This window comes from Dromiciops gliroides, chromosome 5 (assembly GCF_019393635.1).
Source record: "Dromiciops gliroides isolate mDroGli1 chromosome 5, mDroGli1.pri, whole genome shotgun sequence".
NCBI lineage: Eukaryota > Metazoa > Chordata > Mammalia > Microbiotheria > Microbiotheriidae > Dromiciops > Dromiciops gliroides.
Genome location: NC_057865.1, coordinates 43,426,030 through 43,570,208, shown reverse-complemented (window position 1 = coordinate 43,570,208; position 144,179 = coordinate 43,426,030). Strand labels below are relative to the sequence as shown.

The 144,179-nt window shown below is 41.3% G+C and overlaps 2 pseudogenes; both read left to right on the top strand.

Annotated features, from left to right (window-relative positions):
• Positions 1-61,306: 61,306 nt before the first annotated feature.
• On the top strand, positions 61,307-103,539 carry LOC122728696 (annotated as a pseudogene).
• Positions 103,540-117,641: 14,102 nt separating this feature from the next.
• LOC122728695 lies at positions 117,642-134,406 on the top strand (annotated as a pseudogene).
• The last annotated feature ends 9,773 nt before the right edge of the window (positions 134,407-144,179 follow it).

Below are 144,179 nucleotides of genomic sequence, written 5' to 3'. Positions count from 1 at the left end.
GTACCAGTCTCCATTGTGTATGCTATGCTCATTTCACAGGTGGCACTCCCGTCGAAGCTAATTGAAGTCCCATATGCAGCCTGTGCTCAATGTGCTGGAGGGAAAGTGGCTAGCTCCTGGGACAGAAGCCTGGTGTGGAGGGAAGAGGAGAGACACAATTTGCCTTGGAGGTGGTTAGAGGAAGCCAGTTCTTAAATGGAAAGGGAGGAGAGGCAGGAGAAATGAAAGTAAATGAGTGTATAGCAGAGGATCATCAATTTAGAGCTGGATGCTAACAGTCATCTAGTCTATCCCCTTGTGATAGATGAGAAACTGAGGCAGAGAAGGCTAGCCTGACCTGCCCACAGATACACAAACTAGTTAAGTATCAGTTGGTCAATAAGCATCTATTAAGGGTTTTCTACTTGCTGTGATAAGCACTCGAAATAGAAATAGAAGCAGAAAAGAAGACAATTCCTGCCCTCGGGGATCTTATATTCTAATGGGAGGAGACAACACATAAAAAAGATTATGCCATAATGCTTCTCTCAAATATTAGAAGCAGGATTTGAACCCGGGACCTCTGATTGTAAATCAAGCACACTTTTCCCTACAACTCAGGAACTTTTCATCTATAACTATAGAGTGAGGCAACGTGGGTGGGATCGCTCTAGTCAGAGCAGGGCTTGAATTAGAATTACCACTTAGCCAGGTGGAGTCTTGAAGGTACCATGAGTAAGAGATGGAACCTGGAGGAAAGTCAGCTAAGGCAGGAAGGACCAGACAAAGCTGTGGCTCTGAGTACAGAGACAGTCCAAGACCAGACTGGTCCAGGTGTTCTCTGAGGGGTCCACAGTATCACAGATGCCCGTTGATTCATTTGATCCTAGATCCTAAAAGCAACCCTGTGGGGTAGGCAGTGTAAATATTAGACCTAGCCTAGGGCCCAAGCTTACATAGTAAGTAGAAAGGTCAGGACTGGAAATCTGTTTATTTCCACTATACCACAGACAAACTCCGGCAGAAATGTGAGAGCATATTGTTTGGAGCCAGGAGTGTAAGCTTCCCATTCTGAGTGCTACTTACTATGTATATGACTTAGGAGAACCCACTGAACCAATTGATGAAAAGCACTGGGCTAGGTACCCACCCTTATCTTTAAAACCAATACATCCCAATGGTGGTTTTACAATATGCCAGCAAAGAACAAAATTGGTAAACTAAAATGAAATTGAGCTTATTCCCATACACAAACAATATTCCACACGATGCTCTTTAGGAAAGGAGAAAAGAGTGTCTACATTTTTATATTACAAAGTATTTGTGGGTGGCAGTGGGGTATGGAAGATGAAATTCTAGAATTGGATCAGGAAGCCATTGGGTTCAAATCCTCCCACTGATCATTACTAGCCCGATGACCATGGGCAAGACATCTAATTTCTCTGGGCTTCAGTTTCCCCTAAAAAAACCCTTTACTTCAAAAGTTGTTGTGAGCCTGAAATAAGGAAAATCCATATAAAACACTTTAAAAAGCATTAATACAAGTTGACGTAATGATTTGTGGCAGGTTCAAGGCTGGAGCTGGTTCTCTGCTGAGGGGGGAAGATGGGAGGAGAACAGGGCTGCATTCTGAATCTGTGCTTCAGTCCCCACCCCGGGGAATGGGGATCAGGCACCAATGGAAAGGCTGAGACTAGTGAGTGGAAGGAAATGACTAAGTCATGGAAAACCTGGCCAGTGGAGAGGCATGGGAATGGCAATGGGAAGGTCATCGATTTGCACCCAGAAGGGACCTTAAAGGACATCCTTGCATAAGAGGAAACTGAGGCTGAGAGAGGTCAAATGACATTTCTAAGGTTACATGGCAGAAAATGGCAATCAGCTTTCAGACTCTGGCCCTCTCGATTCCAAAGCCAGTGAGAGTCTCTCTCAGGGCAGAGGCGGACGCGAGGTTTCCTTGGGGTCTCTTTGAGTACAAAGGCTGAAAAGGCAGGGATTTAGCTTTGACTGAACCTGATCAGAGGGTGTTGATGAGGAAGAACGGACAGAAAGTAGCTGGGGGAGGGTCTTTTAAAAGCTCCCTTTGAAAGGGATAGTTCTGTTTTCAACTGAGTCCAATTCTGTTAATAGCATCTACCTTGGTCCAGTCACCTGTCTTCTCTTCTCAGGCCTGTTGCTCTTTGACGTGTGCTTAACAAGTTTTTTTACACCCTTTACCATGTAGCAAGAGGGAGGGATAACATAATTCCGAGTACTATCACCCCCCCACCCCCCACACACTTTAAAAAAATTCCATTGGCTTGTAAGCATTGGGGTAACTCCTTACTCTAATTCTGATGTCTCCACAAAATATTAAGAGATCCAGAGGAAGATTTCCAGCAAGTTAGAGCATTTTGGGAAAGAAATAGATAGAAACCACACGAGATGAGAAAGCGTGGATGGATTGCCTTCTAAGCAAGTGGAGGGAAGACACCAGATGAGACCATGTATCTCTCCAAACCGAACCGAAGCATTATGGTTAGAGCAGAAGCCGGGGTGGGGGTGGGGGAGCAAGCTATTAGACACCTCCTCCCTCTCCCAAAGAGTTTGAATGTGGGAAGGTGTCAGTCAATAATTATGATGTTCCCAAGGAAAGCTGAGCAAGCAGGTTTCTTAACTGTATCTGGAGGGCAAACTAGCTAGCTGAGTATATTGTGGCGTATTCTAAGGTTATTAAGAGGAAGAGAAAGGCACTTATTGTCTAAGGGAAACTTTGAGAGCAGAAACAATAAAAGACAATGTAATTGGACACCAAAGTGGAGGGGGGGGGGATGGTGCAGGTAAAACAATGCCAGGTGTTTGAAACCAAGTTGCTGAGCACAGATGCTGCCAAGTCCAGCCAAGTTTGGTTCTGTGACAGTACATTTGCTCCTCGCCCTCTCCGAAGACTCTGCCTTAGGACTATAATGTAAATAAGAGAACTTTATTTGAAACTTTGGAGTTTGAAAGCATTTTTAAGAAGGCCTTTGGTGTTTTAGGAGAGTGAGTTCCCAAAATACAAATGTATCTGGCTTTGCAAATAGGGGCATGGAAGTGTGGGATAGAAGGATGGGGAGGCCAAGGTAGACACAACCAGCCCAACATTTTCACAGTCAAATTCAAAATAAAAAAGTTAATTAAAGTATAACTCACTGAGACAGACAGCCATGGAGGGGAAAACCCCAAACTCATATGAGGTGATGAGGTAGGCCTAGGCAAGAAATCAGCTGAGTTCCAGAGCTATTTTTCTAAATCTTAATAATACACCTGGTAGTTTAAGGGAAGCCCTAAGACTGTTCTTCTCTCTCTATACCAACTGGCTGATTTGGGAATGTGGCAGCATTCCAGAGAATGATTACTGGTTATGTGAGACCAGGGAGGACTGTCTGATGAAGGGAGGGTCATGATTCAACAGAAGAGACCAGGAAGGAAGTCTTTAAGTTATCTCTAAAGCGATAAATGGAAGTTTGTCTTGAAGCAGGAAACAGACCAGTCACAAAGGATATTGTAGTAACATTAAGGCTTAAGAAAAATAGAGAAAAGGTGCTTAAATCTGCATTTTGACTTCACCAGTTCTTTCTCTAGAGACAGACAACACCTTTCATCATCAATCTTTCAGAATTTTCTTGGATCATTGTATTGCTGAGAATAGCTAAGTTATTCACAGTTGAGCTTCCCATAATATTACTGTTATTGTGTACAATGTTCTCCTGGTTCTGTTCATTTCCCTTTGAATCAGTTCATATAAGTCTTTGCAGGTTTTTCTGAGAGCATCTTGATCATCATTCTTATAGGACACTAATATTCCATCACAATCATTTACAACAACTTGTTCAGCCATTTCCCAAATGAGGGGCGTCTCCACAATTTCCAATTCTTTGCCCCACTAAAAGTGCTGCTATAAATAGATAACATTTTTTTTTCATATGACTATAAATAGCTTTGATTACTTAATCTGAAAACTACCTCTTCATAATGTAAGGGCCAAATTTAATATGGGGGAAATATTTGGGCAGCTTGCCATAATATTGGGGTAAGAAAGGAGATGAACAGCCTCTTTCAGAAAAAACAAAACAGGGTTTATCGATGGGAACAAATTTAAAGCACAAGTAAGGTTAATAAAAATAGGGACAAAGAATAAAGGAATAGGAGAAGGAAAATTATACGACCTGCAATCACACCACTTCCCAGACTCAGCAGTCCCATCTCTCTCCCTCTCTCATGCCAGAATGAATCTCTCATCCCTTCTCCTTCCCAGAAAACCCCCCTCCCAATACAGAAGCCAGGCCGTCTGCACTTAGCCCCAAGCTAATTGGCTGGCAGCCCTGATTGACAGAATTAACAGGCGGCTGTAGAACTGCCAGCTTTCCCAACTTCTGGATGCTGAAGGTCACCTGACTATCCACACCAGGCTTCTAGTCGTGGTAATTTGACCAGGCTCATGTAGGTGTCGCCGCATGGTGATGACATGAGCTGCAGTGCCATGGTCATGGCCACAGGCAGTGGGTGGAGCACCATGCCAGCATGGAGGCAGCAGTGCCTGAGGCCAGCCAGGGCAAGTGCTGAGGCTTCTAATTTTAGCGAGAGACGGGGTCATAGAAACCTCAAATCACAATTAACTCTTTACAATAATCTTTGACCATTTATCAACTGAGGAATGGCTCTTATTTTAACAAATTTGACTCAGTTTTCTATATATTTGAGAAATGAGGTCTTTATCAGAGAAATGCTACAAATTTTTTTCATAGTAATAATTATTATTTCCCTTTACCTTAATTTCCCCATTTATCCTACTCTCTCTCTGCTTTTACCTGTCCATTTTCAAAAGTGCTTTGTGGGTGCAGCTAGGTGGCGCAGTGGATAAAGCACTGGACCTGGATTCAGGAGGACCTGAGTTCAAATCCAACCTCAAACACTTGATACCTAGTAGCTGGGTGACTTAACTCTCATTGCCCCACACCAAAAAAAAAAAGTGTTTTGCTTCTGACTTTTGCCTCCCTTAATCTGCCTTCCCTTCTATTGTTGCCCCTCCTTTCATCCCCTTCCACTCCTACTTTCCTATAGAGTTAGATTCCTACACCCAACTGAGTGTGTTATTCCTTCTTTGAGCCAATTTTGAGGAGAATAAGGTTCCCATGCTCATCCTCCACTGGAAAATCTCTTGTAGACGCTTTCTTCAAGTAGTTCCCATTCTAAAGAGGAGAACAACCCCTAAAAGGGAATGGTGGCCAAAGGAGAATGCTATGAACGTGGCGGCCTGATTCCAAATGAGGCACAGCGTGTGCTCCCTTAGGAGTCCCCAGGATCCCAGAGGATAGCATTACAAATGGTCTACAAGTCTCCCAGATCTCAAGGCCTGAGCTCCACGGGAACCAGTGGGGTCTCCTGAGCTGCTTTTGGTCTCTTTTAAGTAGAAGTATGGACATTTTATAACACTGGAATAAGGAAATCTTGAACAACTTCCAGGACATCCTTTTTTTGTTCTTTTTTTGAACATATGATGAGAATAATTTTGATGTGTTTTTGATTCTGATAGAGCATAGAAATTAAAGGGGGATGAGGAAGAAAAAAAGTGAGCACACCTTTAGTTATTAGGGGCCTTAGAAACCAAAGTTTCAGATTCTTTCTAAATTTCGAGGTGACGTTTTAAAAATTGGAGGCAAACTCAGCTACCATGTGAGGTGGGAGACTATGGGGATAGGGATGGGAAACAGAAATACCTGAGAGTTATAATAGATTTAATGGCAGTCAGTTGCCACAGTGAATAGAGTTCTGGCCCCCGAGTCAGGAAGACCTTCAAATCTGACCTTTGATACTTCCTAGCTGTGTGACTCTGTGCAAGTTACTTCACCCTGTTTGCCTCAGTTTCCTCATCTATAAAATGAGCAGGAGAAGGAAATGGCAAATCGCTCTAATATCGTTGCCAGCACAACCTCAAACGGGGTCATGAAGAGTCAGACATGACAAACAACTGGACAACAAATAAAAAATTTGTCGGAGTTCGTTAAATGGGGAAAAGGTACATAAGCTATTAAATTTATCATAAAAGGGGTCTGAGGATATAAACAAATAGCTCTCAAAAGAAGAATTACAAACTATTAGCAACCACATGAAACAATGCTCCAAATCACTAATAAGAGCAATACAAATCAAAACAATCCCAAGGTTTCACCTCATACTCAGCAAACTGGCAAAGATGTCCAAAGATGGGAATGGTCAATGTTGGAGGGGGTGTGGAAAGGCACGTGCAAGAGTGTGTTGTTCCTGGCACTGAATTGGTAAAATTATTTTGGAAAGCAATTAGAATTATGTAACTAGAGTAACTCAAATGTCCATTCGCTTTCTCCCAGGGATTTCACAGCTAGGAATATACCTCAGAAAGGTCACTGATAAAAAGAAATATTACCATCTATACCAAAATATTTATAGCAGCATTTTTGTGTTAGCATAGAAATGGAAACAAAGCAAATGCCCAATGACTGGGGAAAGCCTAAAACAAACTGTGGGACATGGATGTAATGGAATATTACTGTGCTGGGAGAAACAACAAATATGATGAATTTTTTAAAAGTGTGTAAAATACTTATGTGAACAGATGCAAAATGAAGTAAGGAGGGCCACAGAAACATTATACACAAGGACTACAACAATAAAAATGGAAAGAACCACCATAAAACCGTTTAAGATACAATGCTGCAAAATTACAAAGAATGGGATTGGCCCCAAAAAGAGATAGGAAAATGCCCTGCCCCCTACTCCCATGCAAAGGTGGGGAAGGTCCACAAGTTTGGAACATCAGACATAAAATGATTTTTTTTCTGATGTATTGAATGGTTCTGCTCATTTTCCCCTCTTTCTCTTTTTTTTCTTTAAAGTTTTTTTATATGGGATAGGTCTCTTGGAGGGGGGAGGGAGAGCAATACCTAGAAAAAAAAATTAGGTGGTATAAAAACAAACATATCAATAAAAAGTAAAATTTTAAGAATCTACTATAGGATCAGCTAGATGGCACAGTGGATAAAGCACTCACCCTGGATTCAGAGGACCTGAGTTCAAATCTGTCCTCAGACACTTGACACTTATTAGCTGTGTGACCCTGAGCAAGTCACTTAACCCCCATTGCCCCACAGCCCAAAAAAAGTACTACAAATCCTCTTACCAGCAATCAAGATGTTGTTATATGTGAATGTTTCATATATCCAGATCATTGTCACAGGTAAAATTTATCAATTAATTAATATCATCGGCATTCTGCCAAGTACTTAATAAGCCTCTATTTCTAAGAGTTTATTTAGCTGCTATCAGTAGGAGCATTCTGTATATCACAAGGGTATTTCAGAAAAACACAGACCAAAATAACAATTATCTGTGGAAACCAAAGAGTAAACACAAACATTTCCAGGCTTACCAACAAATATCATTTGGATATGTTAATGCCCACCAAAGAAAACAGTGGCAACTAGAAAAATAAAACAGAAGTGAAGAACAGAAATATCAGCTCAGAGGCAAGTTTACTGAGCTCTAATATGAATTAGCTGATTGGACTTGTGAAATCCAGACCGGAGAAATTATCAAGGGAACTGGTACAGACTGATAATTCAAGACCCTGATAATGTTTGCACTTGGTGGAAAGGTCACAGGTTCATAGAAAGTGGAGCTGGATGGTCCTTACAGACCATCAACTAGGCCAATTTCATTATTTTACAAATATGGAAACTGAGGCCCAGAGAGTTCAAGGGAGCCCAAGCTCATAAAGTGGTATAGCTAAGAAGGAAAGGGGCAGATATGGGATTGGAATCCAGGTTTCCTGACTTTAAATCCTGTCTATGCCTTTCCATGACACCCCATAGCCCTCTTTCCCAGCTTGTCTTGGCATTATTATTTTTACTGGGTAGGTTCAGACTTGGTTCCTTAATGGCTGTTGAGCAAGACAGTCTGGTTTGTTTTTAATAGGCAGAGAAAGTCATTGAGAATTAAATACCCTGCCTCAGATGCTGCTCCACAGACTACTAATAAAATCTAATTGAAATTTGTTTCTTAACCAACACATCCAGGGGAAAGAAGACAACCAGCCTTTCCAAACCCTCTCCTAATTTAGTGGTAGATAGAATGATTGTGCTTGGGTGTTTGCATATACTAAATAAACACTTAATGAATTCTTTTTTTATTATTCACTGTTCTATATTGCAGTCTGGGCAGGTAGGCTGAATTGGGGGTTCATTGTTTTGCTTTATTAACACTAACAGCAATAATAGCTACCATTTACATAGCTCTTAAGGTTTGAAAGGCACAGCACCATGTCATCTCATTGGATCCTGTGAGGTAGGTGTTATTATATCATCCCCATTTTAAAGATGGGGAAACTGAGGCAGAGAGAGGTTGTGACTCATCTAAGAGAACACAACTATAGAAAGTGTCTGAGGCAGAATTTGAACTCTGGTCTTCCTGACTCCAAAGGCCAAGATTGATTCTATCCACAAAGATCTAAGCTGTGTAAGGTCTGGCTGCTCAGCCAATGAGTCCAATCCAAGACCAAACCCATCCTGGCATACTCTCCAAGGCTGGACAAGCCACACCAAGTTTAAAACGATGATTTCCAGGTTAAGTGGCTCTAAAGATTAGATGAGCTCCAGTTTCAATACTCATAATGCTTTTTAATTCCTCTCCACTCCAACCTGTGGCCCTGTGGGCAGGCGTGTTTTGAGGATGAAATGGGACAATATTGGTACAGTAATTAGCATGGTGCCTGGCACACAGAAGGCTCCACATAAAGGCTTATTTGCTCCCACCCCCCCCCCCAGGGGCTGTATTCTGGTGTTAAAGCTATTTCCAGAGTTATTCAGCACCTTGGGAAGTGATATTACCTCTTGAGACCCCTGGAGGTCACTTAGGGAATTATTACTGAGGGACTAAAAGAAGGCAGAAGCAGGTAAGAGCCCAACTACACCCTGGGGAAGCTGACTTACTGTTGCATTGTGCACTATGGTCCGAGGCCACAGGAAGCCTTCAGGGATAAGCCATCAGGGTGTCACCTGAAGAGCCAGGGCATGATCTATCTTGGACTTGCAGTCAGGACAAGACAAAAGCTAGGTTGGAAGTCCACCTTGGACGGTCTTTTAATTTGTGGGCAGCAAGTCACTTAATTCTGAGCCCTAGCCTCCATTTCTCTAGAATGGAGAAAATACCCATAGTGCTTCCCTTCCAGGGTTATGTTGACGAGTCGATGAGATAATGAGGGCGATACACTTTGTCCATCTAAAGCTGCTGCATGAACATCAGTTTTTGGTAAAATGAGACTAAGTGGGAGAGGGAGCTTAAAAATCTCTTTCCAAACTCTAAAATTCAGTTGTGGCCCACGGTCTTTGGCTAGCACCACATTTCAACACTTAGGTCAGCTGGGAACACCAGGGGTATACCAAGATTAGGCTTGGGAAATGTAAATCTTTTTGTGGTGTGATGTGTGTGTGTGTACACGTGTACACCCTACAACCCCAGCCTGGCTCCTCGGGGAACAGGAGTCCTAGGGCCAAGGCAATGATTTTAAACATTCCTTTTGAGTTTTGATTCATTATAAGGTAATTTCTGTGTGACTCTAGTCAAGTCACTTTTGGGCCTCAGTTTCATTTTGAACACAACAGTCTGGCGCAAAATTACAACCAATACAACACAACTGAAACAAGAACTATCACTTGTTACAACTGTGGCCCAGGACACACTGGCAATGAATGTGTGTGAAAGTGATGCAGAGGTAGTATATAAGAGGCTGAGTTCCAAAGAACAGACATTGGGAAACAGATGGTAGCCAGCAATGTAGGTCACCCTGGACTCTACTACAAGGGTCAAATGAAGGGTTTGGAGTTAAATTATACAGCTAAGGCTGCCTCCTGAGCTAACATTTTGTGGTTCCAGAGTCATTTTGTTTGCTCTAACTTTATCAAGATCACCCTATGACTGACTGGTATCTTTTGGGTTAGGAAGAAGATATATAGGAAACTTAAAGTCTAAAACTTTAAAGTCATTTTCTTTCTGTCCTGAAATGTTCAGGGTTATCTGGAATGGGAAAATGGACAATGCCTAAACCTATACCTTTAACTTCCCTCTTAGGTCTCTAGGTTCAAACCAGAAGATAGCTAATGCCTTATTATTGCAATGAATAGCATCTTTGTGTGGGTGTATTCTCAAAGAAATTATGAAGCACTTGAAGAGAGGACCAAAGCCTTTTGTTTTAAAGAAGCCAATAATCAGAGGTCCCAAATTTGAACAAAGCTTAGCATAGGAGAAGTAATTGATCATGTTACAAAAGAATTCTCTTTACAGAAGCATTTAATACAGAAGGTCCCTTAAGCAAACATTGGTGAATGTAAATTGTGACTTGATTTACCAATAAAGTGAGAAAAAGAAATAAGAAAGAAGTGGGTTCAAATACTGTGCCAGACAATAGCAGTAAGACCCTAGGCAAGTCACTTAACCTCTGCCTGTTTCCTCAATAAAATAGAGGGGAGGGGTAATTAATAGCATCTACCTCCCCAAGTTGTGAAGGTCAAATGAGAAAACATAGGTGCAGCTAGGTGGCACAGTGGACAAAGCACTGGCCCTGGATTCAGGAGTATCTGAGTTCAAATCTGACCTCAGACACTTGACACTTACTGGCTGTGTGACCCTGGGCAAGTCACTTAAACCCCACTGCCCCGAAACAAAACAAAACAAAAAAGATATATCTGGAAAGGAGTCTGAAGGGTAGGATGAGAAAACATGTAAAACATTTTGCAAACTTAAAAGTGCTGTATAAATGTTTGCTGTTATTACTTAAAGCCCTTTTAATTTTATTAAAGCCCTAAGAATCCTAGTTACTTTTCCAGCCTCATTACACATTACTGCTCTTCATGCGCATCCAGCCAAATGAATCTTCTTGTTGTTGCTCCCACACAATAATATCCTTGTATATATTTTGTATAGACTTAAATGTCTTCCCAATGGAATAAAAGCTCTTTGATGGCAAGACTTTCACTTTTGTCTTTGTGTGCAGCGTCTAGCACACAGTAGTCACATAATACATGCACAATGATTGTTGGATAAAAGAAGACCCAGGCTCCAGTAGTTTCTAGTTCTGTTTCTGTGGGCATGAGACTTAATGGCTCCCAGACCCAGGTTTCCTCATCCATAAAGTACACTAGCTTCTTCATGGGGATATTGGGATGAAAGTGGTTTCTCAAAGGCAACTCTAGGTGTATTATATACTAGCTCTATGATATCATTCTTGTTTCCCTCTCCTTTTATTGTGGTGAAGTGGATAGAGCCTTGGACCTGTAGTTAGAGGACCTAAGTTCGAATCTGACCTCAGACACTAGCTGTGTCACCTTGGTCAATTCACTTTAACCCCAACTACTTTAAACATTTGGGGCCATCTCTAGTCATCATGATATATATCTTGCCACTGGACCCAGATGGCTCTGGAAGAGAGAGTGGGGTTGGTGACTTTGCACAGTCCTGCCTCTTAAATCCAATTCACTGCAAGTCATGACATCACCCCAATGGCATGGACCTCTTCAAAAATGAAGGGCAAACAAGGTGGTACAGCAATGGACCTGGAGTCAAGAAAGCCTGAGTTCAAATCTGGCCTCAGATAATTATCAGCGGTGTGACCTATGGAAAATCACTTAATTTGTCTACCTCAGTTTCCTTAAATATAAAATGGGAATAATAACACCTACTCAGGATTTTTGTGAGGATCAGATGAGATAGTTGTAAAGAGCTTAGCACAGTGCCTGGCATATAGTAGGTGTTTAATAAATGCTTTTTTTTCTTTCCTTCCTTAAAATGCTATTTAAATTTGAACTATTCTTATTAAAGTTAGGAATTGGTATGAAACCTTTCAGTCCTGTGAAAGAGTTAATGCTAGTCCTCAAAGTCCCTACTTTTGGTGACAGGCTCTTTTTGGAAAGTTTGCTCCTCTTCAAGCATGTTGCTTCAGAGTTACATGATTCACTCAGTCATTTTCAATGGGTGCTGAAATTAGTCTATTTTTAGGACAGAATGCTGAGTTTTGTGGAGGATGACCCAATTCTTTAAACTTGCATTTTCATTTGGAAGCTTATTATGTCTCTCATTAAATTATTCTTATCACCTGACGTTCTTTAGGAACCAGGGCCTTTAATGATGTGTACGGCTTATTATTTTTGATTCCCTTGGCCCACAGGTCTTAGAGAGAGATTTGGTAGGGGATTTAAGAGCCTACAATTCATACAATTCTAATTTGATGCATCGAGGGAAATGGGAGCTCAGGAGTTATCTTCTCCAAGGGCAAACATGATCTGAGCAGAGTCCTCTCTCACTTAGGTCTTAAATGAGGTATGGCTTTGGAAAATCCTGGCTAAAGAATTAATTTCTAGACCAGTACAGTGTACACATAGCAGGTGCTAAATAAATGCTTGTGGAATGATTCACTGACAACTGCTCTGGAGCACCACTGGCTTGAAAGAACACATGTTGCTTCCCAGAGTAGACAATTTGCTGTGTGGAAGGAGGAGTAGAATAATAAACTCCTTAAGGGAAATTGCCCATAGTTTAATCTTTGTGTTTGTATTACAGGTACCCAGCACTGTAGGCTCTTAATAAATGTGTGAATCAGGCATCTGTGGGCATGCCCAGTTCTAACATGGAGATATCCTTAAGAGGTCTTTGGAGCATACTCAGTTTGCCTCACATGGAGCCTGCTGCCTCCTCTACCACATGAATGGGGGTGGCCTCCTTTGATTGGCTGTCTGTATATTTAAACTTCTGAGACTGAGTGTATCATCTTTTCTTTTCAGCTTTGTTCCTTTCTGCCCACCATCTTCCAGCTGCATCTTTTGGGGTGTGAATACCACTGAACTGAACCAGTGAGAGGGGAAGGACTTGCCTTCTTCTACTCCCTCTCACCCAGCTCCGAGAAATGGGTCTGATGGGAATTTGTTTCTGTTCTATACTATTTGTCCTCTTCAGTTGCAGGCGCAGGAGGTGATCCCCATGGGACCAGAGAGTTCAAGACATGGGAGGCAGGACTGCAAGCAGGATGGTGTAGCCAACCAGCCCAACAAGAAAGCCCCGAGAAGCCAGGGTGCCTAAGACTTGAGCCCAAGGGGTGGGGGGAGATGAATTAGGAACTGGGATAGTGCTTTGTAGAAAACAAACTAAACTGTGGACCTAATCCCCTTCCTCTTCCCAGAGACTAAAGTACTGCATGGGGGTGGGGGGATGGGTTGGGTAAAGGATTATGCCTCCCATGTGTTGGGAAGTAAGAAATGGATTTAAGAATCTACAATTCTGGGGCAGCTAGGTGGCACAATGGATAAAGCACTGGCCCTGGATTCAGGAAGACCTGAGTTCAAATCTGGCCTTAGGCACTTGATACTTATTAGCTGTGTGACCCTGGGCCTTACCAAAAAAAAAAAAAAAGAATCTACAATTCTATTCTTTTGTTTGTTTTTTTAATATATTTATTTATTTAGAATTTTCCCCGTTACATGTGAAAACAAATGTAAAAACAGATTTTCACATTGATTTTTTTTAAACTTTGTGTTCCAAATTCTTTCTCCCTCCCTCCCCACCCCTCCCTAAGAAATTAAGCTGTTCAGTATAAGTTATACATGTGTAATCATACAATTCTAATCTAATAGAATTCATAGAATTCTAAATCCACATGTCCAAGGGAAATGGTGGCTTGGGAGTTATGTCCTCCAAAAGTGATCTGAGCAGGGTCCTAAAAGTATATTTGTGTGTATTTTTATTATACCTTTTGAAGGAAAATATACCTTTGTAAAAAAGTCCTGTGTTTACAAATGTTTTATGGAGTTTTTTTATTATATCATTAATTTGGTTGGACTCAACCTTTGGTCACTGCAGATATGGAACTCTGCAATTATGATCTTAAGAGACTTAGGGCATTGAGGAGTTAATTGACTTAACCAGGGTCAATGCAGATAATATTCACCTGTGTTGGGATTTGAACTCATGTCTTAATGACTCCAAGGCTGTTCCACTATGCACTACGACATGTTACCTCTCAATTAAATTGAACAGAATGGAACTGGACGTGCAGGTAGAATCTATTTCCTTGTTCATCAATGCAGTCTTAAGGGATGCCTATTATCTTTTCTATATTCAAAGACATTTTGAATGCTCCAAAGCCCATCTTCCTATCTACTCTAGACTTTGTGACTGGCTATATCTATATATGTGTATGGATATGTATGTACACACACATATATAAACATATTTTATATGGATATAGATAGATGTAATTTAAAAAAAATATTTTTTTCTTCTATAGGACCCCACTTAGGTGCCATGAGAGGTGCTATTTCTCTGTTTCAATAGATCTTCATAGTGTGGCTACTCTCTCTCACACACACACCCCCCTATAAGGATTGAAATCCATCTGTGCCTTTTCACCCTATATAATTCTTACCTATGTCCTTTCCTTAAGTCCAAAATATAGGATCTAGCCACATGGTATGGGGGCCTTCCTCTGGGTGTTTCCATATTTTAATAAGTTAAGCAATATGACTATCCACCTGTTAATCCTTCACTCCTGTGACATGACCACCCCACCTCCTCTTCAGGTCAGACAAAAAATAACAGCAGATCATCACTATCAGAAGCAATGTCCAAAATTATCTGGACCCAACTGTACTTCAAACGAATCCCGCCTACAACCTAACCTGACAAACGCTTACCTAGCCTTTGCTTGAAGAGTACCAGTAAGGGGAAACCTAGTATAATCTACTACCTCCTAAAGAAATCCATTTCACTATTGGGAATTTCCAATTGGGCAGAATTGACTTCTTTATATCAAACCTCAATTTGCTTCCTTGTAGCTTCCACCCGTGGCTAGTTAAGCACCAGGACCATCTATCTGTTAATCTTTCACCATCCTCCTGTTAGTTCTCTAGTCTGGGACCAAGTAAAACAAATCTAACCCTTCTTTTGTACCGTAGCCCTTTAAATACTTGACAGTTTCTCATGAACAACTAAATGTCCTCTTCACCAGGTTAAAATCCCTAGTTCTTTCAGCCAATCTTCCTATGGCTCACCGTTATTTCTGATGCCTCTTTCCAAAGAGGATTCTGCTTATCAATGTTCTTCCTAAACTATTGTGCATGAAACAATATAATATTGGAAAAGTGGTCTGAGCAGGGTCAACAAGCATTTATTAAGCCCCTACTGCATACCAGGCCCTGTGCAGTGTAAGGAGGAACAATAACCTTCCTAGTCCTAATCATCATAATTGAAATAATTGTGTTTGAGACTGGTTGTTCCAGCAGTTCCATCTTACTGCTGACTCCTGCCGAGTCCCCTAAAATCCCCAAGTCTTGTTCACAACAATTGACCCTGGACGTAGCTCCTTTACCTTGTACTTGCACATTCTAATGCATAGATTCCCAGGTTATTTCATGTTTACCCTTATGACTTGTCATCTTCTTAGAATCAGTTTAACATTCTAGCTTGTCCAAAGAGCCTTGGATCCTGAATTTGTCATAGATGTCAGCTATCTCTCCCAGCTTTGTGTCATCTGCAGATCGGATAAACGTACAACCTGTGGCTTTATCCATGTAATGGATAAAAAATGTTATAAACAGCACAGGGCATAGATGCTTGAGACTGAGCTGACAGAGAACTATTGATGACTACTCTTTGGGTCTTACCATTCAACCTGTTCCAAATCTACCAAACTGCATCTTGCTCACATCTCACCATCTTTCCTACAAGAACAACATGAGAGACACTTTCAAATGCCTTGCTTAAATCGAGGGGAAGTATGAATATAACATTCCCCTGATCTATCAGTCTAGAAACCCTATCAGGAGAAAAAAATGTTAGTCTGACATGGTGAGGTCTCAAAGAAGTCATCTTCACTTCTGTGATGACTGCTTCCATTTCTAGATATTCACTAGCCATCCTTTGAATAACATGCTTTAGCATTTTGTCTAGAATTAAACCAAGCTCCCTGATCTATATAGCTATAGCACAGAAATATCACAGGTTCAGTTCCAGACCACTGCAATAAAGTGAAGATTGCAATAAAGTGAGTCACATGATTTTTTTGGTTTCCCAGTGCATTTAAAAGTTATGTTTACACTATACTGTCACCTATTAGATGTGTAATAGTATTATGTCTAAAAACCCAAAGTATATACATTAATTTTAAAATATCTTATTGCTAAAATGCTTTTAACATTGCTTAAAATCATCTGAGTCTTCATTGAGTCATAATCATTTTGCTGATGGAAGGTATTAAATGTTGATAGCCGCTGACTAATCAGGGTGGTGATTGCTGAAGGTTGGGGTGGCTGTGGCAATTTCTTAAAATAAGATAATAATGAAGTTTGCCTCTTAGATTGACTCTTCCTTTTACTTGAACATTTAGAAGCCATCGTAGGATTATTAATTGCCATGATTTCAATGTTGTTACATCTCAGGGAACAGGGAGGCCTGAGGAGAGGGAGAGAGACTGGGGAAGACAGGTTGGTAGAGCAGTCAGAACACACCATTTTATATGGGAGCAGTTCAAGGTGTTCCAAAATAATTACAATAGTTACATCAAAGATCACTGATCTCAGATCACCAGAACAGACATAATGATAATGAAGAAGTCTGAAATATTGTGAGAGTTACCAAAATGTGACACAGAGATACAATGTGAGCACATGCTGTGGAAAAAAATGGCTCAGATAGACCTGCTTGACGCAGGGTTGCCACAAACCCTTAATTTGTAAAAAACAAAAACAAAAACAAAACAAACACCTCCAAACATTATCTGCTAAGTTCAATAAAACAAAGTATGCCTGTCATTTGTTCTCATTTCTCTCGTGAAAATTGGATACGTGCCCTTTCCTAATCAGACTACGTTCCCATTCTGATTTATGATTGTGCTTTAAAGATCACAAACTGACTCATTAATCAGTGATCATTGGCCAGTTTTCCCTGTGCTTCACTGGGGCCTAATGTCCTGAATTCACCAAAAGCAGCTTGATGGTCTCTTATTTTATCCCTACTTATCTTAAGCATTAACTCTCGTTTAGTCATTTTATTTTCTGAACTTTCCAGTGCATTTCCTTTTGAGCTCAAATTCCTAAGGCCATATTTCCTAAGCTCCAACCCAGTTATATAATGACCTTTCTATATATAGGATCATATTCGCTGATCTATGCCTTATTTATGATTTACTATTTATGCATTCATTTGATGTTTTTACCCCATTGACCTATAAATCTTGTACCATTTTATACCTTCTACTTAAGTACCATGTCCTTAATAAAATCTTTTATATCACTTGTTCTGTGCAATTAGCTATGGATAACGTACTGAAACCTACTTCACTATGAGTCATTCTATTATTACCCTTTGAGTCATCTGAAATTTTGAACGTTCTGCGACCATAATGTTTCATGGTTTGTGGCAATAGAGCATTTATGGGAGAATATTTCTGTTAACCAAAGGGAACAACTTGGGAGATCACTGAAAATGTTGCATGGCTTCCCCAAATGGGATCTAGCTCACCCTCTTCTCTTTTTCAACTCTGGGACTAGATCATTGTCCATCCAGAGAGCCTATCCAAGATATGTTTACTGATGAACTAATTCAGGGGGCTGTCTATTCAACTTCTTGTCATAATCTGTTCTCTATGCATTTGTTATCTACTTGCTTGTTCCCATGTGGCTTGTTAGGCCTATCTTCTTTAAGTGGTAATGGTGGAGCAACCATATAACATTTTGGGTCTTGGCGACAACTAACACAATGTTGCCTACAAATTAGAAGCATCTGGAGACCATAACCATCTCTTTTTTCATCTGAATTTCCATTTTCCATGACAACGTTAACCCCTCTAGCAAGCACATTTCTCTCTATTATTTGTCTTGTTTGCTAGTGATACTTACAAATTTATTGAAGAAAGTTCACACTCGTTAGGGGTAACTGGACAAAACCATGTATGGAGCTGGATGTTAATGAGGCTCCCAAAAGGGGGTTCTGTATGAAGAAGCATCATGTACTGTTAATATGAATATATGGATCACCTGGATTTGATAGAGGTACCTTATTATCCAAAAGTATTTTTTCATGAAACCCTGGGTTAATAGGAACAAAATGTCCTTCAACTGAACTCCCAAACTGAACTCAGACGGCTAGCAGATAAAAGATCCCACCTAGTGACTTCTTTTCCCTAAGGATAGTAAGTCCCTATCTTATGGACATCTCAACAGCCTCATCCTTACAAAACCCTTTTTTGGGAATCCTGTAATCTTATCATGATGACTCTGTTACATCCATCCTTGTTATAGTATTTGCTTTTGCATTGATCTGTAACTGACAATGCCCTGTAACCCATGGGCAAGGAAACCTTAAAAACCCTTAGAAGGAGAGGGTCTCTGAGCTTCCCCCTTAGGAGGGGAGTCTCCACATGATCATGTGTTATATTTTTTCTTGGGACAAAATATTAAATTGATATTATGCTTCTTCTGTCTGTCTCTGATCTTGTTTGTCTTGTAGGAGATATTAAGTTCTCTGATCTGGTTTTTATATTTGTAGAACAGGTATGGGAATAAATTGTAGGAGATAGTATAAAATATAATTTCTCTGATCTGTTTATTAATTTTGTAGGAGAGATTAAAGATTATTTCTCTGATCTGTTTGTAGGAGACAGGCATATACAAAAACTATATTTTAATATTCAACAGGAAATAATAGGATCCTCTCAATGAAAGGGCTCCATTACATTAGTTTGTTGTTGTTGCTGCTTTAGGATTTAAATTTAGTATTTTATTTTTCCCCAATTACATGTAAAGATGATTTTCAGCATTAGTTTTTAAAATAGAGTTCCTAATCCTCTCCTCTCCTCTCCCCACCCCCTCTCACTGAGAAGGCAAGTGATTTGATATAGGTTATACATGTGTAGTCATGTTGTAAATGAAAACATAGACCAAAATAAAAAGCCAAGAAAAATAAAGAAAGTAAAAAAGAGTATGCTGTAATCCGTATTCTGACTCCATGAGTTCTTTCTTTGGGGATGGATAGGTCACATTACATTGTAAGCTCCTCAAGGGTAGGGGCTGTCTGCCTCTTTCTGTGTCCCTGGTATCTACCACAGAGAAAGTGCTTAATAAATACTTGTTGGTTATTGTTTGGGTCCTGAAGCATGGCTGAATCAGAGTACAGGGGCTCAAGTCTCTGCTCTGCTACTTACTACCTATGGTAGTAACTTTGGGCAGGTCACTTTTCTAAGGCCAGTGACCACTGAGATTCCTCCCAACCCAACCTTCGATCCTCTAACCTTCATTTGAAGCCTTTGTGAGTTTGTCAAGGTCCTCACCTCGGTCCTCATCTTCCTTATCTGTAAAATGAGGTTACTGGACTGGAGGCTCTCTCAAGTCCCTTCTTTTTTTTTTTTTTTTTTTTTTTTAGTGAGGCAATTGGGGTTAAGTGACTTGCCCAGGGTCACACAGCTAGTAAGTGTTAAGTGTCTGAGGCTGGATTTGAACTCAGGTGTTCCTGACTCCAGGGCCGGTGCTCTATCCACTGTGCCATCTAGCTGCCCCTCAAGTCCCTTCTAACTTGAACTCTATGCTCCTATGACCCCTTAAGGATGGGTCCAATCAAACATTATAGCATCCACCCCGGTAGACTTACTGAACCACACTGGATATCAAATCCTCCTTGGACCCTGTAGGAGATGGCTTCTGAAATGCTAGGAAGACTCATGTCTTCCAGACTCCTAGGACGAGATGCTCAGGAGAACTCTGAGGCCAGGTCCTATCATGGCCCAGATGCTTCCTTAAGAGGGCAGACTTTTAGAAGGGAGAACAGAACCAACAAAAGCAATGTGTACTCTTCACAGTCATCTCCCTTGAGGACAGAAGTGAGTAGAGGACCTCAGGGGAAAAAAAAAAACAAACCCTTTCTGCTTTCCAGGGTTGTGAGACCTAAGAAAGCCCTCCCTGGAGAAGGTAAAGAGAATTTTTTAAAGAATATGATGCCATATCATTCTCCCCCTGACATTTAGGGGGAGAAAGTAGCTGACCTCAGGAGTTATTCCAGACTCTCAAATTGTACAACTGTCATGCTCGAATAAAATCTTCTGCCCTAGAAATCTTTCCAGTTCATCCCCTGTGTTCAGTCACTTACAAAGTCCTGTTTATTCTTGATTTCAATTGCTTCTTACATTCTTTTTTTTTTCTTTCCCTTTTTCCAGTGCCAAAACATAAGGTCAGTGCAGGCTCTTACTGCCCCCCAAGCTAGGATTATTCCAGGCTTCTTGCTAGCTTGTTTGTCTTAGGTCTCTCCCTCCTCTAACCTGTATCTAGCATCATGATAAGTCAGACTAGTTTTCTTCTAAAATACTGATTTCAGGGGCAGCTAGGTGACGCAGTGGATAGAGCACCGGCCCTGGATTCAGGAGTACCTGAGTTCAAATCCGGCCTCAGACACTTAACACTTACTAGCTGTGTGACCCTGGGCAAGTCACTTAACCCCAATTGCCTCACTAAAAATAAATAAATAAATAAATAAATAAATAAAATACTGATTTCATTAGATTTGTCCCTTCTCAGAAATCACTAGTGCTCACAAGACAAAGACTCATTTCCTCTGTCTGCCATTCAGTGTGTCCTCAATCTGGTCCAACTTTGCCTACAGAATTCTTCTATCCTGCTGCTGCTCACTTAGACAAATTCTACACCTTGGCTAAGGTGAGTCTTCTCAGCATTTTCCCCAGACATGCTCATTCCTTACCTGATTCTGTCAATGCTGGATTACGTATAGTATCGGGATAGGGTAGACCTATTTAATGGAGCTTTGGTGTATGCCTAGACAACCTAAGATGGCATTACCCACATGGAAGATACTGGGTGACCTGACCTGCTTCTAGGAATCCAGGAGTCCAGGCTGGTGTTGCATCCACCCTAGCAGTGAAACCCTGAGGAGAGGAGCAAGGGTCTGAAGATGCCAGTCCATGAGCTTTCCATCTGAACTTGGTGGAAATTCATGCTATGCAAGAACAGAGCAAAGCTGTGAGCCAAATTCCCCTCCCCTCCCCAGAGATAAAGGTGTAGAGAGGATAATGCCTCGTAAATTTAGGGGAAAACATTTATGTGTCTAGTATTTCTATGTCTTTGAAGTAAGTACCCCTTTGTAAAAGCTTGTCTTATGTAAAGTGATTCAAAGGAACTTGGATGCTAGTCAAAGAGCTTCTCAAATGGATGGGGGGGGGACAATACAATTGAGAGGTGATTCAAGCCAATGGAGGAAGCTTGATTTGGTTCTCTGAAACCTTCAGGTAAATAAGAAACCTGAGAGTAAAAAATGTCACAGGCTTGGTCCTCAAAGAATGGGGCTGGAGTCAAGCCAAGCAGAGTGCATTAGTTAATGCAGAATATAGGAAGGTGACCTTTGATAACTGGGAGAATGAAGACAGGTCCCCTTGTGTTGTCATTGTTGTCATGGAGTCGTTTCAGTCACGTCCGACTCCATGACTCCATTTGGGGTTTTCTTGACAGAGATGCTGGAGTGGTTGGCCATTTCCTTCTCTGGGCTCATTTTTAGAGATGAGAAAACTGAGGTAAATGGGGGTAAGTGACATGCCCAGGGTCACACAGCTAGTAAGTGCCTGAACCCGAATTTGAACTCAGGTCCTTGACTCCAGGGCCAGTGCTCTATCCACTGCACCACCTGGCTGCCCCCTACAAGTCTTCTTGTGTGAGGTGCCAATTAAGAATGAGACATGAAGGGAGCTAGAGGTTTCCTTTAATGTACTTATTGTACTGTTCTCAGCAATACTGACTCCCTCCCCTTGTCTAAATTCTTGTCCAACTTCAAGGTCAAATTCATCCCAGTGAGTCTTCTTTGTAATGTTCTACATATCTCCCCCCATCCCCAAACATTGTCTCTATCTCTTATTTTGGCTTTTAAAAAACCAGAAGACTAGATAGGGATCACCATCCCTCCCGGTGTGACCTGGGATAGGTTACCTCACCACCCTGGGCCTCTCCTCCCTCCTCTGTAAATCAAAGTGGTTACACCAGGTGATCTGTAACATCTCTCCCAGATTCAATCCCTACCATCTCCACTTTTGTGTATGTATTATATCTAGTATCTCCATCTTGAAAAGCAGACTGCCCCTTAGAGGTGTCCCATGTCCCCCATCTCATATCTTGCAGGATGATGCTCATAGGTAGGTGCCTGATAGATGTTCATCAAATGAATGGATAGATCTGTTTTCTTCAACATTAAGGAAGAGGGATCCTCTCCCCCCCCTCCCCTATACACACACACACACACACACCTGCCCACTCTTCTCTCTCTCCATCTGCAGTGGGTAAAATCCTGACAACTGGTGGAAAGAGACTTTTTCACCTCCTCAGGTGGAATGGTACTCAGATAGACAGGGACCTTTTACAATTGGCTTGGCTTGTTGATGTTTTAAATTGAGTCTCAGAAGGAGTCCAGTAGCGATGGATGAAAGTCTAAGGAGGTACCTCCTCTACAGGGCTGCACTTTCTCCACCTCCTCCAGCCAATCTTCCATGCATTCTCTCCGTTCTTGGATATCCTTTCACTTTTTAGTAATATGGGATGGGAGGAGGGGGTAAAATAAGTTAGATAAAACAAAACTGTCTTTTTTAAAAACAGCAATTACTTTGGGGATTTTTTTCCACCTGTGAGAACTGAAGAATATGAAGATCAGAGTATCTCTATATCTATCCTAAGCCAGACTCTCAATCTTCAATACACGATACCCTTTGAACATAAAAGCCCTGACTTGGGCTCACCAAGGGGTAGAATCTCTTAAGTGATGGTCACCCTGGGCTAAGGTCCTACTGTGAACAAAGTCGACTATTTGAAGACCCAAATCCATATCTGAATTCAAAATTCAGCTGCTCAATATGGATTCTAAAAATATTCTGGGGGGCCAGGGGTGGGATGCATGACCGAGTATAATTTACTTTTCCTTCTGATGCCATCTAGGACACATTATGCATGGCCTTCTCTCTTTCTCTGCTCTTTGAAGGATATCTGAAAGCAAGGGCTTCCAATTAAAAAGGGCAGAGGCCCTTGGGTCTTAGAGCTATCTTGCCAATTAAAAGGGGGAAAAGCATTTGGGGCGGCAAATGTATTTTATCTCTTTGGCACTTCTAGGAAGCAGGCCCAATTCATGGGTGCTATCTTTTCTTGTTTCCTTTCTAGTCTAGAGACAACAGAGGGATTTCTCCCTTCTGTGTATCAAGATGCATCTATTCTAGTGTCTTGGACCTGATTTGATGGAGGCAGAATTTTGAACTCTAAACCCTGCTCCATATTTGGTTTGCAAAGGACCCAGACTCAAGGGATGTTGGCATCAAGAGCTAGATGAAGAAGCCAGGGACAATACCCATACATTGTCTTTTTTCCCCTTTTTCTTTGTGGAGAAATGAGGGTTAAGTGACTTGCCCAGGGTCACACAGCCGGTAAGTGTCAAGTGTCTGAGGCTGGATTTGAACTCAGGTCCTCCTGAATCCAGGGCTGGTGCTTTATCTACTGCACCCCCTAGCTGCCCCTCATACATCATCTTTTGACAATAATATAAAACCTTAGGCAAGTTGAGAGGCATTTATTAAGCACTTATTATGTGCCAAGCACCCAGCTAAGCAAGGGGAGTATACATTTTTGTAAACAAAAAGAAAGTTGGTCCCTACCCTCAAAGAGCTTTTATCCTAATGGGGTAAGATAACACATAAAAGGAGGCTGAAAAGGAGAGGGATACTTGGGGGAAAGAAGTCCAGAGAGTCAGGGGAAATGGAGTCCAAAGAGTAACAAAGAAATGACTGTGGTGGGCCTGCGCATTTTCCTTAAAATGAATGACCTATCAGAAGAAGGGGTCATGGGGAGAGTAGTCTTCCAGGGTGAGAAAGCTGCTGTGGCATGGCAGAAGGAAGTCCAGAGAGTCAGGAGTGGAATCTGGAGGTGAAGGAATGAGCGAAGTTGCATTGGCCTGGCTGAAAAAGCAGTTTGGCACATCGACATTACAAATATCTGGCAAAGCTGGCTGGTGTAGGTTCTCATTTCTTAACTCGAAAAGAAGGTAAATTTCCCCCGCCCGCCTCAGAGAAAGGCAAAGAGTAAGTTTTTGACATGGCAAACATTATCTTCATGCCACATTTGCAGAGGAACAAACTTAAGGGTCTAGGGTTGGGCCATTTCACTAGCAAGTCAATTGGAGAAAGAAATAAAAGCGAGGCCATGCAGCTCCCAGACTCCTGTTACTGGTCAACAAGCCCTTCACCATCACCCCCATAACTGTCCATCTCAGAAAAATATTTCCATCAGCTTCCTGAAGATGGAGGTGGAGGGTGGGGAAGTGGTAGGGCTACTTATTATCATGGCTTTGTTTAAATTAAACTGTTAACCTGTCCTGCTGTTAAAGGAACTTGGTATTATGTGGAGGGGAGTTATTAACAATTTCCCCCCCCACTTTGCAAAATCATTAATGTTTCTATTTCTCAACAAGAGAATGGGCCGAGCCAGACAAGGCGGTTAGTTGAAAGAAAAGAACAGTGATGCCTTTTAACAACATGACGCACGCAACTTGTGTGTTTAAGTTTTAGGTGCTATTTGTGTGGCACTCAGAACGCATGCCCACGTCTCTAAACACAGACAGTAGTGGACATGCACACACACGTTCATTGGTCTGATTCGCCATGGCCTGGCCGGTCATGCGTGCCAGACACCTGGGCAGTGGGCATGTCAGGGCTGAGGCAGCCAGGGTTCGGCAGCTATGACTCTGCCTCCAGCTTGGCCTTCTCACGCCAACCTTCAGGGAAAAGGCACACCCCATTTAGAATGGGCGCCTTTTTTCCTTTACTGACAAGCACACAGAAATACTGCGATGCTATTCCAAGCTGTTCAGATTTCTATTTCTTTGTGCCAGATGTAGGCCTTCCCTTCCTGAAGAGGAAAATTCTGGGACAGCTTGTCCCCTGTCGATGGTAATGGAGGGCATGCCACTCCCCGCCCCCCGCCCCGCCCACCATGAGGCCAAGGATGAAACTGGCCATTCAAGGTACAAACTGGGGAACAGACCTGCTCCCCAGCCTGGACCACATATGGTGATGGGAACTACCCACTTCCCTCCACTTTTTTCCATCCATGCTTAGAACGTGGCCCCATGTGCTAGGGGCTGGGAAGAATGTGCAGCTGTCTCCAGGAGACCGGCTGCCTCTTCAGATGGAGAGCCAAGCTGACCTTTTCGCAGTAACCAGAAGAGCAGAGGGAAGCTCCAATTCGTGTTTGGCTGGCTGATATAGACCATGCTATTGTCAGGAGATGTATCGTATTTGTGTGGCATTCATAGCAGGGTTGTGGGAATCTCCACAAATCAAGCCAGGCCAATTCCCAGGGTGCCTGTCCACTCGGCTGAGATCCCAGGGATGTCAGGCCCATCTCTACTCAACTTGTATAAAGAATAGATAACTTCACAGGCCACCAGGTGATTGCCCAATGGCCCACTGGGGGAGTCTGACTTGTTATTTGCTAGTTATTTTGCCTCTGAGGAAAAAAAAAGTGTGGCATATGACTTAGAGAGATATGGAGCAGATTTAGGAATAACACTCTCCATAGCCACTCATGGTATAGTGGGAAGAATACCAGCAAGGGAATCAGGGGTCCTGGGTTCAAGTGCCAATTCTGTCACTACTTAGCTGTGTATCCTTGAATAAATTGCTTCCCCTCTCTGGGTCTCAGTAGGTGCTCTTATGCATATTCTATATTTTACAAGTATCAATAGCATTATTATTTGTAACTGGCATTAAGACTGAGGACTGTGTCCACATTATTGCTGAATTTTGTGGCTGTGTTGGTTGAGTAGCAAAGGTCCCAGCCGGCAGCCCTCGGGGGCTTTGTTGTTTTAGGAGTCTGCATTCAACTTGTTTTTTTTTTTTTAATTTCCTGTCTAAGTTTGTAATTTGATTAAATCTTGTTTGTTTTACTTTGGAAAAACCTTGCTGCTTTTTCTCTGCCTGCCCATTTCCAAGCTGCCTTTGGCTTTGGAAAAACTCAGAGTGTGTAAAACAAACCTATTAAATTAAAAGTTTTTGCCCTAAGTGTTAGGAACATTAAAGATGAATATTTGGCATAAAAATAAGGGTCTTTGGTTACAGTTATGTTTGAGGTATACATAGATATATATGCACATATGTGTTTGCATATAACATGTATGTGTATGTGTGTATATATAACATATATATGTGGATACATACATTCTCTTGAAAGGAAACATACTATCACCACCTGTCACTGCAGAGACACACAGGCACAGAGCCAATGTCTGCTCTTACAAAGGGTTGGGCATAAGGACGTTTTGGTGAAACTGGGGTTACTCTAGCCCAGGGCATCTTGTAAGTCAGGCACTTCAATGAGAAGATTCCCTCATACAGGAGACACCATCTGGTCCAGCTGGTGCTATTCTACACCCACAGTGGCTGCTAGGGATTGTCACTGAGCCTCCTGAGGGGTGTGGTCAGAGGAGAGCCCCGACAGCTAAACCCAGCAGTATTATCCCAATACAGACTTACTGCCGGAGCCTCCTAACTGGTCTCCCTGTGTCAAATGTCTCACTTCTCTAAGCCATCCTGAACACAGCCAGACAAAAAGAACTTTTACTAAGGCCCTGTCTTGGGCACCACCCAAGAATCTACAGTGGCTACCCACTGTCCCTACAAAAAAATACTCAGCGTTCAGTCTGGCATTCAAAACCCTTTCTTCTATGACTTCAACTTCTCTTTCTGTTCTCGTTAACATGACTTTCCTTCATACATTCTTATATTCCAGACAAAATGGACTAATTGGATGAACCAATGGACAAGATGTCTCCCCCCCCCCCGCCCGCCCCCGGGTACCCTGGCTCTGATAGATGAGCTGTTGTCTTACCCTGCTGAGGCCCAGAGCTCTATTCTATTTCCTGGCGGTCTCTTCCTCATTCCCTGACGTGCTTCAGCCTACCCCTTTCTAGCACCCCATTCTATGCCATCTCTCTCCACTGGCAGGTAACCTCCCTGAGGGTAGACACTGTCTTGCTTGCCTATATTTGTATTCCTAGGACTCAGCTCTGGGCCTGGCGTATAACAAGTGTTTAATAAACATCCTGTCTATCTATCTATCCATCTGTATATATATATATGCAGACTTATTCTCATGCCCAGAACATACTTCCTTCTCATCCCTACCATTGACATTCTTTTCTTTTCTTCAAGGCTTACCTTAGATGCCACCTCTTCTGCATGTGTCCTCTAATGACTAGGATCACGGATTTTTTACAGCCTCAGTTGTTCCTGGGGTACTTTGTCCAGATTTTCCCTTTGCTCCTATCCCTCCACTTAACGATACACACCTCATAACCTCACCCCTGTCAGCAGAATGCAAGCTACATGAAGTCAAAAAATGTGTATTTGTTTAACCTTATGTTGTTGTTTAGTCATGTCTGAAGCTTCATGACCCCACTTGGGATTTTCTTGGAGAAGATACTGGAGTGGTTTGCCATTTCGTTCTCCAGATCATTTTTACTGTTGAGGAAACTAAGGCAAACAGGGTTCAGTGACTTGGCCAGAGTCTCATAGAGTGTAAGTGTCTGAGGCTAGATTCAAATTCATGTCTTCCTGACTCCAGGTCTGGCACTTTATATATCAAGTGCTTTGTACATAAGAATAGGACTCAGCCTATGATGACATGAGTTTAAGAAACTCCCAGGTGTGGGGACAGCTAGGTGGCATAGTGGATAAAGCACCGGCCCTGGATTCAGGAGGACCTGAGTTCAAATCTGGCTCTAGACACTTGACACTTACCAGCTGTGTGACCCTGGGCAAGTCACTTAAACCCCCACTGCCTCACCCAAAAAAAAGAAACTCCCAGGTGAGTGAGCTCCCTCTACGATGCAAGTCAGCAGCTTCTCTGCAGCTGATATTCTTAGAAGGACTTAGAGCACTGAGAAGTTAGGTGACTTGCCCAGAGTCACACAGCCAGCATGTGTCATTGAGAGGACTTGACTCTACTTTCTATCCCCTATAGCACCCAGAGTTTGTACAATGGGAAATGAAACATGGCCTCGCTAACAGAAATTATGGATCATTCAGAACCTTGGACGGGAAAATATTCCACACTAGCCTAAATTCTCTTCTTTTCTCATGATTGAATCGTGAGTCTCAAAAAGCAGACTTGGATGAATGGACTCATAGAGTGGACTGGCCTTGAGTGGCTAATAGCCCTCATCACCAAGATGCTTGGTGTGAATGAATAAAATGCTGAGAAGCCACATCTGTGAAGCTGTGGTCCTTACCTGGATTCCAGGGACCCTTTTTTAAAGCAGTAGCTGTAGCCACAGATGTAACAGAATAACCACAAAGAAAGACTTGAGATTTCAACTACAATAAGAATGAATTTGTGTGGACATCAAGCTGTCACCAACAAGACAGTGATGGATATAGAAGAGGATATTGCTATATAAAGCTGTAGCTGGAGCTGTGGAGAACATCGAGATTTTTATTAATAGGACTTTAGGGCAAATCTGTGCCCACAGAGCCCTCATAAATGCCAGGCCAGATCAGCAGTTAGAAAAGAATGGCCTTGGGCTGGCGCTGGTTTTTTTTTCATGTGTTTTGTTCTGTGTTGTTTTGTTTCTTCCTTTCCCCTCCCTTCCTCCCCCCCCATCCCCACCCCCAACCCCCAAGCAGGGCAATTGTCTAATATTGCTATTGTTCTGGTTGGGAATGGAGCAAAGGAAGGGCTTGAGAAATGAGTTTTTTTGGCATTGCCAAAGGCCTAAATGACGCACATCATGCCCTGAAATCCCATGTGTCTTAGTGGAAACCATTGAGTGGAAAAAATAGACAAGTGTGCTGAGCTCAAGGAGATCCACGACATCTCCCATTCTGATGTGGTAAGACAAATACATAGATAGCTAGAGAGAGAGATAGACAGACAGACAAAAAGACAGATAGATAGAGAGATAGACAAATAATAGATCAACAGTTTAAGAGATAGAGAAAAAGATAAAGTCAGAGATAGAGAGAGGCATACAGACAGGGAGATGGAGAAATAGAAAGACAGAGATAGAGAGAAAGACAACGAATAGATAGAGTGAAAGACTGATAGATGATAGACATAAATAGATACATAGATAGATGATAGATAGATGGATAGAAGACAGAATGAAAAGATAGACAGAACAGATGTATAGATATAAATGGATAGATAGGATAGACAAGAGAAAGCATTTATTAAGCACTGGATAGTCATGAACATGAGAAATAGCATTTACAAATGTAATATAGTAGGCTCAATTTATATTGGAAGAGATAGTTGAAGAGATGGTAGGGTAGCCAGATGAATGGATGGATGAAAATATTCTGTAGGGGTACAGGGGAAATAGCCCTGCTCTTCAAGTCAAAACACCTCAGTTTGAGTCCCCACCTCTCAAACTGCCTAGTTAGTTGTTCAGTTGTTTCAGTAGTGTGTTACTCTCCATGACCCCATTTGGGGTTTTCTTGGCAAAGACCCTGGAGTGGTTTGCCATTTCCTTCTCCAACTCATTTTACAGATGAGGAAACTGAGGCGAACAGGGTGAAGTGACTTGCCCAGGGTCACACAGCTAGTAAGTGTTGGGCTAATGATACTAGGACAAAATTGGAAGTATGTTCTCTGATTATATTTCCCAAAGCAAGTGAATACAACATGGCAAATTACCTATATATCCCTCTTTTCTTGGGGGTAAATGCAAACAGAGGAACTATAATCATCAGAAGAAAAAGTTGTGGCACATAGTGATCTTGTTTCCCAACCAATGACTGGGATTGGTTATTAGCATGTGGGCTTTATGGGTTCATAACTTAATTTTCCATAACTGAGGTCTATTATGGTACCAAGCATCAATTTTTAGATTCAGTCTCGGAGATGTTGCTTTATTCCAAAAACCGAAGAAGGCAGAATGAGGGACAAAATGTGCCTACTGCATTCAATTAATAATAACTAGTATTTATAGAGCACTTTAAAGTTTTCAAAGCTCTTTACATATGTTAGCTCATTTGATCCTTCCAACCAACCAGTGACAGTAGGTGCTATTATTATCCCCATTTTGCAGATAAAGAAACCGAGGCTTAGACTTGCCCAGGGTCACACAGCTAGAGAGTGTTTGAATCAGGATTTGAACTCAGGTCTTTCTCACTCCAAATCCTTCTCTCTATCCACTATCCATTTCACTGAGCTGTCCTATTTTTAGGTTTATATTCAGGTCACCCTCCTTTCCCTTGGAGGCAATTTTTCTTCTCAAATGATAAAATTATAGCTCTTCAGCAGGACCTAAGAAGCCTCTGATCCAACCCTCTCTCTTTTTTTTTTTTTTTTTTTTTGCAGGGCAATGAGGGTTAAGTGACTTGCCTAGGGTTAGCTAGTAAGTGCCAAGTGTCTGAGGCTGGATTTGAACTCAGGTCCTCCTGAATCCAAGGCCAGTGCTTTATCTACTGCGCCACCTAGCTGCCCCCAACCCTCTCATTTTATGGATGAGGAAAATGAGGATGAAGGAAGTTATAGGATTTGCCCATGATCACACAGTGATTCGGGAACAGAGGCAGGATCTGAATCCAGGCCCTTTGACCCCAGAGCCAGGGCCTTTTCTCTGTACTATGCTGTTCCCTTATATTTACTTATCTGCACTCTTGGTGTACTCCTCCCATAAGATCCTTGAGGGAAGTTTTTGTCTCGCCCCCACTCCCCACCCCTGGCTTTAGTCATGTGCCATGAACACAGTCAGTGCTTAATGCATGCTTATTGAATAGAATTAAGTTAGACTGAATTTGTGAAGAAAACCTGGCTGACATATTTTGGTAGCCCTGTCCTCCTGCCGGTGCCTGGGATGCCCTCTCTGCCCCCTTCTCCCTCTGAGAATCTCTAGCTTAATCCTCATGCCACCCTCCATCTGAAGTATTACTTGATTCCCTCCCCCAACACTCTCCCCTTTCCTTTGTGATAAAATCATGGGATTTAGAGGATACTCAAAGACCCACCTGGAGATTAGTCTAGACTGATTGAATCAAGTGAGAGGGATTGACTGCTGATGAGCCTACTTCGAGTTAACTGGATTGTAACCACACCTGGCTAGCCCTTAAGAAGTTCTTGTTCTCAGAAGCTAGACTGAACTCAACGTAAGAACACCTTCAGGGGCAGCTAGGTGGCGCAGTGGATAGAGCACCGGCCTTGGAGTCAGGAGGACCTGAGTTCAAATCCGGACTCAGACACTTAATACTTACTAGCTGTGTGACCCTGGGCAAGTCACTTAACCCCAATTGCCTCATTAAAAATAAAGAAAAAAAAAAAGAACACCTTCAAAGCCAATGGATTTGGATGGTGCCAACCAATCAGCTGATTGAAGCAGTGTGTAAGGACCGCCTCTGTTCCAGACCTATAACAAGCTTCCACAATCAGTTTGCTGGGCAGTTCGTGGTTGAAGTAGGCTCTTGGAGGAGGACTTGAGGAAGAACAAGACTAGGCTGGAACTCTAGACTAGGTAGGCCTTTTTTTTAACTTTCTGAACTCCATGTGAATACCTGTATGCTTTAATAAATGTTTAATGCCCAAAGACTAGGCTTCTAATTTAAGGTGATCACACAATATCAATTTTAAACATCACACCTTCTAATTAATATATATACTCATATATAGTTGTATGTATATTTATATAGTTATACAGTTAATGTGTATACCTATATACAGTTATATGTGTGTATTTACAGTTATATATATATATATATAGTTCATATATAAACTGATACAATTCATGTCTATACCTATGCACAGTTATATGTATGGTTAATGTATATACTTATACAGTTACACAGTTAATGTATATACATTTATGCAATACATGTGTTGTTAACATATATATGTATATACCATTACTTATATACAGTTATATATGTGTATACTTATATATATATGGGATCTCACCAAACTCTTAGGGCAGTTGTACACTATTCAAAAGCTTGACAATCTTTGCACAATCTGAGCCATTAAAGCTTAAAACTGCAATAAAACTTTTGGGACACCCTGGGGATGTATGTGTTGTCTTGCCCAATAGATGTGAGATCCCTGAGGGACAGAACAGTTTCAGTTTTGTCTTGCATCCCTAATGTCTGGCGTATACATATTATTGTCTTTGTTGTTCAGTCATGTCTGATTCTTCGTGACCCCATTTGGGGTTTTCTTGGCAAAAATACTGGAGTGATTTCACATGTTCTTTTCTGTCTCATTTTGCCGATGGGGAAACTGAGGCAAATAGGGTGAAGTGACTTGCCCAGGGTCACACAGTTAGTGTCTAAGGCTGGATTTGAACTCAGGGCCTCCTGACTCCAGGCCCAACACTGTATGCACTGTCACCTAGCTGCCACACACACATACATATCCACAGAGATATATGTGTGTATATGCACACACACAAATATATATATATATATATACACATATATCTCACTTCATAGATGTCAGTTGATTGATTGTGTATTTAGTCTTGCCTCTACTTACGTTAATTGGTTCATAAACAACCCCACCCCACCACGTTTCACTGAATTTCTCATGTCATTTCTCACTGTGTAATATTTCATTATGTTTATATTGTATTCTACAATTTGCTCAGCTAATTCCCCAATCGATGGACATCCATTCACTCTATTCCCAGTTCTTGGCTACCACAAGAAATGTTCCCATGAATATTTTAGTATCTCTTGGAGCATTATTTTAGCTGGGTTTTTTAACCACTTTGGGCTATATGCCTAGTAGTGGGATCCCTGTATTAAAGGAAGTCAAGTCACTTTTTTCAGGTTTAGTGTGTTCACCGGAGACCAAATGGGATAAGAAGTATCTAAACCATGTCATGTGGGAAACATTCAGATAATAATCAACATAAACATTATCTCATTTGATTCTCACAACTGTGCTCACCACAGAGCCTGGCACATAGTGGGAAATTTATCAATGTTTACTGATTGATTGAGGTAGATGTTATTGGTATCCCCATCTTGCAGATAATGAAAATAAGGCACAGAGGGTCTAAGGGACTTGCCCATGGTCACATCTAGGGAGTGTCCGAAGCAAGATTTGAACTGAGGTCTTCCTAACTTCAAATCCTATGCTCTGATCACTGTGCCATTAGCAATGTTTAACCTGAAATAGGGATGTGATTGCTAAACACTCTCAATTTCCCCACATACCCGATCAGCTGCCAGATCTTATTATTTCTTTCTCTGCAATGTCTCTGGGAGAGATCCCCTTCTCCCCACTCCCCTAGCCACCACCCTCAGCAATGCCCTCATCATCTCTCGCTTGGACTCTTCCTATTGGGTCTTCCTGTCTCAAGTCTCTCCCCATTACAATTCAATCTACACAGAGCTGCCAGTTATTATCCTGGAACAGGTCTGACCACAGCACCCCCACCCCCATCCCCAACCACCCCACTCAATTAACTGCAGTGATTCCCTGTTACTTCCAGGATCAAACAGAAAGGCCTTTGCTTGACTTTTAGAGATCTTCAGAACATGCTTCCTTCTCACCTTTCCAGTCTTATTACCTTCCTCCTTGCTCTATACAGACATGTTGAGCTTGCAAACCATGGCCCTCTAAACTGCCTTTTGAATCTGATTAAAATGTAATTGGGTGGGGGCAGCTACGGAGAGCAGTGGATAAAGCACTGGCCTTGGATTCGGGAGGACCCGAGTTCAAATTCGGCCTCAGACACTTGACACTAGCTGTGTGACCCTGAGCAAGTCACTTAACCCTCGTTGCCCTGCCCCCCCCCAAAATGTAACTGGGTAATGTTTAACAAAATCAATAAAATGCAACATATGTGGTGTTAATTTGTGGTTTTCTAATTCAATATGGTACCCACATGGATCAATTTCTCTTTAAGTTTGACTAAGTCTATGTCATCTTGCTGTTCCTCACTCCGCCTTCCATCTCCATGTCTTTTTGTTTTTTTTTGTTTTGTTTTGGTTTTTGGTTTTTGTGGGGCAGTGAGGGTTAAGTGACTTGCCCAGGGTCACACAGCCAGTAAGTGTCAAGTGTCTGAGGCTGGATTTGAACTCAGGTCCTCCTGAATCCAGGGCCAGTGCTTTATCCACTGAGCCACCTAGCTGACCCTATCTCCATGTCTTTTTTTTTTTAAGTGAGGCAATTGGGGTTAAGTGACTTGCCCAGGGTCACACAGCTAGTAAGTGTTAAGTGTCTGAGGCAGCGAACTCAGGTACTCCTGATTCCAGGGCCAGTGCTCTATCCACTGAGCCACCTAGCTGACCAGATCTCCGTGTCTTTTTAATCAATGTTCCTCATGCCTGGAATGCTCTCTCTCCCAGCCCCTGGCTCTTAAAATCCCTGGCTTTTTTTTCAAAGACTCAGCCAACCCCCTCCAGAAAGGCTTTTCTGAGCCCCCAGCTGCTAGTGGCATCCTCTCCAAGGCTCATTATTCCTCAGCTGTTCAGTCATGTCTGACTCTTCCTGACCTTGTGGACCATAGCACGCCAATCCTGTCTGTGGGCTTCTCTTGGCAGAGACACTGGAGTGGTTTGCCATTTCCTTCTCCAGTGGATTAAGGCAGACGGAGGCGTTCTAGGGTTACCTTGCATCTACTCTGTATTTATGCTGTATGTCCTGGTTTATATTGATATAGTGCTTCCCCTTTTACAGGCAGGAGCTTCTTAAAGGCAGGGACTACTTTTTTGTCCTTTTTTTCATACTCAGCACACACAAAGCACTCAATAAGTGTGTGTTCATTTACTCGTTATGTTGAAGAGGATTTGACTTTTTCATGGCTCCACAGAGCAAAGCTAAGCTATAGGAGACAGATTTTAGCTGAAAATAACCCAGTAATTTGAGCTGGCCCCAAATGGACTGAGTTCCTCATTACCAAATGTTTTCAAGCAAAGGCACTGTCGAAGAGATGCATGGACGGCATGTACATGAATTAGACTTGGTTGCACTCATTTCCTTTTAAATCTGATAGGGCTTATATCTCTACCAACTTTATTGTAGAAATCAGTGATTTAGAGCTGGGAAGGACCTTAGAGGCCGTCAATTTCAACCACTCCCATTTTGCAGACTGGTAAACTTGGGAACATAGAGAGGTTAAATGACTTGCCCAAGATTACCCCACAACTATCTGAAGCAGCATTTGAACTAAGGTCCTCCTGATTCCAAGTCTAATGCCTCCACTATGCCAAAATGGCACCATGAGCCTGATAAGTAGGGAGAGGGGTGAAATAAGGCTCTGGAAAAGAAAATAGGGAATTGTCTGCTATAAGAGGAGCCCCTGAGTAGCATCCCACAGCTTTCTTGACTGATCCTTATGGAGACCATCCGGTAAAATACAAACTTGTCCTGAAGGCAGTTGGGTTGGAATGAAACTTTCCTGTATGCTGGAAAGGAGATGATGATGAAACAATGAGGAAATGATGGTGTTTCCCTCATCATTCGAAGCATTCTTCTCTCTGGATTTTCTAGTGGAACATGAAGTTTCCAGGAAAGAAGAGATCATACCATAAGGGAGAAATGAGAGTTCATTTTTGATGACCTCATAGCTCCAAACAGAGATTGAAAATGATGTATCAGGGACAGCTAGGTGGCACAGTGGATAAAGCACCGGCCCTGGATTCAGGAGGATCTGAGTTCAAATCCGGCCTCAGACACTTGACACTTACAAGCTGTGTGACCCTGGGCAAGTCACTTAACCCCCATTGCCCTACCAAAAAAAAAAATGAAAAGAAAATGATGTATCATATGGACATGGGGGCACCTGGAGATATTTCTAAGTATGTTTGCTCAGAATTTAGGGATCCTGGTAGGAGACAGCATCCAAAGGTCTCAGTTCCAGAACTGGATACTTCTAAGGGAGAAGAAATCGATTAGAATAAACAATAATGATCAGACGACCTACAGGGCTATGTGTTTACATTGGCCAAGTTGTCCAGTCTCTCTGAATCTCACTTTCCTCCTTTGTAAAACGTAGCCCTTAGGAGCCTAGCAGGTTTCTGAAGTCCAGCATGATAGGGTACAAAGAACACCAGGCTTGGAGTCAGAGGATCGGGATTTACTTCCTGCCTCTTTCCTCAGTGGTTTGCCAGAAAGAACATTAAATCCTCCAGAGTAGGGATTGTCTCATTCTTTGACTTGCATTCGCATCCCCACTGCCTGGGCACTTAGCAAATGCCCAACAATAGCCTGATTGACTACTTGTGTGACTAGGAGCCGGTCGCTCGCTGAGCCTTTAGTTTCCTATCTGTGACATGAAGAGTTTGGATGAGGTTCCTTCCAGCTCTAATCCGTGATCCTTCCAGACCATGATTTCAATCATACCCGTTTCCTCCCTTTGCTTTCCAGTCCTCCAATCATAACCAAACTAAGTTTGGTCATTGTAATGTGGATCCATCTGCTCCCTGGTGGCTTCCTTCACCATCCTACTAATTTCCCAATCCAAAATGTTCCTTCCTGACAGCCACTTGTCTCCACCATTAAAATATATGCTCCTTGATAGCAGACTCGGTCTTGCTTTTGTATTCTAATTCAGGATGACCTGAGTTCAAATCTGGTCTCTGACACCCAGGAACCCTGCGCAAATCACTTAACCACTATTTGCCTCAGTTTCCTCTGCTGTAAAATGGAAATAATAATAGCACCTGATTCACAGGGTTGTTATAAGGATCAAATAATAATTGTAAAGTGCTTAGCACAAAGGAGATGCTATATAAATGTTAGCTATTAGTTGTATTATTAGTATCTCTAAGAACATTGTGTTAAGTGCTATTTAATATTTCATTCATTCATTCATTTCATTTAATTCATCAACAAGCATTCATTCATTGTTTTACTCACTGGAGATAAAACTAGGGGCAGCTAGGTGGCAGAGTGGATAGACCACTGACTCTGAAGTTAGGAGGACTGAGTTCAAATCTCACCTCAGACACTTACTTAGCTGTGTGACCCAGGGCAAGTCCCTTAACCTCAATTGCCTTAAACGTCCCGGGCATCTCCAGTCATCCTGATGTTTATCTTGCCACTGGACCCAGAGAGCTCTGGAGGAGAGAGTGAGGTTGGTGACCCAGCACAACTCTGTTTCACTTAAATCCAATTCATTGCAAGACGTGACCACCTCCATGTCACGGTCCTCTTCAGAAATAAAGAACAAACAACAACAAAAACAAGGGGACACAACAAAAAAGCCCCAAAACAGCCTCCCCTTAAGAAGCTTACATTCAAATGTAAATTTTCACAAAAGTATCATGAATGATTAATTACGTACTGACCCTGTGATATAGGGGGAAGCACTGGAATTAGGGCAGAGCTGGGTTTGAATCACTCTCTAACACTGATCACCTGTGTGACTCTGATCAAGTCACTTCATTGACCTGTGACTCCATTTCCTCATCTGTAAAATGTCGATAATGATCCTTGTGTTATCTACCTCGAGAGAGTAAAATAGCTTGAAAACCTTAAAGCATTAGACAAATATGAACCATTATTATTAAAAAGGGGTTTTACCAGCAGAATTCCAAACTAGAAGAGACTCTCAGAGTAAGTCCAGTGCTCTAACTACTGCCCCACTCTGCTAAGTCAATGAGAGTACTCTACTAATAACAGAAGTTGCTCTGAGACAGTGGGCAATTCACCTCATCCCTCTAGACCTCTCTCTATTTTGTTTTTATCTTTAAGATGAAACAGGTCTGAATGGGCCCTTTTGGACCTAAGAGTCAGTGTGCTACCTATAGCTAGCTAACATTTAAGGAACACTTTGAGGTTTGCAAAAGCGCTTTACGTATTTAACTTATTTGATTTGATTCTTACAACATTAGTCTAAGGTACGTGCTACTGTTACTCCCATTTTACAGATGAGGGAACTGAGGCTGAGAAAGGTTAAGTGAGTGTCATATAGATGCTAAGTATCTAAGGAAGGAAGACAGGTCTTCCTGACTCCAAGTCTAGAATTCTATCTGCTATACCTAGTTGCCTCAGATTTCCTTAAAGAGTGAACAATCCGAAACCAGTAGATATTGGTTTTGAAATATTCCTCCCTGCCCTGGCAGATTTATGCCCCGTCATTTGTGCTCTAATTGTTCTACAACTAATTAAGATTAGTTTCCATTTTTTACCCATGCATCAACTGATGGAGATGGGAAGCTAAGGGAAAGGAAGAGCAGCCCAGAATTGGTATGGAAGGGGTCTGGTGATCAGCCCTCAGCAAAGTGGATTAAGCCATTTCTCCCACCAATACAGCAAGAAAAAGAACCCTCCCCTATGAACAGCAGGGGCAGCCAGAATCCTTAACACATCCCCACAATATATCCCCCTATTCCTGGGACCCCAGGATGGTCTAAAGGCCCATTCCTGGAAGGACCATCCATACTGGGAAGGCTGTGATTTTGTGGGATTGCGAGGGCAAAGGTCAATCTTACCAGCTGCCTCCATCAAACTTAAACAGTGGAGACGGCAGAAAAGCCAGGCATTTTTGCAGCTGAGAATGTCCCCTTAATGTCCTCCGCTGGCATCGGTGCATAGAGACAATAAACCACCGATGGGAGAATGTACTCCCCAAAAGGCAGCCCGCTTTGGAGTGAAGTGCTTACGCGGCCCACAGAAGGAAGGTGGGGGAGGGAACAGAGGCAGAGCCTCCACACGCAGCTCACTTCATCTCTCATTTGCATGTGGTAGTGATTGATTTTCTGGGTTTAATACAAATTTACGACCCATCAGGTGATATTTAAAGGACTCAATGGTGCATTTAATAACCAAACATTCTTCCTCATCAGGACTTATTGGATCTCATGAGAAAAGGAGCTCCTCCTTACTGAGGGAGAAAAGCCCAAGGCTTCTGTTCTGCTTTGGTTTGACTGGGGAGCTGACCAGAGCATCCTCCCACATGGCTTTGGTCACATCTCCCCCAAGCAGCGAGGACCCGGGGCTCTGCTTCCTGACTGATGCATCCACCTGGCAGGTGAGGTTGGGTTAAAGCAGGGGGGCCAAAGGTTCCTCATCCCTTTCAAGGCTGGTGTCATAAGATCCCAGATTTAGAAACGGGACAGATGGGCCTCAGAGGCCACTGAGCTCAACCCCCTTATCTTACAGATGAGGAAACTGAGGCCAAAAGTTCTTTGAGCACTAGGTAAGTGTCTGGGGATCCATCCATTACTCCCAACACACTGCTGGCAGGTTTGGGGGGAGACAGAGTGTAAAGTGTTCCCTGCCTACAAAAAGGCTTCGAGTGTATTTGGGGGAAGAAAACTGAATTCGAACTAAAAACCAAGGATGATGGAAATCACGACATACGAGTCTCTGTGATCTGCTCTTGGCTCACTTCCACGCCCTCCACACTGTCTCTCTTTGGAAACCTGTCACCTCTAGGGCAGAGGACTCACACATTTGTCTCTCCAGTCCCAACCTCTCTTCTAAGCTCCAGGTCTGAATGTCAGCTACTTGCAGGACAATTGTAAAATGATTTTATTTGACTCTCACAACAACACTGTAAGGTAGGTGCTCCTGATACTCCCACTTTACAGAAACTGAGGCCAAGAGAGGTCAAGTGAGTGTCAAGAGGCTCCCAAGCCTTCTTAGCCCGATTTGGAGTAAGGTGTTAACAAGGCCCACGGTGGGAAGGTAGGGGAGGGAAAAGAGGCAGAGCCTCAACATGCAGTTTACTTAATCTCTAATTTGCATGTAGCTAAGTTCTATTTTTATGATTCTGTGACTTCTGCCTTCATATACCACCAGTATTTCCAATTCAGCAAATCCAAAATCAACCTGGCTTGCCAGTCTTACTGCATCTTAGCACAATGCCTGACACACAGTAGGTGCTTAATAAATGAGTGTTGGAGTTTACCCTCCTCCATGTACTTGATAGACCATCCAAACTGGCCTGCTCACTTCCTTCCCATTTATAATGGCCTACTTCCTATTTTAATGCCTTCCCATAGGCAGGGCTTCCATGCCTGCAATACACTCACTCCAAATCTCCAGGAATCCCTCACTTCCTTCAAAACTCAATTCAAGCTCTTCACTAGTCCTTTCCTGATTCCTTTGCCCCAGCTGCTAATGCCTCACTCACAAATCACCTCATATATACTTATAGGTAGTTTTATATGTTTTTTTTTCTCTCTCTCTCTCTGTTTGTTTTTGCAGGGCAATGAGGGTTAAGTGACTTGCCCAGGGTCACACAGCTAGTAAGTGTCAAGTGTCTGAGGCCAGATTTGAACTCAGGTCCTCTTGAATCCAGGGCCAATGCCTTATCTACCCACCTAGCTGCCCCCTATATTGTCTCTCTTGATAGACCCTAAGCCACTTGGGACAAGGACTCTTGTTTCTGTCTATATACTCAGCTCTTCCCATAATGCCCAGCACATAGTAGGTGTTTACTAAATGTAAGCTGATTGAAGCAGGTAGTTTGGTGGTAAAGTAGATAGACCACTAGGCCTATAGGCAAGAAGATCTGAGTTCAAATTGTGCTTCAGACACTAGCTAGCTGTGTGACTCTGGGCAAGTCACTTAACCTATCTGTCTCAGTTTCCTCAAATGTAAAATGGGGATAATAATAGCATCTACCTCCCAAGGCTGTTGTGAGGGTCAAATGTGATAGTATTTTATAAAGTATCTGACACTTCTTAAGTGCTATATAAATGCTGCTGCTTCTTCTTGTTATTATTAAATGGAGTTCAAAACCCTTTTATTGGCATTATAATCCCTCTACAACCTGTCACTACCCATCAAGCCTTATTTTATATTACTCTTGCCTATGTCCTTTTTGAATTAGCCAAACAGAATCGTTCCCTCTCTTAGACATTTTTTTTTAATTTTTAAGCATTTTTATTTAAGGTTTTGAGTTCTAAATTCTATACTTACCTACCTACCTCCCCTCCCCTGTCCCTTAGATGATAAACAATCTGATACAAGTTATATATGTGTACTCATATAAAACATTTCCATATTGGTTATTTTGTATAAGAAGACAAATTTAAAAAATGAAAGAAAGTAAAAATTAGCATGCTTCAGTCTATATTCAATCAGTATCAGTTCTTTCTTTGGAGGTGGATGGTATGCTTCATCATTAGTCCTTTGAGATTGTCTCAGATCATTGTATTGCTGAGAATAGCTAAGTCACTCACAGTTCTTCAAACAATGTCGCTGTTGTTGTGCACAACATTCTTCTGGTTCTGTTCCCTTCACTATACATCACTTCATACAACTCTTTCCAGGTTTTTCTGAAATCATCCTGCTTGTCATTTCTTAGATCACAATAATTTTCCATTAAAATCATATACCACAGCTTGTTTAGCAGTTCCCCAATTAATGAGTATCCCTTTTATTTCCAATTCTTAGCCACCACAAAAAGAGTTGCTATCCATATTTTTGTACAAATAGGTTCTTTTCCTTTTTTGGATGTCCCTCAGACATTTTAAACTCAACATGTCCAAACTGAACTCATTATCCTTTCCTCAAACCTCCCTTCTTTTAAACTCCTCTATTACTGTCAAAGGTACCATCATCCTCCCAGTCACCCAGCCTTACAACCCAGGTGTCATCCTCAACTCCTCACTCTTCCCCCCATCTAATCTCTCTATCAATTCTACCTTTAAAATATCCATTATATGTTCCCCCTTGTCTCCTCTGACACTGCTTTACACTGGTGCAGAACCTCATGACCTCATTCCTGGTCTATTTGCAATAGGGTCTGCCTGCCTCAAGTCTTCCCCCACTACAATCCACCATCATTTCAGTTGCCAAATTGATCTTCCTAAAAGCCCAATCTGACAATGTCAATTAATAAACCCCTACTCAATAAACTCCAGTGGTTCTTTATTACCTCCAAGATCAAGTACAAAATCCTTCATAAGTTGCTCCCTGACCCCCTTTTCCAATTTTCTTAGCCATTACTCCCCTCCATGTACTCTGTGATTCAGTCATACTGGCTTCCTTGTTGCTTTCGACTAAGGCACTCTTATTTCCTAACTCTATTTTTTAAATTAAATTTTATTGATGTATTTTGGCTTTTTTTTTTTACTCACCAAAATTTCCTCTAATTATCCCACTCTCTTCCCTTCCCAAATAGTCACCTAAAATAACAAATATTTTTAATAGACAAAAATATAAAAATAGCAAAATTGATCAATACAAAGAAAACATCTGAAAATATATGCAATGTACTACACTCATGGACTCCTACATTGCAGAGAGGTGGGGCAGGCTTTTCTCCTCATATCTCTTCTTTAGAGACTTGCTTGATCTTTGCAATTTTGTAGTATTCACTTGGGATTTTTTTAGTAAATGTTCTTTCCATTTACACAGTTGAAGTTATTGTATGTATTATTTTCTTAGCTCTGCTTACTTTACATCAGTTCATTTAAAGCTTTCCATGCTTCTCTGTAATCATCATATTCATCATTTCTTATAGTTCAGTAATATTTCATTATATTCACATACCAGAATTTCTTTAGCCATTCCTCAACTAATCTAGGTTTGTTTTTTTTCTAATTCTCTACTTACACAAAAAAAGTGCTATCAATATATTTTATGTTAAGATTTTCTGGGGGCAGCTAGGTGGCGCAGTGGATAAAGCACTGGCCTTGGATTCAGGAGGACATGAGTTTAAATCCAGCCTCAGACACTTGACACTTAGCTAGCTGTGTGACCCTGGGCAAGTCACTTAACCCTCATTGCCCTGCAAAAAAAAAAAAAAGATTTTCTTATATCGATGCCCAGCAATTTTAAATTGCTTTCAGTAAATTGCCTAGCGGTGATTTTACTTCATGTAAAAGAGTACAGCCATTTGTCACTGTTTGCATATATCCAAAATGGTTGGACTGATTCACAGCTCCACCAACAATGCACCTGCATGCCTATCTTCCTAAAACACTCCAACGTTGACTATTCCCATTTTCTATGACTTTACCAATATGCCAAGTGTGAGGTGAAACTTCAGTGCAGTGTTCATTTACATTTCTCTTATTAGTAGTGATTTGGAGCAGTCTTTCATATGGTTGTTAATAGTTTGCAATTCTTTTGAAAACTTTATTCATATTCTTAACCACTTATGTATTGGGGAATGGCTTTTAATAACTGTTTATTTTATATATCAAACCCTGAATGGATAAATTTGATACAAAGATCTTTTTTATTCAAATTCTGTTTTTCACTGGTTGTTCCCCAAGCTTTCCTTATCTCTACCTCCTGGCTTTCTTGACTTCCTCCAAGTCCCAGATAAAACCCCATATTCTGCAGGAAGCCTTTCCCGATGCCACTTAATGCATTATAATGTCTTCCTCTATGGATGATCTCTAATTTATCCTGTCCTATCTTCTTTCTATGTAGTTGTTTGCATTTCATCTCCCTCTTTAGACTGTGAACTCTTTGAAAGCAGGGACTGGGTTTTTTTGCCTTTCTTTATAGCCAAGGCACTTAGCAAGGCATCTGGCAATCAGTCAGTCAATTCAACCCTGCCTCGCTTAAATCCAATTCACTGCAAGTCATGACATCACCCTGATGGCATTATCTTCTTGGAGAAGGACAAACCATAACAAGGAACATTTCTTAAACAACCACAATATACCAGGAATGGTGCTAAACCCTAGGAATACAAGGAAGAAAAGGTAAAAGACTACTGCTGCTCTTGAGGAGCCCAATGAAGGTGACAACCTGAAGATAAGTATGTACACAGTTTTAAAAAGAGGGAAATGATAAATGGAGGGAAGGCACCAGAATGAAGAGGGATTGGAAAAGGCATGCAGAAGGTACTTCATATATGCTTGTTGACTTGAGCCCAAATTTATGATCCTGTGTCCTATAGTCAGCATCTACTGGAGCCAATAGTGAGGATTACACATCCTGATCTAATCACACTCTTGTCAGATCCCATTGCAAACTATGGTGCAACCTATGGTGTTCCCATGGTGTAAACCCACAATCACAGAATTATAGACTTTGGGCTAGAAGTAACCTTAGAGGTTATTTAGTCACCCCCCCCCCTCAATTTTACATTTGAGTAATCTGAGGTTAACTTCTCAGCAAGCTGGGATTAATTGACAGATAGTGGGCTGCTTAATAAAGGGAATGGGTGGAGGGTTCATTGTGTTGACCATGAGACAAGCCAACCAACCCATAAAAGAATGGGACATGTGACTTTGGCCTCATTAGTGCTATGTTCTAACCATGCAATATTAATGTATCAAATGGAGTTTCTCTTGTAGGGGAGGGAGTAAGTGAAAAATCAATACACTAAAGTGCATAAAATCTATAGTCCTGTACTTGTTGCCCCTGGAGGGCTGGTGTAAAAAGAATCCCTGGCACTGTTATTGTATTGCAACCTTTTCGCCCATCTGTAATGGTTTAATTTATTTTTAACCAAGTCTCCCCATTTCAAGAATAAGATGCTAGTAACAATCTGGGCATGAAACAACTTGCTGTTTGGTTGGTTCCTGCACATTTTCTTCACTCATCTTGCCTTTCCTTCTCTAGGTACCCTTGGTCTTCAGGAAAATGATTTTGTGAAACTTGATAAATTGCTAGGGAAAACATTTCCTTGGATAATGGTGTGCCTGACACCTTAAACATCTGAAAACTCTCAGAGTCATTAGATCGCAGGTAGGAGAGGTCAGATGATGTCTCTGGAGATGTATCCTATTAGCTGATTTTCGGCGAGATGATGTATGAGGTTGGGGGTGGAGGGAAAGCAGGGGGCTATAGTAGCTGAATTCTAAACAGATACTCGGGAGGAATGTCAATACAAGTAGTACATGTAGTCCCTGCTCCTGTCAAAGTGGAGAGAAATGAAATGATTTTTCAAGGAAAAGATTCACCCAATTTGGAAAGATTTTCATATGAAATACAAACTACCTTTTAAACAAGTTCTTTTAATTGAATTTCCATTAAATCGACAGTGCATTGAATTTCTGTGTTGTACTAAATTAACCAATACCAGCTAACATGTTCTTGCTGACTTTTTCAGATATGGGCTTATGAATCAGGCTAAAGAAAGCAACATTAGTGTTCCTTTTTATGTTCAGGAAAATATCAACATCTGTCAAGTCTGAAAAAAAACTCAAAAACCCTCTTCATGATCACAAAACATGAGTTGGAAGGTACTTCAATGACCATCTGGTCCAGCCTCCACATTTTGCAGATGAGTAAACTGAGGCCCCAAGAGAAAGAACTTGAACAAAGTCACAAAGGAAGTGGAAGACTTCGAAGAGCCTTCAGTGGCCATTTAGATAAAGCCAAACTAGAAAAGTATGGATGGATAGATGATGCATGTGCCAAACCATAAAACATATGTGTATGCATGTGCATGCATGTGTGTACATGTATATGCACAGGTTATATTGTGTACACACATATAGGCACATATATACACACATATCCAACAGTGGCCATCCAGTTTCTGCTTTAAGACCTCTGAGGAAGAGGAGGAAAGAACCACCTCTCAAGGTAGGTGTCCAAGTAGAAACGCTTAAGGGCAGTGAGGTGGCACAGTGGATAGAGCACTGGCCCTGGATTCAGGAGGACCTGAGTTCAAATTCGGCCTCAGGCACTTGACACTTACTAGCTGTGTGACCCTGGGCAAGTCACTTAATCCTCATTGCCCTGCACAAAAATAAAATAAAATAAAAGACCCCTGGCCTTGAAGTCAAGAGAGACCAAGTAGAAACACTTTTGAACAATATCATTTTTAGGAAGCTTCTCCTGACATCATGCCTAAATTTGCCTCTTAGCAACAGCCATAATGGTTCTGTCCTCTAGGCCAAAGAAAATAAATCTACTTCCTCTTCCATAGGGCAGCCTTCAAATACCTGAAGACAGGTGTCCTATCCTCCAGGTCTACTCCTCTTCGGGTTAAACATCCCTATTTCTTCAACCAATCCTCACATGGTGGTTGACTCAGTTTGCTCTTCATGTTTAAAGTGAGTCTTGGGAGGCATCTAGCCATCATGGATAAAAGCCTAAAAATGCATGAGAAGCCAGATTACTCTTGAGATCTGCAGTTCCCCCACTTCCCACCTCTCCCCTGGCCACAGTCAGCTTCCAGGCCCTGTCTCATTTCCAGGCTACTTTCTAATATGATTATGGTATTTAGAAGAAACACTAGATGTGGAGTTGAGGCAATTGTGGGTCCAAGTTCCAACTCCTCCACATGTGACCTAGGGCCGGTCAATTCATCTTTCTAGGCTCAGTCCTTTTAGCTGTAAGAATATGGGACTAGGATTAGATTATCTCTAAGGGCCTTTCCTGTAATGATATGGATAGAAAATTCTAATAAATACAATTTATATACCACTTCAACCCAACAAATACAGCTAATGATTTTTTTAAAGTCCTAGTTTTTCCCCTAACAGACTCAGTCTACTTCCTAGAGTCCATTACATACTTGAAGACATCTCTGGAATTCACATTGTCTTCTCTTCAAAGCTATTTCCTTCTTCCCATATTTCCCCAGTGGATTCTTGTATGATCCTCCATGCTTTTGACCTCTCTGCACCCTAGTCTCCCTACTCTGAAAACTCTTGCCTGGTCAGCCTTCTTAAAATGTGGCCTCAGAAATGGGTCAGGTGTGGCCAAAGGCCCCAGATGTATCTGAGCGGGCCCAGAAGCAAATGAATGGTTCCATCCAAGTCACTGATATAGACATCATACTCCTATTAATTCAGCCTAAGATTATGTAAGCTTTGCTGGCTTGCTGCATTACATCGTTGGTTTATAATGAGCTCATCGTCAGCGAAAATCCCCAAGTCAATTCACATGAACTATTCTTCTGCCAGATTTCCCCCATCTAGTATTTATGTAATTGATTTTTTAAAAACCTAAATGCAGGATTTTACAGTTAAATTACATCTTGTTGATTTCAGTCCATTGTTCCTGCCTATCACGATCTATAGTGCAGTGGGAAAAGCCCTGGAGTGGAATCATTAGACTCAGAAGTCAGGAAACTTGAGTTCTTTTCTACTCCTGGCTCCACAAATCACTCACTGTTTGACTTTAGCTGGTCAAGGCAATTAACCTCTCTGAACTAATTTCCTTGACCACAGCACAATGGAATCTAGCCAAGGTGGATCCCCCAAATCCTGGCTCTGTTATTCAGGATATTTGCTTCTTTCTCCTAGATCTTCAGACCAGCCTCTGTCTGTTTCTCACACACAAAACCCCATCTCCCATCCATCCCTGGACCTTTTTTTAAAAATTCTTTTTTTTTTTTTTTTTGGTGAGGCAATTGGGGTTAAGTGACTTGCCCAGGGTCACACAGCTAATAAGTGTTAATTGTCTGAGGCCGGATTTGAACTCAGGTCCTCCTGACTCCAGGGCTGGTGTTCTATCCACTGAGCCACCTAGCTGCCCCTAATCCCTGGACCTTTTCACAGACTTCTCCCTCTTGCCTGGGATGTTCCTCTCCTTAGGATCGCACTTTTCCTCCCAGATACAGCTCAGGATCCACCATTGGCATGAAACCTTTCCTGACCTCCCCAGCTGCTAGTCTCTGCCTTCCCAACCTAACGAGTTTAACTAAATTGCGTTTATTCTCAGTATACTTATATGGGTACTTGTTGTGTTCCCCATTACAAAGCAAAAACTCCTCCTGATCGAGGAATGTTTCATTCTTTGAGCTGGCATCCTTAGGGTTTAGCTCAGTGCTTGACATACAGCAACTTGATTGATTGGTTGACATACACATTTCTTAAGCATGCCTACCTCCAAGTCACTGCTGTCAACCAGCACATGCCCAATGGCATACCATTAGAAACCTCCCTTTAGAAGATCAATATAAAATTTATCACTCTATAATTGCTCCCTTTTTATGTTTTTTTTAAAAGTTCAGGCATTTGTCTGCTAATTTGCTAGCGTATCTTCCATTTTCTAATATAAAAGATATATATGATTGCATGATGCATTGTTGGTGGAGTTGTGAACTGATCCAGCCATTCTGGAGAGCAATTTGGAACTATGGCCAAAGGGCTATGGGACTGTGAATACCTTTTGACCCAGTAATACCACTACTAGGTATGTATCCCAAAGAGATCATAAAAAAGGGAAAAGGACCCACATGTACAAAAATATTTATAGCAGCTCTCTTCGTGGTGGCAAAGAATTGGAAATCAAGGGAATGCCCATCAATTGAGGAATGGCTAAACAAGTTGTGGTATATGAATGTAATGGAATACTATTATACTATAAGAAATGATGAGCAGGCAGATTTCAGAAAAACCTGAAAAGACTTAAGTAGACTGATGCTGAGTGAAGTGAGCAGAACCAGGAGAACATTGTACACAGTAACAAAAGCATTGTGCAATGATCAACTGTGATAGACTTAGCTCTTCTCAGCAACACAACAATCCAAGACAACTCCAGAGGACTCGTGATGGAAAATGTTCTCTACATTCAGAAAAAAGAACTGTGGATTCTGAATGCAGTTTGAACCATACTTTTTCTACTTTGGGGTGGTTGGTTTTTTGAGGTTTTTCCCTTGTGTTCTGATTCTTCTTTCATAACATAACTAATGCAGAAATATGTTTAATGTGATTGTCCATATATGACCTATAGCAGATCGCTTTCTGTCTTGGGGAAGGGGGAGGAAAGGGAGGGAGGAAGAAAAATTTGGAACTAAAAATCTTTTTTTTTTTTTTTTGGTGAGGCAATTGGGGTTAAGTGACTTGCCTAGGGTCACACAGCTAGTCAGGTACTCCTGACTCCAGGGCCAGTGCTCTATCCACTGCGCCACCTAGCTGCCCCATGGAACTAAAAATCTTGTGAAAACAAATATTGAAAACCCTCTTTACATGTAACTGCAAAAAAATAAAATACTGATTTAAAAAAATATATAAAATATATATGTAATATAAATATAAATATAAAATGATAGAGAGGGAGAAAGGCTTTTGTGGAGGGACATTTTCACCTTGTATCTTTTAGAATAGTGCCATCAAAGGCTTTTAAAGCCTTCAGCAACAATTTTGGTAACATTTTGGCAAATCCTGATAACACACTGGATAAAATTAAATGGAGGTAGGGGCAGCTAGGTGGCACAGTGGATAGAGCACCAGCCCTGGAGTCAGGAGGACCTGAGTTCAAATCTGGCCTCAGACACTTAACACTTACTAGCTGTGTGACCCTGGGCAAGTCACTTAACCCCAATTGCCCCACCAAAAAAATCCCAACAGAAAACACAAAACAAACAAACAAAATTAAATGGAGGTCTAGTTGACTCTTATGGGAGGCCTCATTCTTGATATAAACCAAAAGAAATGATGAATGGGATTTGAATAGAAGTGTTAAAGCACTGTAATTTTTTCTGGTTTTTGTCCCTATTCTAGGACAGGCTTAATTCAGGCCATTCCCCTAATAGTTTAGATTTGGTATTGGAATACTCATAGTTCATTCAATGATCAACAACAACAAGAATTATTTAGGTATATAGTAAAAGGATCTTCAACAAGCATATGCACTGAAGATATCTCAAACTGATTCAGCTGGGTATACCTCAGCTAAGCATAACTTGGCAAGCCTGAGTCATCCATTGTGGTCCGGTCTTCCTTCCTTCCTTCCTTCCTTCCTTCCTTCCTTCCTTCCTTCCTTCCTTCCTTCCTTCCTTCCTTCCTTCCTTCCTTCCTTCCTTCCTTCCTTCCTTCCTTCCTTCCTTCCTTCCTTCCTTCCTTCCCTCTCTCCCTTCCTCCATGGCTATTCACTGACCAATACCATGACTGCTTGCCATGGGAGCTCCATCCTGCTCCTCCACTGACCCGGGCTAGTTCACCCTTGCTCCCTCTGTCTCACCATACTGGTGCCACACTTAGTGAAGCTTAAACCCACTGCAAGTTTGGAACTCTCAAGCTCAAGAAATCTTTGAGCCTCACCTGGTAGCTGAGATTACAGATGCACCACCATGCAAGGCGGATTCCTATCAGTGGATGTCTGCCCCTGGTGAATCTGACCTACTCAGGACATACTCCTGCTTTAGATAACCAGATATCCCCTCTCCCCAGCCCCTGGCACTTCTCCTGTAAGCGATAATGTCAGCTACATCCACAATTCAGATAGGTAAAATAGTGCTAGACAAAATCAGGGCTTCCCAATTTTTCTCCCTGCTCATGATCTGCAGGCAAACAGTGCTTTGGGTGGAGGTGGGGAGAAAAAAAACATTAATAACCAGGCCACTGGCATAGCTGCAATGGCCTTCAGACTGGCCTCTGGGCCTCACATCTTGCCCCAGTCCAGTGCATCTTCCTCTTAGCTATCTTCCTGAAGGGCTGGTCTGTTTCTACACAGTTGTCTGCATGTTGTCTCACCTATTGGAATGAGGCTCCTGCCTCCCCCATCCCACCTCCCTTTTTAGTGTTCCTAGTGCTTTGTATCTTGGTGCCTGACACATAGTAGGCTTGACTGAAAGTGGCCCCACTCTGCGACCCTGCTCTCAAAACCATGGCCCCACTCTCCTGTCCTTCCTGACTCCAGGACCACCAGAGACCAAGCCTGGGAGGAGAGAAGCCAACTCAGCAACTTCCTGCACCTTCATCTTCAACCAGTCACTTACGATCCTGCTCTAGTGCCTGTCTCCGCTCTCATCCCCACCCCTGAGAATAGTAATCACATCAACAACACCACTGCCTCTGGAAAGGACAAGTTAGTCTACTAACTGCCCTGTTATTGTTCAACTCAACCCAAGTCCTTTCCCTGGTCACCGTCACTCCATATGTGTGACCTCTGTTAGAATGTAAGCTCATTGAGGGGAGGGATTGTCTCACTTTCAGGTCTGTATCCTCAGTGCCTTAGCACAGTGCCTGACCCATAGTAAGTGCTTAATAAATACCTTTTCTTTTCTTTCTTTTTTCTTTTTTTTAAGTGAGGCAATTGGGGTTAAGTGACTTGCCCAGGGTCACACAGCTAGTAAGTGTTAAGTGTCTGAGGCCATATTTGAACTCAGGTCCTCCTGACTCCTGGGCCGGTGTTCTATCCACTGCGCCACCTAGCTGCCCCAATAAATGCCTTTTCATTCATTTTTTGTAAGCCCTTAATATATGCTTCTAAATCATTCATACGTTCATTCATTCTCAGGCCATTCCCCTGAAATAGAATGCCTTCTACTGGAGTCGACCACCTGAACACATGACCCTATACCCATATGAAGCGTAACCACTACCTTGCCCTTTCCACACTGTTGTGCTCCTAGCACCCAACCTAGCCCCGAACCTCTCAAAAGTACCAGACAGCATTTGGCCACTTGTCTTTCTGATGTCAAGGAGAATTTATTAAAACGCCCATGATGTGCCCCACACTGGGCTAACGCTCCCCATGGAACTGCAGTGACTGTCCAGGCCTCTTTGTGACTGCCTCCACAACAGTAGGCTGGGGGTGATTACAGGGAATGGGAAACCCCAGTTTCTGTATTGGTCTCAGGCCCCTCATTTCCCAGGCTCCTGGCCTTTCTCCATACTTCTTGCCCCACTGATACATGAAGATAAGGAGAGGTCTTCACTCTCCTGGGAATATGAAAGAGATGGCCTATTTTCCTTGTACTAGACACCAAGGCTTTGACCCTAAAGGAAACCCAACATGATGAAGTTGGGAAAAGAGGTACCTGACCACTGGGTGCCTCTGGGGTAGAGTTCCCCAGGTAAGACAGATCCGGACTTGAGAAAAGCTGGAAACCATCCAGCCCATGCAACAGCCTATCAAGAAAGATGAGTTGGAGAAGCTGCTCAGGAACCCCTCCCAAAGGAAGGGGGAGGGGAAGCCTCAGAGGTGTAGCTACCCTTCTAGCCAAGCCAGTTTCTCCAGCAACTGAAAGAGATTGGCCACTGAATGATAGTTCTTACTGACTACCCGAAAGACAGGTTCCTGGGCTCCTAAGAGTGCATGTTTTCTTTGGTATTCATAGGCTCCCTTACAGCTAGAGCCAACTGTTAAATATTCACTGCGCATATTTACACTTTGGAATTCAAGAATGGCCACAAATCAGGGTGTGGTTTATTGTTTAGTGGGTTGTCTAGACTTAAAAAGTATAAATAAAGCAAATCAAACTAAAAATTGGAAAAAAAAAGTATAAATAAAGCAAATCAAACTAAAAATTGGAAAAAAAAAGTATAAATAAAGCAAATCAAACTAAAAATTGGAAAAAAGTATAAATAAAGCAAATCAAACTAAAAATTGGGAAAAAAAGTATAAATAAAGCAAATCAAACTAAAAATTGGAAAAAAAAATATAAATAAAGCAAATCAAACTAAAAATTGAATACAAACTTGCTTGGTGGGGGGGAGGGGGAGAGCCTGATTGTTAAATATTACCAGTTATTATTGTGGGATCATAGGCTTAGAACTGGGGAAGACCTTAGAGGCCAATGAGTGTGACCCCCTCAGTTCAGGGAGGAAACTGAGGCCCAAAGAGGGTCATGAGGATTCAAACTCAGGCCCACCACAGAATCCACTTCACCACCTCCCAGCCAAAATAGCACTGCAGAGAAGACATCAGCATTTATCTTCACACAGCCTTGGAATCTGAGCCTAAGATGACTCTAAGAACCTGTAAGTTCTGCAGATTGCCCGTTTTCTCTTGTCAACTCCCCTAGAGGAGGAACTCCTCCATTAGCTGCTGCCCTTCACAAGGGAGCTGAGCGGAGCTGCACCATTCCAGACGATGACGGGCCTGTGCTAAAACAACGACTTGCTCAGACTACTCTTCCACCCGATCTTGCTTCATTTTTGAGGGCAGGGCCAAAGGAAGTGGAGCATGGATGCTCTGGGAGAAAGTAAACAGCCAAACTGAACGCCCCGGCAAACAGATCGGAGAAGAGCCAGAGGCAGAGCAAACTCGGTTCCGTGGGGTTTTCACTCTTCATTGGGTCTCATTAAGAAGCTTAATGTCTTCTGTGGAGAAGATTCCCTAATAAAACGATGGAAAGTACATTACAGACACATGAAGCTAATACAGAAACAAGTGATTTGCTTAAGCCTGGGTGCTCATGCATGGTTTTCTTTCAGCAAAGAAGCTTTTTTATCCAAGGGTCGGATTCCCCAATATCCTCTGTTGAGTCCTAGGCTAGCTATGAGAATCCTCTCTGAGATGGTGAACGATACACTTCTCACGTGCTGAAATGCTGCACCTTCCTCTCAGGAAAGTCACAAAGTAGACCTAGGAGGGAGGCATCAGGACTAATTCTTGTGCTGAGGATAACAGAAATGAGTTAGGGTGATAAATCAGGAAAGAGGAAGAGGAAGATTTCATTCTCAGAAGGATGCGGTGTCTGGAAGTACTGTTTTCCACATCCAATCTTAACTTTTATCCTGTTTCGGGAGTCCTGGTCTCATGGAATGAAAGATTAGGGAACTTACCCAGGATCACACAGCTAGTTTGTACAGGAGACAAGACTTGAATCTAGGACTTTCCAGCTCCAGGACCATGTCCCCGTCCACCAGGCCAAGTTACCTCTAAGTTATTAAACTGAACTGAGATGGGAAGTCTTTTCTCTCTATGTAGATACAGGAAGTAGGACCTTGAAGATATACCCTAAGGTAGAATATTGTGTGTAGTTGGTGGGAGAAAGATCCAGAAGCATTTATTTGTCATTAAAACAATTAACATTCTTAGAGTATTTTTTGGTTTTGGAATGTTTAATGTATATCTTTTTTTTTTTTTTTTTTTTTTTTTTTTGCTGAGCAATTGGGTTAAGTGACTTTCCCAGTGTCACACAGCTAGTTAAGTGTTAATTGTCTGAGGTTGGGTTTGAACTCAGGTCGTCCTGAATCCAGGGCCAGTGTTCTATCCACTGCGCCACCTAGCTGCATCCCTAACATATATCATCTTTTGATCCTCACCATAGCTGTTCATTGGTATAGATATTACCCCCATTTTATGGATAAATAAAGTGAGCCTTAGAGACATGAAATGACCCACCTAGAGACATACAAATGGAAAATGATGGAGCTGGGGTTCACGCCTCAATGTTCTAAGTTGAAATCTCATTCTCCTTCCACTATTGTACAAGGCTAAATCTCATAGAAACCACTCATTAGTCTTCTCCTCTACCTCCACTATAGTTTATAGTCTTATGGCTCCTAGGGAAATTACTGAAACATAACTTGGAATCTAGAAGACCTGGATTCCAATTCTGCTAGTCGACTGACCAATCTGTATATCTTTTGTCCAACATAAAGCCCAGTACATGGTAGGTACTTCATAAGTATTATAATTGAATTGAAATACAAATCAGGTGGAACTTCCACATCTCAGAATTTGATTCACTTGGGGGAACCTTAGACACACATATGTATGTATATACACCTCTGTGTCTGTTTGTCCATCCATCCATCCATCCATCTATCATATATTGAGGTTACTATGCTGTCACAGGGAAATAGGTGGTGGGGTTCCTCAGGTATTCCTCTTTAAAGAATTACAAATATACCACACAGTCCAATTAGAATAAAATGGTCTCTTATTTGGGTGCTAGAGAAAGTGACCGCAAGGGAAGTTGAAGACTTCGACTCAAGGGAAGGAGATGGCTTAGAAACAATCTCCTCCCCAATGGAAGAAAGGCCAAAGCTTATATGAAGGATAGACTACCTGGCAATGGAAATACCTTTTGAGGTGGGGAAAGCTCAAATGAGGGTTAGGATGGGAAAGGCTTGAATGAGGAGTGGTGGTCGTGAGTTCTGGAGCTATCTTTGTCTCAGGCACCGCTTATCTCCCCCTACTTCTTAGGCTTGTCTGTCCTTCAGTTTATTTTTTTTTAGCTCATTATTTATTATTTTTTTGTGAGGCAATTGGGGTTAAGTGACTTGCCCAGGGTCACACAGCTAGTAAATGTTAAGTGTCTGAGGCTGGATTTGAACTCAGGTTCTCCTGACTCCAGAGCCAGTGCTCTATGCACTGTGCCACCTAGCTGCCCCCTATCTTTCAATTTAGCTTCTCAAGGAGAAAACCTCTGGGTTACCCTAGACCCGTATCATATACTAACAAAGTTGACCAGACTACCAACAGCCAGAGTTGGATCTTCAGCAAGCATGTGACTCCAGTCTTTTGGATTGTGGCACTTCAGTGGGCTAGCTGGATCTCTCCTTCTAGACGAGGTGCTATGGTGAAAGTGAGTATTTGAGTCAAACGACTCTCTTCCTGTCCTTGTCTCCCAGTCTCAGATACCTCTGCAGCAGCACCAGGGCTCTCTGAGGAGTATCCAGCTGCCCTCTGACCGGTGCCTTTCTTACATGTTGGCCTAAATAGCTCTGGGTAAGAGCCTCAGTGGCTGGTTGGTTCAGTATAATGTCAGCAGGACTGTTTCCAGTTTCACATTTGATAGTACAGGCAGGACTCAGGCAGGGAAGGGGAGAGAGGAATGGACACATCTGAGGAGTTGTTATCTTTGTGAAATTGGCAAGATAAAAGGCTGATTGAATTGCAGGGAACGATCTCTGGGAGATGAGCTCTTATTACCAGTTTGGGGGGTTGCCTTTAAATAGAGGGAGCTGGAAGGTTTTGAATGCTCAACCAGGAATCAGGGCAGTTTAGGTTTTAATTCCAGCTGGGCTCCTGAAGTCTGAGGTGATACTGGTTGTCTTTGGTGAATATCGCCTTCTCCTTGGGTCAAAGTGCTCTTAAACCATCATCACTCCTTGTAAGAATATTTGAATCAATAAATTAATATGTATAAACATAACATAATCCTTACATTCACATGTAATATAGTCCTTACATTGTATATAATATAATTTCTGTATTTATATAAAACAAAATCTTTGTATTTCATATATGGACATATATTAAAACATATTTTTATTTACAGATGCATAGATCATATGTATACATGTATATATACATGTATATATACATAAATACAAATAGATATAATAAGAAATTTACCTTCCATATAATATTATTTTAAGGGGGAATGTTATGGGGTTGAGACTTGCTACTTCCCCTCTCCCATAACCTATAGGTAAATTTGCATGAACTGGGCTCCTAGAAAGAGATATATATATAATTCTGTGGGTGGTAGGCATAGGAAGAAAACCCCATGTAAGTATTGGGAAAGGATTCTTTAAAGGTATTCCACTCTTCTTGCCACCCTGGGTAGCTCAACAAAAATATCTTTTATTATATCACTTATGCTGAAATGTAATTAAGAAACATTTAACAAATAATAATACAAGAGAACACAGATATTGGTAATATGTGGTTTTCTAAATTAATATGTGACACATATGGTTTTAGTGGCTCACATTTCTACTTGAATTTGACACCACTGCAGTAGACCATGTGTGGAGAGCACCTCCAACTTGGGGGGCTTTCCTGCTCATCTGCCCCAGTTGGAGCCTCTCCATCCCCTTTCTCCCACAGGACATTCATTGAGACATCCTTGGATTTTCATGGAGATGGATCACAAGCATGATCCCAATCAATTTGAATACATCGGAGAGTAGTGAACTTTAAAAACTGAAGTCCCAGCTTATGCCTAAAGTAAGCATTTGCTTGTCTCTCCAGCCATAAATTCCACCAGGTGCGTGGTGCAAAAAGGCCAGGAGGAGAGTGCCAGAAATGAATGAATTGACATATACAACTTTAATCAGCCTAACCATACCATCAAGCCATCGACATTTCACTATCTTTTGCATAAGGATATTATGGGAGAATTTTTAAAAAATGCTTTGCTGAAATCAAGAAATACAGATTCTGCACCAAATCCCAAATCAACCAACTTAGCAACCCCATGAAAAAGAAAACGACATTAGTTTAGCATGAATTGTTCTTACCAAACCCATATTGGCTCCAAATGTTCATGGAACATCTATTTGATAGTCTATTCTAGAGTTTTGTCAGATTATCTACATCAATTTTACTACCCTGTAATTTCCAGAATTCAATTCTTCTTGTATTTTGAAAACTAAGGCATCGCTTCCCAGCAGCCTTCTGACACCTCTTCCTCTCCTGGTCTTCATGCAATCCCACCTACAGAGTTCCTTCAACAACAGCCTGATAGAATTGTTATGGGGCTAAAGACTTGAATTGATTTAAGTCATCTAAGAGTTATCTCAGTCTATCTCCTGTTATAATTCTCTTTATGTATAATTGGGCCTATCCAGTCTGACGGCCATTCTTCCTGCCGGAGAAAGTAGAAGAAAAATAGAAATTGAGTATTATGCCTCATCTCCATTGTCACTATACCATCTCACACAAGCAGGGGACTCTCCTTTTTTTCTTCAAACCTATCTTATAAAAACCCTTTTCATAAGCCTTTGGATTTTTCAAAAGCCTAAATTCAATGCAGGCTTTAGCTTTCCTGGAAAAGGATTTCCTATACAAATGTCGGCAGAAATCTTTTCATTTTATTATCTCAGATAGTTACCTAGATACTGAGGAATTGTGACTTGTGTCCATGGCAAGTCTCGAACCCAGGTCTTTCTGAAGCCAGTTTTCTATGCCTTCAGCCACACTGCTTTCTCTCTCTCTCTCTCTCTCTCTCTCTCTCTCTCTCTCTCTCTCTCTCTCTCTCTCTCTCTTTGGGGGGCAGGGCAATGAGGGTTGAGTGGCTTGCCCAGGGTCACACAGCTAGTAAGTGTCAAGTGCCCCCATTCACATTTGAACTCAGGTCCTCCTGAATCCAGGGCCAGTGTTTTATCCAGCTGCTCTCTCATTTTTTTCTGTTCTATTTGTTCCTGTTACACGGCCCTCCTTTGATCTTTTGTGCATCCTTTTAAAATCTGAGTTCATCTAAGCATGGAATATGCAGCTTTACTCATTTCTGAGACTTTCTGAGCTGTGGGAAGGGCTTATAAATCATCCCTCTGCCTCTTTTGTTTTGTCCTTTATTGGTTTGGTCAACTAATCCCAAAGTTCTATGCGTGTCCCTGGTGGTAAAAAGTCTAACACTTTCATGATTGTCCCTCATCAATGTGCAAGGAAGCACATGAGCCTATTGCTATGGGTCGGGCCTCTGGCTGGAGCTGAGTGATCTTCTTGCATGATTCCAAAACAGAACATGGGAGGAGGGGTGGAGTGTGAGGGATTATTTCTTTCTCCTTCATGTCTGGGGAAAGCATGTTCCCTGGCATGAAGGAAAGCATCAGGATTAGTGTGAAATAATAGGGCTGATTTGTAAAGCATGAAAAAAGAGAGAGTCAGCAGTGAAAAAAATTAGATAATAAGCAAGATCTTCGATAATTCAAATGTTCAAATCTGTTGCACCCCTGCAAAATTCATTATTTGATGCTGTTAGATTGTTTTAACATCATCCCAAGCTCTCCCTTCACCTCAAATGTTTTGCCTCTTTCCTCTCTCCCCAATTCAAGTAAACAAAGACACCCATTGCTTATCTCCTGCCACAGGATCTGGCTGCTTACACCGAATGGCAGGATGCTCAATTGTCAACTACAACAACTATCTCTCAGCCACTGCAGGGGAGGGTGGCATAATCCAGTGCATTCCTCTTGCTTAGCTTGCAGCAGGCTTACAAACAAATGTCATGATGGATTAGGACCCTGGATCCTGAAACTCAGCCCTACAGAGTCTGCTGATTATAGTGATAGCCCTGGGAAGGCAGGCTTAGCAGGGGCAACTGGAGGCAAACATACCCAGGAAAAGGTCCTCCAGCCAACAAGACCCCAGTAGGTCAGGTTCTCACTGTGGTTTGCTGAAAACCCAGCTGGTTTCCATTTTTCAAACCAAGGATGTTTGCTTAGGCTGAGGTAATATGGAGAAAGAGACAATCAGGTAGATAATCCAGGCCTAGAAAATCCTCTTTAAAAAAATAAAATAACATCCTCTTTTGTCTAGGTAATTTGACTGTTCTGGACCTTGGAAAGGCCTCTTCAGGTAAGTGTCTCTCTAAGTGCCTCCATCTACACTCTAATTTGTGAGGATAGACGCTGGTTTTTAAGGGGATTTAGAAACTCACTCTTCCTAGGCTCTGTAGCTCCCCATCTCCTCCATTCCTAATAAAGAACTGGACCTTTTATTTCTAAGTACCTCAGGTCAATCAAACAATAGTGACCAATTGTGTTGGTGGTGGTGCTAAAACAAAAATCAAGGATGACTTGAAAAGTCTTCTGATTGTCAGGGTCCCACAACCTCTGACTACCATGGTCCCACAGCTTTTGACATAGGCCTGCCCAAGAAAAGAAGGAAGGTCTGAGACCCTATGCCCAGGATATTACTCTTCATTGCCACATCTTTCAGGATCTTCTGTACCATAGACTTTGGGCAGCTTATAGTACTTCCTATGGAGTCACACTGCCCAAGCAAATACAATCAAACCGGGAAGACCAGCCAGGAACAAGAGAACCCTTCTATGTATTCTGCTAAAAATTGTTTTTTAAATGTCTTTCACCTGGTTCTCTTACTCTCCATCATTCAGGATTACCAGCTCTGAAACTCTAGGAAAACTGGCCGGTTCTAGCAAATGAGCCCTGATCTTTTTCTGTTTATTTCCTAGTTTATTGTTCAAGGCTGCCTTTTTCTCACTGTGATGACACTCTAGGACAATGACAAGGTAATGATCGCTGAACATTTATTTATCTATCTATCTATTTATTTATTTATCTATTTGTTTATACAACACATTTATTAAGCTCCTACTATGTGCTAGGCTCTGTGCCAGGCACTTGGAGGATACAAAAGATAAGAAATGACCCCTAACCTCATGGACCTTACAGTTTAGTAGAGAAGACATGACATACCAATAAAAACCATAATAGAAGAGAGAATGTGAGAGGACAGTAAAAGAAAACAGAGTACCAAGAGATTATTCAGAGGATTGCCATCCAGAAGAGGCCAATTCAACTATTTTCTGGGAGGCAGATTTCAACTCAGTAAAATATAAAACCATCTAACGGAGTAGTATGACGATAATGGGCACCCTCATTAGGTAGGCGATCTCCCCTTCTGGGGAGTCTTATAGCAGAGATTGGACACCTGTCTGGGAGGGTGTTGAAAAAGGTGTTTTTGCCTAGGGTGGAAGGTTGGCCTCTGAGACGCCATGATTCCCATGACTTCATCATCTCTAACCAAAGACAATTAATGGAAATAAACTGAAATTGTATTTGAAGGGATGGAAGTTAGATTTGCCTTCTTGGAATCTCTAACACTCACCTGAAGAAATTCAAAATGATGGAGAAAATCTCCATCTTCTGAGGAGAGAGAAGGGTAATTCTGTGGAACAGGCCTCTATGTGCTCAAACCTGGTCCCCAGGTCCCTTCGCCTTCTTCAGAGTAAAGGAGACCTTCTCCCCATCTTCTCCCATCTATCTATAGAAACCATTCTCCATTCTCTGCTGCAGTGGGACATTATATCTTGTAGAAGAATAGAGTATGGGGGAAAGCACCAACTTAGACAAAATAAATGCTTTAGGAATTCAGGAAGTGGAAAGAAACTTCTGGTGTCCCAGAAACTCAGAACTTGTTCTTGCACCCTCCCCACTCCACTTTTGTACTGTTTCAAATGTTGAGGGATTTTTCCTAATGTCAAGTCTAACTTTGCTTCTTTGTCATTCTCCCTATAGTTCATGGGTCTCCTGACCCTCTTCCCCTCTACCGGCAGAACACATCTAGTCCCTTTTTCATATGACTGTCCTTCACATACTTGAATTATCTTTCTCTTATCTATCCCCAAGTCTTCTCTACTTCGTGCCTTCAACAGATTCTCATACTACATGGACTTATGACCCTTTGCCATCTTAATGTCCAGTTTAGTTGACTCCAACAGACCTCTCTTAGCAGTACATATTCATATACTTTTTTGGGGGGCCTAGATTTTTTATTTCATCAATATGAGGAACTCATAATGTAGAAAATCCCTTCAACAACTCATCTCTAACTTATAGTCTCAGAGAGCTGCTGGTAGCATTGAGATTAAGTGACTTGCCCATAAGTCACATTCAGCCAGTGTGGTGGGTCTCAACCCAGGTCTTGCTGTTTCCAAGAGCCTCCTATGCAGTACAAGAAGCAGCCTCTCCTCACCCCTATACCCACAATTTAGTGCAGCCTGCTAGTTGTCGGGGTGGAGGCAAAGCTAAGTGAGCAGTGCTAACCACAGACAAATGCCAGTGAGTACCATAGCAGCAGGCCTACTGGGGTTCAAGAATTCACAGACAGCCTGGGTTGGGAAGGTGCATGACACTTTAATGAATAAGGAGCTACAGTGCATGCAGGCCCTGGGGTTGAGGGTTAATAGGCAGGGCTTCCACAACAACTTTACTAAGTGGACACTTAATAAAGTGCCATTGCCTGGGGGGAACCTGATAGAGCCCTTCACGCCTGGCTGCAAGGCAGGCGCCATGCCCGCTGACTCAGGCCTGATGGCGTTCCCAAGGAAGGCACACCAGGCTATGGGGGCATGGTAAGTCAGCCAAGGCCAAAATGGATTTCAAATATTTCTGCTCAACTTCTCCATGAAATTAGCTTCAAACATTTCACTTACCACCTCAAGGCAAGGAGGAAGAGCTGGTGATGGGGAACAAAAAGGAAAGAGAGGAGGGACCCCAAATATAACAGAAGCTTAAGCCACATCGACCTTCATCCACCTAGTGTTCTTACTCTAATTTCAAAAGGAATCGTCCTGGCAGCTTAATGAAGTTCAATTAGACCATGTTAATTGAGCATTTCTTTCTGACCTGTGAATTGAGTCACCTAAAAATAATATAAAAATCAACCCCTTGTTCCTACATCCCCCACCATCTGCCATATCAGAAATAATCAATGTTCTAGATCTCTAACACTGATATTTTGCACTCACATCAGGGCATCCCAAGGCAATAATAAAAAAAAAATAATAATAACAATGGCTGACACCTATAAAACACCTTCAGGTTTGCAAAGCACTTTTGACTGAATTATTACCCCCATTGTATAGATGAGAACACCAAGGCCAGAGAAGTTAAATGGCATGCCCACAGTTGCCCAGCTATAAGTGTCACAGGCAGGATTTAGACCCAGGTATATTCCCAACTCCTAATCCACATTTCTATCCATTATACCACACTCCATGCTAAGTAGCAAAATAATGGGTTGGAGGAATACGTCAGTGGGAGCCCCAATGGTAAGTCAGCCAAGGCCAAAATGGATTTCAAATATTTCTGCTCAACTTCTCTCCTCTCTCAGGAACCCTCTGCCCTCCCACTTTATCAAAATGGGCTATCAGGGCAGCTAGGTGGCACAGTGGATGAAGCACTGACCCTGGAGTCAGGAGTACCTGAGTTCAAATTTGGCCTCAGACACTTGACACTTACTAGCTGTGTGACCCTGGGCAAGTCACTTAACCCCAATTGCCTCACTGAAAAAAAAAAAGGGCTAGCTATCAAGGAGAAATCTCAGTCACTTAATTTGGCTTTCAGCCCCATGAATTAAACCTTAATTCCCTTTACCAGGAGTGTTTCCATTTTCAATCTTACCTCTGAGCTTACTTGGTTCTGTGAATTCACAAGATTAGAGCATTCTGGAGATGTCAGAGGTCTTTGGGATCATCTAGTCTAGTCCAACTCCCTTCATTATATAGATGAAGAAACTGAGCCCCAACATTGTTAAGTAACACTTATCCGAGGTCAGACCTCCACCAATATTTCCATGATATGCTTTTAATCTGCATGATCAACATTTTCTCTATCATTTTCTTGAGTCTAGAAGTAAACAATTAAACTGTGATTTATAGCATTTACCCATTTCCAGGCTACAAGTCTTCACAATGAACATTCAACAATTGACTCTCTCTCTCAAGCCATTTGAATGAATGGATCCATCATACTCCCGACAAAAAGTGCAGCCTGATCTTACCATTCCCTACTCAATAAGTTCAGGTGGTGCCCTCTTACCTCTAGAATCAGATGTAAAGCCCTTTCTTTGACATTTAAAGTCCTTTACAATCTGGCCCTGGCCTACACCACAGGCTGGTCAAACTCCTTGGCGGATGTTCTTAACACATGACACTCCCATCTCCCATCTCTTTGCCATTATCCCTCATGCCTAGAATATACTCCCTCCTCACCTCCTCCCCTTATAATCCTCTGACTCCTTCAAGACTCAAGAGCCAAGTTTTTTGTTTTTTGTTTTTGTTTGTTTGTTTGTTTTGTGGGGCAATGAGGGTTAAGGGACTTGCCCAGGGTCTCACAGCTGGTAAGTGTCAAGTGTCTGAGGCTGGATTTGAACTCAAGTCCTCCTGAATCTAGGGCTAGTGCTTTATCCACTGCGCCACCTCGCTGCCCCCAAGAGCCAAGTTTTACCCAATGCCCTTCCTGATCCCCTCACCTGCTGGTTCCTTCCTTTCCCCTCCCCCAATACCTGTTATCTATATTGCAATTATATCCATACACACATGTCTCTTTCAGATAGAATGTAAACTCCTTGAGGACCCAAGCTGTTTTACTTATGTGTTTGTATCACCAGTACTTGGCACATATTAGGCAATTAAGAAGTGCTAGTTGATTGACTGACTTATTGGTAGACTGATTCACCAGCATGCCCCCAAATTCCTCAGGACCTAACAGTACCAGTCAGCTACAAGAAACAATGTAGAACTTGACAAAACTGGACTCCAGAACCTTTTCAATCCCATATCGACTGAGTATCTTCAGGAGGCCTTCCAATAAGAAAATCCATGAGCAGGGGAGGTGAAGCAGAGACGAGTGAGCTGCTACACTCACCAGATGGCTTCACATGCGAAAGACTGGAGAAGAGTCGGCTCCTAAAGTAGTGGGAGGACATGACCACAGAAGTGGAGGCCAGTGAGTCAAAGGTGGGGGGTGGGCAGGGGAGAGAGAAGAAATGCATTTGGAGCTGAGACTCAGCCTTCAACGAGAGCACCTTGCCTTGAGACAATCATTTGAAGGAAGAGAAGGTGAGTAATTACACAGATTTGCTTCAGGCAGGTGGTTAAGCAGGTGCGACTAAAGGTACCCAAAAAAGGTTTGTCTTCATTCTTGAAGAAGACCCATGACACAGCAGAGATGAACATCATCAGGGAGAAGGTGATGTTTAACATGAGAAAATGTGCACGGTTGCCTAAAAGGATATTAAGGAAAGAAAAAGCCAAGAACAGAGCCTTTTATTGTCTTGGAGCTATTTCTATGCATTTATAGAGTGGGCAATTATGCAGCTTAGAATAACTTCACACATAAAGCTGCTTTTTTTTTAGTATAGCTGTCAGAGCATAAATTTATATCAGTGCATGTGCCCAAATAAATTAAAATCTCTCTTCACTTTGAGAAAGCTGTTTTTCCTCACTCAGTAAATACATCCTCTCCTAATAGTCTTCTGTACCAGTGACAAGCAGAACTTTTGGCTTTGGGATACCATCTTATGGCTGTAGACCAATGCCTTCCCAATATTTAAGAATACAGCCATCCAGAAAGGGGGTGGGGGCACAGTGACAGAGAGAAACAGGCCAAGGGGAGGTTGGCTGCTTCAAGTCAAGTACTAGACATTGATAAGATGTACCTGGTATGCTGTTGGTTTTTTTTTTTTCTTTCTATTTTGAGGTTTTGCATCACTGCTCTGATTCTTTCTCTTGTAACAGGATTAATGCAGAAATAGGATTAATGTTATTATGTGTATATATATGTGTGTGTGTATATATCTATCTATCTATCTATATGTATATGTATAGAGATATATAGATATAACCTATATCAGATTACCTGCTGTCTAGGGGAGGGGGAGGGAGGGGTGGGAGGGAGAAAAATCTGAAATTGTAAAGCATGTATAAACAAAAGTTGAGAACTATCTTTACATGTAATGGAAAAAATAAAATACCTCATACATAAAAAAAAGATGTACCTGGTAGCTGATGGCTGGACCCTTTGCAGCTGTTTAGTAGCTACAGGATGCTGGATAGGTTCCCAGGACAGGTTTGTGTTTCATCTTCTTACTCGTTTCTCTCCCAGACATGAATCTTAATAGAACCTGGACCTCCAAGACCCCTTATAATATTCTGGGGACTCTTCACTTCTCTTAGGCACTTCCAATGTTATAGTTGGCACAAATATTTATGTAATGTAAATCTGAAGGGATTTTAAAGGTTAGATTTAGAAGATCCGAGCTCAAGACCCAGCTCTTTCATTTACTTGTTTGTATGTCTTTGCATAAGTCATTTCCTGTCTTTATACTGGTTTCCTCCATCTATTAAAATGAAGAGATTGGACTAGATCAGGGGTTCTTAACTTGGGGGTCCATGGTCTGTCAACAAGTCCATAGACAGATTTCAGAAGATCCATAAACCTGAATGGTATTTTGACTAACCTCTAACTGAAATTTAGCATTTCCTTCCATTAGGATTTGCTGAACAAATGTTATTTTGAGGAAGAATTTGTAGGTTTCGCCAGGCTGCCAAATGGGTATATTACATAAAAAAGGTTAAGAAACTCTGGAGTAGATGCTCTATCTCTAAGCTCCCTTCTGGCTTCAAATAATAAATGATTCAACATGTAGAGAGAAGTGAATAGAAGGCTTGTCTGAAGTGAGGGAGACCTGTGCTCATATCCCACTTCTGATACATACTGGCTGTGTGACCCTTGGCCAGTCTTCCTTACTTTATATCCTAAAACTGAATAAGACCATAATGGGCAAATCGGGTGCTGACTTTGTTGGGGGTGTGTCCTTACTTAGATTTCCCTACACCAATGAACTCATACCTCCAGTACAACAACAGATAGACAGAAAACCAGACAGGTAAAGAGAGAGGCTGGTAGGTAGCTAGGTAGCTAGATAGCTCAATAGATTGGTGGGTGGGTGGATAGATGGATGGATAGAAAAAGAAAGAGAGATGGATGGATGAACAAAGAGGTCGATGGATAGATAGAAAAATGAACAGAGAGAAATACAGATCTTTTAAAGTTTGCAAAAAAAAAAGTGCTTTACAAACACCTAATCTGAGCCTCATGGCATCCCTTAGCTTGTGAAGAAAGTATTATTCCTGTTATTATACCTATTTTTACAGATGAGGAAACTGAGACCCAGAGAGGTGAGGTGACTTGCCCACGATTACACAGCTATAGTAAGTGTCAGAGGGAAGATTTTTACAGAAATCTAAGCATTCTAGTAATTTCGGTAGGCTACCTTTCATTCTTTGCTGGAATCACAGACTTTCAGAGCTGGACATGACTCAGAGTCGATCTCTTCCTAGCCATACCTGGACCAGAATCAGCTGTATAATATTCCAGAGTCCATCTTTCAGCCTTTGCTTAAATATGTCCAGTGAGAAGGACCTCACTACCGCTTGATGCAGTTCATTCTATGTTTGCATTTAATAGGAAAGTTGCCCTTCCATTGAGCCAAAATCTACCTCTCTTCCACTACTAGTTCCTAGTTCGTCACTCTGGGGCCAAGCAGAACCACTTTAATACCTCTACCACAGAACAGCCCTTCAACCATTAGAGGATGCCTATCAAATATCCCATCTTTGACTTCTCAAATCAGTTCAATCCTATAAGCATTTATTAAGCACCTGTTATGAGTAAAGCCAGAAAAGGGGAAAAATGAACCACAAATAGGCCCTGATTTTATAGTCTACCAGAATATCCTCTAGAGTAAACATGTCCAGTTCCTTCAACCAACCCCAAGGCCTTTCAACATCCTCAGGATGTCCTCCAGTTTATCAATGTCCTACCTGAAATCTGACAACCAGTTCATCAATTTTCCACCAAAAACATACCACCAGAAATGAACACAGTTATCAATAAGTGGTACGACCTGAACAAATATTCTTGGAATTATGCTTTTCTTAATGTATCCCAAATTTGTATTAGATTTTTTAGCTGACATTGTATGCCATTTATCCACATGGAGTTTGCAGCCTGCTAAAATGTTTAAATTATTTCAGACGATTCATTTTACTGTCACAGCTCTCTCATCTTGTGCTCATAAAATTGATTTTTTTTTAGAACCCAAGTGTAAGAGTTTACATTATCCCTATTAAATTTCACCTCATTAGATTTGGCCCAATGTTCTAGCCTACTGAGACATTTTTTTGGATGCTGCCATGTCATATGATATGTTATCTATCTTCCCCAGCTTTGTGTTATCACAAAGTCTCAAGAATTCGTCTATGCTTTTATCCAGGTCACTGATGAAAGCTTCATACAACACAGGGCCAAGTTCAGATAGGTGAGACACCTACTGGAAACCTACTTCCAAGCTGACTTGGAGCCAGATTCTTTGGGTCTTGTTATTCAGCTGGCTTCAATTAACTATACAGTGTTCTAGCCTGCATTTCTCCGACTTATCCATAACCATAGCTTTGGGAGACTTCATCCAAAACCTCACATGTAGTAAGCCCCTGATAAAAGCTTACTGATTTATTCAATGGAATGCTTTGCCAAAACCAAGGTAAACTGTGTCTACAGTGCCCACCTGATCTATAAGTCTAGTAACCATATCAGAAAAGGAAATAGGGTCAGCTGGACATAAACTATTGTTAATGAAGTTGTGCTGGCTCCTAGTGATTGCTGTTTCTTTTTCTAGCTGATAGAAACCTTCCCTTTAATTAATAAGATATGCTAGAATTTTGTCAGGGCTAAATGTCAAGCTCCCTGGACTTTCTAACATTTGAATTACTCATCCCTCTTTTTTTAAAAAAGAAAAATCACAAGACTTACCACTTCTACCCTCTCTAGTCTCCTGGGGGCACTGCTCTCATTTCCACAGTCTTTCAGAGATCATTGACAGAGTCTCAGCAAAGGATACCCTGCCCTGAAATGTCAGCTTGAACACATCAAGGGAGATTAGACCATCCCTCACCATCTGCGTATTATATCAATAGATACTGGGATCTTGGGGTCTTCTTCCATTAAAGTCCAACTGTGATACTTTATTATGGCAGAGAAGTGACCCTGGGTTCCTGTCTTCTCGGGAAGATCTTAACAAGCCAGAAAGGATTCAAAGTAGATCATGCAACAGTGGATAAGCATCCGCGTGGACGTTTGGAGAGAATGGTGGTCACTAGGTATTAAAACATTTTGCCTATATTCTTGAATACATTTTTTATTACAATCCCTGTGTGGCCTCAGGCAAGCATTTACCTTCCCTGGGCCCCAGTGGTTTCCTCCTCTAAAAAAAGGGGGGGCCGATTTGACTAGGTAATCACATAGATAATCTGGCTCTACATTGATATTCATAAATTATTGTCGTTCAATCATTTTCATGATCCCATTTGGGTTTTCTTGGCAAAGATACTAGAGTGGTTTGTCATTTCTGTCTCTAGCTCATTTTTTATGGATGAGGAAATTGAGGCAAACAGAATTAAGTAACTTGCCCAGGGTTACACAGCTAGTTTTTGAGGCCGGATTTGAACTCTGGAAAGTGAGTCTTCCTAACTCTAGGCCTGGCATTCTATCTATTGAGCCACTTAGCTGTGTTGTTTATAATGAAAACTTGATTCACAACATCACAAGCTTCACAACAACCCATAAGGCAGGCACCACAGGTATAATTAGACCCATTTTACAGAAGAGGGAATAAGGTTGAGAAAACTTGAATGATTTGCCCATGACCTGAGAGTTGGGATTCAAAACCCAGATTTTCCTGTCCCTATCAATTTATAGAAACAGAGACTCAGAGAAGTAATTCACCAGAGTCACCCAACTAGCAAGTGTCAGAGATTGGATTCAAACCAAGTCTGCCTAACTCTAAGTCTCCCAATCTCTTTCCTATACTACATGAAAGATCAGAGATCTAATGTACATATAAAATATCAAAGGAGAAAATATAGTCGAAATGCTTTGAGAACCTTAGTTATATACATGATCATCATGATGATATTTAAAGCTAGAAAGTAACTTTAGAGATCATGCAATCCTATCTCCTCATTTTACATATGGCCAAGAGAAGTTAGCTAACTTCTTTCTGATCACACAGGCAATAATTATCAATGCCAGGATTTGAAACCAGATTTGGAGTACCATGCTTCTCATAATGTCTGAGGGCAGGAAACATGTCTTATTGCTTTTACTCCTCACTCAGATAATATAACAAGCTGCTTTATACACAGTAGATGTGTAATAAATGTTTGCTAAAATTTTTAAAATGTAGAATTAATCAAGCATCATCTTGGGAGAAAGGAGCAGAAATAGAAATATTAAAGAAAACTGTTCCAAATAATTTCGATTTTTCCCTAGTTCTACAAAGCATGCTCTTAGTAATTTGGTTGGTATGATATAAAATATGTAAATTAACTTAAGGCAATATCATGTTATATATATTTTTTCTTTCTCTCTCTTTTTTCTTTCTTTCCTTCCTTCTTCCTTTCTTTAATTCTTTTTGTTTTGGTTTGGGTTTTTTTGCAGGGCAATGAGGGTTAAGTGACTTGCCCAGGGTCACACAACTAGTAAGTGTCAAGTGTCTGAGGCCAGATTTGAACTCAGGTACTCCTGAATCCAGAGCCGGCGCTTTATCCATTTTGCTACCTAGCTGCAACCACCCCCCCCACCCCATGTTTAAATATATTCACAGGCCAATCATGAGCACAGGCATTGAAGTCTTCTTTTATATCAGTAAAGAATGTTTTGTAGTTCTATTTATATAAATCGTGCAGAGGGATGGTAGGTTAGCTCCCAGGCATTTGGGGTAATTTATAATTATTCTGTATAAATCTGTTTCCTTTTCTTTTTTCCTAGCATATATAGAAATATTTGTGATTTTTGTAGATTTATTTTGGATCATGCTACCTTACCAAAGTTATTATCTCAATTTGATTCTTTCCTCATTACCCCCCCCCCCGGGATTCCCTAAGTGCATCATCCTGCCATTTGCAAATAAAAAAATTTTATCCCCTTTTTATTGATGTTTATGCCTTAAATTTCACTCTTATCTTATTGCTACAACTAGCATTTCTAGAAATACAAAAAATAATAATGGGCAAAGGGATATCCTTGTTTTATCCTGTTTGTGTTTTGAAAGTTTCTAGTATTTCTCCACAGCAACTAATGCTAGCTCTTGGTAGTGTGATATAGTGGGAAGACTTGTATTTAGAGGCAGAGGCTCAGAGGTTCAAATCCCAACTCTACTACTTAATATCTGTGCAATCTTTGACAACATACTGAACTTCTCTAGGTCTGTTTCCTTATGTTAAGGGCTAAAATTCTAGCTAAACTGTCTAAACTATTTAATGAGTGGTCGCCAATAAATTATAAGCTTTAGCAAGAGTTAGGCTTTTAGGCATTTATTAAGGAGAATAAGAATTTGGTAAAGAGAGAGAAAGGCATAGATTCCTATCTATTAAAGGGAGAGCACATTTCTAGCTCCGCTCTCCACCAGAGTCCAAAGGAAAGAGCACGAGACTGAGCGCCAGTCTCTTCTTTCCTCCTCCCACTAGCTCGCGTCACTTCCTGACGCCAAAGAAAAGACTCCTGGTCTTGCCCTCAAAGACCTTCGCTTCATGGGCAGAACTCTTCTACAGTAAGTCTCCAGCAGGTGGCGTCATTCCAATCATTACACTTAGGGAGTTGGATCAGCTGATTCCAAAAGCTATTTCCAACTCTAAATCTATGTTCTGAGACATGTGTATGTATGTATGTATGTATGTATATGCATGTATAGTTCTGATCATGATAAATAACGAGTGCTATATTGTGCCAAATGTATTTCCTATATCTACTTTAATAATCATGTGAATTTCTTTGCTTGTGTAACATTATTATATTAACTATTTTCCTGATGTTATATGATACTTGCTTCCCTAAAAGGAATCTAATTTGGTCACAGTGAATTATTTTTCTGGATATAATGCTGATCTTCTGGCAAAGATTTTATTTAAAATTTTTGCATTGATATTCATTCATGGAATTAGTCTATACTTCTTTCTTGACTTTGTTCCTCCCTGATTTACATGTCAGCAACATATTTGCCGCAAAAAAAAAAAAAAGTTTGATAGAGTGCTTCCTTTACTTCTGAGAATAATTTCGATACTGTTAAGTATTAATTGCTCTTTAAACATCTGATAACATTTACTCGGAAATCCATCTGGCCTAGAGTTTTTTCTCCTACCCGTGGCAGGAATCCTTCATTCATTTGCCTGAGATTGGGTTAAGAGTTCTATTTCTTGTTTTGTCAGTTTCGTTATTTGATATTTTTGTTGATATTTATCATTCTGTATTCTTCTGAATAGCACCTTTTACTACTGAAACACAGAGGTTATATATTATGGTGGAGAAAGTGCTAGATCAGGAGTCCTCTGACTCCTCCTAGCCAGGTGAACAAAGGTAAACCCCTTACTCTAAGACACAATTTTCTTGTCTGTGGAGACACTGGTATTAATAGTACCAATAATACCTATTTCTTATAGAGTTTTGCAGAGGGGAAAACAAATTGATCAGAATGGGTTATTGGCTATGAATTGCCACCCATTCTGTTACCAACTAAATAACAAAACATGACTTCAACAACCTTGAACTTGCTTAAGTCCTACTATACACACTGCACTCCTTAGCTGTGTGTGTTCAACCCCACAAACGTTACACCCAACACTCAAGTAGGGGCATTGCAGGCCAAGGTCCTTATCAGAACTAAAGACTATACCACCAATAGATTCACACAAATCCATTCAAATGTTGCAGAATGTGACTGATTGGCTGTGTGCTCTAAGCAGGACTGAAGAAGCTATGTAAGTCAAATCTGTCCTCCAGAAAGCTAAAGCTGCTATAAGAAAGCAGTCTTCCTTAGCTTGTTAATACATTTCTTTTCTTATTTGGCTATTCACTCGATTTGACCTGCTAGTCTTATGACCCTGCTGGTGTGTGAAGAACTTCTCTAGATTCTTGAGGAACCCAGGCTGAGAAATACCCCAAGAGTTGTGGTAAGGTTCAAATTAAATAACTGTATGTAAAAGACTTAACATCTTTAAAGTTCTATAAAAATACCCTGAAAACTTCCTCCCCTTTCAATTCAGTGTAGCGGTAGTTGTTCAGTGGATTTACCAATTCCCAGCTTAAAAGTTCAAAAAAAAAACAAACCCCAAAACTTTTCCATCATCATTATCATCACCAATAACAAACCCCCCCACCACAAACTGGGGTGCTATATAATACATAGAGATTCATCATCGATTGGGCTGGCTTGAGTTTCATACAGATTGAATATCCTTGGGACGATGGCAATTTTTTTAAGCCATAAGCATCAGAAGGTATTTTTCTCTTGTGGTAAAATAATGGAATTTGGCAGACTGATTGGAGATGGACCACACCTGGCCTGCCCTGAGTGATGTATGCTGCTGATGTCAGCAGAGGAACTACTCTCCAAAGGCAGTTTGAAGGACCTCCCTTTTGGGGGAGGGAGAGTAAACACTAGCTGAGGGAAGCTCGGCCTTTTCTGGTCATGAGCTGCTGGGAGTGGACGAAAGTCCTGTGGGCCCTGGCTGCGTAGCTGTTTCCCATTGAAACTACAGACCCCAGGTGGTGAGTTTATAAAACGAGCCTGGCTCTTTGAATTAGCTGAGCTGGAAGTGAGTTTGGGGGTTGTATAGGCTTTTGTTAGAGTTAGGGGGATTATCCATTTTCTTTTTTCTCTACTCCCTTGTCCTTGACTTTATTAATTTCACCTTTTTTATTTTATTCCCATTAATAAAACCTGATTCGTTTGTGGAAAAGAGGTTGTTAAGCTCCTTTTTTTTTTTTTAGTGGGGCAATTGGGGTTAAATGACTTGCCCAGGGTCACACAGCTAGTAAGTGTTAAGTGTTTGAGGCTGGATTTGAACTCAGGTCCTCCTGACTCCAGGGCTGGTGCTCTATCCACTGTGCCACCTAGCCGCCCCAAGCTCCTTTCTTATTGGCCGGGGAGAAATATCTAAAAAGGCAGTTTGGAGGGGAGGAGGTTTTGGGCCTAGAGGTCCCTCATTATTTTCTGAACAACAATATTATGGCGAGCCACCCGATTAACTCTCCACATATTAAATTTGGTCCCTACACTCTTCTGCTTATTTTTACAAGATTATAGAAATAAGCAATAAAAAAATAAGGAAGAATAAGTAGGAGGAGGAAGCCTGATGTTTGTAAGGTGTTAGTTGTAAACCTGGTGACAAGATGGTGGTTAAGAAGCACTTCACGGAGGGGATGACTTTTAAGTTAGGTTTCAGAAACAAGAGAAAAATCTACTTGGCTTCATTTCAAAACTTATGGCTTCCTCTTTCCTAGGTACATCAGGAAAGTCTTTAATACTTAGCAGTTACTATTAAGGACGGGATTCTACCTCTCTGATTTCATTGGTATAGGAAACTCCTAGATGAAGAAACTCCCTCCAGGGGGCAGCTAGGTGGCACAGTGGATAAAACACCGGCCCTGGATTCAGGAGGACCTGAGTTCAAATCTGACCTCAGACCCTTGACACTAGCTGTGTGACCCTGGGCGAGTCACTTAATCCTCATTGCCCCGCAAAAACAAAACAAAAAACCTCCCTCAACTGTTGACCTGACATGCTGAGAGGTTAAGCTTCACACAGTTAGTGTATATTAGAGATGGAACTTGAACCTAGCTCTCTGTCCACTATACCGGGCTGCCTCTTGAGATGATCGGGGGTACTTGTTTTTAATCTGAGAAGAAAAAAATGATAAATGGGGAATATGGTAGTAAGGGTAGATTTAAAAATAAAGAGATAGACACTGCAGGTAAATAATAAACTGGGCTCAGAAATGAATAAAAGGAGGGGGAAGCTAGGTGGCGCAGTGGATAAAGCACTGGCCCTGGATTCAGGAGAACCTGAGTTCAAATCAAGCTTCAGAGACTTGACATTTACTAGCTGTGTGACCCTGGGCAAGTCACTTAACCCCCATAGCCCTGCAAAAAAAATGAATAAAAGAAGGAGAGACAGCTGGATGGCATTTGGAAGATTATGCCAAACTTTCATTGATCCCAAGCTATTTCCCCATACAAAAAAAAAAAAAATCTATCTTATTAGTAGCACTGATATTCTTCCTGTGATACTATATGGCTGAAAGTCATGGAAAACTATAGTCTCTGAGGATTCAAAATTATGGGTAATCCAATTCAAAAAATTAATCCATTTGATTCAATTTAGCAAATGTTTATTCAATAACCAATGGAAAGATATGTGTTGGACATAAATAGTCTGTAGTATATTCATTCATTCATTCATTCAACAAGTATTTTTTGAACACTTACTATGTGTCAAGATTGTGTTAGCCACTCAGAATCTAGCCTCAAGGAATTGACATTTACACAGTTAAGTAAATGAACACAAAACTGCCCTAAGACTTTTAGAATATCCAGCACTGTCGGAGGGAATGCCTATATCCATGAAATTACACATCCATTCAAATAACTAATGAGAAATTAATCAAAAGCACTTATTAAGCACCTACTCCATGTCAGGCACCACACTGGGCATGTAAAGACAGAAACACAACCAATAAGGAATAGGAAGAGGGGCAGCTAGGTGGCACAGTGGATAAAGCACCGGCCCTGGATTCAGGAGTACCTGAGTTCAAATCCGGCCTCAGACACTTACTAGCTGTGTGACCCTGGGCAAGTCACTTAACCCCCATTGCCCTGCTAAAATTAAAAAAAAAAAATAGGGGCAGCTAGATGGCGCAGTGGATAGAGCACCGGCCCTGAAGTCAGGAGTACCTGAGTTCAAATCCGGCCTCAGACACTTAACAGTTACTAGCTGTGTGACCCTGGGCAAGTCACTTAACCCCAATTGCCTCACTTAAAAAAAATAAATAAATAAGGAATGGGAAGAGCAAAACCAGTCATGGGTAACTGTGATCAATTGCCTGTAAAGTTTATTAAAATAAACAAACAAAAAAAAATAAAACAGAGGAAAAAGTATGTATTTTGGAAGGGTGTTTGGGAAGAAAGTTTCTCAGTTTGAAGAGAGGAAAAAGAAAGGAGATAGTGGGGGAAAGCCCTTAGTTCAAACAGTTCCCTGTATTATCACCAGGGGGCCCTATCAATTGGAGTAGCCCAGTTGCTGATCATAGTGTGGGTTGGGGCAGAATGGAGTGGCCTTAAGGAAAAAAAAAAAACAACGAAGAGGGAAACAACATTCAATTTTGTTGGCACTTCCAGGATGCTTATAACGTGGTTAAGTGAACTCTAGGAGTATCTATGCATATGTGAAGTTATTCTGAAAGTACTAAGGCTAACAATACAGTATAATTTTGCAAGCTTAGAATCATGGAAGTTTCAGGTTTGCCTTTGGCAATATACACAGTCAAAAAATGCTAAGGCCTTCAGATGACTGTTCTATGAGTGTGGTTTTTTTTTAACCTCATGCTAGGTCCACATAATAATTACTTTAACTGGTTTCTGGCTTTCAAGTAAGAGCCCACATCAGAATTGAGTGAGAAATGAAGGAACTTTTCTGAGGAAATTCACAGTTTAATGCATTTGGCCGGGGGGGATTATAACTACTTTAGTACTAGGGGAGTGATCAATTTAACACTGAAACTTACTCATTGGGCATTCAGTTCAGGCAACTCTCGATTATCCAGGGGGTGGTTTATCCAGTTTGGGGATTATCCATGCCTCTGGCTTCTCCTCCCCTCTACTGTCTGCCCTTTGGCTACTGTTATAACTCAAATGAGCACTTCTGTAGGAGAGAGGTAGAGGAAAGGAAAAGAGGTGAAATTCAAATCAGGCAATTTTGCTGCTTATTAGCAGCTCTTGTAAACCAAATGGTGAAACCAATGGCTAAAGTGCAGTTTTGGATTATCTGTGGATTTCTTGTGCCATGCCTCCCCTCCATTTACTGATGAAATTTGGACTTGGCTAAGTACTGACTCCATTTTACATGAGAGCCCAACATTCACAGACATAGACCATTCCAGTAATCCAGTGGACGGATGTCTCGTGGATGTGGGCACTCCCATTCCGTGGTGATAGCCCATCCATGCATGCCTGCCCATCCTCTGCTGCTTCTTTCAGTCAGGTCCTCCCATACATGTGCACACATAGGCAATTTGCACAATGTCCCGGGGGCTTTTCCTCACATTCCATCGACATTGTGTAGATATCAATGGAATAGAAGGGTTGTCCATCCATTATCCTTTCTTTTTCTGTTGTTGTCATTGTTCAGTCATTTCAGTCCAATTCTTTATGATCCCATTTAGAATTTTCTTGGCCAAGATACCGGAATGGTTTGCCATTTCCTTCTCCGGCTCATCTGAAGCAAATTGAGGCAAACAGGCTTAAGCAACTTACCCAGGGTCACACAGCTAGTACATGTCTGAGGCTAGATTTGAGCTCAGTTCTTCCCAATTCCAGGCCCAGCATTCTATCCAATGTACTACCTAGCTGCCCTTCTTGCTCTATAACTTTTTTTTTCATTCACACATTTCTCTGATGACATCCTTTATACCACCTCTCCCATATAATTCCTTCTCTGAAATGGGTTGAAGTCCCCTCATGCCCACAGTGCATCTCTACATTGCCCTTCGAATAATCCTCAACCTCGGTTTCTTTGGACTGCAGAATTCCACCAACACTTAAGCTAATAAAATGTTAGTGTTGGAAAGAACCTTAGAGATAATCAAGTTCAGCCTCTGCATTTTAGAGAGAGAGGAAAGTGGGGACTAGAGACAGTTCTAAAGGCCCTCCCGGCTCTTTAAACGTGATTTGCCCAAGATCATACAGCTTATTAATAACTTGTTCCGGAGGCATGGAGCAAGTTAACATGAAGGCATGAACAAATCACTGGACCTGGAAGTCAGAGGACCTGGGTTCATGTCTGATATTTACCACTTCTGTGACCTTGGACAAATTATTTTGTTTCCCTTCACTCTGCAGTAAAATGATGGGATTGGATCAGCTCATATCGAAGAATTCTCCCCAGTTCTAAATCTCATGAGCCTCTCAGAGACAGTGACACTAAAGGTCATGTATTCTGACATGGTAAATTTTAGAGTAATTATCAACAACCCCATCAAGGCAATAGTGGCCTCTTGTTCTCTGTCTCTATCACCACTCTAGTCTAAATGAGAGGGAATGAGTTGAAATTGCAGCTGGAAAGAAATGTTAACCATCATGAAGATCCCTCTGACAGATGGGCTAATCTAACCCAGTTTAAGAGAGACTGAAATGTCTGCTAATTTCCCAGACTTCCCTTCCCACCCTAACCCCCCTCCCCCAAGCTGGGTACAAAGACATTTGCAGATGCACAGTTGGCCTAAGAAGAGGATAGAGACTAGGGCTTCTGGAGAGGTCAGTGACAACTGGACACTCTTTGAAGTGCCTACCCCTGCTGTGGATAAGCCTGAACTGTGAACTAAGCTTCCCCCACCTCCCTGCTCCAGAGCCTGTTAGCTGTCTTCTATCCTTGGCAAATGGCTACATCCTGTTTAAAAAAGCAGTTCTCTCTTTCTCCCCCTGTCTCCCTCTTCTTCCTTCTCCTCTTCCCTTCTCTCTTTTCTTTCTCTCTGGGTTTCTTGGAAATAAACTGTGTTTACATGTTCATATTTAGCTGTATCCTGGGGCATGGGGAAGCAAGACATGTGAATTGAATCTGCCCTAAATTCTATGGTTTCCAATGTGTCAGAAAAACAAACTTGGCAGAGTATGTTTGTCCCCTTCTTTTCCTCTGCCCCATTCCCCATCCCTGAATGAGAAACATTGCCAGTCTCATCTCCTGTTTCTTTAAAACCCAAATAACCCATCAGCCGCCCCTGTTCCTAGTTTCCTGAAGCTAGGGGCAAACACAATGGGATTGCTTTCATATTCACATCCAAGAGGCCCTACGTGACAGACATCTTTGTTCCCAGGCCACAGAGTCAAAGCAGCCTCTGTTTTTTAAGAAGTGTTACCAAATCTCAGTGTCATCGAATTGCTTGGGTTCATTCACTCATTCTCCTGCTTCATGGCCCTGCCAGTCCTTCCCCTCGACCAAAACATGCAGACTTCATCCTCCCAAAATAGCAGCTTAGCGGGAAATGTGGCAGAGCTTCCCCGCTCAAGATGAGAATTTCCAGAGCCGGGCTGTGTTGCTGAATCACTCAGGGTGGGATGGATGCGGAGGGTGGGAGGGGGAGGTTGGGAGATGGAGGAGAAGGATGGAGCTGAGGGTCTGGGGAGGGAGGGAGGGAGAGGCAGGCTCAAGAAGCCTCTTGCAGTGATACTAGGGAGATTTTTATAGCAGCGTTTACAAGTCTGAGAAAGAGGGTGAAACCTCACATGTGAGTCACTTTGCTGCTATTCACAAGCTGCCTCCTGAGAGGTGAAAACTGTGGCTTGGTTGTCCATAAAGCAGAGAACCCTCAACACCGTCTCCATTTTCTTCTACCATTTTATCCTTATGGTCTTGCCCCCCCCCCCCACGATGATGGTGGTGGTGGTGGTGGTGGTGATGATATCCAAATGGTCTTCTGGCTCATTTTGTGAACCATTTCAGAACAAAAGAGTTTAAAATGCATTTGACCTTTGGATGAACTCCTTACCAGGAATTCTTATTTCCCCACAGGAGACTGTGGTTACCTGGTCACAGTGAATATGGGCAGTGTTGGGGCTGGAAATTCCGGGCCCTCAAGCAAGAGCTTCAAAAGAAACCCCTTTCATTACAAAATAAACAGGACCCAGCCGGCCCACCCTTTAATGCGAGACTGCCTGGGTGGTATGTGCACCCAGGGAGAGAGACAAAGAAGGCAGCGGCAAAGTTCTGCTCTCCTCACTTGGACCAAGGGAGGCCTAGGGGAGGCTCTGGAGTCTCAGGGTCTGGGTCAGAATTTTGGCTCGGCTTCTCATTGCCTTGAGCCCTTGGGAAAGGGCATTTCTCTCTCCTGGCCTTGGTTTCTTTACCTGTGAAATGAGGAGGATTGCACCCGAAGGCCCTTTCTAGTTGTAAATCCTGGGATCCTCAAGCTTACTCTCTGCCATTGTCCTTTGTTCTGTCCACGTGTGGACCAGAGTCATGGACCCCTCGGCAAGATGAGTAAGGGCAGAGATTTGTCATATTTAGCCCCAAAGCACAGAACCAGGATCCACAGAGGGAAAACATGGAAGCCTCAACTGTAGAATAGAGTTCATAATGGTACCTACCTCCTAAGGCTGTAAAGCACTTTATGAACTGCTAGCTGGCTCCTAGCAAACAATGAGAGCTAGCCACCGATGGAAGGGCTGGCTGCAGGAGGGGGTGGGTCCCCCTCCAAGGAGAGAACCACTTGCTGGGAGCATTCCTTTTGAGTAGTTAGAGGTCCCTTACAACTCTGAAAATTTGTTATTCTAATTCAATAAGAAAAAAAAAACATTTATTTCCAGCCTATTATGAAGTGGCCCAGTGGGTAGAATTCTGAGCCTGGAAGTCAGGAATACCTGAGTTCAAATCTAGCTTCAGTCACTTGTTAGCCTGGATGGATCACCATTTGCCTCAGTTTCCTCATCTGTTAAATGAGCTAAAGAAGGAAATGGCAAACCACTCAAGAATCTTTGCCAAGAAAACCCCAAATGGGGTCATGAAGAGCCAGACATGACTGAAACAACAATAATAAATAAGGCATCCTACTAGGGCTAAAGATACAAAGATTTTTAAAAGAGCTTGCCTTTGGGCAGCTAGGTGACGCAGTGGATAAAGCACCAGCCCTGGATTCAGGAGGACCTGAGTTCAAATCCAGCCCTAGACACTTGACACTTACTAGCTGTGTGACCCTGGGCAAGTCACTTAACCCTCACTGTCCCACCAAAAAAAAAAAAAAAAAGGAGCTTGCCTTCAAGGCATTTATAATCTAATGGTGAGAGAAGGTGTTACAACCATATAATTGAGGCAGAAGGTAGAGAATGATAAGGGAAAAGAAGAAAGGCAGACAAGGTGTCCTAGGAAAATTTGAGGGAGGAGAGATCCCTGGTTGGGGTGGGGCTGGGAGAGAGAGTTAGAATGTAATCAGAGAAGGCTTCATGGAGGTGGCACCTCAGCGAAACAAGCCCTGACATTTTCCATTCCAGAAATGCATCCCAGGCCAGCTAGGTGGTTCAGTGGATAAAGCACCGGCCCTGGATTCAGGAGGACCTGAGTTCAAATCTGGCTCCAGACACTTGACACTTACTAGCTGTGTGACCCTGGGCAAGTCACTTAACCCTCATTGCCCCACAAAAAAAAAAAAAAGAAAGAAAAAGAAAAGAAAAGAAAGAAAAAGAAATGCATCCCAAGTGTTGGATTAGGCTGGTGCAAATATACATGCAGGGTGGAAGTGGAAGTGGGGAATTAAAAGACCTGCTTGGCTGGAAGCTGAGAGTACATGAAGGGGAACAATATGAAATAAAGTTGGACACATACGTTTGCCAGACTATAGGTGGCCTCTAAGGCCAGACAAAGGGGTTTGTTTTGTATCCTATTCATGACATGAACACTTAAATGTTTTTCACCAAAGGAATGTGGTCAAATGTATGCATTGAAATACTAAGCAGATAGTTATGTAGATGGATTGAAGAAAGAATGAGACTAACGGCATAGAGACTAGTTAAAAGCTTATGGCAGGGGCAGCTAGATGGCGCAGTGGTTAAAGCACCGGCCCTGGATTCAGGAGTACCTGAGTTCAAATCCGGCCTCAGACACTTGACACTTACTAGCTGTGTGACTCTGGGCAAGTCACTTAACCCCCATTGCCTAAAAAAAAAAAAAAAAAAAAAAAAAGCTTATGGCAATAAGCCAGGAGAGAGGTGATGAAGGACTGAGTTAGGTGCCTTGTGAGTGGAGGGGAATGGACAGATGCAAGAGATACTGTGAAGGGAGAATCTAGAAGATTTTGGAAGTGATTAGATGTAAGCGGTGAGGGAGAAGGACGTCAAAGATGATTCTGAGCTTTCCATCCTGGTTAAAATAGAAGGAGGGTAATGATATCAGCAGACATAGGGCAGAGCTGGAAGGGAGGACAAGTGTTGTCAAGAAGATGACTTCCAATTCCTACATGCTGAGCTTGAGGTGCTATCTGGCCGTCCAGGGAGAGCTCCAGCAGTCAGTAGAAACATGGAAACCAGATCTTAGGGTAGAGGTCCAGGTGGGGGAAAGAAGTTTGGAAGCAATTTACATAGGGACTAATGTTATAATTTTATTTACATTTGTGTATATATAATTAAGTTCAGAGGAAGAGATTAGATCCCAAGATGGTATAGAGAAAAGAGAAGAACAAAGACTGAGCCTTGGGCAATATCCACACTTAGGAGAGGGAAGGGGAAAAGATCAAGCATGTATGTATGTATGTATGTGTGTACATGCACATATATGTGTATGTGTGTATGTATGCATGTAATTTACTATATACCAGGCACTGTGCTAATCACTTTGCAAATATCTCATCCAATCATCACAATAACCTTCTGAAGTAGGTGTTATCTTTCATCTTCATTATGTAATTGAGAAAATGGAGGCAGATGAGGGAGAAATGACTTGCCCAGCTAGGAAACATCTTTGGTTGCATTTGAACTCCATTCTACCTGATTCCAGACTCAGTGCTCTATTTACTACACAACTTTGCTTCCACAAATTTAGGAAAAAGGGGGAAGAAAAACTAGTGATGGACACCAGTTGTCAGATAGGATTGTCGCTGAGAGAGGGGAGTGTATTCAGAAGAGGGTGGTGTTCAGTGTCAAAGGAGATTCCCTTTGTGAATTAACAGAACCTGTAAGCAAGAGAGGGGGTTGCCTCAAGCTTGGAGCTTGGATCCTCTTCCAACTTTGGACCCACATGCTTCTCAAAGGATGCTGAAATAGAGAATCATCCGAATGTGCTCATGGAAACTGCATTCCATTAACCACTTCAACCAACGTCCCATTGACTGAAATGGAAAGGATAAGACGAAATAGAAAAAAAAAAATAAGGTTTAAGAGATGAGATCAAGAGAATGGTGGGATATAGACTTATCGCCTGTCTCACTATGAATGGAACTTAGCAGAGCTATGGACATTCAAGAAATCTTAATGATAGCGATAACAACAATAATATTGTCTAAATATTCCAGAAATGATTTGGTAGGGTTACTAAGGGTTGAAAGGGTTACTAAGTAGGAGGAGAAGGCAGAAAAGAATTGTGGGATATAAAAATTCTTAAGCAACAAAAGCAGGAAAAGTGAGATGAGAGAATAGTGGAGAGAGCACTGGACTCCTAATCAGGAAAAATAGTTTGATTTCAGCCTCTGACAGCTACCAGCAATATAACCTTGGATAAGTCACTTCATCTCTGAGCCTGTTTCTTTATCTATAAATGCAAAATAGTAATAGTCCTTCCTTCCCGGCATTATAGTATAGATCGAATTATTATAGAATTAGAGATTTAGAACTGGAGGGGGTTGTTGGAAGCTATCAAGTCCAACTACCCATATTTTACAGATGAGGGAACTGAGGCACAGAGAGGATAAGGGATTTCCCCAGGTCACATATTTATTAAATGTCTATGGTAGGATTTGAACTCAGGTCTTCCTGCCTAGGATCTTATCTACTAAATCCCCTTGCTGCCTCAAAAATAAGATGTGTTTTGCAAAGATTAAAGTTCTATACATATCAGTGACTATTATTTCTCTTTTTTAAGAATGTGTGTAGGGGCAGCTAGGTGGCACAGTGGATAAAACACTGGCCCTGGATTCAGGAGTACCTGAGTTCAAATCCAGCCTCAGACACTTGACACTTACTAGCTGTGTGACCCTGGCAAGTCACTTAACCCCCATTGCCCCGCAAAAAAAAATTAAAAAATAATGTGTGTATACATATTCGTGCGTGGAAACATACATGTGTCTGTGAAACTCAGCCCTCAAGTTAAGCTTGCAAAATGGAATCTTTTCCATCCATGGGTCACAGGATGGTTTAAACTTCTCAAAAACAACAACAAAAAAGGACACCGTTGTAGGTGTGTTAATGGGATACCCAAATTGGTCAGCCCAAGAGTGTTCCTTTAACCTCCTCTCAAGCCATTGGGGTCAGAAATGACAGCATTATAACTGTGAGTGTTAACCTTGAAGAAGCAAAGCGGTCAGGGTGTGGGGTACAGTTTTAATTTGGGCTCAGGTTTTTAGCATTTTTGTGACTTGATTTCTTTTAGTTCCTGCCCAATTTCTTTTTCATAGACTCTTAGAGTTGAAAAGAATCTTTAGGGACATCTGTTCTAGTTTTCCAATCAAGGCATCCCTGACAGCTGATGTCTCTGCCTCTCTGCCTGAATCCAATTCACAAGAAACCTGTTCCTTATTTAAATGGTACTAACAGTTAGAAGGCTGTTGTTTGTGATGAGCCAAAATCTGCATACATGTAACACCTACTCAGCCATCCTGATTCTGCTCTTGGAGGCAACAGAGACCAAGTCTACTCCTTCTTCTAAGTGGTAACCTTTTAAATCTTTGAAGATATGGTTCTCCTCCCCCTCCTCCTTTCCCCTATTGACTAAGTGTCCCTAGTTCCTTAAACGGATTTTCAGAACCCTGATCATTCTAGGCATCCTTTTCTGGAGGTCTCTTGTCAATGTCGCGCTTAAATTATGATCCCCAGATTATGGTCTAAACATCAATGAGCTCAGTGGAACCATCACTGCCTGTGATGTGGATGTTACACTTTATTGACCCTTGTTTGCTAACGTCACATGCTTATGTTGATGTTCTCATCCACATGACTGTAAAACATGAATTACTGTATCACAGGGTCATAGATTCAGAGCTGGAGGAGACCTCAACCTCTTTATTTTACAGAGGAAGAAATGAGGTGCAGAGAATAACAGTCCTTTGAAAGGACCCGTGCCCATGTATTTCTGTGTGTTTTCTAAGAGGTCATTGGGCCTCATTTGCCAACCGTGGGAATCGCTTCCAATGTCATCTGTACAATCTTCCTAGTCCAAGAGTTAAGATCACTTAAATTGGGTCTTTACCTCTTTTGTCAGAGACAGCGTTGAGATCTTCAAGGATATGAAGTCTGACCCCAAGTATTTAATATGGTAAGACTATGAAGAAGCCTCTTTGAGGAGCAGACAGGGCCAAATCAACAAGGAGACTTCTGTTCCTGGCAGACTTCACTGGGGCTCAGATTTTCCAGAGGGTGAATAAATGCTTCCCCAGCAATAAGTGTACAGACTAGCAAAATCCCTTAGCTCAGATTTGGGGATGGTCTTTTTCGGGGGGGGGGGATAGTCTTTTATGGAATGGTCTGTCCTGCACATTGGCCCCCCTCCTAAAAGCTTTGCAGGGAGTCCCTTGCACTTCACGGAAGACAGAATATCAGAGGAGCAAGGAACCCCAAAGTCCACTCTCAGGGTGACTAGGGTCCTTGCCCATCCCCCCCACTCCCTCTGCTAGTGCCTTCCTTCTGAAATTATCTTTCACATACATCAAATATCTTTGGTACGTTTTTTGGCATGTTATCTGTCCCATTAGAATGTGACTTCCTTTGGTTGCTGCTTTTGTACATAAATGAGGTGCCTTTGAAGACAAATGGCCCTGGGGGCAGTTAGGTGGCACAGTGGATAAAGCATTGGCCCTGGATTCGGGAGGACCTGAGTTCAAATCTGGCCTCAGACACTTGACACTAGCTGTGTGACCCTGGGCAAGTCACTTAACCCTCATTGCCCTGCAAGAAACACAAAAACACAAATGGTCCTTTTCCCTCCAGTAAAATATAAAATCCTTAAGGGCAAGGAAGATTTTTTTTTTGTCTTTATATTTTTCCAGCATCTTGTACATAGTAGGTGTTTAGTAAATGATCAAACTTTTAAAAAATGTGACCTCCTTAAGAACAATACGTGTTTTTTTACCGTTTTTTGTATCCCCAGGCTTTAGCATAATCATAACAGCTAGTATTTATATAGCGTCTTAAGGCTTGCAAGATTTCACCTCATTTGATCCTCACAACAAATCTAGAAGGTAGATTATGTGATTACACCCCTTTTTACAAATGAAGAAACTAGGGCACAGACAAGTTAAGGGATTTGCCCAGGTCACAAAGCTTAGTAACATTTGAGGCAGAATTCAAACTCAGGTCTTCCTGATTCCTAAGCTCTGTGCTTTGGCTAGCTTGTTGTTATTGTACTGATCAAGAATCCCTTATAAGCTGTCCCTGAGAAGCGGACTACCTACAGACCAATTTTCTTAATCGCTTTGTTGACTATGTCACACAGTTGACTCCCGTTGACCTCCTGGATCTCATCTACATGAATTGCTACACAGCCAAATCTCCCCAGTCTTATGAATGTGAAGTGTGGTTTAAAAAACAACAACAAGGGACAGCTAGGTGGCGCAGTGGATAGAGCACCGGCCCTGGAGTCAGGAGTACCTGAGTTCAAATCTGGCCTCAGACACTTAACACTAACTAGCTGTGTGACCCTGGGCAAGTCACTTAACCCCAATTGCCTTACTAAAAAAAAAAAAAAATTAAAAAACAACAACAAAGACCCAATCCAAAACTAGGACTTTTCATTTATCCTTATTACATTTCCTCTCATTAAATCTGTGCCAATTTCCCTAATCTAGGCTCTCAAGGTCTTTGTGGATCCTGAGAGTGTCAGATATTCCCCCACTCTGTCTTCTGAAAATCGGGTAAGTGTGACATCTGTGCCTACTTCTCTTAAAGAGAATTTCAAAAAAAGAACATGGCCAGCCCTAAAAAAATAATTTTTAAAAATGTAATTTAGGGTTGGAAGTAGGAGAACTGGGGAGGCAGAGTGCAGAGCCAAGATGGTGGAGGAAAGTCAATGACTTTCTGAACCTCTCCCCACAATCCCTCCAAATAGCTCCAAACAATGCCATAAGACAATTCCTGGAGCAGCATAACCCACAAAAAGACGGAGTGAGATCATTTTCCAGCCAAAGATGGCTTAGAATGTTGGCAGGAAAGGTTTGTTGTACTGGGGTGAGAGTGGAGCCCAGACTTGGGCTGTGCTGGCACAGATTCAGCTCCAAACAGGCTGCGCCAGAGAAACAGGCCTCTAGAGCCTCTGAATCGGCTACAGGGGTGGCTACTTCTAGAACTCAGCTCATGAACTGATGAGGGGGTCAAGTGGTTGACTGGGGGGAGATAGCAGGGGCCTCTGCCGCTGCTGAGGCAGAACTCTGTTCTGTTGCCCATGCTTGGAACCAGGAAGCAGCCTTGAGTGGCGGTGCAGGTGGGGGAGGGGCACAGGCACACCCAAGCTTGCAACCACAGTGAAACAGAATTCTGTTCCTGTATTAAAGAGCAAGCAGGCCTATGGTTACTTACAGACCAAAGCACAAGCCAGGGGAGTGTAGAACATGCCTCTCCTTAAATTTTACCATGTGAGACCCCCTGAAGCTTGGGACAGTGAGCAGGGCAGCTAGGTGGCACAGTGGATAAAGCACCAGCCTTGGATTCAAGGAGGACCTGAGTTCAAATCCAGCTTCAGACACTTGACACTTACTAACTGTGTGGCCTGAGCAAGTCACTTAACCCTCATTGCCTGCCCCACCCCCCAAAAAAAATAGATGTGAAAATTTTATACATATAACTTGGGGAAAATTCTAAATAAATAATTTTTTAAAATGTAATTTAGTCCAAATTTGTCTTTCCCCTCTCTTTTTGGAGTCCTTAGCTTCTAAGAAGTTATTTTTAGTCCTTTGTTCATCCAGAACCATTCAGATCCAGGACGACTGGACATGGTCCCAGTGTTTAAGGCAATTGCCGTTAAGTGACTCACCCACAGTCACAATGGTAATAAGTGTCTGAATTGACACTTGAACTCAGATCCTCCCAACTTCAGGGCTAGTGCTCTCTCCACTGCCCAACTCTGTACATTAAAGGCAGAGACAATCACAACAAGCGAGGAGGGGGAGCCAATTGAGCCTGCTGATTGGACAAGAGGATAGAAGGAGGAGTAGGGTGATTGGAGGAGCAGGGGGCCGCTCTCCTCCCTTCTCCCACCCTTTTCTGACAGGATTGCAGTGAGTTCACGCTGTGAGGCGAGAGTAGTCACATGACACGAAGCCACCAATGGGAGACCATAGTCAGAGAGCGTGTCATTATAATATGATAATGAGCCCCCCTCCCCCCAGCTTATAAATTAAGGGCGGCCCGTGGCAGACGTTTTTTGCATCTCTCTTTTCTTTTGCTGCTGTTGTAGTTTCTGGCCTAAGCAAGACATTCTGTGGCCCCTTCACAGACCTCGGGGACTTTGTGACTTTCTCTCTCTTTCTCTTTTCCTCTAGAACCCATTTCTCAAGAGTTTTCAGTGTGTTCTTTATCAAACATTCTGAGGAGAAATAGAAGCCGTGGCTTTTGCCAGGCGCATGAAGAGAGTTAGGAAAAGGGCGCGCGGGGGGGGGGGGCGCGGGGCGCGAATGACCGACCCACGGGGTGGGGAGGGCCAGGGCCAGAGCCTGGGAACCTGTGTCTGGGGCTCAGCCAGGGGGTTGGGGGTCTGGTGGGGAGGGGAGGCGAAACGTGGGGCAGGGAGCGAAGAGCGGGGCGTTCTTTGATGGGGAAGGGGTGAGCGGAGCGGGGCGGGAGGAGCTGCTATTCCCCCTCTTTTTATTCTAAGGAGAGAATAAAACTTTCAATATTCTAAGGCTTCTCTTTGCACAAAAAACTTAAGGAAGGGGCTTAAAGTAAGCGACAAGATAAAGCTCCATTTTTCATGGCCGCCCTTGCCTCGACGCTTAATTGTCCCCAGATCCCGGTCTAACCTTCATTTGCTGTCTGGGCCCCTTGAAGTGCGCAGTTGGTGTTCGAAACTTGAGACCCTTTGGGACGAAATTGGCATTTTTTTTTAATTAGAAACTGGAGAAGCCAAATGCCATAGTTATACCTATCCTCATTGGAGAGTCCCTGCCAAAGTGCTAGGCGTTTGGCAGTTGGAACTATGCCAGCAATCCTGCCTTCACTTGCTGGAAAGTGTTGCTCCCATAGCTCAGCATTGGTTAGAGTTCCTGGGTATTCAACAGTGTACCCCTGAAAATGGGTACACTGAAGTGGGATACCAATTCCCTTTTCTTGGTGCTTTGCCTACATCTCCCTGTAGCAGAGGTTTTCTCGAATGGATGTTAACATTAGGTCTTTTTCCTGCTGGGGTTTGTGGGGTGCTCTTGTAGAGTTGGATGGTGTAAGAAAGGGGGTGCTTATAAAAATCTGGGTTCTGGTGGAACCTCTGGGGGAAATGTATTATATCATGGACAGTATAGCCATCCTCATGATCAAACTCTAGTTCCTCAGGGGTCACCTTGGTCACCAGGAAAGATTTTGTCTAACTTTGGGGGCAAACAGGAATAGCTCATCTGCCTGGGTCATTATCATCATCTAAATGTGGAATTGAATTTTTCTTAGATTTATGAGTAGATGGTCTGACTTTATAGTCCAAGCCCTGTGTTGATGTCAGACTGTGAGTCAGGCTGGATTAACAAGCTCAAGTAAATGTGATTTATTTTCCTTGGCTTGTTGAATGGCACTTGTCCAGGCTGAAGTTGCCATTGGGTTAGTATCATTGGAACTTTTCATAGGCTAGTTGACTTTTTAATTTGTCTAATAATTCCTGTTAGGCCCTTATCACCCCTTTTTGCTGTTGGACATGAATGTCACATTTGTGCTTGTTACAATGATTTCTTCCACTTCCTTTACCAAACCCACTTGTCTAATCTCAAGCAATTCCTTTCTGTTGTAATGGACGGCTCAGCCTGGTGAGCAGCTTCTCTAAGGGCTTGGGTACTGGTCTTCCAGATTAATCCCTATGAGTGTGTTGCTGTGGACAGTGGCCAATCCTATAGCAATGGCAGACAATTAAGGATATGGCCCATGTTCAAGCTGGTTAACCCCAGCAAGGCTTAAATATAGGAGTATAAGGTGCTTAGATCCCATGGGTGGGCACTCCCTTGACTGCTCTTCTAAATGATAATTCACCAGCAAGAGCTTGACCCTTTGATAATGAGTGTAATTCAACACTGTTTTGAAAAATAAATTCAAGTACAGTTTTTATAGTGAGAAACCCTGCAAAGTGCTGTCAACCTGAAAATTAATAAAACAGTATAAAGGGGCAGCTAGGTGGCGCAGTGGATAGAGCACCGGCCCTGGAGTCAGGAGTACCTGAGTTCAAATGCAGCCTCAGACACTTAACACTTACTAGCTGTGTGACCCTGGGCAAGTCATTTAACCCCAATTGCCTCACTAAAAAAATATAAATAAATAAATAAAAATAAAACAGTATAAAAAAATTAAGGTCTTTAATGTGGCAGAGGAGTTATAACTCATGATACTGCCATAGCAAGCTTGGGGTACCCAAAGGGTAAAACTGAAAATAGTTTACATAGAGTACAAAAAGCCAAATAGGATCTACAAAGTCATCAGAGGCTGGAATTGACAAATTTTGGTCAGCCCGAAGTGATTCATTGGTCTGGGGAACAACACTAAAAGAAGTCAGTTCTCAGGTAATTGTGTTATCACTTCCTCTTGGAGAAGAGGAATTCTGAAATTCCATCTCTGACCAAAAAGAAGCACTGAGTCAGATATCTTGCTGAAGTTTACAAAAGGGGCGATTTTATATATATTTACCAAGTTTTAAAAAGTTTGGTAATGGGAATAAATATAGAAATACCAACGAGTGTACATTCAGTAGCTGCTACTGGGACATAGGTTGCAAAAAGCTTTAAATTAATGTAAGTTGGGGCAAGAACACAGGATTCTCAGCTAACATCCAGTGTCTTAGGAAAGTGGTCCACCCCTGCTGTTGTCTTCTGCTTTTTACAGGTCAGGCAGAATTTGGCATCACTGGTAAATGGGCTGGACTGTCCATTGGGGATTGGAGCCTTCTTCAGATGTGATAGGTGTATCCAGCTGGCAATTCTCTTCAGTTTTTGCAGCAGAGGGGTTGGTCAGAAGGATTTGATAGGGACTTGGGCACACTTGGGCAGCAGGGAATCCTTGCTTTAGTGCCTTTTTTTAGTAGACCCAATCTCTAGGTTCCAGCTGTAGGGTTAAGTTAAGTTAAGGTTGAATCTCTAGAAAATGACAGAGATAAGATAGTTAAGGTGTTGAAGAGTTTGGGTGACCTTGGTGGTAAGGGAGTCTCTGGAGGGAGAAAAGAGGGAAATGGGACACTGGGTGACAGTTTCAAAAGGTGAAAGAATATTTACCAAAAAGAGGTTGTCCTAAGTTTCAAAAGAACGAGGGGAAAGGCTTTTGGCCAGGGCAGACCCAAATCATCCATAAATTTGCCAAGTTGAACCTTAATGATTCCATTGATACGTTCTACCAGAGCAGAGGATTGAGGGTGGTAACCACAGTGTGAATGTTGAATTGGGAGATAATGGAACCAGTAAAATGAGCGTGCCCCTGTCACTGAATTTCCTTAGGAATTCCCCAGGTAGAGAAACTCCTTTCTAATAAGAATGTAGCTACCACAATGGCTTGCCTGCAAGGAAAAGCCTCTACCCAATGGGAAAACATGCAAACCATAACAAATACAAACTCCTAACTGGAAGAGCTGAACAAAAATCAATCTGCCAGACTTGAAAAGGGGAGTGGGAGGAGAGAGGTCTTGGGGGCAGATTTCACATTTTAGATAAATGTCATGTGCAGCTCATCTCATTTTTCTCTACCAATATTTGTGTCTCAAACTAAGCAGCCTGTCAGGGCTCCAGTGACTTAAAAAGTGAAAATATTTCATCATAAGCCAACACAGAGTCAGGGAGGAAAAGTGGATAGGTTGAGTGCCCTACAGTTGGAATTAGTTATATTAGGTTTGGATTGTACAGCTGATCTCAAATCCTGCAAGACAGAGCCTATTGGCTGCTACCAGATGTCCTAAAAACTTGAGAACAAGATATTTTATGGCCTTTTAAAAATCATTTGTCATTGGTACATAAAATAGTGATTAAAGTTAATCTCAGTAGCCATCTTGATTTAGAACTACAATATGCTTTTAGCACCATCTTTTTTTACATTTTCCTTAAAAATTAAATGTAACAGTAATCATACCTTTCACGGATGCGAGACACTTGGTATGAAAACGCAATTTGCCTAAAAATACCATAATAATAGCAAGACAACATTTAAAAAGTATATGAATGGTATGGAGGTTTGTAATCCTGGCAATGAAACAAAATAAATAAAGGGAAGGAAGAAAGTTAAGACATAAATGTGCTTTAACAAAAGACCAGATAGTAATAAAACCAGTTCCAGCTGACTATCCTATTATGAAATAAAACTATTATTGAACAAAACTTACTCAAATGCCTAACAGTGAAAAGGTATCAAATATACAAAGCCATTATAATATTTGAATGTTAGGAGCAAGAAAACTTGAAATAACCTGTGAAGCTTACAAAAAAAAAAAGACTTTGTTTTTAACTGCCACACCATTATTAAAGCATGTAATACTTCAATAGTATGTGATTGGTCTGAGTTTTAGATGAAAAAACAAAGAGTTTTTGAAAAAAAAACAACTCACCAAGAAGCCAAATTATTTTCCCCAGAGTCACATTCATTATGTCTGGGGAGTATCCCAGAGGGGAAACTTGAACCCAGGTGTTCCTGACTTTGAGATCACTTTTTGTGAATTCACAGTAAACATTGTAAATATCTATTGTGTTATGGGGTTGGGACATTTCAAGGAATTTGGGACTATTAAAGTTTAAACTGGCCAGCTAAACTAAAGGACAGACACACCTTGAGAAGTAAGGTGATAAGTCTATTAGGTGTGGCTGCTGCCTGGTCAGTGCCAGGGGACAGAGATAACTCCAGATGTCATAACAAACATCCCTCACTGGACTTATTCCAACCCGCCCCCAATAAGGGCTCAGGTGATCACCTTGTCTATCACCTATAAAAGCTTTTGCCTTTCTCCTGTTTGAGGAGATAGGTATCTCAGAGAATCATCTCTGAACCATCTCCCCTTGAGAGAAGTCCTTGCCTTCTCTCTTGGTCTCCTTTCTCTAGTGGCTAACGAAAAGATTTTAAAAATTCGAATAGGATTTGTGTACAAAAGGGTTGTAATTCTTTAAAGAGGAATACCTAAGGACCCCAAACCACCAATTTCCCTGTGACATTGCATTTCTAAACAAGCAATTTCAATTACTTGACATTAGTCTTTTAACAGTTGAATCCATAACTTAAAACACATAGTTAGTAAGTGTCAGACACTTGACACTTACTAGCTACATGATCCTGGGCAACTCACTTAGCCCTTATTGTCCCACAAAAAAAAAAAATGCTAAAAAAAAAATAATTTATTGTGGGGTGATTAATTTTGGGATTTAAGATTAAAGAGAACTTATCAGTTACCATGAAACCGAAAAAATTTGCAATGAAAAAAATTTAAACTTTTTAAATGAGGGAAAATATTTACAGCAAAAAAAATTTTTTAAATGATGGCAATACCTGGTGGTCCCCAATGGTTAAATTTTCAAACAATATGAACAATTTGCAAAAGGAAACATTATCTTGAAAAATGCTCAGGTTCATTAAGAAAGCTGTAACTACACGCATAAAATTGGCAAAAAAAATTTTTTTAAACCTATTGGGGTGTTATTGAGGAAGGAGTAAAACCAGTTGCTTAGTGGAATTTGACAATCATTTTAACATTATGGTAGTATGCTATTTTTTTGTTTTTATTTTTTAATCATACTTTTTGGCCCAATAATCTTCATTCAGGATGTACTCTGAAGTGTTATCAAAAACTATTAGCCAAAAGATTCTTACAGCAGCATTGGATACAATTGAGAAAAGAAACCTACATGTCTCAACCATGGGAGAAAAATAAGTTTTGAACATTTGTTTTGATAAGATTTCTGGTTCCAAATTTTTCTCCCTCCCTCACTTTTCCTCCCTCCTCCCCAAGACAGCAAGCAATCTGATAAAGGTTATATATGTACAATCACATTAAAAATATTTCTGCCTTAGTCATGTTGTGAAAGAAGAATCAGAACAAAAGGGAAAAACTTCAAAAAACAAAAACAAAAAAAGTAGAAATAGTATGGTTCAATATGCATGTAGATTCCGTGGTTCTTTTTTCTGGATATGGAGAGCATTTTCCATCATGAGTCCTTTGAAATGATCTTGGACCATCATATTGCTGAGAAGAGTTAAGTCTATCTCAGTTGATCATCACACAATGTTGTTGATACTGTGTACAATATTCTCCTGATTCTGCTCATCTTACCCAGCATCAGTTCATGTAAGTCCTTCCAGGTTTCTCTGAAATCTGCCTGTTCATTGTTTCTAACAGCACAATAGTATTCCATTACATCCATATACCATAACTTGTTAAGCCATTCCCCAATTAATAGGCATCCCCTCAATTTCCAATTCTTTGCCACCACAAAAAGAACAGCTATAAATATGTTTGTACATGTGGTCCTTTTCCCTAACAAAGGCTCTTAATGGAAGAATTCAGTATCTGGAGAAATTGAGATACTGTCATATACTGAAATTAAGCAGCATGTTGGTCTTGTCATTTGCCCATGTTAAGTTCATTGCTCATTTACATGCGAATAACCTATTTGAGAGATTCTCGTGAAAATAAATCTGAATAATTATCTGTAGGGAGTATATTCCTTTGATAACATATTAAATTTTTAGAATTTAGGAATAATTGTGGATGAATTTTAATTTACTGCTAACAGCAGGTACCTTGGGGAACACAGAAGGGGGAAATGAAAATACAGGGTCTCTGGAATGTAACAGGTGGAACTCACAAGGGTCTGTATTTTAACTGAAATTTCTTTTAATTTTATTACTAATATTTTGAGGTAATCGATTTCCATTCAATGAGTGTAAAGTCCACTCTACACCTGCAAGCATTTCACATCTAAAATAACAGAAGCTGTAAATGTTTTAAAAGGTTCTGATATAACTTTCTAGTGCTAAAAGTAAATTAGGTAAGATGAAGGAAAATTAGAAATGAAACTTGTCCCTAAAGTTATGTGAGCTATAATGAATCAGCTTAATTCTATTTCATGGATATGGAGGTATAAGGGAATTTAGGAATGTTCTGATCCAACCTGCTTATTTTGTCAGTGAGGAAGAGGATATGACTTGCTAAAAGGTCATATATGATAACAAATATAATTCCAGGTTATGTGACGCTATAGGCAAAAAAACAAAACAAAACTTTTTTCTTTTTTCAAGGAAACTATTCTACATTTTAGTAGTTTTATAACTTATTAATACAAGGAGGAGGTAGACCTCTAAATAAGAGAGGAGCTGGCCATTTAAGTGGTGCAGATTGTTTCAGACTAAGTGTTTTCCGGAACTGTTTACAAGGTTGTCTTGGTGCCATATAAATAGCATTTTTTATTGTAAAAAAAAAAACACCTTACTTATCCAAGTATTTTTCTCTGATTCTTTCTCCACGTTTTAGCCAGGGTAGCGAAAGTATTTTTATCCCTGCACTGTCCCCTTTAACATAGATATATGCCTTGCCATTGGGCAGCGAGGTGGCACAGTGGATAGAGTGTTGGGTTCTAGATTCAGGAAGACATCTTCCTGAGTTCAAATCTGGTCTCAGACACTTAGTAGCTGTATGACTGGGCAAATCATTTAACTTTGTTTACCTTGGTTTCTTCATCTGTAAAATGAGCTAGAGAAAGAAATGGCAAACCACTCTAGTATCTTTGCCCAGAAAACCCAAATGGGGTCATGAAGAGTTGGACACAACTGGACAACAAATGTCTTGCCTTGGAACAATGGATGTGTTACTAACAGCTGTGTATAAAATGATTTTTAAAAATCAAACATATCACTAAGGAAGGTCAACATTTAAAGGAATGTTGTAGTCAATCTATTTGTAAAATGTATAATCACCTTCAGGATCTGGAGTCTAAAAAACCAAGATGCCCCTGGATATGAGATAGGCTCACTGTTTTAAAATTAAAAGTTGAATTTGTAAACATGTAAGGCAGCTTGAACAGTCTGATCTATGATTCTTGTTAACTGAAAAAAAAAAAGTTTTGGCTTTTACTCTAGTACTCTCATTAGTTGTCATGAATACTTGATAATCCCTGGTGTGGAGGCCACAGAATAATATGGTTAGAGCTTTGTGGGAAATTAGTCATGGTATCCAGTCCATCATAGAAGACCAAGCTTGATTTTGTTCAGCTCAACACAGGCTTAGGCTCTTAACATATCAGAGTAGCCTTCTGTATTTCTGGTCCACAAGTCCATTCCTTAAAAGTGATTTATTCCTTTGCTACACTTTCTGTCTACTCAATGTAATTTTTGTTCACTAGTTCAAAGCAGTTCCTGCGGGGCTATGAGGGCAAAGATTTAGACCTCTAAGTCTGATGTTCCTGTTTCCTTCTCTCCCCCCACCCCCACCACCTTATTTTAAAGGTGAGGAACTTAACTCAGAAAGATTAAGTGACTTCCCCAAGGTCACAAGTATAAAGTGGCCAACCCAGGTTCTGTGACTTCAAATCCTGGCATTATTATTCATTATTATGTAATTTCCACGAATGTATTACTCGTCAAGCATTGGTACTGGTTTTACATGGAAGTAATGGATCCAAGAGTCTTTCTCTCCGATTTCTATGTCAGTTGGAGTTGTCGACAATACCTGGACTTTGAACTCAACTCGAGACCACCTACAAGTCCAGTGAACCAATGGATTTGGATGATGCCTACCAATAAACTTGAAGCAGTGTGTAAGGACCGCCTCCGCTCTGGACCTATAAAAAGCTTCCACACTCAGTTTGAAGGGAGTTGATGGTTGAAGCAGGCTCGTGGTGGAGGACTTGAGGAAGAACCAGACCAGGCTGGAACTCTAGGCTAGATAGGCCTTTTATTAACTCCACGTGTTCTTTTTTTTTTTTTTCTAATACCTAGTATACTTTAATAAATGCTTAATGCCCAAAGACTGGTGCTAAAGCTTCTAATTTAAGGTGACCACACATTAGATTTTTTAGACATCACAATTAGATTTTAAACATCACAGCGAAAATGGCCTTTTCTGTGAATAAATAGGCATACCTGGTGGTAGAAACACCAGGGGAGAGGCGGCTTTCCCTCCTAAGTCATCCAGACCTCATTGACCTTTTTATCCTTGAATTTCTTTTTCCACTTCTCTACTTCAGACTTATCATAAGTAAGAGAAATGGAAACATCATCAGAACATGAGAGGTCAAATACTACGTGTTCAGGGCTTCTAAAGCAGCAAGCTTAGTAGCAGCATTAGCTCGTGTATTCCTTTTTGAGACAGGGTCACTTTTTCCTGTGTGAGCAGGATAATGAACAATAACTAGAGCAGAAGGAACCTTCAAGGCAGATAGAAGATCCTTAATAAATTCTCCATTAGCAATGACTTTGCCATCAGAGGTTAAAAATCTCTGCATCCATATCATTCCTACAGCATGGCAGACCCTAAATACATATCTGGAATCAGTGTAAACAGTAGCACTTTTTCCTCTGGCAAGAGAACAGGCTTGTGTGAGAGCCAGAAGTTCAGCAGCCTGTGCACTAAGATGTGAAGGCCGAGAAGCTGCCCAGGTAGTATCATAATCAGAAACTATAGCAGCACCAGTATAATGGATACCCTCATGCATAAAAGAGGATCCGTCAGTATGGAAAATAAAATCAGGGTTTTCTAATGGTGTGTCAAAAAGATCATCACGAGGTTTCTCAGCTATGTCAACTAGGGAGGTAGAGTCATGCAAAGGCTCCTCTGAGAGTGGCAGGTCAGGGAACAGTGTTGCTGGGTTAAGGACTGTACAATGCTTTAAAGTGATTCTCTCATTTCCTAGCACGGTTACTTCATACCTAGTGAGCCTTTGATCTGAAAAGACCTGTGTCCTATGATGTAGTAAGAGAGCCTCAACTTCATGAGGGCACTGTACGATTAGAGGGTTACCTAAGACCAGATCAAAGGCTTTTTCTACCAAAAGAACAATGGCAGCCATTGACTTTAGGCAGGGTGGTGCTCCAGCAGCTACAGAGTCAAGTTGAGTAGAATAATAAGCTATTGGGGGCTGGACAGGTCCTAATTTTTGAGTCAGGACCCCAGAGGCTACTCCTCTCTGTTTATGTACAAAAAGAGTAAAAGACTTACTGTAGTCTGGGAGTCCTAGTGCAGGTGCTGATAACAAGGTCCGTTTTAATTCTGATATAGCTGAAAGATGCTGGGAATCCAGCTGTAAAGGTTCTGGGACAGAAGTTTTTGTTAGAGATATAAGAGGCTTAGTAATTTCACCAAAAGAGGGTATCCATTGTCTACAATAACCAGCTGCTCCCAGAATAGCTCTTAGCTGCTTCTTAGTAGAGGGAGCAGAAAGTTGTTGAATAGTCTGGACACACTAGGGGAGATAGATTGTGTGCCAGCAGCAAAACAAAACCCAAATATTCCACCTGAGGTAGACACCACTGTACCTTTGACTTAGAGAGCTTGTGGCCTCTTTTGTGCAGCTCTAGTAACAAATGGTGGTTGTCTTCCTGGCAAGTCTCAGCATTAGGTGCAGCCAGGAGTAAGTCATCTACATATTGGACTAAAGTAGAACCTTTAAAGGTAATGGAGGTGGGGCAGCTAGATGGCGCAGTGGATAGAGCACCGGCCCTGGAGTCAGGAGGACCTGAGTTCAAATCCGGACTCAGACGCTTAACACTTACTAGCTGTGTGACCCTGGGCAAGTCACTTAACCCCAATTGCCTCACTAAAAAAAAAAAAAAAAAAAGGTAATGGAGGCTAAATCCTGTTGCAAAATTTGAGAGAATAGTGTGGGACTGTCAACAAACCTATGTGGGAGTCTGCTCCAAGTCCACCGTGTATTTTTCCAGGGGAAGCCAAACAAGTATTGGGAATCTTGATGTACTGGTATCAAAAAGAAAGTGGAACAGGGATCTACCATGTGAAGCATGTTGTCTTACATGGGATTGAGGAAACGATAGTAGCAGGGTTGGGCACTACTGGATGTCTAGGTATAACATGAGATTTAATTGCTCACGGATCTTGTACAAAATGATAAACAGGTTTGCCATCTGGCCCAGGCTTGGGCTTCTTAACTGGCAAAATGGGAGCAATACACAGGGAATGATGGTATGAGACAATGATACCTTGGTTTGTCAAAGCCTCAAGTACAGGTGCAATTCCCTCATTGGCTTCCCTAGATAAGGTCTATTGTGGAATTAATGGTGCTGGACCATCTTTGGTATTAATGGTAACAGGCACAGCAGATGTAAGGAGACCTACATCAGAAGAGGAAAAAGCCCACAGGGACTCAGGAATATCAGAAGGGATTTCAATGTATCCCTCACTGTTTCCTGAGTGTCTGAGATAAAAATTGGCAGCAAGTGTACAGTATCCTCTGGCAATTCCACCTGGAGAACAAGATATGGTTGCTCCAAGTTTACAAAGGAGGTGACAACCCTAATAGATTTGCAAGAGAGTTAGGCATAAGTAGAAATGAATGTTCTACTGTTGATGGGCCCATAGATACGATGCAAGGGGTTAATTTTGCAGCTGTTTTGAGTGTTCCCTGAGACCCCAACTACATTTAGGGATCCAATAGATGTACCTTTGGGGTCAGGTTTGTTCACTAGGACTGATCTTGAAGCTTCTGTATCTAATAATCATAATAAGTATACCCAACCCTAAGGGTTACATGGGGTTCATTCTGGGGAGGTGAATGGACTGGCACAAGATCTTGGGGTCTGGGAAGGCAAAGTCTTCAGATTCCACCGTCCTTTCCCCTCCCCTATACCATAAGTCCTCTCTGTCTATTGGAAAGGATCTATTACTGTTTTGATTCTGCCTCTCTGTACCTCTCTGAGAGGATCTATAATTGTTTTGATTCTGCCTAATAGGCAGAAGAGGAGTTTCTAAATTCACCAGTCATCTTTGCCTAATCCTACAGTACTGCAATGTGTATCCCTGTCAATTGCAGTAATAACAAAATCTAGGGGGTTGATCACAATTCTCAACTGCCTGACTTTGCTGCCTTGTGGTTTCCTGTAATGGAGCTAAAATGCCCTGTCCCTTTGTTCCTTCTCATTTCCTTCATAAATATATGTTGCTATTTCTTTAATTCTGTCATTACTCAGGGCATTCCAACCCGGACGCTGCCTTTCAAAATATTTCTGTATTTCTGGAAGAGGATTGGTGCACAAAATGGTTAGAATATAAAGTGTGCATCTCCAGAATCTAATGGGTCTAATGCGGTATATTATTTGGCATTCTTACACAGTTATCAAAATCTATTAGGTCTCTCATTAGGTTCATGAACTGTATCTATCTTGCTAGCACAGGATTCCATTGCCTTCAACAATGTTTCCCTTGCTTCCTGCAACTTATCAAAATGCTCAGGGATATTGGGGTCCCAGTTAGGGTCTTCTAAAGGCCATCAAATAGTAACTTTTCCTGATGTTTCTAAGGAGTTCACAGCAGTAATTATATCAGCTCTTTCCCCAGGGGATAATATTGTTTCCATGAGATCAGTAACACCACTCCAAGTGGGCTGATATCTTCTGAAAATTGCTCTAAACTGGTTGATAACTGTTGTGGGATCCTCATCAAATTTAGGAATATTTCGTTTCCATGAACTCAGATCTTTGGGCCTAAAGGGTGTGTATTGTCTGGCCCTTACTACAGCACCATTTCAACCATGGGTGAGGATCTCTTGAAGGGGAAGAATTTTGGGGTTCTCTCCTCTAAAGGTAAATTTTCCCTTTTTTGTGGTTAGCATAGAGGGAGAGGGAATAAGAGTTGTGTCCTCTAAAGGTGAATTTTCTCTTCTCTTTTGTGTGTGTGTGTGTGTGTGTGTATGTGTGTGTATGTGTGTGTTGGGTCATTTGGCATTTTAGCCTGAGAAACAGGCTTGCATTCAAACTCAGGCTTGGATTCCCCTTCTCTTATAACCCCTTGGGTCAGCTCCTCACTCATTATATTCCAGAGATCACAATAAGTTAAATCTTTGGGGGAATTAAAGTGCAAGATTAATTGCAAATTTCCCAATGTTAGGCAATCAAAAGATCCATTCTCTGGCCACTGGTTCTCTAATAAGGTAAAATATTTTTCATGCTACTTAAAACACAGTTTGATAAGATTTGGGTTTTTTCATACCTGGCTGAATCAGTAGGTTACCCGAATCCCATGCTGCGAGTATCCTTTCTAGGGGAGACCCCTGTATTATATAGTAGGTTTTGGTATATCTAGTTCCCCTGGTATTTTTAGTCACCTCATTGTAATTCAAAAATTTCCTCACTATAACACAAAGGAAAGTAAAAATAAAAATAGGAGTAGAATATTTAAATTCAAAGGGACGAAGTGTAAACATGATCTTAACCTCCATTTCTCTGATTAACCAGACTAAAGTACTTAGGAGTTTAAAGAGATCCAATTTGAAAATTTAAAGGGACAGGCATATGGAGATAGGAGAAAATTTCTTACCCAATGTGAAGATCAGAAGATTTGAGGGGTTCAGCACCCCACTTTGTGGTCACCAACTGTGACGTTTAAAATCTAATGTGTGGTCCCCTTTGTTTTGTCCCCAGTGTGGGGAAAGCCAGCTAGGATTTACTTATAAAGTAGAAGCTTCAGCAACAATTTAGGCATTAAGCATTTATTAAAATATTTTAGCGATTAGCAAGGAGAGAACATGTGGAGTTCAGAAAAATAGGAAACCTGTCTACCCTGGAGGAGAGATCCAAGAGTTCAGTCTAGCCTCCTCTTTCTGCCACCAACAACTGGTTCCAGCAAAAAAAAAAAAAAGAGAAGGAGCAAGAGTGAATAGCACTTCCTATATTCCCCGCCCCTCCCAAGGTGTGGTCCTTCAAGCTGATTCAAGCTAATTGGTTGGTCCATTGATTGACATGACTTGAAGGTGGTCCTTGACTAGAACATGCTGAGGTCAGAGTTCAAATCCTCTGGCAGGAACAAAGAACTTCCTGACACTGGGTTGACCTTCAGCTAAGAACTTACTGATGTCAGGTTGACCTTCAGCCAGACTCTCAGCAGGGGGCCCCTGGTAATAATTTTCTCACACCAGTCTTATTAAAAACTTATCCTCCTTTATATACTCTATGATCCATTTGACAATGGCTTGCTTTCTTCTGTTCCTCACGCAAACATTCCATCTTCTGGACTGCATTTGCACTACTGCCCCCCAGTCCTGGAATTCTCTCTTTCTCTAACTTCATTTAAGACTCAACCAAAATTTCATCTTAAGAAGCTTTTCCCCATACCCTTTAATGCTAGTAGTGCCTTCACTCTGAACTAATTTATCATGTATAGATCTCATGTGTACATAGTCATTGGCAAGTTGTCCCTCTTCACACACACGCCCATGTTGGATTGTGAGCTCCTTGAGGGCAGAGACAATTTGTCTACCCAGAGCTTAGCATTGTTCCTGGCATATAATATATAGTTAAGTGCATAATAAATGCTTCTTGATTTTACTAAATTTAAAGTCACTGTGCTATCATCTACTTAAATATGTGGCATTTGAAGTTCCTCCAATCTCAGGAAAGCTGCTTGTATTTAATCTAAGAGTTGGGTAAAGGGTATCCTAAGTTGCCCAAACCAGAAAACGGTCCTACCTACTCAGCTGGTGACACCAGCTTCCTAGTTTATACCATTTTATGGTGTATCCAGGCAATAAAGTTTATCTCAGCACTCGGGAACCTGAATGGTGGTGAGGATTTTTTAAAATAAATTTTAATTTCCATCAACTAGTACAAGTATTCAAATACATAAACAAGAACAAATTAAAATAACAAAACCAAAAGGTCTTGTAAATGATTGTTTATGTTAACTAGTAAACTGTTATGGTTTTAAAAAATTGTTTATTAATAGAATCCTTATGCCAGAGGCAATCCCTAAGAGGGTCCCAATTATGCTTTAGGGGACTTTTTATTTTTGCCTTGCAATCCCCATGCAGATGGCCTGGGAACATCAGTATCTACTAGCTTTATTTACAAACACATAGGTTCTCAGGCCCAAAACAAAATTTTATTTAAAATAGTGTCTGAGCCCATAGAAAGTAGCACCCCTTCCCATGGTAAGCAGTTCTTCCCTGGAGACCTCCTGCACAGTCTCCATGGATTAAAGTACTGCCTTAGGTGAAACTCCAGGCATGTTGTCAGGATTGGATTTTTCCATCTCAGTGTTTTTCTCCATGCGTTCAATGGTGGATCCCTGTCTATACAACCTCTTCATCTTCTAATCCATATAGCTCTTAAACAGCTTTCTATAGATGGTGGTTCTTCTGTCCTACCATCTTTCCAATCCATAGAAGCAGTTTTCCAATGCTTGATTTTGGCTTTGCTGCTTTTCAGTTCAACTCTTGCTGCATATGGTACCCATCACCCATCTATCTCCTCAGCTCTACTAAGGTCATGACACCAATCTCCTTCCTCATGTGTTCAGTCCATTAACGGGCCCTGTTTGGGACAAGTTTCCAAGGGTGGTAACTCCCCACCCCCCAAAAAAGCCACACGTGCTTCGGTTAGTCTTAACCCTTCTTTTGTTTGGTGTTCCTACAAACTGAGCCTCATGTGGTAGATTTAATTGAGTAGGAGGCCGCTAGCTGGTGACATGGATAGAGCACTGGACCTGGAGTCAAAAGAAAACTGAGTACAAAGGCAGCCTCGAGTACTTAATAGTTGTCTGACTCTAGGCAAGTCACTTAACTTGGCCTGCCTCAGTTTCCTCATCTATAAAATGGGGATAGTAATAAAACCCAACCCCCAGGGTTGATGTAAAGATAAAATTAGATCATTCTAAAGCACTATGCAAACCTTCAAATGTTCTATCAATGCTAGCTCTTAAAATGGGAAGATGGATGAAGTTATGGGAACTTTTTCAATTATAATTCAAGTGAATCTGTCTCCAACCCCCATAGAGATATAAAAAGGATTTGGGGACAACTACCCTTATTTCTAAATTGCTGTTCATCCTGTTACTTAAATCATCTACATATTTAATCTCATCCTGAACTTTAGGATAATCTAGAGGCACATTTGAATATTTCCTCATTAATAAAATATTGGCATATCTCTGAAATCAAGGTATAAATGGGTGGGGTCTGGGGTTGGCCATACATAATTATAAATCTACTTGACTCAGTCTCTTATTCTCCTGAGCTCTAGAATAATCCAAGGATATGTTTGCATAATTTATTTCTCATCTGTAAACTGTAATCTTTTCTCATTAATTGGCTTGAGCTCCCATGCTACTATATTTTATATTAACAAACTGGGGGAAAACTTTCTCCTTTAATAATTATTTCAGCCTTCTCTCTTTTCCTTTGGCATGGACGGTGGAAGCATGGGTAAGTGCTGTCTGTGGTCTTTGCACAGCTAGAAAGCTCTGCAGCCACAGAAGACACCAAAAGTGGCATGACAAACAATACAAGAAAGCTTATTTGGGCATGGCCTTGAAAGCCAACCCATTTGGAGGAGCATCTCATGCAAAAGGGATTGTCTTGGAGAAAGTTGGTGTTGAAGCCAAGATGCCCAATTATGCCATCAGGAAGTGTATGAGGGTCCAGCTGATTAAGAAGAGCAAAAAAATCACCGCCTTTGTTCCCAGTGATGGTTTCTTGAACTTTATTGAGTAAAACAATGAAGTTTTGGTTGCTGGATTTGGTCGAAAAGGTCATGTTTTTGGTGATAATCCTGGAGTCCTCTTCAAGGTTGTGAAAGTTGCAAACATTTCTCTTCTGGCCTTATACAAAGGCAAGAAGGAAAGACCAAGATCATAAAAATTGTATGGTGTCTTTGTCATAGTAAACAATTTTCATGTAAAAAATAATTATTTCAAAATCTTATTTCTCTATAAGTATAAAAATACTTGAAACTATACAGTTTATCAGCAACTAAAGCAAAGACATAGATTTGCAACATTTCAGCTTTGAAATATAGTCTCTGTCACCTAAGTCCTTGATACAACATAACTGAAACTTTACTTAAAATGTGCAGATTCATTCCTGTGCTATTTGAATTTTATCTGGCTTAAATAATAGTTATTTACTTAAAAAATATAAAATAATTCATGTAAAAACCAAGGCATCACCTTCTATCCTTTGTTAGGTAACTTCAGTTGAGCCACATTTTCATTTTCTATCCCATTTCTTAAATCCTATATGTCAACTATTTATTTACATGTGGATTTTAGCAGTTTTATATCAAACCCAAATTACCATCCTGCTTTCTTTGAACAGAAATAGTTGTTGGTGGTGGGGGGTTGTTTTATTTCTGTGCACTAAACTGCTCCATGTGAAACAACAGTATCCTAAAAGGACAGTGACTTCTAACAGGAAACAGTGTTTCCAAAATAAATAATTTGCTAGCTTCCTGTAAGCCCTTCACGGAATCTTCTTTGTCAGGTGTCTTTATAATCCATTACTTCTTTATAATCTTATCATGTGATAGTTCTGATGAGAAATACTTTTTCTTCTCCACAGAATCCTTATAGAGCCTCATGGGTCTTAAATAAAAAAGTATTTCTCGGGGTAGCTAGGTGGCTCAGTGGATAAAGCACTGGCCCTGGATTCAGAAGGACCTGAATTCATATCCAGCCTCAGACATGTGACACTAACTGTGTCACCCTGGGCAACTCACTTAACCCTCATTGCCCTGTAAAACCAAAAAAAAAAAAAAAAAAAGTATTTTTCTCTGACTCCATAGGGAGAAGCAATTTATAGTCAGGCATTTCACAACTATCTCCTAAACTGCTTTTCTCAACATTCTATTTGGCTCTTAAAGTGATAGTAATATCTATAATCTCATAGGCATTCAACAGTTTATCTCAATCAGCTAAGCTAGATAGAGCCCAGTTCATTGAATAACTTCTGTCCTAATAGTATAGTCAATCAGAATCTCTACTATAACTCTCTTGAATCTCCTCTGTGAATAAATAAATAGTATTGTTAGTGAATATAAAATTAACTAATAATAAAATAGAGAAAATTATCTCAACTGTAAAAATGATAGTGACCAGAAGTGTCCTCAACTCCAACTGTAGATTACTTCACTTTAGTGAGGCCCCACTACCACCTTTTGGTTCATTTATAATAACAAATAGTCTCTGCCAGAATCTTCTTAATTCTGTAAGGGCCAAATTCAGTATGGGGCGAGTTAATTGGGTGGCTCGCCATAATATTGGGGTTCAGAAAATAATGGGGGACCTCTAGGTCCAGATTTTCCCCTTGTCCAAATTGCCTCTTTTTCCGTTATGTCTCCCAGACTAATAAAAAAGGAGATTAACAGCCTCTTTTCCACAAATAAAACAGGTTTTATTAATGGTAACAAAATTTACAACCCAAGTGGAGTTAATAAAGCCAGGTACAATGAGAAAGGGGATAGAGATAGTTAGAATCTAAATATCTAAGGGTAAAAAGGCCCGCAGGCACCTCAAATAAGCTCTGCCCCCTCAGCTACTCAAAACAGCTTGGGTCTGGCAAAAACTAACTCAAACACTAAACTTATTTCCAGCTCATCTGGCTTAACGAGCCAGCCTCACTGGAAGGAACACAAACTCACCACCACCAGGAATCTGCAATTCTAAGGAGAATCAGCTTTGCAGTGTCTCCTGGTGAGGTCCAAAGGTCAAAAAACCCACCACCTTCTCTCTCTCTCCACCTTCCTCCCCTGTCCCTCTCCAAGTACTCCCTCTCCCCCTTCCTGCCTCTCTCACAGGAAGGGTGGTTCTATAGCCAGGCTGAGTCTCCAATTGGTTTAACATACCCCCTGGGCTGTCACCATTACAATTTGGCCAGGCCCATGTGGGCATGGGGGAGCTCCTAGGTGGGAGTTAGGTATTTTAGTTTTGATACTTTGACTGAATAAATGCTCTTTGTGTTGTTTGTTCTACAGTCTCTTAAAGTACACACCCATCTTCTCTTAGGCTTTTAAAGCTTGCATCTTTCCAGTCTGACCATGATGAAGCAAAGATGGGGTTATAAAATCTCCAAATCACAATTAATTCCTTACAATTCTCTGTGTGTCTCAATTATTTTCTCCTAGACAAAATAGGAAAACATGGTCTTCATTGATGAAGCCTCATAGAATGGCAATTGAACTCCTGCCCTTCTAGTTTCTCTATTCTATGATTTTAGTCTCTATAGTGCAGGCTTTTGTTAAACAGGTCACATAGCAATCTTTTTCCAACAGTTCAACTTTTCTCACTGATTCCTCACATAGACTCCTGCCATCACAGTTCACTGTTCTCCAAGGTTCTCTCCTTTTTAAAGGTAGAGTAACAATATACATAGTCTCTGTGGAAGGAAGGGGCCATTGAACTAGGTGTTACATTTATCCACATAGGCAAAATTTTTCAGCCCCTGAAGAATCATTCTAGGTTCATCAAATTCACATGAACATAAAGCAAGGCAGAGTTCAACTTAAAGAGGCTGCTTTCATGGATAAGTATCTAAGATGGACAGAATATAATACATGTTTTGTTGTAATATGTTTGTAGAACTCATTGAGGATGTAGCCACCTCCATGTTCTCTGGGTTAGTGAGTTCCCTGCAACCTGCTCTTATACTGCAGGTCTGGGGTCCCAGAGAGTCACCACCATGCAACTACAACTAGAACTCTCTCAGAGTCCTAGCGGGTAATACTATTGGAGGTGGGGAGGGGGCCAAATGCATTCCTATTACTTGGCCACTCTGGTTCCTGAGTCCTACTAGTGAGCCTTCCATGAACATAAACTCAGTCACCATAATGCCATTAACTCTTAAATATGAAAGATTCATTTAAGAAAAAGGCAAAAGCATGAGTAATCAATTAATAGATCATAGCTATATCCCTGTAAATTTGGGTCACACTCTACCACCAACATATACACAGTGTGTCCAGTGTCAGTTAGGGAGAGTGGGCACATATTTAGGGAAATCTAGTGGGGAGGTGCATGTGAATTCTAAAGAAAACTCATTTGTTTAGGGCAGCTCACAACCTTGGACTGAGACGTCAATATCCTTGGTGCCTTCAAAAATAATCTGCCCAAAATAAAGCCATTTCTTTAGCTAATTCCTACTTTTGTGTCCCCCACTGCCCTACTGAAGGGCAAATCCACTGCTGCTATTGCTCTGATGAAGTACTTTTAAAAGGCTTTACAAATCACAATCACCACTTTTAAGTGATTATGGCAGTTGACAGTCAAGTCACAATTGAGCTTTACCTCTTAACTTTTACGGAAAACCTGCAGGAGTAAGGAGGGATGTATTCCTGTCTTGCAACTTCCCTATGTGACACCCACAAATTACACTATCCACATACTATATCTCTGTGGTTTCCATCCTTTTAAAGAAGCCTTTCAGGATGTATTGGACAATGTGAGAGGACACCAATTTGTGGTATAGTCCAAGGACCTCTGCATAGTTTGCCACCACTTGGTCAAGAGCCACTTACTTGGAAGTCAGTTGTAGTGAACCTGGTTTTTATTGACTTGTTGTTTTTTTTTTTTGTTTGGTTGTTTTTACTGTCTATAAGGGACAATTAGCCCAGAAAGTGGGGCAAAACTCATTAGTGGCACCTTGACCAGGGGAATACTGCATCTTTGGGGATGAGCATGATTTATCTATCCTAAAATTCTGTCAATAATTCTGCCTCCAGTCTATTTCTTGTCCTGTGTCTCTGGCCTCCATATCTCAGGGATCATTTAGGGCTTAATTCCCTTTGCGAATAAACTTCCCAAGGCCTGGAGGCATTTGTTACCCACCTGCATTGTAACCCATTTTCCCTGAAGTCAGGGTCTAAGTGATCTATCTGCTAGGGATTCAATTCAAGGCTCCATAGTGGTGACCACACCAAACCACTATCCCTATCTTATCAAAGGAGCTCTTTCTCCTAGGTTCTTCTTATAGGGTAGCAGTTAAAGATCAGTGCAGTAGAATGGAAACTCATAACTCTTTATAAAAGCTCTGGACTTCTCTGGCCTTGAGTTCAATCTTCAAGGTTTTTCCTTAATATTCTTAAAAATTAAGAAGCCACTGCCCCACTTCCTCAGTGGTTCTGCTAGAAATCTCTGCATTTGAATCATATGGTCAAGAAAATTTTGTTCTGTAGTGGTGCTCACCTTGCTAAAGGATCTATGCAGTAACTTCAAACAAATTAGCAAAAATGAGCATTTGGGGCACTTTGGGCAAGCTTTAGGCCTCAGAACTCCACCACGCTGGGGGAAAGGACTTTGAGGCCTGTTCTAGCCAAGTGACTTTGGACAGTTATTGAGTTTTTGAAAAATATCTGACAAATAAAACAGTTTTGAAAGTCATAAATCATGAAAAAAGTTAAAATCAGATTTCTGCTCAGTCAAATATAGAACAACTGCATCTTGCAGTTTTAACAATGTTGAAACTAGGCCCTCTTGAGAGCCACCTTACTTCTGCATGTAGTAATAAACTTTTGTGATCAGAGTCCATGTCTGCAAAGGTTTGAAAACAAATGATTGTTAAGGGCACAGATTTTAATGAAGTTAATGATGTTGATATTATTGCTAAGTACATCATCTAACTATGGTGATTTTTTTTGGCAACCAGTGCTTGCTGATGGATCATGCAGTGAGTAAAAGTGATTTGTTCATTTCACTGGTTTTAACTTTTGCTACAAATCCAACATTCTTGCCCATCATTGCTCTAGTACTGTCTGTGCAAACTCCAATGCAATTTTTACACTTTAAACCTTCATTTGTGAAAAATTCATTGACTTTAAGATATATATCTTCCCTTTTTGTGCAGCCTTTCAAAGGGCAAGAAAATAATTTCTCATGTATGCTTCCTTCACAAACATATTTTACATAAAATAAGAACTGTGCCATCTTAGAAACATCAGTTATTTCATCTAACTGAACTGTGAATTTTGGGCTACCCTTAAGCCTCATAATAAGCTGCTGAAATTGGTTGTTACTAATTTCAGAAATTCCTTTGGAAACCATATTGTTCCTGTCTACTCCACTTAGTGTGTTAATCACAAAGCTCAGATTTACCCCATTCACTTTGTAGTTCTGTGCCTTTTTCCTTCAGAAGGTCCCTGTTTGAAATAGAAAAGTCTTAGCTTGGTGATGAATACCTTGGCACTCTCCTTTGCTTTTCCACCCACTGTTGCTGACTTGGTCCTGCTGCCCCTACTGAGACTGAGAAACTTTTCCTCTTGATCAGTACACGATGCTGCTCAAATCTACTGTTCTTTCTCTCTGTTTCATCAGTCTGTCCAATTTGGAGAAAGCCTTCTAGGGGGTCTTCAGATGAAATCTCAGGAGTCAACATGCCTCTGGGCTAGTTAACACTTTTTCAGCTCTTTTGTTAGGTGCATGGTTCCACTCAGGGACACTTAGTGGCACCTTCTTTTCCCTACTCCCCATTTACTCCTTCCAATCTATAGGGCCACTTTCTTAGTCGAATTAGGGTAACTAAATTCCATTCACCTCTTTCCCACCTCAGAATGTGCACCCCATACATTAGCATCCTTCTCCTGAGGCTTTTTGAGGTGTGGGGGGGAATATTCATTTTCCTTTCCAGCTCTAGTCACCATGTTTCTACTCTTGCCACTGTCTTCCCTCTTCATAGCTCAAGCTAAGAAATTACCTTGAGAACTCAGAGAAGCCTCAAGAAAGCACTAGAAACACAGGAAGAGGAATGGGGCAAAACTCAAGTCCTTGATGGAGGAGAATTAGATTTAGCACTAGACCAGAGCTTAAGAGATAATCTAGTACAACTCCTTTGTTTTACAGATGAGGACACAGGCCCAGAGAGTCAAAATAATTGGCCCAAGGTTACACAGGTAATAACCACAAAACTTTGACTCCAAAGTTAATGCTCCATTGAAAAAGAAACATTTTTCTATTTCTTTTTGTTGTTGTTCATCTCTTTCCCTTCTTTCCAATGATATTCAAAGTAGGAAAGAGTACCTCTAGACAAAATACCAACTCATTCACTCTAAGGAAATTTTGGCATATTGGATTTTGTTTGAGGAAGTCCAGTCTGGGAGGGGAGGAATTTTTTGTTCTACAAAGCTTATTAAGTAGAGAAGTCTCAATCTTCTGGAATGGGTCCAGTCCCTGTGCCTTTGAAGCACAAGCTTCTCTTCTTCCAGAAATGTCTTAAGACACTTAGTTTCCCCAGTTAAAAAAAAAAAAAAACCACCTGGCCTCCAGTTTTTCTCCTGGTGTTTGTTTTTTGAGAGATAGTCCCCACCCCACTTTCATCCCATCTGTTTTGTCTGTCCCACCATCCTTGATGCACAACCAAAAGATGGTCAAGGCTGTCAGATTTTAAAAGTTTCTGGGAACGTAAACTTTTAAATTGCTGAAACAATTCCCCTCATAACCACTACCTTCCTTTTCCTGAAAAGTCTGATTTTCACCTGGCTGATTTTCTTGGTCTTGGCTTCTGTTCTTTCATGGTGGTGTGTGCTAAAGTTGCCTCAGCAGTGAAAACAGGAGCTTCTAACCATAACCTTGCCAAAGTTTGGACAGCCTGTGTATTACAGTCCTCAGGTGTTCTCCAAGTGTCTATACTCTAACTCCAAATAAATGTTATATAATAATAACCTCCTTGTCTATATCATGGTACATGCATCTAACAGTTAAGTATTACAGCTCAAATAAAACAAGTGTACAGCAGAATGTGGTTAAAGGCTCCTTTAATTCATTCTTTCGAGGATGGGCATTCTCCTTAATGTGGCAGAGAAGTGTACTGAAGTGAAGTTTCACACAGGTATTTATACCTACTCCTAATGCACAAAGGATCCCTCCCTCTTTTCCTCATTGGTGAAGATACTCAGAGTTCACAATCTTCTCTATGCATCACTACCTAATTTTAACCATTCATATTTCAGCATTTCCATTCACCTATTTACATACAGTATTGGCCAATCACATCTCACCAAATACAATGCTAGGTATTATCATATTTGGGGGCAATATTATAGTATCCAATTGTGTTTTAACAATCTCAGTTAATGCATATAACATTAACCAATACTTTATTCTTTCTGTAATACTTTCAAGAAATGAAGCCTAAGTCAGGACCTTGAAACTTAACTTACTTCCTGTTGACACGGCTCTGAGAAGAGTCCAAATATGGAATTTTCTCTAAAGTATGGATACTTCTCATGGTTCCAAAATAGTCCCAAGACATTTGTTCAAGATCTAGTTAATTGAATAGTGACATGGCTTTTTGCATTCACTCACTTTCTACAGAATTTTGTTCCATTCACCTTCTTAATCTCTTGAACATATTCTCAGCTCACAATGATAGGTGTTGCTGAAGATTTCAACATTTGCATCCTTGGGATTCTGGTGCTAAGTGGCTGGACCAGATGTATTCAGAGAAATGAGTATTTGCTTCTGCCTACCAGTAGTCTATCTTGTGACCACAAGTATCTAGCATTCATATACAGAGGTGCTGTCATAGCCTAAATATAACTGTGTGTCCTCTTGAAATTAAGACCATTATCTCATCTGCTGGAAGCAAACCCTTTTCTTGCTTGGTAGTTTTAGTGCTATTCAACTCTTCATGACCCCAAATCTTCATAATTTGGGGTTTTCTCGGCAAGCATAGTATAGTGGTTTGCATTTCCTTCTCTAGTTGAAGCAAACAGGGTTAATTAACTCACCCCAGGTCATACAGCTAGTAAGTGTCTGAGGCCAGATTTGAACTCAGGAAGATGAGTCTTCCTGACCCCAGGCCTTGTTTTCTTATCTACTGAGCCACCTAGCTGCCCTTGTGAAAATGGGCTTGTTCAGCACAACAGATGTGATTTTGTGGTATTCAGGAATCAACCAAGTGAGAGAGGCCCCAATTCCTCCTCGTGGATGGGATTTTTTTTATGCCCTTACATGACCACGAAGCTGCTTGAGAGCAGGGATTTTTGTCTCTTTTTGTATCCCCAGCATTTAGCACAGTGCCTGGAACATAATATGTGCTTAATACATGTTTATTGATTAATTGCTCAAGGAAGGCAAAGGAGAGCTTTGTGGCCTTTAAGAGAAAACGAATTCCCACAAGGGATGGGGGAGAGATGTGGGGGGTAGGAGGTGGAATAGGGAACCTTGAAAACAATACTTGTTCTGTCTTTTCAGTCAAAAATGGTTTTGTAGTTGTTAGAAACTGGGCTAACAGCTCGAATAGTGTTGCCCAGCTCAAGTGTTGCTAGCAGCTCACAGCTCAAAGACTCCAAGCAGGCAGCAGAGGGTGGGTGAAGGTATCTTTATTCATCTTTGAAGATGGGCACTCTTCTGAATGCGCCAGAGAGCGCACTGAAGTGAGAGCCCACACTGTTATTTATACCCACCAAGGGTCCCTCTTGACCAGTCACATTACAGTTCCCATTTACATACAGCATTACAAAAACAACCAATCACAGCATATAGTACCAACCTTCCATATATGGTAACTGTAAAGACCAATCAGATTGTATCAGTCAACCAATCAGGCTGCCCCGTTAACAACCAATCAGATTGCACCAATCAACCAATCAGATTGTGACACTAGGCCTTAACCTTATTTTGGGCAAGAATGTCCCCATTCCTCACTAGAACAGTGCTGTGTACACATATAACCATACATAAACATACATAACTTGTCAAGAAATAAAACTTAAGTTGGGTTTTGAATATCGGGGTCATGTGGGAATCACCTCTGGTGCCCCAAGGTGAACTCCCAGCTTAGTTCAGCTCCCACAAAGTGCAGGCTCCGTTCCAGGCCCTGTGATAGGGCCTAAGGCCCAGAGGCCTTGGCTCCTCAGAGCCTTGTGTGCTGAGTGATGGGAAGCTTGGGCAATGAAGTGGTGGGGCTTGAAACCAAACTCTATTTTTAGGACTCTGAGAAGAGTCCAAATATGGTCTTTTCTCTCAATCCCTCCTCTTTTTATTTTTATAATTCTTCTACCTCTAAATCTAAATCTTTCAACCAGGGCTCCATTACTTTTCATAATACCATCATTTGATATCCTCTTTTCCCTGTGGGTAAAGATACCACTTGCATCCCCTCCACAACCCTGGTGATAAAGTTTATAAAACAGGGTATTAAACAAGGTATGAATAGTAAGGTATAGCACATATTAAGAAGAACTCCAGTTGTTTCTACCACTTTCCATCGAACCATAATATCCAACTATTCTCAAAGAGAGAATACCACTTTTTCACTGGCACATGAACCATTTTTTAAATGTTAGTTGCTATCTGTCTTACTATCTTTCCATTGTCATCTATCTTCAAGCAGCAGGTGCTCAAGTTTAATTTCCCACAGACTCCCCCTTGTTTTGCTAACAAATAGTCCAGAGCTAAGTGGTGCTGGTAAACAGTTTCCCTAGTCTGCATAGCTTGCTCTGCCAGGAGGTCCGATGCCTGAGATGTCTGATTTGTAACCATTTCCACCATTGCTTACACCCTAATTAACCTATTTAATATGTATATGGGCATTCAGTACCCCCAACTACCAAGTGGCAGGCCCATATGTTCTAATTATCCTTTCAGGTGGCCACTCATTTCCCCTTCTTTTGGCATCTCCAGTGCTAATAAGGCTGGTATCCAAACTTATTTTGGGTCTCACTTCTTCCAAGTCCTCATACAACATTAGGCCTAATCCTTTGCCTTGATGTTCTAATAAAAAGAATTCTGGTCTAATCAGTACGATGTAACAGACCCCTACCCAATTCTGGGGTAACTCAGTATAAGCAGTTCTTCCACAAATCCAATAATGTCCCTTTAAGGCTGGTTGTGTTTGTTTAAAGAATCTTGTATGATTCCCATACCAGCCAGCCATACAGGGTAAATAACATAGATCCAAGGGGCCCAAAGGACCTCCTCTTTGTTTGTCAGAGGGATCAAACCCATAGCTACACTTCCACAAGGCTTGCTTTTTCTTCCACCTACAACCATGGACTTCTGCTCTCCCAGAACAATGTGTTTGGCTTCAAAATTGGTAGAACCCTAGGACTGAAGTCCCATTTTTGTGATGCCATTTCTGTATTAGCTGTTTGGCATTATTTACTCAAATGAGCTGGACTGGCAAGTCCAGACACAAGAACTATGGCCCAATAACACTACTCCATCACCCCAATCAGCCTCGTTTAGACCGTGCTGTCCTTTTACTTTCTGGGCCAGAGTCTATTCGTGTCATTCACTAGGTGCCCTGAAACCCATGTCATTGTGAATGTCAGATTGATTACTAAGACCACACAGGTGACAGCGGGACCGGTACCCACTAGGTTCTTCAGGGAATTTGGGGATTGGTCTACCCTGGAGAAACTCCATCAGGAGAATGAATGAAAGGAGTGAACTGAATAGGACTGTCATGGTCTTGCCAATCACAGCTAACCTCACCAGCACCCAAAATTCCAATGCCCGAGACTCCCTACCTATTGTATTATTAACTATTCTTGGTAACAACTTTCCCTTAGATATACTAGGAAGAATTCTACTCAATCCCCCACCCACCTTGTCAGAATCCAATAACCATCAGTCCTATTACCAGTAACCTTAATGATATTATAAAAGGTGAACAGCTAGGCTGAGAGACGTGCACTCACCAACCTGGTACTGCCTTCTTCAGGTATTCTCTCTGCAGGTGGTAAATCCATTTGACACCTAAAATTCCCATCACCAGTCTACTTACAACAACCCCACCCACAGGATCCCCATCAAGTCCAATTTCTTCTTAAAGTCACTTTCAATGGCTGTTCTGTGGAAACCACAGTCCAGTTCTCAAAAGTCCAGAGGGCAACTCACAGGTCCTTTCACTCGAGTGTAATGAGTCCACTCCTTATCAGCTGTTCAAATGGCTATCTCAGTGGTCAGCAACACTTGGAAGGGTCCTTCCCAAAAAGGAGTGAGATTAGTCTCTTTCCAGAATTTGATGAGGATCCATTCACCTAGTTGGATTTTGTGGATCATGAACTCCAGAGGAGGGTCTGAGTGAAAAGGCCCTTAATCCTAAACTGGGGCAAAGAGGATACTGCCAGTACATAGTTCTTTACAAATGCATCCTTAGTCTCAAAAGTTGGGAGATCTTTTCTCCTCCCCAGATAGGGGAGTACAAACAACATTTCATAAGGTGATAGCCCACTATCTTTTCTAGGACTTGTTCTTATCTACATTTACAAAGATCTTTACAAAGAAGGTAGAGCTAGAACAGATACCTCCATTAAAGATTTCTTTTTTTTTTCTTTTTCTTTTCTTCTTTTTTTTTTTTTCTGGGCAATGAGGGTTAAGTGACTTGCCCAGGGTCACACAGCTAGTAAGTGTCAAGTATCTGAGGCTGGATTTGAACTCAGGTCCTCCTGAATCCAGGGCCGGTGCTTTATCCACTGTGCCACCTAGCTGCCCCTCTAAAGATTTCTTTAATACCTCAACCAATTGAATTTCTTCCTCCTCCCAATACAAAGTGTTAGGAGCTTCATCTAAAAGTTTTGTATATAATCCTTTCGTCTTTGGGGCATAAGAGTCAATCCACAGCCTACAATACCCAGTCAATGCCAGTAACTTCCTCAACTCCCACTTGGTTTTTGGTAAAGGGAGTTCCTCTATCTCCTTTATTCTCTCAGGATGGATTCATCTTTTCCTTCCACTTATTAAATGCCCCAGATATTTAACTTCTCTTGCCCATACTGTCGGATCAATGTTCCCCTCGTCTTTCACTCTGAGCGTGTTGGTCCATATTGTTATCATTTCTTCTTCAACCCCTAATTTTACAATCAAATCCCTCCCCGATATGTTTTTCCTGCCTCAGGAATATGCAAAAATTTAGCTTCGATCTCTTTATTCTCAAATTGAATCTTCCAAGGTTCTAAGTAATAAGCTAGAAACCCTTCTCTAACTCCTGAGACCATTAATTTCTCACTGCTTAATTTACTATGTAGTGGTGACATTGCCAAGGAGGGCTTCGCAGCCCCGGTATCCACGAGAAATGTCACTTCCTCCATCCCTTGTCCCACCTTTAAATTTACTGGGGTTCTGGGTGGGTCTTCAGGCAAAAGTACCCCTGATAGCCCTACTCTTCACCAAAGGTCTTGAGGGGCATTACCTTTTCTTCCCTCCTTAACTCGGGACATTCCCTTCTGAAATGCCCTGATTTCCCACAATAACATTTAGCTCCCTGTGGGCTTCTCCTTGGATATCTTCTATCCCTCCTTTGACTTTGGATTTTTATACCAGGGGAACTCTCTTCCATTTTCTTTTTCATAACCTCCTCAACTGTTGAAACCATTATTTTTGCCTTTTATTTCTGTCTCTTTCCCTCTCTCCTAACAAACACTTAGCCTTCTATAACAACTCCTCCAGAGATCTCTCATTCCACTTTTCTATTTTCTGCAATTTCTTCATGATGTCAGGCCAGGATTTGGTGACAAAATTTACCTCTCAAGATTCATTCCCTAATATTTTCTCATCTGGTCCCTAAGTCTCTCTAAGAAGGCCGATGGTGGTTCTTTTCTTTCTGGCTTCACACTAAAAGCTTTGTCTAAATTTTTAAACTTGGGGACTGTTTCTTTTATTCCTGCCACAATAAAATTCCTCATATCCCTCATGTATCCCCTACGAATCTGGTCATTACTATCCCAGTCCAGATCCGCATTAGGGAATTTCTGCTCTGCAGCCATAACACCTTGACCTGGGGGGTGTTGTCTTTCCCATATGGTCAGGGCAGCTCTTCTAATCATTCCTTTCTCCTCCCTAGTAGCCCCAGATTACTTCTATCATAAGCAAACATAAGTTTTCAGTAAGACCATTCCTTGTCTAGGAATTTCACAACTCATACCAAGCTCTTTTCTGGAGAGTTTACACATTAAGGGGAGTCTAGAAAAATCTTTTTCTGTGTCTTTTCCCATACAATAATTTACCAACTTTCTCCCTGATCTCTAAAATTCTTCTAGTGCTTTCCTCTTTGTCTTAGGAAAGAAAATATGGTCTATACTCAATTACTTCCTGGATTCACAGACTTTTTAATTGACGCTTAGCACTTCAAGCGCCCATACACTGCCTTTTTATTTCTTTAAAGTTACCAAATTGTTTCTACTGTCAGTGCAAACAGGGTACAACTTTCTTTCTACTTGCTTTTGCAATCATATAAAATTCTCTGCATTTATTCTTTCTGACCCACCCCACTGATGCTGTTGCAGTTAGCATCAGGAAGGGAAGGAGGGAGAGGAAAAGAGAAAAAAACTCTCCATTTCTGTTTCTTTGCAACTCCAAATAGCTTAGTTTGGAATATAAGTTCTTAATCACAGTACTTCAGAACACGTGGTCAGCAGACCAGCAGCCTCTCAACCCACTTATTCTTTTTCTTTTTAACATAGTACCTTAAAACAATATTAGCAATTTTTGAAACTTTGAGACAAAACTAGTTGCATGTGCTTTTGGTCTATAACAAGTTGGGGGTTTTAAAATGTGCCAACTTTTTTCCCTTTTGCAGAATCCCTCACAAGCAGAGGCTCTTCGGGCTCAATGAGTGGCAATTTTCACATGAATTAAATAAAAGCCAAAAGCTGTTTTTAGGACTTAAAAATCTTTTTCTTCTCTACTTTTACACATTACCAATAATGCCCAGTTTTAAACTATTCCACCACAAATGATTTCAAAAGTGTTCCTAAATCCTTAGGCACTAGGTGCCTGGCAGAAATTGCCAGGAGGAAAGAGAGGGACTGTGGGGCTTTAGGACATGCAGTGTCCCCCATTTTGATTCTAGCCCCATCCCTGTAACAATTTTTTAAACCTATCATCTTTTACAATGTTCATTTATGCCTAATTCAAACTCTGAGCCAAATCCTACCCTCCCCCACCTTCCCAGCCTGGTCAGAGCTTGGGAAAGGCTACAACTAAAAATTTCTGTAGATTGTACACACAGGTACAAGGATCGACGGACACATGACTACAAACACGTGAGACATAGAAACGAACCAACAGCCGTGAGATCGCCTTTTTGTTCTTTTCTGTTCCTTTTTATGCTCTTTTGTCCCTCCCCCCATCTCTCCAGCATCCTACCTCAGAAAGAATGTCGCCTCCTGGGTGAGCTCATCCCCAAGGCCTGAGATGCCAATTTGGTTCCAGTTTGGTTTCCTGGTTCTCCAGCATCCTACCCAAAGGAGGGATGCCGCCTCCTGGCATCAGCTCATTTCCGGGGCCTGAGATACCAGTTTCCCAGGGGAAATACCTTCTCCCTGCCCCCCATCTCTGAAGCATCCTCCCCAATGGACCATTGGGAGGGATGCCGCCTCCTGGGATCAGCTCATTCCTGGGGCTTGAGATGTCTACTGACTTCCTGGACTTATTCCCTATTCTGCTAACTTTAGTCCTAATGGTCAGGGCCAACCTAGCCTCCTAAACTTCCCCCTCTTGGGCCTTCGGTCTCTACTCCACAGCACTGCCTTTCCTGCACTCTTCTCTGACTCTCCCTCTCGGGAGAAGAGAACTGCACATCTGAGCTCCGCACTCACTTCCTCACCCTTTCAGTTCCAGTCCCAGCAGAGTGTATCCTGATTGCCCGGCAGTACTTAGGTGGTCTGCCTTTTCTTACCCGGGTCTGTACACAAAATTGCTCTACCACCACGCTTCACTCCCTTCTCTCCTTCTTCCTCCTGCCCTTTTCCCCCTTGCTCCCCCTAGTGTGTTCACCGACACACTGCTGCCACTTCTTCTGGCTGCAGATTCCCCAGTGGGCTCAGCCACTGAAATCAGCAGGATCTCCGTTGGACCAGTCTTCCTCTTCAGGTTCCCAGCCAATGCACCAAATTGTTAGAAACTCAGTTAACAGCTCGAATAGTGTTGCCCAGCTCAAGTGTTGCTAACAGCTCACAGCTCAAAGACTCCAAGCAGGCAGCAGAGGGTGGGTGAAGGTATCTTCGAAGATGGGCACTCTTCTGAATGTGCCAGAGAGTGCACTGAAGTGAGGGCCCACACTGTTATTTATAATCACCAAGGGTCCCCCTTGACCAGTCACATTACAGTTGCCATTTGCATACAGCATTACAATCACAGCATAGTACCAACCTCCCATATATGGTAACTGTAAGGACCAATCAGATTGTGACACTAGGCCTTAACCTTATTTTGGGCAAAAATGTCCCCATTCCTCACTAGAACAGTGCTGTGTGAACATACATAAACATACATAACTTGTCAAGAAACAAACTTGTCGGGGTTTAAACATTGGGGTCATGTGGGAATCACCTCTAGTGCCTCAAGGTGAACTCCCAGTTTAGCTCAGCTCCCACAAAGTGCAGGCTCCGTTCCAGGCCCTGTGTTAGGGCCTAAGGCCCAGAGGCCTTGGTTCTTCAGAGCCTTGTGTTCTGGGTGGCCCCCTGATGGGAAGCTTGGGCAATGAAGTGGTGGGGCTTGAAACCAAACCCACTCTCTATTTTTAGGGCTCTGAGAAGAGTCCAAATATGTTTTTTTCTCTCCGTAGTGAACCCTTTAGAATGAGATAATGTGTCCTGTATGGCCTTAGCTTTCCTGTCTGTAAAGTGAAGGGGTTGGACCAGATTATTTCTAATGATCAGCCCTAAGATTCTGTGGTTCGTTTCATTTTAGCCTGCTGGCCTAAATTTAGCAGCATTTCTTTGTGTTGACTCAGTCTTCTCTGTATTGAATCTACAAATGAGTGATTTTCATGTTGGTGACTGCATGACTGTTCACAGGTTATGATTAAGCATGTGGAAATACAGAGGTGATTTTCCATTATTTGCTGTGTTTGGATCCCTTGAAATCACTGCCTTCCCAGTTCTCAGTGAGTGGGATGACTTTTCCTCATTAGAACCATTCTTTCCAGATACCTGTTGTACATGTTGGGGTGGGGTTGTGGGATGAGGAGTTGAAGTGTATGGTCTGTGTCACAGACAGAAGGCCCATGTTGTATTCTTACAGTTCTCTCCCAGGGAAAGGATGAAGGTTCTCCGAGAAGGCACAATTAGTGCAATGTAAGTCCCTGGGAGTAGGCCTTGGTGATGGAAATTTTCTGCAATGCCATTTTTTGTGCAGACAAAACTTGAGGTAATGACTTAGTAGAATTCTTTCTACTTATTGATGGAGGCTGAAGTACTGGGTTAGTTTTACTTGTGAGCAAAGTCACTTGGAAAAAAAAAACAGTGACTATCCCATATGTGAAGCAACAGTGAAAAGAATCACTGTAAAATTCACAAATTAGTTCTACCAGAGCCTTGAGTACTGATAGTATGAGGTCAAAATAATTTGTCAGTTTTGGTATACAAAAACTTGTCCAATTCTAATATCTTTGAAAAAATTCAAATCCATTACCACTTACCAGCTGACACAACTTAAATGTAGAAGGCTATTTGTATGTGTTCTTTATTTGATGTTGGAGTGGACTCTGCAATCATTGCCTCTTACTAGCTGCCCATTCTGCCAAATCTGCCTGGTCCCTTGGCATTGTGAGAATTTTCCCAGCCTTTGGGAAGTCATTCAGGGTCTGTGGGATTTCAGAAAGGGATAGAGATCACAGACATGCTAATGACCTTTCTCTGTATTCTACCAGCAGTGGTGGGTTTTTGTTTTTAGCAGGGGGCACAATTTGATGGTATGGCACAACAGAAAGCACTAGACTGACCAATCTGAAGTTTGCTTTCTAAGTGTAGTTCTGTCACTAACTCACTGTATGGTCTTGGCCAAGCCATTTAACTTGGTCCTTAGTTGTCTTATCTGTAAAATGAGTGGGTTAGGCAAGGTGATGCTACCCTTTAACACTAAAATTCTACCCATAAAGGTCTGGAATCTTAGATAAAATGGCTGTACCCTTTGAAAACTTTCACCTTACCATACCTGAGCTGATTTTTTTTAATCAGTAGGGGCCATATATGTTTTACTGATACTCTTCTAGGCATTTTTACTCATGTGGGAAAAAGTCTCTTCAAACAAGTAGAACTCAGGATGATCCCAAGATATCAGGGGAAACTGAACCTATGGATTATTCTGTTTCTGTTCAAAAGCCCTAGCAGGTTTATTATAATGCTGGCCATTAGTCTTCCTGACTTAGGACTCCTGGGCTGATCTATCCAATATTAATGAGGCATTTAGTCTCAATCAAGGAGCTCTCTAAGAATATGCATTTACTTCTAATGGGTTATGCAGTTAAATTAATAATACTGTTTAATCTTTTTTATTTTGGATAGAATGATATATGGTGATGGGCTTGGTTTTATTTTTTTCCTGCCACCACTTCTACTACCCTGACCAGAACGATAATAGGCTAAATATTTGTGTCTTTCTTAAGCCTGCTAGTTAATGAAGTATCTCAGTTACCAACCACAGCAGATTTTTACATACGTACGCTCCTCAACCTGAAAACTGAAATGAAGGGAGTCTCAAAGATCATGAGGAAAGAAAAAAACAGAATTCCAGTTCTGCCATTTAATAGCTGGATGACGTGGGAAAAGTTAATAAAGTTGTCTGGGCATTAATTTGCACTGTTATAAAATGAGGGACTTGGACAGTTTGACGGGGGTTGGGGTAGGGGTCAGAATAAGGGATTCATTGGTCCAAGTAGTCCATAGCAGGAAACCATTGTGTAGTGTGGTGGCTCATACATGGAATCTCAGCTACTAGGGAGGCTGAGACTAGACTGGCAGATCTTTTGAGCTTTGGAGTTCTGAGATGCAGTGGGCAATGCCCATTATTATCCCCAGGGAGTATGGGGATAGGGGTCACCCAAACCAGGTTGGAAATGGAGGCAGTCAACGTGTCAGTAAGTGGGGCAGCTTGGTGGCTCAGTGGATAAAGCACTCAAGGACCTGAGTTCAAATCTGGCCTCAGACACTTGACACTTACTAGCTATGTGACACTGGGCAAGTCACTTAACCTTCATTATCCTGCAAAAAAACAAACAAAAAAACAAAAACAACGTGTGGGTAAGAGTGGGATTAGGTGCATGAGCAACCATCGTACTTTCCAGTTTGTTCCAGATAGGCAGACAAGAGTCTTTCAAAAAAATTGTTTAATGGTCTGGAAATGGTCTTGAGGGTGGACTAACAAGTACACAGAGGAGCTCCCTTAATAACCCAGGTTTCCTATTCTTGTGTTTAATCACTTACTGTTAGAAAGTTCTCATTCACAACCATGTCATTTCAGTACTACTTATTCTATCCTTGGTGGAAAGCACTTTTTTGAAGAGCCATCTGTATTCAGTCCAACATTAGGCCTCAACAAGATTTTCAGACCGCAGAGTGGAAAGGGGGAGGGGGGAGAGTGCTTGGAATTAAGAAGACCTGATTCAAGGTATGCTTCAAGACACAAAGCTATGGGCAAGTCACTTAACCTCTTAATCTTCTAGGCAATTAATTCTCTAAGATGATCTGCATCAATATAGGGAGTTTGTACAACAGAAGTTGCCCACATCAATGAAGGCACAAATCTGAATGAATATATCACTAAGTTAAATGTATAAAGCATTATACAGAGTGCTGTGAAAACAAGATGTAGTATGGTATATAGCCCCACCTCGAAGGTGCTAACAGTAAATAGGCTAAGAGTATATAAGTTCTTACAGATTGTTATCTGGTTTTTGTTTTTATTTTTGTTTTATTTTTTATGGGGCAATGGGGGTTAAGTGACTTGCCCAGGGTCACACAGCTAGTAAGTGTCAAGTGTCTGAGGCCGGATTTGAACTCAGGTACTCCTGAATCCAGGGCCGGTGCTTTATCCACTGTGCCACCTAGCCGCCCCCCAGACTGTTATCTGGGAAGAGAAGAGATCCAGAAAATGTAAGGATCTCTCCTTTTTAGCTGGGAAATTTCATGAAAGAAATAGCATTAGGGAATGGGCCTTGAAGGAAGAGTAGAATTTCACCCCACGTTATTTTTTAGACTAAATAATCCTAGTTGCATTACTTTTTTTCCATTTTACTTTTCCAGTATGTTCTATCCCCTTTCCTAGATTTCCTCCTATGAGCATATTTTCTTTTGAAGTATAGTGCCTTTATGTAATCCCCTCTCCACCCCCATGTTTATTCTTTCTCTTTTTTTTAATGAGATAAGGCTTCTCTAAGATATTCCAATCATAGTTCCTATTTTACCGAGTCCAAATGATACCAATGAAGTTAAAATTTTCCCCTCTCATTAAAATCCCTAATGTAAGTTGACTTGTTAATTATGCATTTGAGATATAGATATTTTATGAATTATTAGATACATCCCCTACCTTTCTTTCTATGTGTTGTAGCTCAGTAGGTAGGTATTGATGGTTTTTTTTCTATCCTCTTTTCAACTTTTTTACAGACCTTTTGGTTATATTGGAAGACTAGATCAATATATCTTTACCACACCTTCTTAGGTTCCAGATTCAGTCAAGAACCAATTGTTCCTCTTTTAAGCTGTGATCCAGTTTTTAAAATGTATACTAAAACAAATTTACTATTAATTGGCAGCAAGGTAAGGCAGGAGGCAATGTAAGATGAGGCAAAAAAGAGCCTTTAGGAGGATGTCTCATAGAATGTAGTGTGATGGAGCAGCAATGGGAGATTGTTATGATTGACTTGAAACGATACCCCATCCCTCAGCCATATACCTTGAAGAGCAAAGTAGTCTTGATAACCTATGGGCAACTTTCATATCTTAAACTTGAAGAGATGATATAATTTAACTCTAGAAGGCAATTTCCAAATGTTACAAATGAGGAAACTGAGGCCCAGAGGTTCAGTACAAGTTGTCCACACTTGCATAGGTTGTTAAGTAGCAAAGCCAGGATTCATAACCATTTTTTCTGACTACACATACATTGTCCTTTTCAACCATACTAATCAGGGTCCTAAAAAAGGATCATATAAAAATCACTCTTTTGAATACAGTGTTGGTGTACTCCACCAATTCAAATTTCACGCCATTTCCAATGTGAACTGTCTTCAAGAACCACTGTAACTGAAAAAATGCATTCGTCTAGAGACAACCTCGGCATGAGCCTTTCTACTCCTACCTAGGTTGGGCCTCAAACCGTAGATACAGAAACTTCCATTAGACTTGAACCCCAAATCTTTGCAGCTTCATTTAGGTCTGATGGTTTGAGCTTTCACTACAATGCCATCTATCATTACAGTGGTTATTATAGCATCTCCAAAGCTGTGAAATATTGGAGAAGGGGCTTTAATGGAGCATTCAACCTTATTAAATCCCTCCTGATTTCTCTTTCCTGTTTATGTTTATATGCTTCTCTTGAGTCTTGTATTTGAAAGTGTAGGACCCAAATTTTAATATAGAGAGAGTTAATTGGGTGACTCGCCAAAATATCGGGGTCCCGGAAATAATGAGGGACCTGTAGGTTCAAAGTTCCCTCCCCTCTGAACTGCCCTTTTAGATATTTCTCCCAGGCCAATAAGAAAGGAACCTTACAGCTTCTTATCCACAAAAGGATCAGATTTTATTACTTGGGAATTAATTAAACATCAAAGATGAAATTAATAAAAAATCAAAGGAAATAGGGAAAAAGAAATACAGATAAATTCTCCTAACTCTAACCTAAGTCTATACAATACCCAGATCATTTCCAAGTAAGCTAATTCAAAGGAATGCAAGGTTTTTGTGTTCACTCACCACACCTGGGGCATCTGCTAGTTTCTCGCATCACCAGGGAAACCGAGGAGAGAGAGAGAGAGAGAGAGAGAGTGGGCAAGTGCGAGTGTTCTGGAAGTGACTCCAGCCTCCCTTCAGCAAGCATTCCTTCAAAAAGCTGCCTATGGAGAGGTTTCTCCTTCTGACCCCAGTAGCATATGTAACTTCAGGGTGGGTCAGGCGTGGCCCCTCCCAAATGAGTCAGCTAAAACTCCAATAATTTTTACCACAAAAGTCAAATTTTCTGTTCAGCTCTGGTCTTTTCATCAGGAATGCTTAAAAGTCCTCTACTTCATTGATTGTCCGTTTACCCTGAAGGATTATGCTCAGTTTTTCTATGTAGGTGATTCTTGATTGCAATCGCAGCTCTTGTGCCCTCCAGAAAATCATATTCCAAGCCTTGACCCTTTATTCTAGAAACTCCTAAATCTTGTGTTCTCCTGACTGTGGCTCCATGATATTTGAATTGTTTCTTTTTGACTGCTTGCAATATTTTCTCCTTGATCTGGAAGCTCTGGAATTTGACTATAATATTCCTGAGAGTTTATATTTTGGGGTCTCTTTCAGGAAGTGATCAGTGAATCTTTCAATTTCTATTTTACCCTCTGGTTATAGGATATCGGGACAGTTTTTTCTTTATGATTTATTGAAATAGAATGTCTAGGATATTTTTTTGATAATGGCTTTCAAGTAGTTCAATAATTCTTAAATTATCATTCCTGTATCTATTTTCCAGGTCAGTTGTCTTTCCAATGAGGTATTTCACATTTTCTTCTATTTTTTCATTCTTTTGATTGTGTTTGACTGATTCCTGGTGTCTCATGGAGTCATTAACTTCCATCCGCATCACTCTTATTTCTCTTCCCAATTTTTCATTTGCTTCTCTTGATTTTTAAAACCCTTTTTGAGCTCTTAAATGTCCTGGGACCAATTGATATTTTTCTTTGAGACTTTGGATGTAGAAATTTGATTTTTTGGGCCTTCTGAGTTTGTGATCTTCTTTGTCACCATAGTAACTTTCTATAGTCAAGATCTTTCCTCATTTTCCTCATTTTCTAGCCTTTCTTGACTTTTAACTCTACGCTGAAGTGGGACTGCTTCCAGAGTAGAGGGGGCATTGTCCCAAGATTCAGGGGTTTTTTTGTGCAGCTGTTTTCACAGGTAATTCTGGGGACTTGTATGTTTTTGGTTCTTCCAAGGTGGTATGATCTAGGGCTGTACTATGTGCTGGTCTGTGAGCAACCAGAAGTACTGTGACCAGGGTCTCTGCTCCCCTCCAGTCACAAGCTCTTGGGTGCTAGTGTTCTTCCTTGACCTGGAGCTGGGACCCAGATCCAAGAATAGACAAAGTAACAGAGTCCTTCTCTCAATGCCAGCAAAGTGATCCTGTACTCTTGCACCCAGTTGTTTGATCCCTTCCACTGATTCAGTTGGCCCCAAGGCCTGCTCAGGCTGCCTGTGTTGGATTGCTCTATTCTCACCCTGGAGCAATAGACATTTCCTGCTGACCCTCTAAGTTGTCTTGGACTGGAACATTGTTTGACTCCATCCTTTTGTGGGTGCCATCATTCTAGAATTTGTTTTGAGACATTATTTAAAGGTATTTGGAGGGGCTTGGGGGACAGTTCAGGTTGAGTCCTTGCCTATTCTCCACCATCCTGGCTCCACCCTATTTGAAAAACTTTTGATAGAATGTTTCAATGTACTTGAAAATATGTGTACTGGAAAAAAAGGGAGATGGTCCCTTTAGATATCGTGCTTGGAGTAGACTTGTGGAAGCCTGCTGGAGGAAACAAACGGCTTGTAAAATATAGGGCAACTATCTGGAGAGAAGGGGGTATGGTGATTCTGCTGTTAGTAAAGTACTGAAACTCCCTTCAGTTAGGAAAAAGACAATCCTGGGGCTGTTCTGCCTTGTTAGCTTCTATGTGGTTTTGTTCCCTTTCTTCTTTGCCACAAGGCAAGGAAAACAGTTAAGTTGTAAAAAGGAGAGGGCTCTCAGATTGTTTAACTCGGAGAGCTAAGAAAGCCAAGTTAGTTTTCTCTCTGCTGAAGCTGTAAATAGCCAGTTTTCTCCTCTTTCATAACAAAGGCTGCTTTTAGTTGGCTTATATATAACAACCTGCAGGATAACATCTTTGGATCCAGGCAGTGGTGATTGGGGCACATTCACACAGGCCCTGAAAAAGATCTGAGAGCAGTACACTTATGGCTTTCTAAAACATTTTTCCTCATACCTCATTGGCTTCAGTATCACTGTCATGATCCCATCAGGGTGTGAACCATACTACGAAAACATTTGGAGCTGTCCCAAAAAGCAAAGGGTATAGTTCAAAAGCCAGAATTTCATGTTGAACAGTCATGAATCACCTGCAGCTTTGTCCATTAGGATCATGACTCCTGATCAGTACTGAGTCTTTGAGCTTAGGGATTGATGAAGCCTATAGAGCAACCATTGTTCACTGCTTCTGGATGCCTTCATCAGTGACTCAAATGCGAAGCCCTCCCAAGAAGGGCCTCATTGAACCAGGGAAGGTCAGGGGAGGAGTAGGAGGGGGAAAGAAAAGTTCACAGGATGTTGACTATGGGACCATGCTATTAATTCCTCATGAAGCCGCCTCAGTTTATTGATGCTAACCAAAGAACACTCGATAATAAATATTTAAGTGCCTACTATGTGCCAGGCACTGTGCTAAGTGCTAGGGAAATAAAAAAGAGGCAAAAAACAGTCCTTAACATCAAGGAGTTCTATCTAATGGACATAACAATAAATATGCACAAACGAGCTATATAGAAAATAAATAGGAACTTACTCATAGAGGGGAGGCTTCCTGTAAAAGGGATTTTAGCTGGGACTTTAAGGAAGCTAGAGTGGTCAGTAGATAGAGCAGAAAAGAGAAAATGTTTCAGGAATGGGGGACAGGTAGAGAAGAGATCTCATAATTCACTCCGGATTCACAATGGAACTAACTCTATTATGGTTGGCTTACCTTCTGGGAAGGCCCCAAGAGATGGGTATCCTAGTGCCGTACCACCTGATGATCATGGCATTGGCATGTTTTGAAGCTGTGGTAGGTACAAAGACTAAATAAAGTGCTCTTCTTCACTCAGGGCGTGCCTTGATAACCACAGTGCAGGTGGTGCCATTGCGGGCAGCAAGCCCTCCCAATGAGTAACACCCAGGCCCGAGGTTTGGGGTGAACGTTGAGGGTTCATAGAGTCCAGGTGGCCAGGCAGAAGCTGTTGGAGCGGTTTGTTGATGCTTTCTTCAAACGTGTCTTGTGTCCACTGACCCCGTGAATGAAGTGTAGCAAAATACTTGGATTGGTAACGTGCTATGCCTAAAAACGTGCTGGTTTGCCAAGCCCCCAGCTTCCTATTTGATGACAGGAAGGAAGATATCAAGCATCATAACTTTCCCTTTCCCAAATAACCATTTCCTTCACTGGCTGTTTTCTGTGGCCGGACTGACACACCTAATAATCTTCTTGAAGCACTTGAAGGTGCCCTATGTTCCCTATAACTGGATAAATATGCCCAGTTTCTATACCTGATGCTTGTGTGGCAAGGACTCAAGGACTTTCACCATCCTGTTGTTGGGGATTTCACAAATGAATCAGATATGGAAATCATGGAGAAATCAATTTCTTCTTACAGGGTCTTTAACCCAAGGGGACACTTAGGGCCAAGGGCATGAGAAAAGGCCACAATTAGTGGCCAACTGCCAGACCTCAGGATGCAAAGGAAGAAAACGAGGAGTCCTCCAAATGCTATTCATCTTGAGTAGGCCCTTGAGAAATCTGGTCACCATCTCCTTGGACTGAAAACTATTTCTTCAGGAACCCAAAGGGCTTAGATTTTGTAGGGAGCAGCAAGTGACCCAGAGAAGCAGGAGAACAAACGAGGTGAAAACACAGACCAGAGAAAATAGACAAGAAAGACTGGGGATGTCCAAGAGGAGGTGGCAAAGATAGGCACCAACCAGCAGAAATCCTGGCCCTTCCATGGGCACCCAGAGAAGGTAAGTGCCTTAAGCTTCCCAGGCCTTACCCAGTGGTATGGAGCAGGGTGGCTGGCAAGAGACAGTGCCCCCTGTACACATCGGGGAGGGGAAAGTTGTTCTTGCTAATTACTTTATTCACTGTGCCCTTTGATTAACTATCCTGAATGTTGAATTAATATGCTTTTTAGTTGCCTGGTAAAACCAAGAGCGTTGGGGTTCACAAAAGAAGGTGGGGAGTTGTGTGAACCCACATGGTGAGAGCCTTTGCTTGGGGGGACCCCATTCTCTCACTGTGTCAGCTCAAGGACAAGTTGTTGGACTTGTGATTTTGTGTCGATACCACAGTTCCTTGGCATAGAGATGCTTATGTTTGTTCCCTTTAAATGAAATGGCACTTTAGTCTTCTTTTAAGGACAATATACAAGTATGTGTGTGGGGGGTGGCAGCTAGGTGGCGCAGTGGACGGAGCACCGGCCCTGGAGTCAGGAGGACCTGAGTTCAAATCCGGCCTCAGACACTTAACACTTAATAGCTGTGTGACCCTGGGCAAGTCACTTAACCCCAATTGCTTCACTAAAAAAAAAAAAGTATGTGTGGGGGTGGAGCCAAGATGGTGGAGGAAAGACATTAAACGCACAGAGCTGCTGATACAATCACCCCAAAAATAGCAATAAAAGTATCCTTGGAGCAGAGAAACACACAAAAATACGGGCTGAGAGTTTTCTCCAGCTATAGATAGATTTCAGGGGGCCATGCTGGGCCACAAATAAAGCCTAACCCAGCAGAACTCACCAGATACCCGCCCAAGGAATTTGCCCCAGTGCCTCTGAAATGGCTGCAGCACTAGCATCTTCTGGAACCTAATGTGTGGTCGGGCGGGGGGGGGGGGGAAGGGGGTAAGTGCAGGGGTACCAGTGGACTGGAGGGAAGGATTGGACTGTCCCACCCCAGTGGGGAACCAGAAAGAAATCCTGAGTGGCAGGAGGCCCAAGTAGGGGAGGGGAGCAGGGGAACTGGCTCATTGAAGCTAAAAACCACACCACAGAAAGCTTTGCTGGTTGGTTGCTTAGTGAGTAAGCTTGAAGTTATCTCCGGACCAGAGAACAGGCCAGGCGAGATTAAAACCTGCCTCCTCCCCAAACCAAAATGCCTGGGACCCTCTGAAGCTGGGAACAGGAGTGGAGCCAAGAAGCAGCCCACCCCCACCCCCACCCCCACCCCCACCCCCAGCGAAGAGTTTAAATTCAAATAAAAACGACACCAGGCAGGCTGAGAAGAAGCCCAATCATCCCCTGGGCCATGCTGTAGCTCGAACATTGTGTCCTGGAAGCAGTGCCACACTTTAAGAAGGAGTTAAAAGCCAAGAAATAGTAAGCCAGGATGAGTAGGCAGATAAAGCAAAAGACCATCAAAAACTTCTTTGGGCGTAAGGTAGACCACAATACAACCTCAGAAGAAGAAGATAATAACAGGGTCAAAGCTCCAACATCCAAAGCTTCCAAGAAAAATATGAACTGGTCTCAAGCCATGGAAGCTCTCAAAAGGGACTTTGAAGAGAAAGTAGGAGAAATAGAGAGAAGATGTAGAGAAAGGGAGGAAAGATTAGAAAGAGAAATGAGAGTGATGCAGGAGAGTCATGAGAAAAAAGTCGACAGTTTAAAAAGCCAAATGAAAAAGGAGCTGATGAAAATAACTGCCTAAGAATTAGGATTGAACAAATGGAAGCTAGTGACCTTATGAGAAACCAAGACACAGTAAAGCAAATCCAACTGAATGAAAAAATAGAGGACAATGTGAAATATCTCCTTGGAAAAACAGCTGACCTGGAAAATAAATCTAGGAGAGATAATTTGAAAATCATTGGACAACATGAAAACCATGAGCAAAACAAAAGCTTAGACACCATCCTCCAAGAGATTGTGAGGGAAAATTGCCCTGATATTCTAGAAACAGAAGCTAAAATAGAAATTGAAAGAATCCACCAATCACCTCCTGAAAGAGATCCCAAAAGGAAAACCTCCAGGAATATTATAGCCAAATTCCAGAACTCCCAGGTCAAGGAGAAAATACTGCAAGCAGCTAGAAAAAAAGGAATTCAAATACTGTGGAGCTCCAATAAGGATAAAGCAAGATCTAGCAGCTTCTACATTAAAGGACCGAAGGGCATGGAATATGATATTCCAGAGGGAAAAGGAACTGGGACTTCAGCCAAAAATCACGTACCCAGCAAAACTGAGTATAATCTTTCAGAGGCAAAAATGGGATTTCAATGAGAAAGAGGTCTTTCAAGCATTTGTGATGAAAAGACCTGAACTGAATAGAAAATTTTACTTTCAAATACAAGACCCTGGAGAAGCATAAAAAGGTAAACAGGAGAAAGACTTCATGAGGGATATTAAAAGATCAAACTGTATACATTCCTACATGGGAAGATAATACTTCAAATTCATAAGAACTATTTCAGTAAGTAATTAACAGAAGACACAGGTCTGAACTGAATATGAAGGGATGATATCTGTTTTGTTCTTTGTGGGGTAGACAGGATGGGGTGTCTTATGTCTGGGGCAGGACTTGCCCAGGGTCACACACTGTGCCACCTAACTAACCCATGATGACATCATTAAAATAGGGTTGAGGTGTAGGAGGAATATACTGGGGGAGGGAGAAGGGGAGAGATGGTCTGGGGAGAGGTAGTTCACATGAAATAAACAAGAAAAATGCTTATGGAGGGGAGGAGAAGAGGGAGAAGGAGTTGGGGAGTGAGTGAACCTTAATATCATCAGAATTGGCTCAAAGAAGGACTAACATACATACTCAAGTAGGTATAGTAATATATTTTTGCCCTGAGGGAGGGGAAGGAGATGGGGGGAGAAGGAAGGAAGGGCAGATTGGGGAAGAAAGCAGTAAAAAGCAAAACACTTTCAAGGAAGATGAAGATGTTCTGCATTACTGCACAAGTATGACATGTTGAATTGCTTGATCTCATAGGGAAGGTTGAGGAGAGAGGGAGGAAGAAAAATTTAGAACACAGAATTAGCTCAGGGACCTTGATCTCATCAGAGTGGACTCATGGAGGGAATAGCATTCATACCCAATTGAGAGGAGCAATCTATTTAAACCTGCAGGAAAGTAGGAGGGGAGGAGGATAAGGAAGGAAGGGTGAAAAAAGGGAGTGCAGAGCTGGGGAGAGGATAGTCAGAAGTAAAACACTTTTGAGGAGGAATAGGTAAAAAGAAGATAGAGTAAACATCATGGGAAGGGAGTGGGATGGAGGGAAATAGTTATGATGATTGATTATAATGGCAAAACGTATGGTACCTACTTTGCTGGGCTTTTATGAAGAAAATTCTCTGGCAAGCTTAAGGTACTATATACAGGTTATGATGAACAGGATACTGTGAGAAAAACCTGGAAAGACCTACATGAACTGAAGCAGAGTGAAATGTACTGTATACAAAATAACAGCAATAGTGGGGGATGATCTGCTGGGAAGCACGTGGTTATTTTCAGCAAGGCAATGATCCAATATCACCCTGAAGGACTTATGAAGATTGCAGCCCATCTGCAGAGAAAGAACTGATAGTATCTGAAAACAGATGAAAACACATTAAAAACATTTTTTTTCTTTTCCTCTATGACAATTCTTTAATCTGAAGTTTTGGGGTTTTTTTGACTGTTTTCTCTCACAACTAGCTAATATGGGAATTTTTCCATGACTACTCATGTATAACTTGTTTTGAATTGCTTGAGTTCTTGTGGGAATGGAGGGAGGAAAAGAAGTTGGAACACAAAGTTTTAAAAGATTGATGTTAAAATTTGTTTTTACATATATTTTGGAAAATAAAATTCTATTCAAAGCAAAAAAATGAAATGGCACTTTAGAAAGAGGAAGGAACAGCAGTGATCTCCAGCCCCCACAACCTACTGGGCCCCTAGCATCCATGAAACTGGCTTAGGCTGAATTCAGAACCATGGAATGTATGTGCCCCATGGGACTTAAGATCTTTTCCAGTCTTAGACTCATCAGAATCTAGGTTTTCGGAGTGGAGAGGCCTTGCTAGTCATCTAACCCAACACTTGGATTTTTACAGAAAAGGGAAATGTGGGACTCAGATAAGGGAAGTCACTTATACAAGATGGCAGGGTACTCCCCAATGAGGGAACTCTCCCCACTAATGCAGGTTTCTATTTGCTCTCTTAAGTTTTAGTATTGGTTACCTATACCTTAAGAGGTGAAGTCAATCAGGCTGTGTCAGAGGCAGGGTTTGAACCCAAGTCTTCCTGGATCCAAGGGCGGCTCTGTTTACCACACAGTGCTGCCTTTCCGATGTAGAAGCATGGCAAGATGTCTTATAATGGAATGCAGTACTCTTAGTGCTGAAGCTAATCCCCTTTAGTTTTCCCAGGCCCGTGATGGGGCTTAGTCTTCATAGGACATATCCTAAGATGTCAGCATTTTTTGGTATGATATCTATTCATATAACCTTTCTCAGTACCTTTTCATGATTGTTACAGAACTTGAACCAGAGTTTCTTCTACTCAAGCATCAAGTGATGGTTGTAATTTAAATCTTAATTCCTCGGGGAAGGAAGATTTCTGCTGGTAGGGGGTGGGGGGTGTTGCAGATCAAGTGAGCTTTAAGAGAACAGCAGAAGAGTCTAATTGCTATTATTAATAGGGTCAAAGGACAGATACTGACTGGTTGATTCTAGTTTGTGACCACAAGATTGCTCTTTATGAGCCCATGGAGAAAACTCCAAAAGAAGCTAAAGAGACCCAAGAGGATTGTGGGGATTTGAATAAAAATCAAAGGTTGGTACCACTTGGCTTTGCTTTTTTTGCTTTCTGGTTAAAAATCCCGCTCCTTAGGATATCTCTGAATCTAGACTGAGACCCTTTACCAAAAGCATCTGGCACATTTAGAGAGAGTAGGCCATGGGACTAGAATGTCTACTGTTCTGTAAATTGCTGCTTTCACCTCAAATTGGGTGAAAAGGAAGAGGAAATGAGAGTTTCTCCATAATTATCCTTGGCCCATTCCCACTATGTATTCTGGGTGAGTTTAAATTGAAAATTGGTTTGGGGATTTTTTAGTAAGAAAGATATTAAATATTAAACTGATAACATTGCATTTCTTTGTGTGCTCACTAACTCCCAGCGCTTCTATAAGATTACATTTCTACCATGGCCTAATCTGATTCAGAAATCCTGGGTATCTGTTAAAACTACACACTATAGTGTCTTACCCTAATAATAGCTAGAATTTATATGACAAAACACCACAAACATCTCATTTGATTCTCACAACCACTCTGATAGGTTCTTTTATTGTCCCCATTTTACAGATGAGGAAACTGAGGCAGAGGTCATTACTTTCCCATGGTTACACAGTCAACAAATGTCTGAGGCAGGATTTGAACTCAGGTTTTTCTGACTTTAATTCCAGGACTCTAGTCACTGGGCCAGGTAGCTTTCCTTATTGAAGCACTTACATACACAGCAGGGCTTCTTACCATATCAGTGTATTGATGTCAGAGGTTCTATGAATGTGGATGGGAAAAATTATCTTTATTTCAACATGATTAGTCTACTTTTCCAATCCTAGATGTCATATGAATTTAAAATATTATTCTGAGAAAGAGTCCACAGGCTCAATCAAGATTGCCAAACCAGGGAGACAAGACCCCCAGACTGAATTACGGATCAGAAAGGTTGGCCAGCCTGCCTCACAGGATTGTTAAGGAAAACCAGTATTTACTGGCAGAACCAGTTCCTGGGATAAAAAGCAGAACCAGATGAAATGCACGTTATTTTCATGTGGTCGTTGCAAGCCCACAGGATTGCCCCTTTGAAGAAGGGACTTTTAAACTTGAACTATTTCTTCCAGAAAAAGCCCCAATGGCAACTCCTAAGATAAATGGTCTTCAGTGTCACAGACCCATAACAGTGCTACTCTCAAAGGAAGCTTTAAGTGCTCCCAATCCAAATGATCCATTAGCAAATGGTGGAGCCAAGCAATGGGAGCCCAAGCATAGAAGGAGCCCAAGCAGGGACTAAGCTATATGCCATGTATATTTAAAAACAATCTCAACATCAAGTGTGCGTCATTTCTCCTGTTCTGCCTTTTTTGTTTGCATTGAATGGACACAGTCTTAGAAATATTACAGAAGAAAAACCCAGAACATTCTGTCCTTTGGTGATTAAATGCACATTAGCAAATCTCTGTCTTGTCCTGACTCAGGGTTGTAACTCATGAGCAGAGGCTGGGAGTATCTGGATTATTGTGAAATTGGTTAAAAGCGGTGGCCCTAGCTCTGTTTTTATCCATTTCTCCTCTCATGGTTTACACATCAGCACTGTGAATGAAAGCAGTGGTAGGTTAGCTGCAAGGGTGTGGCTTTTTTTTCTTACCGGCTTTCTGGGCTCCTTTTCCCTTTTATTTGGTGATAGTTCAACCATTGGTTAAACCAACTGGTAACCAGTTGTACTTTAGGTTATATTCTCTAGCCAAGTCTAACTCCTCAGACACTGTAGATGGTCAAGCTTGGGTGTTTGAATAAAAATGGGAACATTAAATAGATCATAGCCCTCTCTGATATTGTGATTCTGCTGTCAAGTGTGGAAACCTCCCTTCAAGCAAAGCTTGTGACTATTTTGTATGATTTGTCTGGAAATTTCTGGAAATTTTATGTTTTAGTCAAATCTTGTAATTCTAAAAAAAGATTTCCAAAGGGAGCCCATGACAGAGAAGTTGCTGATAGGCTGTCTAGACTGATTTCCCTACTACGGGGGATCCCTTCTATGAGTTAGCAGCAGGTGGAGTTACATGGTGAGGTAGGTATTGCCCCAAGAGATAAAACTTAAGCTGTGGAAGGCATTTTTCTAGCTTTTCCCTACTTTCTACTTTCACTATCATTCCACACCAATATTGGCTGACGATTAATAACTAATTGTTTATAAACTTTATTTTAAATGTACTGTTTATATAAGAATTGGGCAAACTGTGTATATAACTATTGGTTTTTTAATTTGGCAAATACCTAAAGAGGTGGGACATAGTATCGTCTATGATACAATGAAGTCCAAAGTAAGTCTAATGTGAAGCTACCTCCTGGAAGCTAGTAGTGGGTTAAATTAAGCAACAAGACTTAAAATAGCCTTTGGCTCTCAAGTATACCCTGAGAGGGATTTTCTCAGACAAGTGGCCTAGGTCATACCAGCTTCATGTTCCAGTCGGCCCTCGCCACACATAGGAAGACAGAGCATAGCATGGAGGAGAGAGGTGAGGTAGGACACAGAAATGTCACAGGTGGGTAAATATCCTGGCTAAATCCTACCTCTTATAGTGAAATGGTAGAACAGTGATACTGGGGAAATAGCAAAGGGTTTAGAGTCAGGACCCAAGTTCAAAGACCAGATTTGCTTATTAATACCCTTAGAATGTTGGGTTGGAACTTGCAATAAGAGGACCCAGATCTCCATATTTACTCTAGAAAAGTCCTTAACTTTGCACAAGACCAAATAATGAAGATATCCAATAAGAAAACATATATAACAAGTGTTTTCTCCCCCATAACTGCACTGAAGGTCAGTCAGAAGCCCCAGGGGCAATAAGAAAGGAGGCCACTTGTGGGGCAGCTAGGTGGCGCAGTAGATAAAACACTGGCCCTGGATTCAGTAGTACCTGAGTTCAAATCCGACCTCAGACACTTGACACTTACTAGCTGTGTGACCCTGGGCAGGTCACTTAACCCCCATTGCCCCGCAAAAAAAAAAAAAAAAAGAAAGAAAGGAAAAGGCCACCAGCAGCCAGTGCTAGATAGCTTTACAACATAGTGAGACACTAGCCACTGGAGCAGAAGGCTCCCCAGAGAAAGCCCAGACAGAATGAAGACAAAAAGACTTCACTGATCACTTCCAGAAACCCTAGAAGTACAAGTCCCAGGAAAGCCACAGCCCAAATCCAGGGGTTTTTTGCATGAAAGAAAATATATTGCAAACATCTAGAAAGAACCATTTCCACTATTCAAGCTAGACAGTCACAACTGCACAAGTCTTAATAGCCAGGTGGTATTGTTCAAATCCAAGTCTAGACACTTAACTAGCTGTGTGACCCTGGGCAAGTCACTTAATTCCTTTCTGTTTCCTTATCTGTTAAATGGGAATAATAACAGCACCCATTTCCCAGAATTATTGTGAGGATTAAATGAGATAATAATTGAGTACTTAGCATAGTATCTGGTGTCTAATAGTTGCTTAATAAAGGTTTGTTTCAGTCATTCCCCAATTGATAAATGGTCAAAGGATATGAACAAACAGTTTTCAGACAGAGAAATCAAAGATATATGCGTGTACATATATACATATATATGTGTATATATATATATATGATCACATTAAAAAGTGCTCTAGATCACTATAGATCATAGAAATGTAAATTGAAACAACTCTGAGGTATCACCTCACAGCTATCAGAATGGCAAATATAACAAAAAAGGAAAATGTTGGATGTTGGAGGGGATGTAGGAAAGCTGAGACAGTAATCCACTGTTGGTGGAAAGACCCAACCATTCTGGGGCAATTTGGAACTATGCCCAAAGGGCTATAGAACTGTATATACTCTTTGATCCAGCAATGCCACTGCTAGGTTTATATCCCAAAGACATCCCCCAAAAGATAAAAAGACCTATTTGTACAAAAGATATTTATAGTAGCTTGTGTGTGTGTGTGTATGTGTGGTGGCTAAGAATTGGAAATCAAAGGAATGCCCATCAATTGGGGAATGGCTAAACAAGCTGTGGTATATGATGGTGATGGATTATTATTGTGCTATAAGAAATGACAAGCAGGATGGTTTCAGAAAGGCCTGGAAAGACTTGTATGAACTGATGTATAGTGAAGTGAGCAGAACCAAGAGAACATTGTGCACAGAGACAGCAATATGATTTGATGAACTGTGAATGACTTGACTATTCTCAACAATACAATGATCCAAGAAAATCCCAAAGGACTGTTGATGAAACATACTATCCACCTCCAAAGAAAGAACTAATATTGATTGAACATAGTGAAAAATGCTATTTTTCACTTTCATTTTTTTCTTTTATTCAAGTTTTCTTGTACAAAATTACTAATATGGTAAGGTTTTCCATAATCGTACATGTATAATCCATATGTGATTGCTTCCTGCCTCAGAGAAGTGGTAGGGGAGGGGAGGAAGGAGGGATAAAATTTGAAACTCAAAAGCATAAAAATGTTTATTGTTAAAAAAATAAAAATAAAGGTTTGTTTCCTTCCTAATAAAAAGCAAAAGGAAATCTTAGAATTCAGTATTCTCAGAGGCAAGAGAGGCTAACAACCAAGAATGACAGGGTGCAAAGTGAAGCAGAACCCTATAAGGGAAAAAAAAATTATCTTTGAATGGAATTAAAGGACTTTGAGGCTTTTCTGATGAAAAGTCATGAATTGAGTGGGAACTTTACAATACAAACACAAGAGACCAGAGAAAGCTAGAAAGGTAAAATAATTTGAGGAATTGAAAGGAGCCACATGATGATGTAGTGCAAACATTCTAACTAGGTGAAGAAATGTGTTCCTTCAGAACCCTAATGTCTTCTGTGGTCACTGAGGGAGAAAAAAAGAAAACCAGATCTCCCTGAGATCTCCCTCAGATTAGGTGTTCTGAGGTTTGAAAAGGGGAAATAGGAAGGAGGATAGAAGGAGGACTATGCTAGTGTAGAAAAAGGGGAGAAGGGAACAGATCTTTTTATTTCCCCTATTGGGGTATATGAGAACACAAACAGGGAGGAAGGGATAAGGGGAGTGGGCATCTGATGGATCTCAGGGAGAGGGTTCAACACACCAATAGTTGAGTGTTAAAAGAGGTAAAATTCAAAAAGTGGAATAAATAAGGAGTGAAATTAACTTCCTGATCCTGAAGGAAGAATTAAAAAGGGAGGGGAAAAAAAAACCCCAAACTAGAATCTAAGGAAGTGTTGTGAATTGCCTCAGCCCCTATGGAAATGACTGAATAAAATGTATATGAATGTAATGAAATATTCCTGTTCTGTAAGAAATCATAAAGATGATTTAAGAGAATCCTGGGTTGTATGAACTGACAGAGAAAGGGGAGGAGGATTAAAAAACATTTATACTAGGACAGCTAGGTGGCTCGGCGGATAAAGCACCAGCCCTGGATTCAGGAGGGCCTGAGTTCAAATCCAGCCTCAGACACTTGACACTAGCTGTGTGACCCTGGGCAAGTCACTTAACCCCCATTATCCCACAAAAAAAAAAATAGTGATTGAAAAACATGTATACTTACACTGCAAAATTATAAAGAGAACCCATTTTGAAAGACTTAAGAATGCACATTGCCATCCTCCTGACAGAAAAGTGAGGGTCACACAGTTCAGAAAGAGGTATGTTTTGGGACCTGGACACTTATGAGTTTGTCTTCCTTGCCTATCTTTATTACAAAAGAGGATTTTTCCTCTTGTTTTTTAAATGGGAGGGGGAAGGGATCTGTAGGAGAGGAGGGATTAACAAGAGTGATACACCGATAAAGAGGGGGGACTGTTGAATTATTTTTTTAATGTATAGAAGAAAGTGCAAACAAGGACACTTCTGAAAGAATCTTGTACAACTTAGCTATACTGTTAAAATCAAGCACCATGACATAAAGACCCACATTTCATAAAGAGTCTTCTTTTGTGTTCTTTGTGTAGAGAAATGTTCCTTTTTAGTGTTCTAAGTTCATAATTTTAAAAGATAAAAACAAATGAAAGGTTTGGGCTAAATCTTTGACCTCTGAGCATGAATTCGTCTGTTAAATAGGGATAACAACACTTCTACTATCTACTTCACATGCTTGTTGTGAGGTTCAGATGAAATAAAGCACTTTTGCTAATCTTGTAGTACTAGATGAATTCAACTAACATGATTGTTACACTCTCTGCCCCTAGAAATATGATCTCTCTCAGTTAACCCCTAAAGCTTGTGGATGTCAAAGGTGGGTTTTTTTCCTTCAGAAAATCCCTGTAGTTCATCACATTATTTTTGGTTAGAAGAGGTTTGGGTTTCTGGATTCTGCCTTAGAATAAGCTGATTAGCCTAGCCAAGGACTGATGATGTTTTAATTTTTTAAAGTAGATTTTCTTTGCAATGAAAATTACCCCAGCTGTTTGATATTAAACCAGCTTCTCAATCCCAAGCTCAGGAGAATGTGATATATGTTGTCACCATGTGGTCAGTTGGCTTTTTGAGCCTGGAACTGGGGAAGCAAAAATCTGACCCCTACTTAACTGAATAGCTAACTGCAAATCCTTATGTTTCTTCCTGGTCCCATAATCCTTTGTTGAAAGTCTAAGATCGATTGCTTAACTAAGGATCAACTATGTGGGTTGGGGTTAAAGATGAGAGTAAAATATGCCCCTCTCCCTTCTATTTCCATTACCCTCAGATTCTATTCTTCATACATGGTTTCTGCCTAACCTTGCCACCAGCTGTTCTTTGATCTAGTCTCATGCTCTGTCACCTCCATGTATTCATACAAGCCATTCCCATGCCTGAGAACCAGTGTACCTATAGATTATATTCTTTTCCCAGAAGGTCTGTCAGGTGTTGCCCCCTCAATGATTTCTGCCACCTCAAATGTCCTTATCAGCTGATCTGTAGGTCCTATGGAGGCTAATGCGTAGACTGCTGTCATTGACAAGAATTTTAAGAAATCATAGCTGCACAACAAAATCCTACTCTGATATCTTCTTTTGATATGAAGGTTTTCCTGTGTTATTGAAGGTATAGCATAAACTCTTGCAGGTTCTACTGTGCTTAGAAAGGCTACAGGATAGACTATGGTAACAGACTTGTGTCTTTCCAAGGGAACAATCTAGATAACTCTGGATATGCATATTGGTGAGCCTGATCGACCAATTTTTCTAGCCATGATGACCTATGAAACAAAAGTTTTAAAGGGCTCTCAGGCATGTCTCTGTCCACCTCTGCAGTGACAATGGCAGAAGTGTCAGGGAAGGGGCATAGAGTGCCAAGAAACACATGGTTTTGGGGCCATCAATAAATTTTTACTATTGGCACTCTAAAAGTGAAACATTTGGATTTGGTGAGTGACCGATGGTATGAAAATATTGCTCAGTGGGCTGAATCATCAATATTAACATTCCTAATATAAAAGTGGAACCAAAAGAAGGGATTTGCAGCTATTTGCAAGGATGACTCACAGATACGCCTTGGAGAAGCTGAGAAAGTAAGTGCCACAGGTAGATAAACTACCTGGAGCAGTGAGGAATATCAGTGGCTGACTTACAGCATATGTTATGTGTAGCCACAAAGGTTGATAGGAAGGGAGAAGGTCTGCAGAATCTCATCAGGGAGGATGGGGGCTGCCACTTCATTTTGCTGAGCACCCAGAAGGAATGTATGCCCACAAATCTTTAACAAAGCTGGCAGATTAAGCAGTAGAACCCTTCCTCATTTGTTCAGGCATCCAACCCAGCAGCCCACCTACCTCAGTTCCCTATGTTCACCCAGAATCACTTCCTGTTACATAGTCTCTGTTCTACTCCACACATCAGCCAGCACCCCCATGCATCAAACCCATCTAGAATTTTATCAAAAGAAAAGTTTAAATCTTCAACTCCTAAAAATGCATAAAAAACTGAATATACTGAAATAAGCTCAGTATTTTCCTTTTATGTACAGCAATAATATCATTTGTATGGGGAAAGGGATGTTCATTTGTTCTCAGTTTCTCATTGCTTCCAGGGTAAGAACTATATGGCTTAGAAGAAAGAGCTTGGGAGGCCATCTCATCACATGCATGCCCCCAAATTAGTAAAGGGCTTTAATAAATGGCCTCTTGCTTAAGACTAAGACTGGGTGTCTACGGAGAGACCTCTATAAGGGAAGAACTGCCGTGGGAAAGTATGGTGTCCATTGTTCTCTTGATTCTGTAGGGTAATGAAGATGATGGCAAAATCAGAGGGCTTTCCAATCTACTCTGTGGTTCTAGAGAGTAGATGATTAGGCAGCTCGCTTCTAGGTATAAAACTTACAGATGTGCATGTGGCCCTTGGTTGCCACAAATAGAGCTTGTGCTTTCTGTCTATTCAGCCTCTGTTTTGACACCACCATTGAGTTTTTGCTTTCCACCTCTTGGACCCTGTGCACTTGGTTTGAACATTGTGACTACCTCGATACCACCTCTCCATCTTCGTTCTTACCAGTTTTTTGATCCATCTACCTGCTACTCAGTAGTGGTTTGTTTTTCAGTCCTTTGTTCCAGTCCTCCATCTGCATTGGAACTTCTCTATTTTCTTTTCCTGGAAAGGATAGGGTTCAATGTGTACCATGGGCACTGCCCAGCTGTGAGCTTCATCTCCTACCAGGACATCCCCCAGGGACCCATCATCTCCTTAACTTGAATCATTTATCTGTATCTATGATAATACCATCAATTCAGTTTCCTACTTTAGGGCAGAAATTGTCATTTTTTCATCTTTGTATCTTCAGCACCTTGCATATAGTAGTTGCTTGAGAAATGCTAGAATTGAATTGAAACAGAAGTGACATATTCTGAAGGTCTTTCCATGTCCATAGCTACTGGGGGTGGGGGGCAGGGGATGGAGTAACTTGATCAGTGCTTGCTGTATCAATTATGCCAAATGCAGAGGGTTTCTTTGCCTTTTTCTGAATATGTTTCTAAGCCTCACTGCCACAAGAGTTTAGAATTAGCAGAAGTACTAATGGGTAGGGGCTCCCAAGGGATTAGGACAACATATTCTGGAGCATGAAAATGCAGCTGTAATAATTCATATCTGGTTTCCCTATAATTGATCTTTCAATTTTCCACTAATGATGCCTTGACTTGCTTTGACAAAACAAACTCCTCTATTAGACTATTAACCCCCATGCCACTTTTCCATAGCATTCCTTGTGTCATTGGTCCTCCTGCGAGAGTCTACATTGGCCCAAATGCTGAGCATTTTCCACACTGCCCAGGGTAGCAAAGCCTAGTTCCTTTTGAACGGATCTTACAACAAGCCTTCTTTCCATTCTTAGCAAATTTTGTAATAGCCAAAGGGGAAAAAAATATACCATCTGAAATAAGCCCAGTATTTTCCTTTGAGGTGTAGCAGTAATATTATTTACTTGGGAAGTGGGATTTGTTCTTGGTTTCATATCTTTGAACATCTATATCCTGAGTAGAGAGGATAGATGTAAATTTCTTGGGACAGATGAAACTCATGAGGATGAGCTTGAGCTGTTAGTTCACTGTCAATAGACAGCTAACTTTCATGCCAAAAATGTGTTTCATTGTTCCATTTTGTTGCATTTTTAAATTCTGTGTTTTTTGAGAATGGATATGTTATTTAAAGAAAACATACAAAAATTGTACCTGTTGAGGAGCATACTTTAATGACTATTAGAGATACTTCAGTGGCTGTTAGTAGGAGAAATCAAGCATTTCAAGGATCATTAATGGCTGCAATGAAACAAGAATAATTGCACCAAAGCACAAAGGAAAATCCAAGTGAAAACAAAAAACAATACCAAGAACTAATGAACTAATGCTGAAAAACAGACTAAATAATCCTCAGAATTCAAGCAAAAACCTTCAGAGGGACCTGGCAGACTCGAGTGAATTATTTCAGTGGGTTAATTGAAGTTGGAAGAACAGTTTAAAAACAGAAAAACAGCTGTCAACTTTCTCTGAAGGGAAAAAAATCTTGTTCTAGATAAGATAATACAAGAACTGAAGTTCCAATAACTAGGGTGGGGGAGAGGTAGAATGGTAGTATTTACTGATGTCACCCAACTCTTGATTCAGGACTATACCAAAGCTCTTGTCAGAAGATTTCCAGGTGAGCCAGCCTATATAAGATAAGTAATTTTCATCAATCGTAAAAACATCCACTCTCCAAAACATTTTAGAGACTTTTTACTTCTAATGGGCCTAAAGTCTCATTCGTATGGAGGGAATGACAAATTTAGACAAATATGTTTATAAGCTGAGAAGTAGAATATTCTTCAATTACAAAAACTCAGTAATGGTGATGGGAAATGACCTCACACCAAGAAATTTATCCAAGAGATAGAGAAAATTATGCTTTAGTGGCCTGGGAACTCACCTGATTTAAACCCTGTTGAAAAACTATATGGTATGGGGGCAGCTAGGTGGATAAAGCACTGGCCCTGGATTCAGAAGGACCTAAGCTCAAATCTAGCCTCAGACACTTGACACTTACTAGCTGTGTGACCCTGGGCAAGTCACCTAACCCTCATTGCCCTGCCAAAAAAGAAAAAAGAAAGAAAACCTATGTGGTATTATCAAAGCTAAACTTGGACAGATGGGGTGTTTGTCAAACGATAGTAGCCACTGTGCTAGCTGGGGTGTGTTGGAGACAACTTAAACTAGTTTGTGAGAGACAGTTGTTAGTTTTTCAGTGTGAACATTTACTCCTGGGCTTGATTTATTGTTTGGTTGACTATATAGGCTTAAGAAAGTGATGGAGAAAACTTTAATAATGAAGATTAAGAAGTGTATATACATTTTTTAGAGAGTCATTTGTTAAAACATTTACTAGCACACCCCTGGAATTAGTGTTAGAATCTTGCAAACTCAATGCCCAGTGGTATATAAAACAATTGTTGCAAAAAGAGGACACATTACATGTTTAAAAAGTTTTTGAGGATTATTTTATGTCAGTAATTTTAATTATTTTACATTGTCCCTGTTAATTTGCATTACCACATAAGTAAGTCCACGTAATAGTTGAGATGATTGAGACTTATTGATTGATTGGTTCCAATCCCCAATTTCCCTCAAGCAGA